General features: G+C 50.5%; 1 protein-coding gene across 1 annotated transcript; it reads right to left on the bottom strand.

The window, feature by feature from the left end:
* Positions 1 to 68523: 68523 nt before the first annotated feature.
* Positions 68524 to 114484, bottom strand: SMAD6 (SMAD family member 6). The gene is given in 5 exon segments (XM_054214884.1): positions 68524 to 69428; positions 109057 to 109134; positions 110909 to 110965; positions 113368 to 113782; positions 113784 to 114484. Coding segments are annotated over 5 exon segments (1488 nt in total). The 5' UTR covers positions 114180 to 114484; the 3' UTR covers positions 68524 to 68886.
* Between the last annotated feature and the right edge of the window lie 29695 nt (positions 114485 to 144179).

Genomic DNA, 144179 nt, shown 5'->3' on the forward strand with positions numbered 1-144179 from the left:
TTAACTCCAGAGATATGTATGTGTAACCTGTACGCTTCATAAGCACAGAGGTGTGCGCAGAGCAGCAGCGGACACAGAGCACAGCCCAAGGGCCGGGGTCCCGGCCACTGCAGAGCTCCCCAAAGGAGCCACAGCCATGATGAGTCTGAGGACCACCAAGGACTTTGCCGCTGTTTACAGAAATCTCCTTTCTTACCCAAAAAAATGCAAGACAAAGAGCACACCCGTGCTGCTGAACCCACTGCTCGCACACAGCCTCCCCTCTGTGCCCCCGCGTGGTTTATAGCCCCACATCAAAAACCGCTCGTGAAATCCCTGCGTGCTCCGTGTAGCCCAGCGGCGTGGAGCTCTACCGAGGAGAAACCTCAGGCAGCACCGAGACTTCAGGTGGTACCGAGGCACCTCCTGAAGGCAAATCGACAGCTTCAGCGCTGCTTTTCATTAAATACATGTAATTCAAAAGGTACGTGTTTGGCAACTGCTGCTGCTCCCTAAGCCCCGGGAGCATCCAGGACGGATACAGGCTCAGCAGACGCCCCAACCCAAGTGGGCTTTTTTCATGCCTTTTTTTTCTGTTTGAGCTTAGAAGGGTCCGTTAAGCAAACAAGCCTTTGGCTAGATCTTGGCTTGTGAGGCTCCATGAAGATTTGAACCCTCCAGACTTGGCTCTGGCAGTGCCCAGAAGTGCTTCGGACGCGTCCCTGGCTCACACCTTTCAGCTGCACTGCCTCAATATTTCCCATTATAACCCGTATCTGGAGGCTCCCTGGCAGCACTGAGGCTGAAATAAACTTCGTGTTCCTTTTTCCCCTTGGCTGCAAACTGGGAGCGATCACAGCCGCTGACATCGCCCATGACCAAGACCCCTGACAGCCCGGCTGATGGACCCACGCGCCCAAGGACTGGCTCCTCCAGCTCGCACGGAGCCACGCACCCCGTGCCGAGAGAGCCGCCGGGGACGGAGCGGTTTTCACAGCTCACCTGCCAGGCAGAGAGGCTGTCAAGGTAGCGAAAAATGAGAATTTGCATCTTGGCTGAGGCTTTCCCGCTGCTACGCGGTTTGGCTTTCGAGTCTGACAGCTTCTTGTATTTCCACGAGGTTGGCGCAGCTCGTGCTGCGACCTGATCTACGGCTCCGCAGGAACACATGCAGGATTCGCTCCCCATCGCCCGTTAAAAACCAGCAGTGCTTTTTCCCAGTGTGTTGTACTCTCTGTTTCATAAGAGGTCATGAAATGATGTCAGCTTGTCCACAACTGAAAATTCAAATAGAAGACATCGAAAAATCCAAATTCACCTAGGTGAAGGTTTTTTAAAGGCCTTTGGCTTGCAGAAGGGATGTGTCACGGCTGAAGTCTGGAGGTTGCTGAGCGTAGTGGGATGGAAACGCGGGATCCCCGCGCTGTAGCATGAGACACGGGCTGCTGCACAAGGCTGGCTCGGAGGGGCAGCAGAAAGGCTTCTTGCACGAAGGAAGGGGCTTCGCTCCCCCACAGCTTCATCCCCAGCTGCGCGAGAACAGGGAGAGCCGGGTGAGAAAACACAAGAAAGTATTTTAAATAATATTATTCGCAGGCGAGCTTTGACACAGCGTGTAGAACCCAGGCTGTGCATGAGGGGGATGCGGTTTTCCCGTGCTGAGGCGGTACCCAGAAGAGCGGGTGGGGAGAAGGCAGCTCCCAGCAGCAGGCTGCATCCCATCTCCTTCCCGCCCACGTGCTGGTGATTTAACGCGCTTGTGGCACAACTGCTCCGTTTCCTTCAATAAATATTGTTCAGGTCAAAGTCAGTATGTCGGTCACTTTATTGCGCTATCTCTTTGCAGCTCCTGCAGCCATAATAATTACAGCATAGAAATCTAGGGACAACTTAGGACACATTTTTCCGTGATCGGCAGCACTGATGGAGTGTGGCTTCCTACGCCTTCCCCCAGGGGACTCCTCGCTGTGGGGTGGGATTTCCTTCTGCGGGGCTCGGAGGTGGCCCCAACATCTACTTTCACTCTGCATCCAGAAATCCCACAAGCCTCCAGATCCAGCCTCTCTGGCAAATTTGTTTTAAATCAGCCGTAGGTTCCAAAGCCACCGGGGAAGGCTCTACAGACACGTGTGGTCGCAAATTACCCGTTTCCTTGGGATAAAGGGCTTAAAGGAAAACCCCAATATTTTTTTTCCACCTGCTCGTGAGCTGCGTTGGGATGTGGGACAGCAGGGCTCGGAGTGGATGTACTGATGCCCAGGGGGCTGTTGGGAGCTACCGCTGGCTGACCTGCTTTCGCTCCATTCCTCAGCGTCCTTTGGAAGAAAGGACCAGCAAGGAGTGAATACGGACCTCAGCCGAGCAGCCAGGTGGTTGGTGCCGGATTGGGATGTTGGATGCCAAAATCAAAGGGACAGCTGCTCCTAAACCGTGTATATACTCTGCAAAAAGCAATTGCTAGAGTTTGTGTGTGTTGCCGAACTTCCATCCTTTAAAGCAAAACATCGTTACTGCCTGTAATCAGAAGTTAAGAGCAGCGAGGTTGTGCTGGAAGTTTTCCTGTCGCCCACCGCGGCATCTGGGGCGAGCACGCCATCGTGTCCACCACAGGAGAGCCCACCGGTGCACAGAGGACAGGACTGTTTCCTGACAGATAAAGAAATAACAACCTGAATCCACTCACGTTATCGCTAATTAGCGCTTGCAGGGCCAAGCGTGGGGCTCATTGTCAGCTTAATCAGTTGGGACTATGATTAGAGCATGACTCTTTGGCTGGAAATCTTTCTTTCCAATAACTTTAATTAACCTTAATACCACGTTCCTCGCTCTTCCTTTTTAAAAAACAGTAAAAAGGCGGTGGGGGAGCTTTCAGGCATGCTGGAGGCGATGCTGGTTGACAAAGCATCAGGAGAAAATGCATTTCTTCAGCCAAGCACCCAAAGGTGCTCCCGGCAGCACATCCCGAGCATCCTCCTGCCCCACGTTGCTGCTGCATCCCCTTGTGACCTCGGTCGTTCCATCAACGCGCTGCAAACAAGGCAGACAGCATCTTCCACTTTACGAGATGAACCAGCAAAAAGAGACACTGTAGGTCTGGTGCAGGGCCCGGACGATGAGAATAACATGAATATTTAAGTAAAAGCTGGAATATTTAGGCAGTGAACCCCTTTCCGCGTTCAAAGGCTATTTCAGTGGTCTTGGAACAGCAAAATGTTGAGTCTTTGCCAGCTCCTGCTCAGGTGCAAAAACTCCCGGCGTTTTGCCCCAGATTTCCACAGTAGCTATGGAGGACTCCGGTGACAGAAAATGCCAGAGACATCCCTGTGGGCACCAGGTCTGGAACCCCACTGAACTCGGTTTGTGTAAGTAAGCCGAGTAAGCCATGGAAAAGAGCGACTGAATGATACGCTAAGCTTTAAAATCAAAACCACAACAAATTTAACTCGTGGTAGCTTGATAATGATTCAATGTTTGTCAATTCTCCATCCTTGTCTTACCAGAGAAGTCCCACGGAATGCAGGAGAAAACGATAGCAAGCAGAGAAACCGTTCATGGAGGATTTAATGAAGAATTGTAACTTTTGGACAACAAAAGGCCCTATTGATGAGATCCTGGACTCAACATCACCAGCCCAGGTTCTCCAATAGCACCAGCAGCACCAGGAGCGCAGCACCAGGAGCTCAGCACCCCCCATGCTCGCTTGGGAACGATGTCCTTTTTGGCCAGAAAACAGGTATATCACTCACCTCCCATGGAGCTTGGCCATGCGCTGGTGCCACCACCAGCAGCTCCGGTAGGAGATTGCTGGCATCAGGCACCAACTCACGTTTCATTACACCTAAGGTCCTATTTTGGAGCAGTTCCGCCTTAGGAGCATTCGTTTAAAGTGCAAACCTTGCTTTTGCTTTGAAACCGCACAGGGCCGGGATGCCTGGGAACTGGCACGGGCTGTTCCCGTCAGGCAGTCGAGGGGTTAAAAGCAGGAGAAAGTCTTTGAAGCAAAACTGCTGATGGACTTGAAGGAATCCTTTGAGGGTGGAGGACAGAAACCAGTTCCCATAAGAATGTTTTTCAATACGTTTTACAGACTGGGCCCGTTTATCTGAGCACCAAAACTGCCGTGCGGGATGAAAGCCACTGTCTAGCTGGTCCAGCATCCTGTCTCCGAGAGCAGCCAGCGCCGGATGCTTCGGAGGAAGGTATAAAAACAATGGAGTAGTCAGACACGGCATAATCCAGCCTCTTTCATCCAGACCTCTAAGAAAGATTAGTTTATATCCAGCAACCCGAGATTAAATGTACTTTAATAGTTTGCCTGGTTTTCTTTACCGACAGATCTCTGTATTCCTGCCACGGCATTTTCCATTTCTATTTCAGAGTAGTGAATCGGGGTCACAAAGTAACGATTCACTGTTTGATTTTTGGGGAAACCTGGCAGTTTTTTTTGCAAAGAGTGGAAGAAATGTTTGCTTGCAGGAGTCTGATGGGTGACGCTGTGGGCTTTAACCAGGACAAAAATAGGAACTGGTTACTTTCCAAAGGGAAAAATAAACTGTTAAGTTTCCACTGACTTGGAGTTGCAAAAATGCATCTTGGATTCTGGAGCACTTGGTAAAATATTGTGGTTTAGGCTCGGTAAATAGCAGAGAGCATTAGTTTAGAAATAGCAGCGTAAATACACAGCTTAATGGGATGGTTTGTTTCAGGTTCTTTTTTGGGTTATAGACTCATCAACCTGTTTTAGTTTACGTGCAACTTGTGTTTCAGTTTTAAGGGCAGCCCATGGCTGGCCGTGCACCTCAGCTGCTCATCTGCCACCCAAAAATGAGCTCAACTGCTCCATATAAAAAAAGACGTAATATATCGGGTCATATCAGATACCAGGAAAAGGGTTAAAATGGGAATCTTTGGACATCATCACGGCTGCAGATTGATGGCAACCCCAGGGTACTGCCCGCACCTCCCCACGTGGCACCTGGGTTTGCAGGAGGCTGGTCCCTCTTGGGAGCCCCGCTCCCACCCCCGTGGTCAGAGGGGCTGGGGGAGCTCCCTCGAGAAAAGCACGGGGGAAAGGCAGGCAAGGAGCGCGCGGGGTCATCTCTTCTGCCAGCTCTACCATGCAGCACCAGGTTCTCTGTTGCCAGAAAGGACGCACCTAAGCTTTTATTTTAAAGATTAAATTTGATCTCAAAACTGAACGATCTTCCAACAGATGCTGGATGATGCGCAGTAATTCCAAGCAATATTGAGTTGAAAAGTCATTGTCCCTCTTAGGCCTCTCACCGACGGTGATGCCCACCTCAAGCGTGCCCACCTGCAGCCTACAGCTTCAGAGACCGGCCTGGTGCCAGCGACTCTCCTTTGCCATCAGCTGCGAACCCCACATCGACGCAACCTTCCTCCGTGCTGGGCTGCAGCCCAGGAGAGCCAGCTGGAGAAATCCTCGTGGTGGTGCAGGGCAGATATATAGAGATTCTGGGTTTGCAATACAGAGCGATTATTTAAAAACCTTTTCAAGCGATGCCTCTCCTATCTCAGCACGTGTCCAAAGCAGATCTGAGAGGTGCTGGGATGCTGCAGGGGTGAGCACGGGGTGTCACAGAACCGCAGAATCATGGAATGGTTCGGGTTGGAAGGGACCTTAAAGATCATCTAGTTCCAACCCCCTGCCATGGGCAGGGTGTCCCGCAGGGTGTCCCCAGGGGACACATGCATTTAGTCCAGGGCAGCTCTTTGCCGCTGTTGGAAGCAGGATTGTGGCCCATGTCACCAGCGAGACATGGAACAGGCAGCCACCACCACGTCTTGGCACATACCCCCCCCCCAACTTTTCTTCGAGCCACCCGAGGCACAGCACCGAGAATGAACAGAGACAGAAAATGAGATACTCGGGGCGCACGCTCACAGCGCAAAGCCCAAAGAGCTGCATCCGACACCGGGCACAAGGCTTTTGGCAGAGGGGACCCACCAACGGCACCGCCCGCAGCAGAGGGCCTCCGCCAGTGTGGTGGGCACCCATCTCACCACGGCGCTCTCGGCGCACAAACCCTGCTGCTCCTCCAGCTCCAGCTCTGCTTTGCCACTAGATGGCACAGGTCATTGAGAAATGCTTTATTTTATCAATATTCAGTCTTACCCCAGAGCCAGATGCGAGCAGCAGCCCTAGCCCCTGTTTCAGTGGTGGCCACAGATACCTACAAGCTTGCAGAAGGGAAAGGGGGAAGAAGGTCCTTGTTCAGGCGGATGATGGATGGCTCAGAAACGTGTCTGGTGCCTGCACACCTCTGGTTCAATACCTTCCCTGTCCTGCTATCTTACTTCCAGTAACGGCACTTCTTTATTTTTTGCCAGCTATGGTAACGAAATGTCTCTGTAAAGCTGCCAGCCAATAAACTCTGGCTCATACATTACACAGGCCTTCTAAAATTATTTTTCATGGTGTAAAAAACCAAATTAACAGGTTGAGTACCAAGCCAGTCCATTTTCTTCCTATTAATTCGACATATTCCGTATTTCACATGCGTGAATTTGACCCAGGACTCAGCGTTAGACTCCTGCATGTCCAGATCACACCTGAGTCAAGACCTGTCGATAGCAAAGGGGAGCAAAACTGAAGCGCTTTGGCTCTGAACAGAACGTGGATATGCAGCCGGTACCTATATAATGTGGTTAGAGGCGAGCCTAGGCAATAGTATTTCTTTGCTATCAGTCTGGATTTTAAAGCGAATTCCCCCTCGCTCTGCTCACAGCCCCCAGCTCTCGGCTCCCAGAGACCTCCTCGGGATCAGGTCTTACCAGCAGGAACGTTTATGGAGAGTGAATTTCAAAGCCACGTGGATTTGTGGAAAATTAATTTCAAAGCACATGCCTGAGCACTCAGAAGCATCCAAGTGTTCGTCTGATCGGGGGCTGGGGCTGCTGCCACGCAGCCCGACTGGTCAGTCCCGCTCCGCCGAACACCGACTGCTCCCCAAAATACTTCTGGAAGCTGCGGGCAGTTTAAAAATGCAACACACGCTCAGGTCACCCTGAACAACCGTAACACCTGGGGGACAGCAATCATCAGAGGGGGGTCAAAAAATACGAAATTAACTCGGTAAGTCAATCACCTGCTCGTTTCCAAGCAGTGTGTGCGCTTCATGATTGCGGCCCCTGAGCTTCCAGCAAACTCGGGGTTTGTAGGGAAATGCAGACCCCGGGATGATGCTACTTCCAAATACACAAAAGCACTTGAACGACACGCCTGAGCGTTGCCAATTGTATAGGTTTGAACCTTGTAAAAACCGCAGCGGGAAAAACGTTTTTCTGCTCAATGTGGAAAAAAATAAAAAAAAAGAAAAGAAAAAAAAAGAAAAGAAAAGAAAAAAGGACTTGCTGTTACAGCCCTGGGCTTGGCAAATGGAAAAGAAGAAAATTAAACCTGGGAATGCTTCTGGGAAACTAAGTCTGTCACTTTGATAAATATAAATACATGCAAAAGCCAAGCACCAGCAGCTTCCCCCGAGCAGGAAGATTTATAAATCCCGGACAAGCAGAGAGCCTGCCTGAGCGTGGGGAGTCAGCAAACACCCCCAGACACCTCTGAGGAGCTGCGTGGCTCCATCCTTGCCCTGGGGTTGCCATTTCGGAAGAGGAGGTGGGCCCAGGGCCAAGCAAAGGGCTGATTTCTGACCAGCAAAGCATTGTCCCAGGGCACGGTGCCTCTCCCACTCGCCGCATCCGCCCTGCACAACCTGCGTTTGCCTTCCTCAGGTCAGGGCTGTTACACCCTGACACAGTTCATCTGTCCCTTCCAGCTCAACCCTTTCACAGAACCACAGACTGGTTCGGGTTGGAAGGGACCTTAAAGATCATCAAGTTCCAACTCCCTGCCCTGGGCAGGGACACCTCCCACCAGCCCAGGCTGCTCCAAGCCCCGTCCAGTCTGGCCTTGAACCCCTCCAGGGATGGAAGTGCTCCTAAAGTTTAGCCTTTGACCAAAGTCCTCTGGACAGAAGGAGCTCTCTGGACCTTGCAGAAATCTTTCTACATGGTCTTCTCGGACCCAGCAGCCCAGCCTGCAACAGTCTTAGCAGAGCATCTTCCCCACCTGAAATAAGAGCATCCTCTGAACCCTGCTGTGGTGCAGGTACCCAGGCTCAGCCTCAGAGCCGGCTCAGACAACCTGGTCTCAGGAGACCACGCTTTGGATGATGGCCGGTGGCCAGGAAGCACCTTCCTGCAAGAGGGGACACGCTGCCCTGTTATCCCTTCCCAGAGGTTCAGCATTGACCTGGGCAACCAAAGCAGCCCCCTGAAACACTATTTCTCACCTGCACAACCCAAGCAGCGCTGGGCTGGCTCTTTCTGTGAATTATTGGCACAGCACCACCTTGCACCACCTAGGCGGCTCCTATGCATATGTATCCAGCAATCATTTATGCATATGCATTTATGCATAACGTCTCAATAAGCACAAAAATTGGCTCATTTAAGCTCAGTAAACAAACATTGAGTAATGTAAATTCCTAATAAGTCTCCCATTCAGCTCCATTTAAATCAATAAAACGAGTTGAAATGACGCAGCTAACAAAATACACTGTCCATCAGTGCCGGAGCCCAGTCACTCGCTGCACACTGGACTTTGCAGAGGTGCTCTCCGAAGACAATTCATACGATAATCCTGATACGCGTGGCAAATCATTGTACATCACAAATTTATTTCTGCACTTCTTGGTGTTTGATCACAGAGCAAAGGAGACCTGAGCAAACGAGGCTGGAGGGTTCATCATGATGCTCCGGTTTGTACTTTGAGGTGATGAAGCATGACCCACGGGACCGATGGGAACTGTGAGCCACCTCCATCGCCTGGCCTGGGGCACCCATGCAGCCGAGCGGAGTTTGAGGACTCTGCAAGCCTTAGAAAGCAACAAAAAGGTTGATTTCAGGCACCTGAAAAACAATGTTTTCAGCTGTTCTGGACCCATAACTAGTAATTCTTCCATGTTCAAAGCCCAAATCCTCCTTAATATAAAATAGCTTGGATCAAATATGTTTCAGGTTACAGTTGGGTTTGGAGTTTGTTTTGCTTTTTAATAACCCTCCTACCAATAACGTCTAGTGCTCCATGAGAAATGTTTGTGGCATTAATTGCAATTTTAAAAAAAAAAAAAAAAAAAAAAAAAGTGAGCCAGCAGTCCAAACCAAAGTCTGCCTGGAAAGGCTTTAAAGGAGAAAATAAATCAAGTGGTTCACAGGCTGCACTGGTTCCTTTCTGTGCCTGCATGTGGAAAATGTTAAACGTGTCCACCAAGCAGGCAAGGGTCCCCATGGCATCTCCTGCCAGGCATGCCAGGGGCCAGCAAAGCACCCTGCGGGTGGGTGCACATTCGTATACCTTTTTGCAGAATCCAGAATAAATCTTCCCTTTTTGCCCAGATATCGCATATGAGCTGCGTCTTCCAAGCAGATCAAGAAAAGGGATATTATACCAAAAGCCACCCTTGCAGATTTCCAGTTGTGCAGGCACCTTGCTAACCCAAGATGGTTAGCGTTAGTGGTCCGAGGATGGCTGGGAACATCCCCACATCCCTGGGGCAGGACCGCGGGCAGGGGACGGGCAGGTGGGACAGGGACCCGTGGTCTGCTGCCAGGGTGCTCCAGAGGCCCAGTCCAAAGACTCAATCTTTGCTTTTCCACTTGTAATAATATTTGTAAGGGGTAAGAGCTCAATAAACATAAAATACACATGAAAAGGGCATTCGCAGTGTAGGAGGAGCGTGATAGCGTAAAGCGATGTTCAGATGGCAACAACTGTTTTTTCTCATGGTCAAAACAGGCCTGGATTGCAAGTACCTCTAGTAAATATAATCCCACCATCTCTTGCCATAAAGCCCGTCCAGAGACTTTTATTTTCATTTCAGCTTGAATGCTCTCAGACACTCAAGTTCGTTAGATCCCAGTTAACAAATGACTGGCGCTGGGAAGAAATGCATAGTGAACTACAGCTACAGACTCTGCACCTTCTGAAAGCTTAACTGCCAGCACGGGCCATGGCAAAACCCGTGAAGGTTTTTTGCACGTGGTGCTGTACCTTGGGGAGTTGGACTAGGTGACCTTTGAAGGTCCCTTCCAACCCAACGCATTCTATGATCTTCCATTGATCTAATAGCACCATTCGTTAAGATAAACTGCAGTAAGCGCAAGGGGTGCAAAGCATGACAGTGGGGGCACCACGGAAGAGGAGAACCCACCTCCAGCTGCGGTGGTAACTGGAGTTACGGGGATTTTTCAGACAGGCCAGGTGGGGACAGCTTCAGGGCTAGACCAAGCGTAACCAGCCACTTCACAGCCTTTTTTGTGCCGAGCATCGTTATCCCCACGCACCACAGTCCATTCGCTTTGCCACACTCAAGTTCTGACCATCTTAGGAGCAATTTTCCCTTTTCCTACACACTTTTGTGGCACCTTTGGTGGGATGCCCCAAGCTGGGTGTTGGCAGGAAGGTCAGCAAAGAGTCCTGATGCAGGAAACGATTAATTACACTCATCTTTCCACCCAAAAGGCTCCTTCGGGTGTGTGCTGGGGCCGAGGGTCAGCCCCAGGCTGGGAAATAGCACCTGAAGGCAAAAGGCTGAATAAACACCCAGCAAAGGGGGGCACATTGCCCATGGGGTAGCTCCTATTTCCCCTGCCTCCTCAGCAACATTTTCACAGCAATGTAATTTCACAGATGGCAAAGGCACGGAATGAAAAAAATCAAAGAACGGAGGATTAGAAATGACGTACCATCAGATGCCTGGAATTACTATTAGCAAGAAGGGCAAAGCCTTCATTAGAAATACACTTTTTTCGAGTCACAACTGAATTTCTCATGTCTGAAATGAATTTATTGGTAAATTATAGACACAATCATCACACAGGGTGCGTCAGTTAGCAGTGTCCTCAATGCTGCGCCACAGCAGCACTTCGCCTTTGCAGATTTAAAGGCCGGGGCTGAATTACAGCACAAGGAAGAGAAGAGCAATTTATGCAGCTTTGCGTTTAGAACCAATTTCAACGCTTACCCAGAAATTTCCTCATTGCAGACACCAATTGGACTGCACAAGCGGCCGGAGCAGGGTTGCAAACCACCGCGCTGCCTCCACACCCGGATCTTCTATGTGTGAAAGGAGGGTTGGGGTGGCTTGAGAGCAGCCCTGAGGAGAAGGACTTGCGGGTGCTGGTGGACGAGAAGCTCAACATGAGCCGTCAGTGCGCACTTGCGGCCCAGAAAGCCAACCGCATCCTGGGCTGCATCAGTAGAAGCGTGGCCAGCAGGTGGAGGGAGGGGATTCTGCCCCTCTGCTCTGCTCTGGTGGGACCCCACCTGGAGCACTGCCTCCAGCTCTGGGGCCTCAGCACAAGAAGGACATGGACCTGTTGGAACAGGTCCAGCGGAGGGCCATGAAGATGATCAGAGGGCTATGAAGATGGTCAGAGGGCTGGAGCCCCTCTGCTGTGAGGACAGGCTGAGAGAGCTGGGGGGGTTCAGCCTGGAGAAGAGAAGGCTCCGGGGAGACCTTAGAGCCCCTTCCAGTACCTGAAGGGGGCCTACAGGAAGGATGGGGAGGGTCGAGGATGATAGGACGAGAGGTAAGGGTCTCAAACTGAAAGAGGGGAGATGTAGATTGGCTATTAGGAAGAAATCCTTCACTCTGAGGGTGGTGAGCCCCTGAACCAGGTTGCCCAGAGAAGCTGTGGCTGCCCCATCCCTGGAGGGGTTCAAGGCCAGGTTGGACAGGGCTTGGAGCAACCTGGGCTGGTGGGAGGTGTCCCTGCCCAGGGCAGGGGGGTGGAACTTGATGATCTTTAAGGTCCCTTCCAACCCAAACCATTCTGTGATTCTATGATTTGGTCCAACACTGGTTGTGCACTGCAGCCACCCTGGGAAGCAGAACGGAATCCATGGTGGAAACACTGCGGTAACCAGAGGCAGATCACGCGTGAAGGGTTTCGCTGTTGCCCATGACTGTGGGTTCCTTGCCCACCCTCCGTCCCATCCTGCCCACCCCTGCCCACCGCAGGGACCAGGCACCTTTCAGTCCACCCCGGGTCTGTGCGGCTCCGAAGCAGCACTTCTTTAGCCACAGGGATTAAGCATCATCCAAAGGAAGGACTGAGCTGGGGAAAGGCTCAACAAAAAAAAGGCTTTTTCAGCAGACCCATGTTGCACCCAGAGCAGGATGATGCTGCGAAAGGCGATGTCCTCGGGCCCTGTTTTATTTTTATGACCCTTCAGTAAAACCAAAAGCAAAATAAAAGGCACAATAAAAGGAGATCCAAACCTCTCCTGATCGGATTATTTTCAGCCAGTTTCTCTTAGATTTTCCCCTGCTAAAGCTTCGGAGGGGGAAGGGGGCCGGCTCTTTCTGTGGGGATGAAGGGGATTGCTGCGGAGACATGGCGGTTTAGGGGAGGTCACACAAACAGCGTCCGGATTATTTTTTCTTTAATTAATGCTGCCAAACAGTTGCACATTTTTTAACCAAAATAAGGAGCAGAAAGCACAGAGTGGATGCAAGCAGGGACCCTCGAGGGAAGGGAGAACTCTCGTTTGCACAAACAACAAGCACGGGAGATGTTGGTATATCAATTATCCATACAAGAGCCTGACCCAAGACCTCGGTGACCATAAACGCCCGCGGCTCAACCAGCACGAGGGGAAACTGAGGCACATGAAAGCAAAATGATTCCCTCTGGCCCAAAAGCAAGGCAAACCCCAGCCCAGGGCCCAGCCCCAGTGCCCTCCCCGCAGCCAAGCTCTAATTGTTTAGAGGCTTAATAAGTTGTAACTTAAAACTAGTTTATGGCTGTACACAGAAAGAAAAAAAAAAAAAAGTCCTGTCGTAAAGTATTTATTACACTTCCTTTGGAAATGATGACAGTCCTCCAGTGAATGTTTTTATTGTTATTCATCATCTTTCGAGAGGGTTAGACAGCTCTGAAATACAGCTTTAATATGAGAGCCAAATGAGAAAGTGCAGATTTAAGGGAAACCTCGGCAGATCAGGTTTCACTCAATGCCTGCAGCACTTACAACATGTGTTTCTGATCTGCAGCTCGACTTTGTTGTACCCAAACTGAAACTGCATTAAATTCGTTTCGCAGGAATTGCAAAAGGACAAGAAACGCACACAAAAAATGGCTCGTTTTACGCCCGCAACTCCTGTATAATCCATCACCTGGAGACGGAAACGGGATTTATTCTGCCTCAGGCCGTGACACCGCTTCAGAAATAAGATAAGCAGAATTGGTTTCCCAATTTACTGAGTTTGTGGTTTGAGCAAACAAAACCAAGGATGGGATTGGAAGTGGTAAAAACCCTGCCAGTCCCCTGCAGGGCGGTGTTGCAGGTGAAGTCTTTAAGCAGATAATCTGCTGGAAGAACATGCCAAATTTTCCTCAATTAAAAAATCCTCGTGCGTGCACAGCCAATGTCACCCTGCCCACAAATGGCATCTTGCAGCCCAAAGCCCAATAAAATGGGCTCACCTCACAAATCCCCTCTGTCCCACCAAGACAGGGCTAGAGCAGAGGAAAACCCAGGACAACTCAAGGAAAATCTTTGGGTTTAAGATGCGATGACACGCTACAGCCTTTTATTAATTATACGTGTTAATGCAAGAGTGCACCCGCCTGAGAAGCCAGCTGCTTTGCCAAACTCTAGAAACAAGCTTGCCCTGGCTGAAAACCTGGAGAGAGACAGTTTTGCTGCTCCAATGAGAAACACCCATTGAATCCTATTGGTTTTTATCACCCCCCTCCGCTAAGGCATCCCCATCAAAGGCAGGAGTGAGGATGCACCATGTGCTCTCCCACAGACCCAGGCTCTGCCTCCCACTCCAGCAGGGCAGGGATGGCAGGAGAGAGCGAATTCCTCCTCACCTCATTTAAATCACGGAACACGATGAATTCCTGAGCTTTATGGCTCCTATAAATACTCAGCAACATAACCCTGTTACCCTTCCCCACAACCCTGCAATGAATCCTCCAAAAGAGCTGCACTCAGAGCAGTCCAATTGCACCGGTTTTCTTGTTATGGTCTGGATGGACAAATACAGACCCATATCTCCACCTGCGCTTGGGGAGAGGATTCCCTGGCTGAGGAGAAGGGAGAAAAGAAGAAAACTATATAAACCCACTAGAGGTTTGCTCATGGTAGTGCAGGGAAGTGGTAGGGCAGCATCCCAACCGCATCATCCTGGGAACCACCGCATCCCAACCGCATCACCCTGGGAACCACCGCATCCCAACCGCATCACCCTGGGTACCACTGCATCCCAACCGCATCACCCTGGGAACCACCGCATCCCAACCGCATCACCCTGGGTACCACCGCATCACCCTGGTACCGCCGCATCACCCTGGGTACCGCTGCATCCCAACGCACACCCTGTCAGCAAGCCCTGGCCCATGCCGCCCTCCCAAAAGCCCTGAGCTCCTTTGTCTGGCTTAACGAAGGACCATCCCTGCAGATGCTGGGGGAGGAGGGAGGATTCCCCGAGCACTGGGCAGCAGATGCTGAGGAGCCATGCAGCCCGTTGTCTGTTTTCACTTTGTTCAACAGCTGCCCTTTAGATCGTGCTACTTCGCGGGCTGCGGACAACAAGGCCATCGCAGGAAACGCAGCCAAATGTTTACCTACCCTGCTTTGATTTAAAACAGCTTGAGGAGGGCTGCAAGTCCATACGTCAACATTTAGCTAATCCAACCTTTCCTCCTGCCAGAGAGAGCAAGCACTGAAGAGTTAATGAAAAAAACTCCCCTGGCCTAAAGAAATCGTAGTTTGAATGTAGAGTCATGCAAACTCCGATCACCCTTGCTTAACACTTGCACAGAATTATTTTAACACTTGATTTTAACTTAAATAAACATGCTCAGTGCTACAGACAGGGAGGCGGGAGCTCCCTGCTGCTGGGCCACCAAAAACCAAGGCAAGAGGAACAGAATCACGGAATGGTTTGGGTTGAAAGAGACCTTTAAATGTCACCTAGTCCAACCCCCCCTGCACTGAGCAGAGACATCTTCAAGTAGATCAGGTTGCTCAGAGCCCCGTCCAACCTGACCTTGAATGTTTCCAGAGGTGGGACATCAACCACCTCTCTGGGCAACCTGGGCCAGTGTCTCATCACCCTCAGCATAAAAAATTTCTTCCTTGCATCTAGTCTAACTCTCCCCTCTTTTAGTTTAAAACCACTACCCTTTGTCCTATTGCAACAGGCCCTGCTAAAAAGTCTGTCCCCATCTTTCTTATAAGCCCCCTTTAAGTACTTTAAAGGTCGCAATAAGGTCTCCCCGGACAGGAGAGGTCAGAGGCATCTGCATTCACGGCGGCGAGACACCACCCTGAACCCAATAACGTTGCCGTGGCTCCGCTCTGTGACAACTCAAGCTTTTCTTATTTTTTTTTTTTTTTTTTTTAAGTTAACAATGAAAAGAAAAAGGCTGTCTAGCCCAGAGTCCTGCTGCACCACTGAAAGGATGCAGCTAATTCAGAGCCACGCTGGAGACATCTGCCAGACGAGACGTTCCCCGGTGGCTTCTGTGTCCAGGATGGTCCCAGCCCTGGTGACCTGCTGAGAAGTGCTGCCCTGCCGCCCCGGCCAGCAGTTTGGAGGGGGTCTTTTTGGGGAGAGGGGAGAAGGAAGGACTCATCTCACTGACCCAGGGCTGGGATGCTGGGAGGGCAGGTCTCGCCTCCCATCTGGGCTGGAGGCTCAGAGCGGAGCCAGTCGGTCTGACGACCACTCGCCCTTCCTTGCTTATAAACGCGGAGAACATCAGATAAACCGGGGAGGTCGGGGTCAGCCGCTGCCACCGCTTTATCCCAGCCACGGAGCAGCTCCGCTTGTGTCCGGGTACTGTGGATGCCGCAGCCTCTGCCTTTTTACACTCAATATTATTTTAAAAATACCTCCTTTATTAGCTCTTCTCACAACAGACCGAGGGAAAACGCTACAGATTAGCAAGCACCAACCCAGGAGATTTCCACATTTTTCCTGACTCTGCACAACGGCAGAAATCCTGCCTCCCGTCTCCCAGCCCTGCTCTTTGCAAACAATAAGTTGCTCATAAAATTTAAGGTCAGGGCCCTTGGCTCATCTCATCTTCCCTGCTTCATATTGCAGAATTACATTGCTTTATAACATCCTCCCTGCTCTATCGTGCAGAAGACCACTGAGCTCTGCTGAGCTCAATACCTGTTTGATTTAAGCATCTTTTCCAGATAGCACATATATTTTTGCTGCTGTTGCTTTGCTGGCAATTCCTCCACAAGCCGTGGCCTAAAGCCAGGGGCTGCAGAGGGACTTTTCCAGGGTGCAGATTAAATTGTGAAGCTGTTTGCCGCCGATGCTGCAGATTTCACACGTCCTTGCTGCGTGCAAGGAAGAATATTTGTTGTTTATTTTTTTTTTTTTTAAATCTGGTGCTAGTTTTCAAACCCTTCAATGCCCGGGATGGGCTTTTTGGGGAGCACCCTGGGCTGGCCTGCATGGCTAGTGAGTGGCAATGTGCTTGCCCTGGGCTATGCCCAGCATATGGGAGCCACAGCTTTAAACTTTCCATGGGGCTGGGCGGCTGTTTGACCCAGCCTGTTGCTTTTGCAAAGTTAAAAAAAAACAACAACAAAACAACCAAAAAAAACCCAACGAAAAACCCCTCAGCAGAATGGAAGCGAATGTCCAAACCTCGAAATTTTTGACAAAACCCCAAAATTTGTATTCTGCAGCCGGTTGTGCTGCAGCATTGCTCCCCCTCCAACCAGCTCCAATGCCAAGTTGCTGCTAGCCCAAAGCTGCAGTGAGGGAGCCAGAAACAGCCCCCCCCAGGTACCACCCCACTCCTCCTCCCAGCCTTTAGAAAAGGGGTTTAGACCCATTTCCCTCAACAGCTTTTTATTCTGAGTTCAGTTTTCCTGCGGCGCACACTGAAGCGGCATCGGTGCGGGGTTCGCTGCCGTGAACCGGTCCATCACCCCGCTGCGGGGACCGGCCATCCCTGGCTGGGCGGCTGCGATGCTCCTGGTCCTCCGTCCTTCTCCTGCAGAGGGACCGGGACCGAAACGCCAACAACAGCTGGGGTTGCGCATGCTATCGGGTGTTGCAGTTGGAAACGGACAGTCAGACCCTCCCACAGTTTCCACAAGGCAAACTATTGACAAGAGAGCAAGAGCTTTAGGGAACAGCCATTCAGCCTCTGGGTTCAGAGTCAGTCCAGCACCCATAGGTAGCACTTTAATGTTTTTCCCCTGAAAACAGGTAGAATGACAAGTTTTTCACTTTCTAAGTGGCAGCTGCATTCTCCTGTGACCTTTTCCAAGAGTCGCTTGGTGAAAAATGACCCTCACATGATCTGCAAAGCTCCCAAAAGAGCAGGTGACAGGCAACAAGCAGAGGACGAACCCAGGGCAACAAGCTGCAGGGCTGTGGCTCGTGCCCACCCCAGCACCCAGCTGGTCAATCCATCTGCCACCGTTCACCCAGGGCTGCCCCGGGGAGGTGGATCAGAGCCAAGCTCTTGGGAGCCAGGCAGTCCCCCACAGGCCTCAGGCACCCTCGCAAGCATCGCTTCCCTCCCAACGAGCCCAGATAAGACCCAACTCTGAAATACTTATGGTACGTAAAAGCAAAAGGGCATGTTTGCAAGCAGAAAAGTCAGGACTGCTGTAATAAAGAGCGATAGAAAGAGATGGGTTAGAGATAATTTTAGCGTGGCTGGGGAAACAGGCAGGCCCTGCAGCACCGAAGCACAGCGATACCCCGTCCGGCAGGAGCAGAAAACCTCCATGTCACCCCGAATCCCACAGGCAGCCCACGTCCGGGGACCCCGGCCTCAGGAGCCAGCCTTTCTCCTCTAAGCAACGCAGCATGGACTCATTGCTCATCAGCTGTCTGTCTGATGCTCTTCATGCATTTAAACGCCTTTGTTTGCACCATTTTCCCCGAGATAAGTAAGAGCAGAGCTGCACGGGCTCCTCATGGGCTCCGCAGCCGGCAGGAGGCCAACTCACTTTTGTTTCCAGGACCTCATGTGCACCAGCTGCCTGCACGCATATTTACTTCTTTAAAAAGCACTTTGCCCCTGTAACTTGGCACAAAATCTGATTTCCACAGTATTTCTCCTCCTTTAAATAAACAGAGCGTAATGTGCGATAATTACGTTCTGTGGCTGGAAACTTAAAACGACCGAATACAGACTTTGGGGTATTTGTCTGTCACGTCAGCTGCAGAACGGCTTAAAATCTCACAAGCATCAGCCGACATGCTGTACCCCAGGAGAGGGGTGGCCCTTTTTTTTTTTCCTAAAAGGGATGATTCCTAAAGGAGCCGTAGCTTGGTTGCTTTGTATGGTTGCAACGTGTCCCCCACGGCTGCCATTTCCATGCCATGGCAAGACAAGGCCGAACACCCTCTTCAGGCATTTTTGGTGTGAACCATCTCTGGAGCAAGGTGCGATTTGCATTTATGATGAAATCTCATTTTAAAAAAAAAAAAAAATAAATCCACTTTGTACTGAAACTATCCCCCTGCCCATCACTTTGGGCGCAGCGGACGAAGACGGGGCTCCTCCCTGGTGCAGCACCAGCCGGGGAGCGGGCATCGCTTTTGGCCTGGGATGGAGGATGCCGAGGCCGTATCCTTCGCTCCAGCCGCTTGCTGGAAGCAGATGGCAGCGTATTTCGCATTTCCCTTCAAGCCAAGCGTGAAGGAGAGCGCGTACTTCACTAACAAGAGATCAGCTACTATTTATTTTACACGGGTGACTTCATTGTAGAAATAGTACCAAAGAGAGGTTTAAAAGCTATTCCTCAACAAACTCCTTTCTAAACAGCATTTGGGAAAAGAGCAGAGCTCAGAAAATAAAAGAGAAAAAAAATTTAGGTGTGTGTTGTCATTTACAAATTTTAAGACTTTTTTTTTTTTGTATATTAGAATAGGAAGTGTAAAAGTTTTTATCACTTTTTTAAACATTATATCTCAATTGTGGACCCTTGAGCAGCAGTTTGGTTTCTGTTTCTTTTGTTTATCACCAAATGCTGAGACGTTTTTTCAAGCAGTTGCCCCAAGGTAAGGGCATTTTAAGAAACCAGCCCCCAGCTCTGTAGGCGCAGAGACGCTCTCACCCACGGGTCACCCCATAGCGCACGTTATTAATTTTAGTGCTTCCTCAGAGCGCAAGAGGATGGGCCTGGTGGAGGATGCTGATGGATGAAGCTGTGGGCAGGAGGGAAATACCTGCTGACGACGCCTGGATGTGGGCCAGCCTGCGGAACCGCCAATGGAGTGAGGACTAACAATGTCAGGAAGTTGTTGATAACTGACTCGACGCTCACTAACGACATTCGCTTCCTTTATTTCCCACCTTTCGCTACCCCCGGGGCCCCGCGCCTCTGCCGTGCGACGCTCATTCCTGTGCACTAACAGCACAACGGCGAAACCTTGGCATCTGCCTGGCTCTCGCCGCTAGAAAACAGCCCATGAGAGCGGGAGGTGAGAGCTGTTGTGCTAACAGCATGAGAAAGTTTCCATCGGAGAGAACGGGCTCTTTGAAAAAAGGAATATATTCTTTAAAATAGACAAAGGTGCTTATAGGCTTGATTCTATTTTCGCAGTGAAGGGATACCCCCTTCTGTCTCCAAGGGATAGACCTTATCAGCTCCTGCCATGGTGTAAATAGCTGTTATTTCACTGGTTGGTAGATTAAAGCCTCCCTCCTAAAGGCCACCACTAGAGTCCCCATAACACGGGTAACGTTACTGCAGGACAGGGAACGCCAGGGAGACACAGAGATCGCTGCCACAGAGTCAGTGACTTGCAAAGGTGCTTGCAAAGGTTTTAAACCCTTTCCACCATTCAAACCATGGCACTGTCTGGGTCTGACCCACGGATAAATCCTATTTGTCATTCCAGGGGACTTGGAGGAGTACAGGCGACCTCGCAAACGGGCTGAACGTTCACTGAGAGCAGAAGTCTGTCAAAGACAGTGGTAGAAGCCATAAGAGAACCCAAAGTAGTACTACCTTAGGTATCATTTTCCTCCGATTTGGCTCATACTTACACGCTACAGGATATACTGTTATGATATCAGGCCAGTGCAAAAAGCAACTCAAAACCTGCTTTTAACACTAAAAAACAACGATTGAATTTTAAATTAAGTTGGAGCAAGCAAAGAGCACTGGTTCGTCCTGCCCAAGGCTTATGACGACTACCGATTCATCGGGTGCTAGCATCAGTTCAGAAACAAGAAAACCCACTTGTTAGCATTTAAATGAAAATTTCTGAGAAAAAAAAGAATTAAAAAAAAAACAAACAAAAACAAACCACAAACCAAGGATCTCCCTAGATTTCAGGACCTTTAGCAAAATCAAACTGGAAGGAGGGTGAAAGTAGATATGTGTGAACAAGGGCAGACAAGAGAGTTATCAACAGCTCCATAGCGCATTTACTCACCCCTTATTTCTAGAGGTGCCTTGCATGCTTGGAGCAAACGTGATAAATCTCTGCCAGTAACTGCTGGAAAGTTTCTTCAAGGAAACCCTCCTATATGATCCTCAGTCATCCAGCAAAATTTGGCAGCTTCACTTCACGAGGTGAAAGGCAAAAGTGGGGTTTAAATGAAGACATCCTTGGCTGGACTCTTCTCTATTTTAATTGAGAGACTGCAGCCCCCCATCCACAGCTCCCCACCACAGGGAGGTATAAAATCCTGTTTTTGTAATGATGCAGACTACAGCTGCCATCACCACCGAAAAGGCCTGAAGAGGAAACAGGTGAAATAAAACTCGCAATGGTGTTCTGCTTCCTCATCTGCCACATTGCTGCCCCTGGACCACTGTGGAGGACTCTGCTCCTGGAGGACCCAGAGCTTCAAAAACAGCATTGGAAGTAATACGATTATTGCAGGCTTTATACATCCAAAGACTTCCGAGATCTTTCTGACTGTTGGAAGACTTGGAACTGGCTTTTGCGTATTTTGGATGACCTATTTATCCCAGAATTGGCAAGGCTGGGGAGCCGTTTTCCTCACCAGGCAGGTCTTGGTCATGGGCCGTTGGTCGGAAGGAAGGAAGGAGGTGGAAACTTTGCGTAAATAACAGCCCTCGCCCCTTCCAACTCCCTGCCTCATTGATCGTGCCCGTTCCTTGGCAGGGAGGAGGTGGGGCACGGGGGTTTGGTTTTGTTTTGAAAAAAAGTAAATCCCTTTTTCAAATGAATTATATCGCCAGAGCCTCAGATCTCTCGCCAGAGGCATGTTCTCACTGTCAGTAACAGACTTTAAAAATAAATATGCCCCGTGTCTGCCAGTAACGGGTCTTCTCTAATTAACCAAGCATCCTGGACTGCCTTTGCTGAACAATTTTGGGTTTCTGGTGCTGGGCAGTGGCTGCCTTTAGGGACTGCTCTCCATTACACAGGGCCTGGATGAACTCTGATGGGTCCCTCCCGGATTCAGCTCCTCCGAGCTGCCCCCGTTTCCACAGAAGAGGGGCAGTGGCGGGGCAAGGAGCTGCATTAATGTGTTAATGGGGTGGCAATGAGGCAAAAAGGACACGCCATCGAGGTCTGCACTCAATCACAGCCAGCACCATGAGTCCCAGTAGGTATATGGCACGATATGGTGAGCACACGCAACATCTCAAGGTGTTTTCTGTACACAGATATGCTGTAGGGTATCACGTGTACTGTATTATTCTTGTAGTGGACCCTAAAGATTAATTAGTAGGAGCAATTTGGCTTCCAAGAACTCTCCGCACCAGGCATTTACTAGCCCAGATGGATTTGCTAAGGAGCACACGTGCACTGAGGAAAGGTGGCCACGCTGGATCACACCCAACCCATACACCTCGCACCCCACCTCCTGCAGCAGTCCTGACAGGAAAACACCAGGAATAACCCCCAAAAGAAACCAGGCAGGCTCCTCGACTTCCCGGTGAGCAGGCTAGGGACTACACTGCGCCAAACCAGCCCCATCCCTTCCTTGCATCCCCCATCGCTTCTCCCGCCTAGGAACAGCAGGAGAGGCCCGTGACATTGCCCCACCGCATCAGCTTCTGATGCTGCTCTGTAACATCCCACCCAGCCCTTGTCACCTGCTTTTGCCCAATTGCCTGAGTTTTGACACGATCAGTGAAACTCTGGGGCGAAATCTCCCATACCAACTTTTTACTTTGACTCTTTTCTTCAGCTTTGCTCCAAGTCCTTTCTCCATCTCTGCACAGCAGAATCCTGGCATCCTGGAAGCACTTTTCCTCCAAGAGGGGCACCACTTGAAGGAACAAGAGTGCCTAAACGGGTCCAGCCTCTACTTTATTGCCTGGGACAAGCACAACACCAGCATTCGGATGAGATCTGGTCTTTACCCTCTCTGTTCCCAGACCCACTCTTGTTCCAGCAGCCAGAACCCCACTGCATCCACACAAGGCTCCAAGAATATTGCTAAACTGCAACTGGATTTTTTTTAAGTTTTGGTCCTTTAGTTGTACCTGCCTTTTTCTTCTCTAAGCTACACAATGTACATTGAGAAGAAAACTCAGGTTAGTGCTACCTGTGACCTGACCCAGAGGTGAGGGTGGTCCTTTATGAAAAGTCTGTGCTGGTTGTGTGCTGTGCACTGAGCACTGCTCTGCATCTTTCTCTTGACATGGGACGCAAATACTATTAAACACATCCACTTAACTCACATTACTAAATTCTCCATGCTTAAACTACTTGAAAATAGTCAAAGGCATGCCACATGACTCTGTCTTCAAGTGTTATCACATTTGTTTTTACCTCCACCCTGGCCATTGCCCAGTTCTTTACTCTCTCCAGGCAATCCTGGGAACTTCAGCTCCAGAATAAGCTATTGGTTTGTGGTTTTGCACCCTTCAGACATCAAAACCAGTTTAAAGGGTTTAAGGAATTGGTGGAGGACAGACCCCCCTGCAGCCACACGATGCTGTGACCACAACCTGCCATAGTTGCCATCCCCAGCTGCATCCCCCAGTTTGATCCAACCCCACTCTTGCTATTTTTATATCCTTACTTAACATGTTGTCTTTTTCTCACTAGTTACACTTGAGGCCTTCGAGGCCACGATTTATAAAAAGATGCTGCATTTTCCTCGGTGAAGAGAAGTGCAGCTTCCTCAGCTGATGAGTTTTCCCCTGCAGACGGAGCACTGGAGGGGGACGGACCCCACCAGCACGGTGTCTGGAGCGCACGCGAGAAGCCAGCAAGAGCAAGCAGAGACGACCAAGCTCCCGTTGCTCCAGCACCCAGAATAGAGTGAAATTATAATCCCAGAGATAATAAAGAGGCTTTATTCTAGCCGTCAGTCAATCTGCCTCCACTCCTCGCCTGCCCTCCAGAGAATACTTTTAAAGCCCACAGACTTGTAGGTGATGATGTTTTATTACGTCTCAAAAAGAAAGAGGGGAAAAGAAAAAACCACGCAGAGGAATGCAGTTTCATTTGCAGTTTCCTGAAACCTGAGCAGAAAGTTTATAAAAACTTTGGGTCATGTTTGGAGTTAGGAAACAGAATGAGAAATCACTCTTCTTTTCCTCTTTCTGTTTGCTGAGCAGCACCACCAATCCCACAACCTTCCCACCACTGCTTCCCCCCACCCCCCGGCTTTTTTTTTTTTTTTTCCCCCAGCAGCATCGCAGTTCCAAGCCTTGCTCTGTTGGCTTGGACATAAATCAGAAAGCAAGGGTCTGAACAAGATCCTTCTTGTAGTTCACACACCCTCATATTAAAAAAAAAAAAAAAAAACCCAAACAAAAACCCAAAGGATTAAGAAAGATATTTGATCCCCACTTCCTAAGTCTGAATTCTCTGAAAACTGCTGTTACTTCAGGTCAAAAGAAAAGCAGGAAAACCCCAACCTCTGCCAAAACAACAACAAAGATGTTTTCCCCAAAAAAGTAGGAGTTGACATTGGAAACAAGGAGAGGAGCCAGTCTGAGCCATCCTGCAATCCTCACCCGTGACCCTCAAAGGGACTGTTGCAAAACTGCTTTGGGCAAAACCATGTCCAGGAGAGCCTGTCCTGGAGCCCCTTCACCCGGGCTGGTTTGCACCAGGCCACACCAGGGAGAAGAACAAGGGGGAAGGGACACGGCTGATGACATTCAGGCACCTGCACATGGAACACGACCAACCCTGGGCACAGAGGGCCCAGCTGCAAAGTGGGGCTTGGGAGGCTTCCCAGAAGCAGGGATTAGCAAAGGCTGCTCATCATGAACAGCCGAGGGGAGGACCAGGTCCTGAGCACCCCGTCCCTTTGTGGAGGTATCTGAGCTCACACTGGGCATCACCCAGCCCAGCCATCCCACTCCGTTTTTACTCCCAAATAGTTCTCCCAGACGTGCTCTGCAGCCTCGAGCCTCCAGCTACCTCAGGGCAGACGCACAACAGCCGTGAGACACCATCTGCGTCTCTGAGCGTTTCCCCTACATCCATCCAACAACCCATCAGCACATAATGCACCATTCCCATGGCTACATATACCATAAAGCAAAGATGCAGAGTCCAACAGGACTGTCCCCTCATCACATCTCCCAGCTGCTGGTAGCACTACGCTGCCAAGCATGAAAAAGAGCATAGAAGGCCATATGGCCTCTTCTTCCATCGCTTCTTCCACCCGTGCCTGGCAGCAGCAGAGAGAAGAAAGCAGGCTGGAAATCAGGGCAGGATATTGCACAAGGAAGCTGAAATAAGTTTACAAAAGCCGCTTTATTCTAGTATTTCCCAATTTTAAGACCTGAACTTTGCATCCTTCACATTCTTTTTAACATGGGTTTTTTTTGAGCGTGGTTTGAAAGCAGAGGCTGTGGTGGTGAGATGGGAACCGGACCAGAGAGGCTGTGTCCCAGCGCTGGGGTGGCCGCGCAATGGACGTGTGATATTTTGTTTTGGGGAGGAATGTGACACTTCTCCTTCAGGCCAGGAGCACTTCATTCTGGAGAGTGATCTGGCCAAGGAGGAGACAGAGCTACTCAGGACAATTATTTTACTATTTCTTGTTGTTAGTAAGCCTTAAAGGCCAGATCGCCAGCAGCTGGGAACCCGCGGAGATGCACCAACTCCAGCACTGGCTCTACCTGCCACAGCTCAAGTCCAACAGTCCGTCATTTAGATAACAAATCAAGCTCAAAGATTTCAGTTAAGTGCCAAGAGTAGGAAACGTTAGCTTTTAAACCCTTGGATTTCCATACCAGCAAGCTGCTGCCAGCATCAGGACAAGCTGCTACCCCCCTGGACACAGCCAATTCACCTGCGCTCATGGTGGATCCATCCAGCCCAGAGCCAATGCCAACATGGTCTGAGAAGTTAGGGGGGAGGGTGGATTTTAGGGTCCCTGGTCCCCTGGCACTCCTGAAACCCTGATCTCTGGTGCTGCACGACTCCAGCCAGGGCCACATGAAATCCCAGCCAGCCTATTCCAGCAGGCGGATGGAGGGTCCAGGTGCCTTTGGGTTTTGCCCCATTTTGCCACGTATTCGTGACCACTTTACACAGAGAGAGCTAACAGAGACTTTAAGAACTCCTGCAGCCACTTGCTCCAGAGCTCATCCTTGTGGTTCCAAAAAAAAAAAAAAAAAGCTGAAAATAATCAAGAAGCTGAAAATAATCAAGAAACACCCTGGGAAGGCTGTGCTTGGAGAACTCTGTGCCGCAACTGTTCAATCCAAGGAACTTAATGATCCTTACAAGAAAAAGGTATTTTCACCTCCTTTCCCTGCAGGAAGGCGCATCAGCCTGGCCACAGAGCCCGCTCCTTGGCATGAGTCCCACCAGCCTGGGCTCATTGTTGCTTTCCAGCTTTCTCAGGTTACATCCAATTTCTTCCCACTTTACCACCCGGCCAGAAGAAGTGCCCAGCATTGCACTCAGGTTTCTGAAGGCATCAGTGGTTTTCTTCCTAATAAGCCATGCCAAGCTCAGCCGGAGAGCTTTCGGACACTGGAGAAGCAGAGATGCGAAGGCAGAACTAAGCCAAGCTGGCTAATTACAAGACAACCTCCCTCAAAGCGAAGCTAGATCAAGTCACGCCACACCTCCAGCAGCCACCCGTGCCAGGCCATGCCCATACAAACAGCCACAGCAGCTACCTCAGAAGAGTCAGGAAGCACCAAGACGATCTCGTGCCCAATCACCCAAGAGCCAGAGACCTCAACAACATCCGCAGTTTTTTTGCGCCGTGTGACCTGAAACACCATGAAGGCAGCTTGGAGCTGCTCACAGACAACCCCTCTTCCACAGGGAGTGAAAGTCTCCATCTGGTTTCAGAATAGGACTAGCCAAAAGCAGACATTCATGCAAGAAAAGCGACAGCCATTGAAGTCCACTTTTTTTTTTTTTTTACTATCACCCCAAATCTCCAACCCACCAATGTAATGAACGGCAGAGAAAGAAAACATTTCCATCTACTCTCCCCAAAGGATGTATTACCCATTGGCCCCTGTGTTAACTCCTAGGGATTTTCCAAGTATTTTACCATGTAGGGGTGGAAATGAACTCAACCAGGCACACCGCGTGCCTTGGATTGCTGCTCTTAGATGGACCACAGCTGTCTCTAGGAAACTAAGCAAAAAACAGCGTCTTAAGCGAGAAGTGTTTCTGACACTGCAATATATTTTGCTTTTAATTCGTTTTTCGTCTCAGATTATCAGTTGCCAAAAGTTTTGCCGTCTGAACAGGTCCAACCAGCTTTCACTGCATACCTTTACTGAAACCAGCTCTAAATGCTAATGGTAATTATGCGTTGAGGGCAGAGGAGACCATTAAAATAAATTACCTGGATTCTGAAGCCTATAAACTGTCCTCCTCTGCAATTAAAGTAATTTCATATTTCAGTTCACTTTGTCACCTTGTCTATCTTTCCCCAAATTGTAAATTAAACCCAGGAACATATATTAAAAGCCTGTGAAGTTCTCCCTAATAAATGGGATCGTAGCATTGGCAAGAGGAGCAGACGCAATGCGTGAGTTGTGCTCTCCAACCTGCAAACCTCCTCCGTCCCTGCAGCCTGCACAAGTGCAACGGGCCACCGAGCTGCTGGTATTGGCCCCTGGTCTCCCCTGATGCTGTCTCACGTGCCCTAATAGCTTCACAAAACTCCTCTTTCTTACCGAGTTGCCCTGCTGAAGGGCTGTGTTGTCCCTGCGTCCCACCACTGCAGTGCTGGTGGAGGGTGAACACCACGCTGCCCGTATTTCACGGTCCACAGGGGACTGGCACTCTCGTTTCCTACAGCTGACAGACCATGTTCACTCTCTCATCCCAAGCCAGTGAAAGGCAGCATCCATGGCCCTGGATGCATCCCTCTACAGACAGCACACACAGTCAAGCAGCTCCAGACAAACATCGTGGGCACGTTAACAGTGTCAGGGGACAGCTGATCCCGATTTCCCACGGGTGGCACTGGAGTGCTGGTGAAGTCCTTCATCTTCTCACTCCTGCAGCTCAGGGGCTACGGAAATTATTCTTTATTCTTACTGTACACTGAAGTAAACCAGTTTATTCTTTTTTCATTTGGTCCAGAGCCTGAAAAAGTTAAACGGAAAAAAGTCTCTTTGACTCCACTGTGCATTGGATCTTATATTTACAGCAAGTTAATGATGTCTCTGTACCACTCGGAGACCCACCTCAAAACAGCCCCTGGGGTGCTGCAGTGATTTCATCACATACCCTGGCTACAGGGTTACAAGAGCAGCACATACCCAGATAGCATGGACACCTCTCCAACCACCACTGCCAAGCCCTTCATCCTAGCTGGGACTGAGGGACCTTCGACACGTTGAAAGGCATTAGAACACACAGCGGCATTAATGACAGATGCTGGCACTGGTTAAATGAAGCCCAAGAAGGAGTTTGAATGGAACAACAGGATCCCTGGAGCACCGACTAAAAGACTTCCCGTCCTTCCTGCTGGTGCTATTGGCTTTGTGTGAGACCTGGTTTTGGCCACGAAGGTGGCAAAAGCAAAGAGACACAGGTTCAGAGCAGCCCATCCCGCCAAGTCAGTCCTGATGCTCCTTACAGTGGTCTTCACTGCTCGGAGGAGGAACGGAGGCATCAGTCCTCGTCTGACCGCTCTGTGGAAACCCAGAGTAAACATTTGACATCCACTAGATCAGCTCATTCATCCTGCGACAACACATCCCTTATTGTCCACCAGACAAGCTCTGCTGTGTTTCGTTTGCCTGACCTTTCCAGCGAGACCCCGATTGCCTTTGGTGACACTGTGCCCCGGGGCCGCATTCCTCCTGCGCTTTGCCATACTGGCAACATTGTGCGGTGGGACGTGCCGGCCTGGACATCATCGCGCAGCCAAAGCATTGGACCCTGCGGTACCCACAGCCCTCGCTCGTGCCAGCAGACCTGCCGTCGCCGGGATGGGCCGGCCGCCGCCAGCCCGTGTGGGCAGCGGCCAAAGAGGTGCCGAGACCCCACCAGCCCTGGGAAAGAAATGCCCACGGGTTTGAATATGATTAGCAACCCCAGGCTGGCAGCGCATCCATGGCATTTATTGTTCCAGGGCACAAGAGCTCTTTAGGGAGAAAAGTTTCATGAAGTGCCTTCGTGGAGAGATTAGACCATTTCCCTTCATTGCTATTATGCTCCGAGATAAAACTGGCGACGGCGGCTGATGGAGTGTCTGACTCTGCCTTTGTGTGCTCCGCTGTTTAAAGCTGTTCCCAGCAGGGAAAGTGACCCCACGATTTACAAAAAGGGACATTCTCCAGATCGGCGACGGCTGGACTGCGGCTCTGGGGCTGTCTCTGAGCAGCCAGCCTTGGGCCACAGCTCAGCCGGGGATGAGGGCGGCAGTGGTGACGCAAAGGTCTGAACCCTAGGGGCAATCGCAGCCATTTCGGGAATCCCTCTCTGGGACAGGGAACACATGCTCCAGGGAGAAGGCTGCATCCTGTTCTGAAGGCACAAGGGGACATCGATAGCTTTGAGCATCCCCAAAGCCTAGAGATGAACTTCCCTTACTGAGCACCCCCAACGCTATCACTTCCGAAGCTCTGTGCACTAGATGTTTACCATGATCACCCACCTCAGGGACCAAGGGGAAACCCTGTTGGATGGGATTGTGTAGGAAAGTAGTGATTTAGCTATTAAAGAACAGTCCATGGGGGTAATTGAGCTGGGTAGCTCCAACTCAACGCATCAAAGCATTTTCCTTCACTTTGTCACTACCTGGCTGGTGACCCAGGACAAGTTGCTTCACCCATTTCTCTTCTCTAGAACAACCACATACTGACCTCCTTCACTGAGATCTATAATGAGTCCCCATTTGAGAGGTGTTTTTTGGCTCTACACACCAAATGATGCTCTATTTTGCACATGCTTATGGAAAAAAAAACCCACACGTCATCTCAGAGACACCTGCCCCACAACATCGGTTCAATTCCAAGCCTCTATGGTGACTGCAGAGGGAAGAGAGACGAGACCAAGGGCAGCACTCCCAGAGAGCCGAGACCCGCCAGGAGCCACCGTACAGACAGACCTCTCGGCCGCCAGCGCTGTACAAGATCTGTCTTGCTGCCACCCACCCCATTTCTCATTTTCTCTTTTCATGGTTTTGCGATTAAAAGCAATTACAGTCTAGTCATATTCACGGGCTCACAAGGCGCCCTGAATGAATGCATCAAAGACAGGGCTACACAGAAAAGGATCGCCAACTCAAAGCCACAACACTTCCAGTTGCGTTCCTGGGTTGCGACGGGGCGAACCGATGGGGAGTTTGGATGTCTGGAGAACAAAAGCGCTACACAAAGTATTCCTGCCCGACTTGAATCCCAGCCCTGACTGCTGATACAGTCTCAAATGCAGTAATTATTGCTGGCTTTGAAGACTAACGTGTGCAGAGTGCACTTTCCACACCTATCTCACCTAAACGACAACACTTACCTCATCCTCCCCAGTACCTGCTCCTCCAAAGCCCTTTGTAGTCCTGCCAGCGCGGCTCATTATTGCTCTCAAATGCAGCTTCATCTGGAACAAGACAGTAACTTTATGCAGCAGGGAATGTTAAATGAAAAAGGTTGCCCTGAATTACAGCTCACATCACCATGAGAAAGCCTTTTTTTTTTTATTGTTATTATTATTTCAACCTGCATGATGAGGGGAAATTAAAGGATTAAGTTTCCAAATGGATGTCTATTGTGCACACCTCGCACATGCCCAGCCCCGGCTGGTCCTTGACCTGCCACCCTGAAGGACCCTCCTCTCCCTGGTCTTTTCTCATCTCCTTTTCATCCAGACTGTCTGCGTGCTTCGTCAGTGCAACCCAAAGCCAAATCCAATGAAGTCCCTTGTTGGAGATGAAGACTTCTTGCTATTTTACTGTGGAAGTGGCAGATCCAGTGAAGTGCTATAAAAGCAAGGTGGGCTTTCCCAACATCAGCCTTGCAGGACAGCAACCAGACTTAGAAATCTGCTCTCCTACCCACAGTGACATCCCTGAGGCAATAACAAAGGTAAACTAACTCAGATGAGATAACATCAGAAAGCCCAAATAGCTCTGACCTGGCGATGCGGAAAAGAAAGCATGTTTGCCCAAGAAAACGCTCTGAGGATATCTTAAGGATGGTCTTGACCAAGTGGAGCTGAGCCTGAGCACTGTGTCAACAGTGAATGTAAGCTCTGCAGAGCAGCTGTGGGCCACCGGTGAGCCGGAGCAGAGCTCAGCACATCCTAATCCTCCTTCCCAGAGATGGGTTTGGGCCAGTTGATCCCCACCACACTCTGCTCATACCCACCCAGTGCATGTTCAAACACACAGGGCAGCCTTAGCAGGCACAAGATCCATGAGATAAGACTGCTTCATCAGCTAAAACAAATAAATTTGGTTTATTTGGTTCTACAGGAGCTGGAAGAGTCCCTCACAAGAGGCCTAGCACCCATGCACCACGAGTGCCACCAGAAAGGGAAGGGTAGGTATCATGGCTTAGGCCAGATTGGCCAACGATGAGACACCAGGACACCTCAAACCAGGAGATGACACGCAGCCAAATGCCAACCAACTAAGGCATCTCATTTGCTCGGTTCCTGCACACCTTGCCTGGATGCCTGTGCTGGTGAAGATACAAGATAGGGTCCACTGGCTCTATCAGCCAACAAGTTGACTCCTCCAGCTCAGCTACATAAACCCATTTCTGATGGGTTTAGGCAGTTTAGAGGCATTAGCATCCAGGAGCAAGAGCTCCTTTGCCACGTGGGACCATATTCCCAAACCCTAGCAAGGAACCCCACCATCTCAATCAACATAGGGAAGCTCTTGTGAGGGCAGTGGCCAGGCATGCAGCACAGCTGTGCTCTGTAACCTCTGCGTGTTTGCGTTTCTGTGGCATTAAAGCTGAGATTTTACAGAGGCGCTGGTATATCGTAAAAAGGAAAGAGATTTAAAGACCTAAAGCACAGGTGCTCTCCGCTCTGTTCCGCTCTCGGGTGGGGTTGGTGCTGGGATCAGGCTTTGCCTTCTGCGTTTCCCCAGGGCTGTGCTGGTGGAGACCTGGCAAAGGGAAGACTGAAGCCACTTACCACCGGCAGTGACCGCACTCGAAGGAAGGAGAATTTTGGCATTTTGATTAAAAAGAGAAAGCATCGCCACTGCCCACGGTTGAAGCCAGCAGAGGAGTCACGGCGCCCGCCTGGCACCGGGCTGAATGCAAGCTCCAACCACGAACAATGTTGTGTCTGTGAAGCACTGATAATGTGGGGGGTGCCGCAGGAACCAGACAATCACTGCAATTATTTTAGACTTTTTCTGGCCCCGTGGAGCCTTGGTTAGGGAATAAATCCGCAAGCATTTTCCTTGCTCAAGCTGACATTTGGCAGCTCTAAGTGCCCAAATGCTGCTGCGCACAAGCAGAGGCTGCAAACTGTGACAGGTTTGGTACAACGTGGTGTATTCCCTGCCGCCTGGCTGAGCTCCATGAGTGACCCCAGCCCAGCAGCCGCATTTAGGAACATATCAGCTTATTTCCTCAGCTGTTTGGCGTATACATCTGAGAAAGGCACCACAAGTAGCTGTAGATAGCGCTGTTGCTCATTGCAGGGATTGCAAATCAGCGTGATCTTCTCCAGATCCTCCGGGACTGAGGCTCCCAACCTTCCGACTCCTCTAAACATGGGGGGCAGTTTCAACTGGGGTTCAAAGCCACGTAAGAAGTCAGCAGAAAGCCTGCTGCACCCTGCTCGGGAAACCTATAGATGCATGGAGGCAGCTCTGCTTACAGGGAGCTGAGCCCCAGGAACCTGCAGGGCCCAAGAGGCCACAGAGCGCACACCACTATCCTCAAAAACAACAAAAAGGGAATTGGGGAAAGCGCCCACAGCTCACTACTAAAAGGGAAAAGACTCCAAACAGGTTTCTTTATTATACCATTACTTTAGGAGGTGTTCAGAAGGGCAGAACATCAACTCCCCACCAGTTATAAAGTAGTACCGCCAAACAGATGGTCTTTAATATGATCATCTGTCCCCAGCATTAACATCTGTGCTGGCATGTTAACGAGCCAAATTACCAGAAGCGCTGCCAATCCACCACGTCTAGCAGTGCTTGACCCTACATTTTGGAGTTTTCACTGATGTTTGCTTTTTAGAGCATATGTAACAAAAAAATCATCTCCTAGTCTCCCGAACAGCAAGCACACACTATCTCGTTCAGAGCTACATCAAGAAAAGAAGAAAAATAGCTTTGAGGCACAACTATGTATAACATTTTAAAGGCAGCACTTAAGCTATCAGAAATCATCTTTGCTTGCTAAACCCAGCGCCGTCTCAAACCAGCTCCTGTCCCCGCAGCTCTAATCCATGCCGACCAAAAAAGCCTTTGGGTGTCTATCAATACAATTTCAGCCTTAATTACAGAGAGCTATTAAGTAACACTATTGTTCCCTGAAAAAGCCTGTCGAGTTATTTATTAGGAAAGGATTTGGCAGATTGAGCCAAATTGCCAAACCTTTGATGAACTGAAACCTCATTTTCCCTGTGATCTCAATGAAACAGGTTGGTTCTTTTTTTCCCCTTAACGCTTTGAAATCTGAAGTCTGAGTAGTTGTCAGTAAGTGATGATGACAAAGGGCTATTTTCCTGCCACTCAAAAACTGAAGTTTTGCTAGTCTTTGCAGTGAAAAATAATCTGGCCAAAGCAACAAGGTTAGTGACTTATTTCATGTCTGCAGTAGGCAATATACTCGGATATCTTTCAGCTCAGGGCACTGTAGAAACCATAATACATCGTCCCTGCTTTATGAGTTGAGGACCACAGAGAAACAAACCAGAAGCCTTTTTTCCCCAAGGTGGCACCTAACTTTCTCGATTGCAATTTATTCTGACACACAAGAGCAGAGCTGCCCTTCATCAGAGCCTGACCCTTCCCAATAGGGTGCAAACCCCATGGAAAACTTCACCTGCAACTGCCACAAGCCAGGACCATGCATGTCCCAGGGATTCTCTGATGTCCGGCATGGAGTCACACCACAGCCTGGCACAGATGCTAGCCCACGGCTTGCCACAAGCAGCTCAGACCTGGCTAAACTCACATCAGGAATGAGTCTCTCAGACCTGCTGCAACAAGGAGCTGGCCCACAGCAAGGATTTCTAAATGACATTGCAATCCAAATTGCTCCTGCTTTCAGCAGCAGCACAGTGGCCGGAGACCAAGCGCCCCTTTGGTGCTGCTAGAGAGTTTTTTTCCCAGCAGGACAACCAGTTTATTCCATCAGGTCACGTAGCATTAAGAGACAATTCAACTTCCAGGCCATTTCATTCTTCAAACGTTTTTAACTATAAACTTTTTCTCCCCGTCACTGTAAAAATACATTTTCCACTCAGTGCTTGCTGGGACGATTACTGCATTTCTAAATGACACAGAGATGACACTTGTGGTTGATCTAGTCGGCATCCCATGATGAATCTTCAAGTAACTGTCAGGAAGACAAGTGTTAATAGATGGATTTCCCTTCCTACGCCGCACAGGACAGTATCGACCCTGATGGGCTTGCTCTGTTTCCTTACAAGGAGGTGCTTTTCACTGCCAACAGCTAATTCCTAAGCAAATTCTTTTCAAATGTTAATTACAGTAGAACATGGTTGAATTTTACTGACCCCATCAAATTTGACAGGCAACTTCTCATCTTACCCAAAGCCACTTAAAAGGGAAACAAAGTTGAATATATCTTCAGGCTAAAATATTTGTTAGTTTAAAAACCTGCAAGCTTCAACCATAACCTTGCAATTTCCCTTGTATGTATTTACGCTGATAACAGGTTCAGGACAGTAATTACTGGGCTTGTAAATACAAGCAAATATCAGGTCTCAGGGCCAAAGGCCAAAATAAGAGTGTGTCTAGTGTTCAGAAGCCTGGTAACTTATTGTTACTCAGTGACACACAGACAAAAGAGATTTTATTCCTAGATCAAGGCAAAGAAGACAAAGACAAGAAGTTGCGTGAAACTCAGGCAGTAATATTTTTTAAGAGTGGGCTCTTGGAGTCAATCCCTCCTCTTTACTCCTTCGGGAGCAGAAGATCCGCAGGTTCCTTCCCATCAGATAGAAGAAAGGACCTGTGGTATTCATTCTTCCTCACCAGTTTCTTCCAAGCCCGACCCATCCCTGCCTACCTCCAGCTGTTTGGGCACACAGGAAGGTTGCCTTTCTGCCCAGAGGCAGATTTCCCATTTGCAGCTGGTGGGCTGACCACAGTGGATGGTCACCGGAGGGGCCAAACGATTGACCCACAGCAAGGATCAGACAGAGCATCCTTTTTGGGTGTTCTTTTTTGTTTGTTTGTTTTTGTTGTTTTTTTTAACCAAACTTGCCCTCCAGCCACCTGCCCATTTATCATCACCATCCCACTGGGCTGCAAAGCCTCAATAAGGCAAATCCCGCAGGAAACACGAGTGAAATAACTGGGAAGCGAGTGCCCTGGATGAGAGCCAGGTTGTGCAGCTCTTCCTTATGGAAGTCCTCCTGCGATGATTCACGAGATCTCCCTGTGGCTGATGATGACAGAAGAGGAAAAACAGAGAAGTTGGGTACCACTAGGACTGGAGGTGCACAGCATCCCATTTCTAGACCTGAATGAGTTCAGAGTAGGAACAAGGCACTGAGACGTTTGTCCCCATTTGGAAGAGGTGACCTAAGAACATGCCAGCTTCTCCCATCTAGAGCCTGCATCAAGGATTTGCAGTCTGCAGCCAGAAAGGGCAACCACTATGTAACAGTGAGGTCTATAACCTACACCAGGACAGTCTGGACCGAGTGGTTCTTCTGACATTAAAATCTATGAAACAGCACCAGGGAGACTGTGGGTGCACCAGGGACACTTCAGCATGATCTAAGCAGGCCAAGAAATATCTCACAGACCAACAGCAATGGGTGGCCCAGGTCCAGACTGGTCCAAGCAGGTCACCACATGCCCTTCCCAGCCCCCAGACGTGCCCACAGCACTGGTCACACACAGAGCCCTCCCACCACAACCCACAGCATGACCCTACGCAGCCAGAAGTTTCTTCAGGGGCTCACCCACACGAGTCTGTATTTGACACACTTCAGCATGTAGGAGGGTGCCGAATTCCCCCTTCTTTTTCCCATCTTTGGAACAAGCTGCTTTGCGCAACTGCCCTAAATCACCCGATGTCCCTGATGCTCACCCAGAGCACCCACGCTCTCCAGCTGCCCCAGAGCGGGATGCCTCCAAACCCTCTCCCAAGCCTCAGGGGACCAGGTCAAACCCAAAAGTCTCAACTATAGACATGCCCCATGCTTAACCCACATCATCTACCTTTCCCCTGGAGAAAGCTCTCTGTTTCTCCCCCCGAAGCACTACCCCCGTTATTTTGACAGATGTAATACAAGCCCGCTCCAATAAATCTTACTCAAACTGGCCTTGCAGCTGAAGTGCAGTAGCTGCGTGACATACTTTGATGGAAACAATTAATGCTTGACAAACATTTGAAAAAACAAACAGGACATGATATCACTGTAAACAGCTTCTCACATCTGGCCATTGCTGCCCCACAGGAGTTCACGTGAGATCAGTTACGAGCTGCTGCCCTGTTCGAGGGGCTCTCCCTCCCTGCGGGCAGCACGGGGCAGCTGGTTCATACTGCCATCTGTCCTCACTCCTCTTCGCTCCCAGCTTCTGGGAGAAGAGCTGCAGGAATTGAAGTTGCATCACGGTGTCCATCCGCACTGCTTGTCCCCACGATGGGCAGAATTGGCTCAGAGGACACAGCCACTACCGGCTCTACGGAGCCCAAGGAGCTCCTGTCCTTTTCCAATGGGTTATACTTCACCAAAGTGGGAAACTGCCGTGAATCTCGTGACGTTGGTTAACCCTGATGCCACCTTGTCAGCCCATCCCCAGCACAGCCACCCCACCAGCACGGGGATGGGGTTCACTGTGTCCCCACCAGTATGACCAGCCCAAAGCCAGTCCCCTCAGGGACACCCTGGGGAAACGGGACAGATTTTGGACACATCTAATGGCTTTGTCTGACATGACGCCAGTGGGAAGTGGTGAAATATTTTCCGGGAAGACCCAGAGAACAAGCAGATTTTAAGCAGGACCCTAATAGCCAGACCCATCTCCCCTCCACCTCTCAAAGATGCCAAACGTTGCTGCTCCATCCCGTGTGCTGGGGACACACCAGCCCTCAGCCCTGTTCCTTTATGGTTGTCTCCTAATGTTTCCCAGCCAAACCAGGGCAAATTTCTTGTGCTTTGAGCACTGAAGGAAAGCCCTCGCCCCCGGCCCCATGCTCGCGTTCACAGCTCCAGAGTAAGCACAGTGACACTATTTCCTCAACACATTTTTTCAGCTTCGCATGTGGAACAAATTAGTGGCCGCATCCACCCCACACACACACTCCTTGCTCCTCTGGGTGTTTTCCACAAGCTCCTGATGGTTAGCAGCGGCTGGATGCGACTTTTTGTTCCCTCTGCTGTTACACCCCAAAACCTGAGCTACCCTCCCAAATAAAGGCAAGCGGGGATGATCCATTTCTACGCCCTTTTGTTGTTTCTCGTGGGTGTTTTCTCCCTAGGCTCCCTTTGATGGGAGTTGGGATCCAGCCCCTCTCACCACAGCACACTGATCCTGCAGTTTTGGTGTTTTTTTTTTTTTTTAGACAGTGACAAAGATTCAAATCCTGTGTAAGCGCAGCAAAGTCCCCCGAGCAAAGGGACGAGTTCTGCTGCGAGTCACGTCGATGTAGCCACCAAGGGAAGGGGGAGGCTGGCAGGGTGAGGAGGCAGAGCTCCAAACCCACGGTCCTGCCTCTGCCTACGGCCGGTTTAATCCCTGGGTGTCACTCGGCATCTTGTACTAGCACAGAGAAGTAATTATCAGCAGAGAAAGGCAGGTCCCTGGGAGAGCAATTAATCCAGCTTCCTGCATAAGTTAATCGAAGTCCTAACTCCTCTTGGGTTTTGCATCCACAACTTTTCTTTCTTCTCCCTTTTTGGTTGGAATTTAAGGTTTTCTCTTTACTACACTTTGATTTCTTCTTATTTACCAGACCTTTGTATTAGCCTTTCCTCAGCTTTGGCTTCTCCCTTTGCTTTCCTGAGTCTGCGTTTTCATTTTTTTTTGCCCCTTTTTGTGCTTTGGGATTTGCCATCTTTCCTCCTTGCCATGAGCCCTTTGAAGCGCTTTGCTCTTCCCTGAAGCAGGAGAAATCTCACCCAGATCCCACACATTTCCACCTCCAGACAGAGTGGTCACGGCTAACACGCTCCCGCATTTAAACCCCAGGGCTGGAGCAGTGCTGGTGGCCATGCACAGCCCCAGGGGCCCCCAGCTGCTTCCAGCCTTCTCCACGACAACCCTCCTTCTCCCTCCCAAAAAAATTACAGAAGACATGCATTTGAAGGCCTCAGCTTCCCACAGAGAAACAAAGTCGCTCTGGGTGGTATTAAGGAGGTGCATGGAGCATCAAGGCACATCTATACCAAGGACCAATGCTCTCCAGGTGCGGCCACACCTTGGAAGGGAAGGTCCAGCTCTCCTGCCCCAGGGGACACAGCTTGGGCTCCTGGGGCTCCAACTCTCCATTCAATGCCTGGCCTCAGGCTACTGGAAACAAACCCACAGCAAGTGGTTTTTGCAAAAGCAGCCAAAAGCATCTGACAGGCGTTATCTTTCAGCCCAGATCTTAAGCCTCGATTATCTTCCTCAATCAGGTTCTCCTGATGGTTGGGGCAGACCCGGAGTAAAGCGTCTGATCCCGCAGGTAAAACCAAAGCCCAGGAACATTCCTCTCCCAAAGGAAAAAAGCACCAGATTTTGCTAAATGAAGGTTTTGCCCCATTTTGAAACGCCAGCCTGAGCGGCTCTCCCTGTCAAAGGCTGCTGCACTGACAGCTGTCACAGCCAGTGGAATCCCAGCGGCTCCCAGGTCTGCGGCACAGCTACAATCGGGGTTTCTCTCGCCCTGTTTTACAAAGAATTTAAACCGTCTGCAAAGTTAACAACTGTGCACCAATGGCGAGTTGCAAAGCAGGTTCCTGTTTTTATCTTGAAGGCTTCTGATCTCAGTGACAGCCACTGAAAGCATCACCAGAGCTTCGCACGAGAGTGTGTGCAGACAGTTTTAAACATATACTCAAAACAGTGCTATTATGAACGCTGATTATTTTTTTTTCTAGACCTACTTCTTGCTTGCTTCCTGTGCTGGCTATCACAGCACAGACAAGGAGAGAAGTTCGCTTTTTCCACTGAAAAAACGTCCCGCGGACTCCTGTGCGCATCCTCCAGCCGCACAGCTTTGCCATTAGCCCTCCACGGGAAATTCAAGCCAACATTTGCAGGCATTGGGCAGTCAGGTTTTTTTGCCTTCTGATCCCCAATTCTAGTTTTTGGGTGGTCCCAGCCCACCTCACCTAACATCGAAGCTCCTCCCAGGGCCCACAAGACAAGCCATGAAACTGGTGGCCATTCCCATTGTCCTTCCTTTCCCTCCAGGCAGAGGTCTCAGCAGAGCCTTGACCAATGGTTTCAATGAAACCGTGCGCACCAGGGAACAGCACCTGCTTACATCACTTCCAAAAATGTTTTAAATAAGTTATTACAACTTGCACACAGAGAGGTGGCCTGGAAAAAAAAAATTAAAAAAAAAAAAAAATCAGACTTTTGGCTTTATGACAGGAAGAGGGAAGACCAAACTGCGAGATGCACGTTTTTAATGCTTGATAGGAACAAATTTGGGAGTGGTTTATCAGGCATATGCACAGCACGTGGCCGCTTGGGTACGTATGTTTCCTCATGGCTGAATCCTTTATTGAGGTTTTCGTTTTGGACTGCGCGGCCTTTGAAGCTGCCAGCTGAGGCTGCTCAGCAGGAGGATGCGTTCAGGACCCAGAACCTGGGGGAGCTTCACCCGCTTGGTGAGAGAAACCCACATCACAGGCATCCCAAATGCCGCTTCCAGCATCTCAGAATCCTCCAGCGCAGGATGCTGGGGCCATTAATGCGGGGATAGTCCTGCTCATGCGGGAGGTTTATCTCTGGCCACTTTGGGTCTTTATCCAAGCTTCCCCACAGAGAGAACGTTCTCCTCAAGCTCATCTCTAGAGCTGTAGTCAATGCTGACCACGCCTGAAACAGGGCAATAATTCCCCAGACTTATTCCAGCTGTTTCAAGTGTCCAGTCTGCTGCTGGACATAAAACTCATTATGGCTTCAAGCTGAAAATGGAAAAGCTCCCAGAAATCTGTATTTCTCATAAATAATTTCACTGTGGAGCTCTTCTCACAGCCCCTGGTTAGCCTCTATACCAAATGTGCTGCACATGTTCTTGCACTCTTGCAACAGAAAATGAAGACAGCAATAAGAAAAGGTGTTGCTGATAATAGAATAATAAAAAAAAAATAACTACAGGGTAAAAAAATAAAATCTGTCAAGACTGGAAATTACCTATATGAAGTAAAAGTAACGAGATGAAGTCTTAAATGTCCACAGGAATTGTGATTAAACACAGCACATACAGCATACTAAAATTCAAGACGACAGGGTGATCGGGTGTTTGAATTGTTTAGAAGACACTAATTTACAGTTGCTAAAATGCCTGGGATACCAGTTGTCCCTTCAATGACACACTTCCCTCCCTACCCTAAGCTGATAGAGGCAACTTAAGCTGGCAGTTTTCAGCTGACACTACAGTGAGAAACCAGAATAATGAAGTCGTCTAATGACTGAATTAGAAAGCATCTTGCAGACAAATTCGGTATCAGCGTCCAGGGTTACTGACACCACTGTGGAAAACATCTCAAAAGTAAGGGAGTAGTACTGTGCTATTTCCTTTATGCCTACTGCTTAGAACAAAACGAAAAAAAGAAAACAAAATCCTGGGCGGAGATATCTTTTAGATCAAGCTGCAGCTTTGCTCTTCACGTTCATATGGCCACAAACGCCAGCCTTCACCCTGGCGTCTTTATTTTCCATAAGGAATCGTGAGCCCTCCCAGAAAGAAAGGTTCCCGGCAGGGTGCTGCCGCAGGCACGGGGGGAGGATGCTGCCGGGCTCTCGGTCCCAGCCCTCTTGCGAGCAGAGGCCGCTGCCTTCTTCCAGCCTTCCCGTCAAAAGGTAACATTGCTTTGCTTTTTTGACGTTGCAGCCTTTCTGTACCAATCAATCTTGGTTTAAACACTGCTGAGATGTTATGTAAACAGCTTCCAAGAGAAACAGCATGTTTTCGCTGTTGATTGTATCGGAGCTGCTTGTACATATGAGCAAGTTCTCAAGAACTGCAGAGATTTGCAGCCTTAAATAGCCTGTGAAACCCACTGGCCTCAGTGAAGTTTCTCCAGGGATGACTTTGGCCCAAGAAAAAACATTTTAGAAGGCACGTTTCACGGTGAGGCAAAGCTCAAAGCCACTGGTAAGGCTTTCGGGACACCACTAACATTAGGATTACCAAAGGAGAAGTCACAGTACCATTTTAGCAGAGGTTGGTTGGGGCTGTCCCCAGGCACACACCAGTGCCGATCTGCTGGTTGCTTGGCCTCGTCCAAGCTCAGGGGGTTTCCTCCCAGTGCTGGGGACATGCCCCAGTCCTAACACTGCTGCCCATCACTCCAGCCACGAGTGGGACATCGTTACCTTTTCCTTGCAAAACCCACCAGCCATTGCCTGGTTTGTGGTTTAGCTCTGGCTGAGCCTCCAGCCTGGCTCTCAGACACCACCACCTTCGTCCCAGGCTGGCCCATGTACCCGGGACGGTGGCTGTCCCCTCAACCGCAGCTTGCACAGCCGCAATTTTCCTCAAGGTTCAACAAATCCAGCAACACCTGGATGTGCCCATTACACGATATGATGTACTGATGCACTCCACATCTTCACACCCTTCATCAGGGCACGTGGAAAAAGCCACACAAGAAAAGCCAGACTGACTTCTCCAAAGTCATCTCTGCACAGAGCTTCTCAACCCAAACTGAAAACAAAGAACGTTTACCCCAGCACTGTGACAGGCTCCAGCTACGTTTGCACACAGATATTTTAAACCCCACCCCATAGTGGAAACCATACCATGTAGCTCCACTACGGCAGGGATACGCTGGCTGTGGTTTGGTGGCCAGAGAGTCCCCTCACCACAAAGCCCAGCTACAGCCGGACCCAGCTGCCAATGTCACGGGCTGCACCAACATCTGCAAGTCGTGCCCGTTCACCAGGGGGACACCTACACATCAACTTCCCAAACTCTTTTGGATGAGAAACCATCTCACACCGCACGAGGCACTGGCATCCCCAGCTGTACCCCACGGCAGCGAGCTCTGCTCCGGCTGCCTGGCCATGCCGCCTTTCCGGGCCTTTGTAAAACCCCATTACTGGTGAAATTCTCCATGCCAGATGCACCACAAGCCTAAATCTGCCAGCAGGCTCGCAGGAAAACATAAACATGGGGAAAATGTGCGCAGTTACTCAAAGTTTGTGGTCAGCAAAATGGTTTCGGCAGGGAAACTTCACCATCCTGCCAATGTGCTGGCTGCAGAATATTTGTGCATCTGCTAAACAAAGTCCCTGCCGTGTATCTAAAAGGATGGTTTGTGCTCAAACTTCTGATTAATTTTAACTTAGGCCACTTCTCTAAGCGCCTCTACTTTCTCATGGCAAAAGACAAGAGGGAAGGAACTCAAACCCGATGCTTTGTTTGCTTTTGGGGTGCAGATCCATGCTGATCTACAGCGGTGGGGAAATCCTGACAGGCTTCACCAGCTGGAGCAAGGAGCATCCTACCAGGGTGCACATCCGGCACGAGGAAAGATGAGCAAAATCAGCTCTTTTTCACCCTGATACTCCCATGGCAGCTCTCCTGAGTGGTCCCCAACTCTAACATATATAGGCAAAAACGGCGCCAAGGAAGTCTCTATTGCAGCCAACAGCAGAGATTAATTCACATTTCCCATGGGAAATCCAGTCCCCTAAGGCATCGCTGCTGCTCAGCCCCACGGCGGGTTTCCACATCGTCCAAGGGCAAAGGCTGCCCAGGGAAGCGGGGTTTGCTTTTTCACTTTACCACCTCCCGACCGTCTCTGCCTTGCTGCGCAACCCAGCGGCGTATCTGCATTTACGAAGCAGAGTGTTATGTTTACCAGATGCTCTCAGATAACACTGAGGATCATTACAAGTTATACTTTTATCTTGCATGAGTTCACCAAAAAGCTCGTGCGAGGGAGCCTGTAAAACATGTTGGCTGCCTAATTTATAAAGACGTGTTAGGCTTTAAAAATACCTTTGGGGAGAAGCAACGTTGCGAACAATCGCTGTCAGCATATTGGGATTTCAACCTGAGCCACGAAAGCCAAGACCCTGCAGTTTTAGCCTAATTCGCATTTGTTGAGCAGTCATTCTGTTCGGCTCATAGCTCAGATGGGCCCAGTTTATATCCATTTTGTAAACCACGGCATTCTCTGGGGAAATTTATTTTTGTCACCCAGATCCCAACGTGAATCTTGAGCTGCAGGAACAAGCCTGTCCCCTCCATAGCAAAGGCAAGTCTGTGACAAACCTGGCACTGAAAAAATATAACCAAAGAAAAGTCCCGTAAGGTTCGTCCCACATATTTGCTAACCAGGTAGCATCCTTCAAGCAAGGAGCTCTAAAGCAAAGGTGACACACAGCATCCTCTAAAAACCAGGCAGGTACCCTCCCCGGGGAAGCCTAGCGTCCTTGCCACACACGGGACACCGGCATCGCCCTAACCAGGGGAAGAGCAACTTTGCAGGGATCCTTTTCCAAAACTTAGGTGGAGAGGAGTTGTTTCAAGCATAAATGATTGCTGCTAAGTCCATCACAGCCTCCCGTTCCCTTGGGATGGCAGCTCCGCAGCAGATTACAATATCTCAAGCATCCCCCCTTGTGTCTCGCGATGGGTGAGCTCTGCCCCATCCTCTGCCTTTCCAGCTAACCAGCCAAAGCCTACATTAGGATTAAGGATATTTTTCCCCATAACAAGGAGGAATTTTCAGTAGAAACAGTGCAACTCTCCCCTCCGCACGTCAGCTGTTGTGAGGAAATTGCTATAACAAGCACAGAAGGCCAAACCCACAGCTGAGCGTTCTCTCAGCTTTGAAAGCCCCTGTGAAACGGGAAGGCTTTTCCAGTTCCCAGCCTGTCCGTATTTACCCACCGAGCTAAACCACTGCATCCTATTTGTAACGAAAAAGAGCAACAGGATTTCAAGCCCAGCACTGCCACAACCGTGATTCCACCTCCCCTTTGCAGACCCAAGTGCCCCCGCACTCCATCACACAGCAGAGCTCATTTGGGTTAGAAACGGTGCTTTTCACCAATGTTACACTAACCTGCCCCCCCATTATCCTGTTATCTTCTGTCCCATTTATTCTATACCTCTCTCTTCAATCAAACATCCCACTTGTGTTATTCAGGGGTTAAAATATTTGCTGCTCACACACCTGAGGAGGTAAAGACAGAGGCTTTGGTGCTGATTAATCATTAGCAGTGGTTTCCTCAGCATTTCCTGCAGAATAGTACCGAAAAAAAGGTCACACCAAGACTGGCTGCTCTAGGGGCATTGCGTGATGTGTAAATACTTAAAATAGTACATCATCGCAAGTGCAAAAGCAGCTCTTTGGGGATAATTTAAAATGGATTAACCTCCACACAGGGCCATATTAAGTGAAGCAAAGTTTGGGTAAGATAACGCACCTTGCAGAAAGTCACGTACAAAAAAAAAAAAAAGTCATCTGAGTAGTGCTGCAGAAAATAGACTGAGTTGCAAAACCTCCTCATTAAATGCAACAGAGAATGGAGGAGTCAGCCTTTGGTTTACAGAGCAGATGGGTGCACAGCACAGGGAATTCTGTCCCCTTCCAGGCCACCCCTCGGCTCTGTCCTGGCAGGGGTGGTGGCACCGGGAGCCCAGCGCTGATGGCACTCACTGAAGGAAGCAGCTCTGCTCTCCCCAGGCCATTTCAAAGGTAATCTTTGGGAAAACAGGCACAACCCGTCCTGTCACATTTTTCTGTTGGGCAGTAAATCCCGGTCTCCAGTAAATGCCCACACAAGTCCCCGGCTGGGACAGGGGAGAGTGCCCAGGGTGCCCACAGAACCCGTGCCCCAGCGAGGCGGCTCCTGGCGCAGCGGCTCAGACCCACCCGCTTTCCCTCCCCTGCCTTGCCCAGGCTCTTAACACCTGAGGATCAGCCCTCCTGCAGGAGGGAATCGTGCTCCGGGTGTTTCCAGTCACTTCTCGTGCTCCTCAGGGGCTTCAGGATGTGCAAACAAGAATAATAATAATAAAAAATAAAAATAAAAAAAATGAACTTAACACCATCAGCAAACGCTATCTGGAGGAAAGAGCATCTCTTGTCCTCCCTGGTGAGCTTTGGCAGGTGAGGAGCAGCTGCAGCAGCTGCTCTGTGGTGGAAATGTTCATTGCTGCGGCATCCGTTATGGGACACGCTTGGGCAGGACAGGAGGACCATGCTGTTCCTGCCACCCAGCTCCGTCCTGGGGGCAGGCAGGGACACCGACCCGGTGTTTGGCAGAGCAAGGATGTGGGTGCCAGTGCCTTGGCCACCTCTCCAGCTACCACCATGCAGGAGAGCCCGGGTGCTGCAGGTGGGGACATGGGAGCGGGGCGCAGATGCTCCAGGCTGCTGCGTGGGCTGCATTCAAAGGCCTCCAGCAATGAGGCTGCAGGGGTTTCCTGTGCCACGTGCTCAGATGTGACAGACAGACATCTGGCAGAATTACTGCTGAACGGGCCATTAAAGGCACATGGGGACTGATGGACCATCCCCTTCAAGAGCCACGCAAAACAAACCACCCTCCCAAGACTTGGCCCAAAGGCTTGGGACTCCTGCAGCAAGCCCTGCCAGCCAGATCTTCTCCTCACCTTCCCTCCCCACAACCTCCCCATGCATGGGACAGGGGTTTGGGGACTATCGCACCCACCCAGCCCCTACGGTTTCCCCCAGCTGGGATGGCTGCACCCTTTGTGGCAGCAGCATCAGCAAAGTCACTGCAACTTATCTCCAAATGGCACCAAAAATGACGACACCGGTATCCTTTGTTGGGAAGCTGTTGGAAACTCAGCCCGCCAGCTTTGGGCCAGAAGACAAGACTCACTGGCATCTTCTCACCCCTATTTGCATCTCCAGCTGGATGCTCTCCACTGCAGAAGGCTAGCCAGCCCTGGCACCTGCCCTCCCCCAGCGCAGGGAAGTTCATTGCTGGATTTGGCTGCCTCATGCTTTGTGGTACTCCTTTCTTGGCTGGCTTTTTAGTGTTGTTTTTGTTTCTTTTTTAGGGGGTGGCACAGCAAGCTGGCGTCATTTGACTTTTCCCTGCAACGAAGCATGTCACGTGCAGCCAACAAATAAAGCTAAATTCCACCTATCGATACAACAGCAAAAAGACTATTTCAGCAGTGGCGACACCCCCTTCCTGCATGACCCCACTTGGGACTGACCCTGGAGTCAGGCCTGAGATCCCCAGGCTCTCCCGGGAAAAGGCAACTGTTTGCTTGACGGGGGATTTTGCACATGGATTCTCACAGTGAATTCTGTATAAAACACTGAAAAAGTCTTTTCATTGCTGTATCGATATTGCTATAAAGGACATTCATGGGCTCTAACTACAAACCTTTGCTCCAAAGGTGACCTCTCAGCATGCCTGAAGGAGCAAGAGTATCCTCAATGGATTCCCAAGATAAAACTAAGTAAAAGGAGACCTTTGGGGGAAAGAAAAGCAAGGAGCAGAGGCTGGACCCAGGGCTGATAACCAACCACAACGCGGGGGCAGTTATACGGAGGCACTACATCAATATTGCCAGCGCCTAATGCTCATTTACTGCAGAGCTGCCCAAATACGCACACCTCCAGGCTGCCCCAAGACAGGCCCTTCTTATACCCAGCATAGTTATACCTGGGAGACAAACCTGGCAAACTCGTATGTAACTCAATGCTTATGGAGTTTAAAGTCAGTGTGAGCAAGGGCAGAGGGAAAAAACGCCGGCTGACACTAACACCGTCAACAAGGCACTTGCCCTCCTGATGCTGCAGACGGTGCACTGGGGCAGAGCTCTGATATTTACTTGTCCCTACGGGCACAGAGAAAACGAGTTAACTGGTGTTATGAAATCCGCATGTTAATGTTTGTAAAGATTCAGAGATGAGAGCCGCCATATAATTATTTTACAGCACGCCCAATTCCTTATCAAGGGACCTGGTCGTAACCTCAAAGCTCTAGAATGACGCTTTGCTTTAATCCAGCCCTTTTCCAGCCTGATCCAGCGGTAGCCAGGCTGGTGCAGCAAAGAACTCAACTCACCCAAGCCCTTGAAGGGCAAGTCAGGTTTCAGAGCCCAGATTAGGCTGGGAAGAGAAAATGAACGTTAAAATGCAAGAGACATTCTGCACGGATAGCGCTGGGAGCACGTAGCATCACCGATACCGCCTAAAACCACCAAAGCCTTGCAGAGTCCTTTTATTCCCAGACAAGATAAGCCTGGCACAAATTAGGAACGATTCCACCACGGTGTCCGCAATGGCACCCCTGCAAGACCCGTACAATGTCAATCCTGGCCGTGCTGGCTTGACTGCAGCAGAGACCGGAGGAACCCAGCACCAAAGCGTTAGGGCAGGGAGGAAAGTGCATCTTGGCATCCACTGAGCCAGGGAGGGCAGCGAACAGGAGCCTCCCCCCCTGCCCAGGTAAAATCAAAGAACCTCACAAAATGGTTTGGGTTGGAAGGGACCTTAAAGATCACCAAGTTCCAACCCCCTGCCCTGGGCAGGGACATCTCCCACCAGCCCAGGCTGCTCCAAGCTCCCTCCAACCTGGCCTTGAACCCCTCCAGGGATGGGGCATTGACAAATTCCCTGGGCAACCTGTTCCAGAACCTCACCACCCCCACAGTAAAGAATTTCTTCCTAATAGCCAATCTAAGTCTCCCCTCCTTCAGTTTGAAACCCTTACCCCGTATCCTATCATTACACTCCCCGATAAAGACTCCCTCCCCATCCTTCCTGTAGGCCCCCTTTAGGGACTGGAAGGCATGTGCCACCAGTCCGCTCCGCATTGAGGGGCCACAAGAGCTGGACACCCTGGAAAACATAAGCCCACAAGCAGGACATGGCCACCAGGATCGCACGTGGCATGCCCCACAGCAGCAACAAGGTTATTCTTAGGAGAAGGTGGTTTCTCAGGTTAAGCTCTTAGTACCCAATTAATTTTTTTGCCCATCGCTCTGAACGCCCCTCCCTCTGCTTTTGGAAAGACAGCAGCATCACTTTTTCCAGAAGGACAAGTCTTCTGTGTAACAAATGTTTTATTTCAGCAACATGGTAAAGAAGTGCAAAGGGTCAGGGGAGCTTTGAGATGACATCAGCCTCTTTACTATTAATCCCGTGTTGAATATTATCCAGGAGAGAGTAATTTTTAATGGGGCCCCGGTTCGTCTTGTTTAAACTTGCACATACCTGAGCTACTTTTAGGCCTAAACCCACAGAAAAGAAAATAATGCAGCTTGGCTTTAGTGCAAGCGAGAGAAGTGCTAATTTCACCTTCTTTTATCTCCGCGTTTACTCAGTAGTACGCAGAGTAAACACACAAAAAAATGGAGATCGTTACATTAAGGCACACCTAATAATACTACACCATTCTTAGTGCCAATTAACTCTGGGGCCTTTCAACAGTGCAATCACTCAGAGTGCACTTCAGATAATACAGCTGATAGAGTAAGTTTTTTTTAAAAAAAAAAAAAAAAAGGAAGAAAAGTGGTGTGATGAGCAGCTATAGGTAATGCTGAGCTTCAGTGAGCGAAACGAAAGCGTTCATCCCAGCAGCACACAGCATCTTTGTTCTGCAGGTCTCCGGGGCTTTATCGATAACTAACCGAGCTCACACGCCGTTATTAAATATTGTGCTTTTGTACGTACAAGAGGCAAGCCCCAAGCAGAAAGAAAGAAATCAAGGAACCCCATTTCAGCACTAAACTTTCAGATTTACAAATAAAAGCAGGTGTAAAGGAACGGAGAAGCTGGGTAGGCTTGCCCTGCGAGAGGCAAGGATCCTCCAGCGTGGCCTGGAGCTGGCTTGAGCCTCGCTCCACGTGAGCGGAAACTGCCGAAGGAGGTGCAACCGTTCGTGTGAGCAAAGAGTCAAAATCCAGCCCGTGTAAAGGACACCGTTGCTGCCTGCAGAGACGGGTTTTCTCTGCTGGGATGGAGGTTACACAGGTTTCCAGCCCGTTTCTTAGTAGCGTACAGACAGAGCTCTCTGATGGTGCCCCAGAAAAGCCTACAGAAACTGTAAAGTTCTATTATAATCAAAAGAGACTTTAATTTTTTTTTTCATTTTTATTTACAACCACCTGTCTGCTAGTAATGGCAGAGAGTCTCCCATGAGACCAGTGTCCGCATCTGACACCCATCACCGATGCCCAGTTACACAGCCAGACACCAAGAGAAGCTGGTACCAGCAGAGAGGAGACACGGGTCCGTGGTTCACAATCCTGCTCCCAAATAACTCACAAGATGCCCAAAGCCGACCAAGAAACCTACAGCTGAGTGGGGAAACTCCACAGCCGACGAGCAAGCGAGAGGCTGTAGGAGCCCGAACTGCTCAGCAGTTCAAAAGGGAGCTTTTAATTTTCATGCTCTAAATTAAGTCATCAGGTTTGGTTATTTTTGAGATGGAAGGTATGATCTCCCTTTCTAAATATACGTGCGGGAAGGCTGCCAGAGGGAACGCGGGCCTCCAAAACCAACATGCAATTCAGCTTTCAGGAGAAGAGAAGCCCTCGGAGACCTCGGGAGCTGCTTGAAAGGTCTTTTTCACAGCGGGGAGAGGAGACCTCAGTAGGCTTTGCAGATGGGGAGAGCCTACGTTTCTGATGTAAACTGAAAAGCGACAGAGCCTTCAAAGCAAAGAAGACATGTGTAAGCAGGGCAGCCCTGCAGTTCAAACAAGCCACAGCGCTCTTGATTCAACAGCCTCCCCTTAATGAGTGGGACGGTGCCCCGAGGAGCAAGCGAGGAGCTGGCGATGCTCACTGTGCCTGTGGATCGCTCTCACACCTTGGACTGAATTAGCTCAGCTCATTTTAAGCCTGTTTATGGCCAGACCGCAACGTTGCGCCTTGTCATTAGCTACCCAAGGGTACGGGACCTGTCTGACAGGCGCTACCGACTGCGGCATAACCCACCGGGGCTTTGCTGGAGGCAGGGTCGGGCTCCTTGCAAGGGTGGGATCCTTCAGGAGCCGGTGCAAACACCCACAGCAGCATTGCCCATGTCCTGGCACCCACAATACAAGGGGCAAGGAAGGCAGCGCTGTGGGCATCGTAGGAAATCCCACAAAGCAAACCCCCAAACATTTCCTTCTATCAACCCCAAGGAGCGAGTAGATCAATTAGGGGGAAGGTTCACTAATGCCACTTGGGCGCCAGTATCACCCAGGACACCAGAACGCTCCAGACTTCAACGCACCAGCGGCGGACACAAAACCAAAACCCTCGAGGAGGAACGGGTCACACACGTGTAAGTCCAGCATTGTCCTGCAGGGTGGGAGCTCCCTCCAAAGCAGCAGCACTGAACAAGGGGTTTCGACCTTTATAACTTGCTTTTCTCTACCTTTTGCCCTGAAAAATCCAAGATTTCTAAATGCTGGGTAGTTATACATTTTCCACTGGGGATCAGAAAACGTTTAAGGAAAAAAAAAAAAAACACCGAACAGGCAGGATTATTCAGAAAAAATGTTTCCGTGGGGTGGAGGAAGTAACCTGCACCACTGCTGTTTGAGGGGGAGGGGAAGAAGACTTTCTCAAATGCAAATGGAACTAGACTGATCTGTGCCAAAGAAATTTTTATATATATTTTTTTTTTTTTTTTAGCCTGCACTGTTTGTTCTGTGGCACAGACCAGGGAAACCTGGTTTCAGCTCCCAGCTCGCGTTTACAGTACAGTCACCACACCTCAGAAGGGAAGGTCTAGAGCCATGGGATGCCACCCCACCGAGCGCGGCGCAAACTGGGGCCATGTCACGAGAGCAGCCCGACGGCATCGAAACAGCAAAACCATGCTTGCTTGGATTAGCGCTTCAGACCAGTTTTGCAAGTGCAATGACTTCTGAATAAGTGTCTAGAAGTTTTCACTGGAGCCATAACAAAGTCAACCCAACTCATTTCAACAGGCTTTTCCCAGTTGCAGAGACAGGCTCACCCCTGTTTTATAGAGGAAGGAGCCTAGTGAGGGAGATGCGAGTTAAAAGAGCAACACCCGTGAATTTTAAAGTCATCTGCGCTGCCTTTTATCTACGTGTTGCTGAAAACATGAGCGGGATCATGGCGAATCAGGTCATTTCACACCACAGAGCTATAGAGGAGCTCGCTGGGTCTTGCTGCTCCAGTTAAAGATGGCTCGGGCAGAGCAGTGCTTGCTGGCAGACGACCCACCAGCCCTCCCCCTGCTAATCAGAAACAGCCCATTCCGACTTGGAGACTAAAACCAGTCCTTGTTGCTGCTTTGCTGAATGAGCAAAACCCATCAGCAGGTTTCAAGGGAATTTTTCTTCTTTTCTATCGGGCTGGATCTAATTAGGAAAGGAACAGCACCACCAGAAAGGCTAAAATTAAACTGTCCCTTCAATTAGTCAAACATTGCCGGCAGGAAAGCAGGACCTCTGGGCCACTGGTTTGCTGTTTGTGTCTTTGGCTTGGCTCTCGTGGAACACCAGGCACTACCCTGTCGTCAGGCCCTGCTTGGTAGTTGGATGCTAATTTAGTTAAATCAGGGTTTCAGCAACAAAATAGGTGACTTTCTGGAAAATGCATGAGCAGGGACAGGCTGACTAGTACCAGTCACTGCCCTAAAGCCAGAGCTGCTCCTTATCCAAGACATGGAGAAGGGAAAGAGAGAGCGCGCGCTAAAAAAGGATTGCTGGCCATGTCAATGCTCCCCAGTGTCCTGAAGCTCCACCAAGCATGAAGGAGTGACAAGGGCCAGCCTGGACCCAAACTAACCTCTTCTGCCTTACCCCATAGAGGAACCTACCAACCAGCCTATGTTAAGCCAAAAGGAGGGACGCTCTCATGCTAAAATTCATCAAGATTTCACCCAAACCCGCTACAATCGCAACAGGGAGATTAACAGGTTTAATTACTAGCTCCTGGATTTGGCTGTTGCTGCCAACTCCTCAGTGCAATACCACATACAGAAGTCCATCTCTGAGCATGCATGTGCTCGTGAACATCAAAAGGCTTGGAGATGCCGCACAGGATCAGGAAACCAGGTATTCTGATGCAAATACATCCAACCCCATTACCCAGAGCTCAAAAGCAATGCTCAACCAGAAATACAGCTTCTTCAGACTGGGATTCCTTGCGACATCCAGTCTTTCCTGCTTCTAATAAGATCTGGAATTGCCCTGAAAGAGCCTTTCTAAAGATAGTTCAGAAGACCTGTTTTTAGGCTTCTCCACCTCTCTGCACACACGTCTCCACTGAAGGTCACAGGACAGGAGGTGGTGACACTCCCATCATTGACCTCCCCCTCCCCGAGCAAGAGTCACCTCCAGATATCTCCTGCCTTGTGACACAGAGGTCACAGGAACCACATAGGGATCATAAAATTCAAAGTATCATCTTCATTTTACAGTCCCTTGAAAAGAAGTGGCTTGACCGAAACCAGAAATAGGATTATGGACCGTAACCCATTGGTTCCAAGTTTACCAAACCGGGACACGGGTGACTCCAGGTTTCCTATCACAAATCAGCAGCTCTCCCCATCCATGCTGCAAAAAAGCTTCTGCTCAGTGTTTCAAAATGAGTGTCTTCAGTGAGGCACATGTCCATTTTTCCACTAAAAAAAGCTCTCCCAAAAGACTGCAAGGTTTATAAAAAGTGGGCCCAAGCAACGGTAAGAGAAGAGGCCATTCCTACGCTCTGTTAATGGGGTGTTAAATTATCCCAATTACATGTGTTGCAATGTCACATATTTAGCTCTGTAACAAGCAGTAAAATCTTGGCATTGCATTTGGCCAAAGGCAATTGCTTATCAAATGCAGGGCCAAAGAAAAATGATAACTATTTCCTAATGCATTAGAAGAATTTTGCTCTAGATGCAGAGCTTCATTAGCCAGAGACAAACCCATTGTGATCGCATGGTTTTAATCTACGCGGGGTCTGAGCCGGCACTGCGAGAGCACGTTGTGGCAGGGAGGTCTGCGGAAAAAGGCTCCTGTGGAAAATTAGATGAGCAGAGTGCAGCCAGAGACACATGCACTGATGCGTGTTAATTTACTCGCGCTGCTTTTTATTTTTTATTTATTTAGAAAGCTCGCTTTCTACATTCAGTGAGCTGCAAAGAGGGAACGTCAACAGTGCAGAAAGGATTTGTAAGCATTCATTAGGCCACAGAAGGATTTATAGAATCATTTAGGTTGAAAAAGACTCTCAAGATGGAGTCCAACCATTAATCTAACACTACAAAGTCCACCAACGCTACCAAGTCCACCACTTTGGCAAGAGCAGTGGTAAAGCTGGAACAGGTGTCCCAGGTGCGGCTGCCTCCAGCCTATGGCAGCATCGGCCGGACACTGCGCCCTGGGTGAGCACGGCAATCCCACAGGGCCAACCAAGCACAACCCTACCCCTACCCAACCCCTACCCCTCCAAACACCATACCCACCTGTAAAAGGGGGAATTAAAAGACGATCTGCAAGCCTGAACACCATCCAGCTCTTTGCTCGATACACGACACATCAGTTTATTCTGTTGGGAGAGCCAGGAGCACTGCAACATCAGGATTGCTCCAAGTCACACAGGCACTCTCAGATTTAGGTTACTGGCTTGTTTCAGCCTGGTTTGGAAATCCTGCAGCGACAGCTACAGCCTCCCCCAGTGCTTCAGCAGCTCCACATCCCAACCCTGCTGGAACCTGGATGAGAAGAGCCTGCACTGAAGGGAAAAATAACGGAGGGGGGTGTGGGGAGGAAGAAAGTCAACTGAACTTTCTTTAACCCCAGAAAGAGTGCAAAGGGATTTCTTATTTTCTTCCCTCTGGTTTGTCCATCCCTAATTAGTATCTCAGAGAAAGCCATGTCGGTATTTCGTAACCCTGCTAGAACGGGGAGGCTCAGCCAGGATTCCTCGGTGTTGCAGAAACTTATAGTTTATGCTTTGTCCTCCCAGCACTTCTCCTAGGCCAGACCACGGGGTGTGCCAGGGGCCAAACTGCCAGACATCAAAGCATGCTTTGGCCCAAAGAGTCCTAAAAAAAAATTACTGAAACAGGATCTTGTGTGAGCTGGAGCGCCCTGGCCTGAAGCCAGCTCTGGGAGCATGCTGGAGTGTACCAGTCCCACAGAGGTATAATGATTTTGCCACCCAAAGGCTGGCCCACAAATGAGACAGAGCACAACTATTGCTAGCAGCTCCCGGTGGGGACAACTCCCCAAAATTTTGTCCATTTGAGCTCACGGGTGAGACAATCAGCTTGGGAGGATGCATCTACCCAAGGCACAGCTCCTAGAGATGCAAGAGGCTGAGGTGGCGCAGGAAGGACGCAACCTGCTCCCTCCCAAAACTGTGGGGCTAGCGGTTGGTTGGGGCAGGGGGGAATGCAAGTACTTCTGCCATCAACTACTAGAAAACAAGATTTCTACTCAGAGTAGATATTTATAGGTGCTTTCCAGGAGTGCTGTGGCCGGGAACCACAGACACAGCCTGTAAAGTTTTGGGAAGACTGAAGCAAATTTAGTTGCATTCAGACTTTGAGGACTATTGACTGGAAAATAGGGATGTCAGGATTAGTTATTCATAACAGCAAGTTTAAACCAAAAAGGTTAAGAAATTCTAGACTTGCCATTAAATACTCACAACAGAAGTCAGATCTAAGTGCTACACTCAACCAGGCCAGCGAACAAAATCAGTGCTAAATGTTTGTTACCCAATCAAGAGAGATAAGTAAGAATGCCATGGACTTACTAACAAGCCAAAATACGAGACTGCTTATGCGGAAACCTTGCTGTTCTCTCGGATCAAAGTGCCCAAAAGAAATCTTGTAAATTCACCAATTCCTCCCACTCATGGGCTACCAAGACCCAGCCAGTACCTGCCTTTCTAGATCATGGAAGGTTTTAGACCAGATGCCATCAACCAACCAGTGTAGCTTCACCAGGTTCATCTTCAGAGCAAACAATACATCTTTACAACCCATCGCATCTGGCTCTCCAGGAGTTCCTACTGATGAGAAGGTTGTAAGAGGTGTCCTTAATATATATATATTTTATATATCCTTAATATATATATATATATATATATATATATCACACCCCCCAGAGTGCACCCACCACAACAGAGCTCACAGATGACTTCTCCTGGAGAAGCGCAGTCATTAACAGCTAGAGGCGGGGTCTCCATGAGAGGGCTTTACTCTCAAGAAGACACATCCTTCCCGATAATGTGTTCCAGTTTCCTTTTTCCTATTAACATCTGGGGTATATTTATAGGTAGCCAATTTAGCTCAGTGATTCCACACACAGTGCTGCAGCATCGCCTTTTTCAAGCCCCAGCACTCGCTGTGCGCACCCGAAGAGTGAGGAGAAACCCTTCTTCTGGAAAGCGGTGAGAAACGATCCCCATCACTTTATAAAAGTTGAACAAGGAGTCGCTAACATGTAAAGAAACAACAGGAAAAAGGAATATAACTTTGAAATAAAGTGGTGCAACAGCTCTGGAAAAAAACAAGTAAAAATTATCCAGTTTGTATAAGATATTCCGAAACCCGGTGTCAGTCCATCATGTTTTGTATTAAACCCAGATGTATATCATCTTCTCATCAAAGAGAAGTGGCTGTAGTTGTTACAGTCGGCCAGCTGGTTTTAAGCTCCCCTTTTCCCCGTAGTGTAATATATCCCGTGCTCGTTGGAGCTTACGTCCCATGGAATATCTTTGCAATTTGTAACCAGCGCACAATACGGCTCAGCTGTAATTTCATAAATCACCCCGGAGCCTCTGTTTAATAATAAATCTTCTGATAGCTCTGGATTGCAAGGGACCAAGCAAAGGTCTGAAAAGGGATTTTTTTTTATTTTTTTTTTTTGCCTTTCGAAGGGAAAGAGAGATGCAAAGACATTTGCAAAATCCACAAGGGGTCAGTGTCTTGGCAGAAATCCTCCTTCCACGCTGAGGAGCATAAGCATGGTTTCAGCTCCAGGATGTTTTTAATACTCAGAGACAAGGGTAGGATTTGTGGGGGCAGGGGGGTGATTTTGATGTTTCTCCCTCCCTCCCTCCCTCCCTCTCTTTTTAATGAAAAAAGCAACTCAAGCAGCAATTCTGCTTTGCTGCACTATTTTTCTGCTTGCAGCACAAGTGACCTCTTCAGAGTGGGAGCATCCAGCCAGAGCCCTGAAGGGGGACGCCGACCTTGGATCCATGTTGCTCAATGGGGATGGATGTTGGAGCCAGGCAGGGAGGGGGGTCAGCACCATCAGCCTTCCCAGAGGAACTTCCCAGTGCTCAGAAACCTCCTCCATGGTGGTAGAGCAACGCCACAAAGGGACAGCGGGATCACAGCCCCTTGGGTTCACCCAGCGCCTCAACACCGGTGCAACTCCATGGTGAGCTCGGGGTCCACCTCTGGTGCTTCCCGGTTTGGTGGTGTCACCCCCACTGTGCCTGAGGACACCAGCCCAGCCTGGGCACGAGTCGGGATGGCGCAGCATGAGGCTGCACAGCAAAGCAGCAGCGGATCAGTAACAAGCCAAGTCTACCCAAACTGCAGCCCAAGCCCACATCTGGCCACAGGGCCGGTGGTGCAGTGAACTTGTGTACCCACGATGTCTTGCAGCGTCATACAGAGCTTTAGATATCAGCCTCTAATCCCCCCCTCCTTGATCCACCCGACAGGTACGTTACCAACAGCAGGCCTAGAAAAGGAAGGAGCAGAACATTTCCCAACTCGTCTCAAACCAACAGTGCCAGAGGTGTTTTTAAAACACGGGAACATCTTGTTCAACATCGCTCCAGCAGTTTTCATTCACAACCATGTAAGAAGTAGGCTGAGCTTTGAAAGTTCATCTGCTACATTTCCCGATACCATTTTCCTGCCCACATGGAGGATTGCAGGATTGTTTTGCAGATGTTTTCTGTTGACTCAAGGACCGCTGCTCCAAGAGGTGATGTTCAGAGGCTTTATAAGCCTTAAATTTGTTTCCCTTTCTCTGGCGCATTGTACTGAATCAGCTCAAACACACAGACAGGGTTTTTTTTAATGGGGGGAGCATAGGTTGGTGAGAGAGGGAGGATTGCCCAAGCCTTACTCAAGGAGCAGCTCCAACCTCCCACCTCCCCCTGCACACACCATCGCTTGTCTTGAAGGAAAGGTGTTTCACAACATCGCATTAAAGAACTACCTCACGGCTTTTTTTTTTCTTTTTTACCTTTAATAAACCAAAGTTTATGAATGTTAAGCTGATGTCAAAAAACCTTCTCCACATTTCATTTCAGCTTGCCTAGTTTCAGAGTAAAAAGGTACAACCATCTTGGCCAACTCCAAATTCATTGCACAGCCCCCTTTTATCTGGCTTGACACCAGCTCACACGTGCATTTTCATGAGATATTGACTAATGCAAGAACTCAAGGGCATGGCTATCAAGTTGTTTTGTTTTGGTTTTTTTTTTCTTTTTTTAAAAAAAGAAAAGCAATATTGAGGTCAGTTCCCAGCAGAACACCACACACTTGAAGTCACCGCAGTTGTTGAGAAGCTTCCTGCCCAAGTTACACACATACTGCAGTTTAATAGGTTATTTATACCAACAGCAGCATAAGTCCTGCTTATTTAAGGAGTGCGTACTGAACCAGCGCAGGTCTGACCCAGCTGGGTGATGTTTCAGGGATTGATGAAACTGGGAAGCAGAAAGGAAGAATAAGGTCTCCCATCATTTTCCTATGGATGGAGAGCTGCACTCCTGCAGAGTTCTCCCTGCAGGAGCTGCTGGAGGTTTGTGTGCAGAACACCAGCAGCACCTTGGTACTTTGTGCCCGTAGAAGTGCTGTGGGTGAGTGCAGGGAGAGGGAACCCATGTGAGGACGCGACACCTCAGTCCCCAAACCCCAGGTGCAGACGAAGATGCTCTCCGGCCCCAAAAGAGCAGAGCAGAGCTCCGGCAGTGGCTTGCACCAAGCAAAGGACCGGGGCGCAAGCAGCAGGCCACAGCATAAAGTTATAAACTGTTATTTCCAAAGCAAAGTTAGCAAGCACTGGCTGCCCATAACAGAAGTAAATACAGTCATTTCATTAAACACGGAGCCCACTGGAAGTGGAACCTCCATTTTGCTATCTCGGTTACATGCAAGACAGGAGAAACTAGAAGCAGCAACTATGCCCAGAACCCACAGATCTTTCCCCAGAGACAAAAGGGGAAGAAACAGCAAAAAGCAGAGAACACAAACAACGATCAGCTGAACTACAAGAAAGAGCCCAGGACTTCTTAAAAAAAAAAAATGTGCTTCACAGCTGGGCAAAAAAAAAATTTTGATCAGAAAATACTGATCTGATGGAACTGAAACAATTTGCAAGACTGCAGCCTTCTAGACCAAGCTGGAAGTGAAAACCACAAAACAGTGCATTCTTTGAACTATTCAGGTTCTGACCTAGTTTCTTCATGATTTTTAAAGCAGGAAGAACAGACAAGAAATCCAGTGCTACAAGACAAAGGAGTTCTTGGTTCACGAGAGCATTCTGGGTATCCTTTCTCTGCAGAAGTAGTGTGGACGCTTCTTTGGGCGTTCATCCTCCACTTCATACACAAAGCCTTCCAGACGATCTGAGTGCGGTGGTGCCAACAGCTTGCTGACCTGGCTCATTAGCTCACCACCATGCACACAGCAGAGCCTAGTCACAGGTGACACAGCAAGCTCCACCCCAGCCAGACATTCTGCTCCCAACACCACCGGATCCCAGAAGATGCAAGTGGATTTGTCTGCTGCTGTAACCCACGCCTTCGTCTTACATCAGTTCATAGACTTTGTCTCTAACTTAAAGAGAAGGAAAGCCTTACCAATGAACTAAGACAACATCTCAGGCAGCTGAACCCCTTTCTACTTCCCCTTGCCAAGTATCATAACCCACGGAGGCAGACTCCAGATGTCAAAGTTGTGTTTTTCCAAGGAAACTGCTCCTTGGCTCGTCCAAGAGGCTCCAAGCGGGCACCCAAGCAGTCTGTCACTGGGACTACACGGACCCACGAGGAAGCAGCAGAGTTTTCGGAAGTACTTTAGATCAGCAACGTCAAAGGTTCCTTCCAGCCACTTTCCGGAGCAGACCGTAGGTCCTGCAGGGGATTACTCTGCAGACACACAACTAACTGGAGGAGAAGGAGGATTAGCCCTTATGAAATACCAGAAGCAGTGACCAGAGGGGAATCTCGTGCAGTTCTGCAAGCAGCAGGAAGACAACTCAGCGGGGACTTTCCTGGTGAGAGATATTGGGAGCAAAGCAGAACAGCTTTACTGACCATCTATATCCAACTGTTCCTTGAAAAGCTGCAAGTGAAGCAGCTAAAAACCAGATGAGCCCAGGGAAAGAAGTATCAGGGACATTTTAGAAAGAAAGGCATTGAACCCCCAAGATCACATCACTGAAGGCATTCCCACACGCTTAGCTTGTTTCAGTAGAACTGAGGAAAAACATCTGTAGGAGGAAAAAAGCTTTTTAAAGGTCTCCCATGCCAAGGGTTCAACTCCCAGAGAGTGTCACTGTGCAGGAAGCCTCCTCTGCTTCACAGCACAGTCAGGACTGGGGGAGCCCCATGAGCAACTGGGGGTCCCTGGGATACATAGGTCAGCTTGAAGAGAAGCATCAGCACATGGGTCACCAAATGATTTCTAAACCGTCATATGCTTCAGTTTCCAGCTTTATCTATTTATGATACATCAAAGATTTAAATTGGGAGAAAGTGAACTGAGCTCAAGACTAAAAGATCACAGCAGTCCAAAACAGGGACTGTTCAAATGAAACTCTTCAAAACACATCACCTTTAGAGACTACTTTCCATTGATATGACTGTTCACCCTCTGCCACCTTGCCATAAGATTTTGGACCAAAACCCTGCTTGAAAGAGGCTGAACCCCAACCATTCATGCACAGACCATGGTGTCCAGAGGGATGGAGAAAGTAGAAGCTCTCAAGGCACCAGGACTTCTGTTTTCCCAGGCAGACAAACAGATTAAGATCCAGAAGATACCAAACATGGCCCACACATGGTCTGAAGATGAGAGAAAGAAAGATTCTGCAGAATTCAGATTCTCAGCAGAAAAACTAAGGAGATTCGGCCAAAACCTTTAATGTGTTAACTTTTTTCTTGGTCCTTCAAGGCCAAAGAAGAGCTCTCCGTAGGAAAGAATACCCACTCCCTGTGAAAACTGTACATATGTGAGCCCAAACATTACAGAAAGACCTCTGCAGGTGAGCAGAGAGAAGGGCCACCGCAATGTCCCAGCTGCAGCAGTGCCAAACACATCGCAGAGAGAACTTCTACAGATCCAGCACCAAACCATTGTATCCAGAAATTCACACGCTTGGGATTTTTAAGAAGTAACAATGGGTTAATTATTGACTTGCCAAAGCTATTTTTAAACAGCTGCTGTGACAGAGAACTGCAGAAGCTGCTACAGCATCAGCTCCCCTGGACTGATGGTCCCACTCAATCCCCACCGTGCAATCTGGGCCATCGGCTGACTTACAAAGTCCTCAGAAGAAAGAGAAAAACATGTTGAATTCCCCAGCATTTGAATCACGTAAGCGTTTGCCAAGAATGGGCCTCCCTCGTTACAGTTTCATAATTCTTCAATGCTTTCAGACTAACTCAGACACCATTTGGGCAATAATTAACCATTCCCAGTGCTCAGCGCTTGCTCAGTTGAGCTCTGCGTGCTCAAGCTTGGCATACGAGACCTTCAAAATTAACAGCATTATGAAGCTTATTTCTGTTAATTATGCTGTTTTGGAAGGAGAAGAGGAAGGAAAGCAGTTTCCAGAGACTAGTGAGGGTTTTCTTCTCACCCTTCCCCCCCCAGCATCCTTCGGGAGAAGGCACTTCACACTCATTGTGTATCTTCCCCAGAAATGGGTTGTGGTTTCAATTTTGCGTCCCAAAAGCGAACACAGCAGCGTGTCAGATATCCCTGCTGCCACAGGAGGAGGCACAGCGCATGCTCCACACAAAGCCCTTCAGATGGTGGTGTTTAACTGCAGCCAGGGTTTCAGCTAGCTCCCCAGAGCCATTCCTCCCGCCTGCCACGTCCCAGATGCCATCCCACTGCACGGCACCACGACCTGACTCACACCAGTGCTGAGATAGAGAGCATCGTCCAGCTTAAAACATACAACCCAAGTTGGAAGGTGACAGAAGGCACGGGTGTTGGATGAAAGAGACAACCAGGGACAAGGCACAGAATCTTCTCCTTCCGAAACACACAGCCAGGACACAATGGATGCTTTGGGGACTCCTCCCTTTCTCTCCCATCCATGTTTTCCCTCATTGCACATGCTCTTCCCTGTGATGCCAGGCTGGAGGAACAGAGCCAGGCTGTGACCTCCTGCCGCCACAACTGAGTGACACAGCCCCTGCTGTCCTCCAACACTGCGGTCACACAGGCAGGACATTGAAAGTGTTTTGCGGCCATTTCGTTTAGTTCCCAGCCCACAGCAGGTCCCTGGTGCAGAGGCATCGGGGACTGAGCAAGTGCCAACAACTCCTGCACCCCAATCACATATTACATAGCAGTGGCAACGGGCAACCCCATTCTGGCCATACAGACAGGCAGGCAACGGGTCAGAGATGGTCTCAATTTATTCTTTGAAAAAAACCCCAACCAAATCAATAAAGACATTTCTGGGGGTATTTTATATGGTCAGAATAATCCCATTTCCTCTTTCCCCTGTGTCACAGGTTGATGTCCACCCTCTACAGGAACTGTGGAGGACCCAGACAGTCCCATCGCATTTGCCACAGGGCCAGCGGCTTGTCGCCCAGCTCAGACTGGCAGGTGGAGGGTGCCAAGGTTGCCTGCACCCACGGGGCCATCACAACCAGGGAGCTGTGGAGGGAAGGAGCTGGGAAGCACCAACATGCCGACAAGGAACCTCTGAGCAAACACTTGGCAGCGCTTGTAAAGCAACAGGGAAACCATTAGCTCCAAGGAGCCTTTGTTGGGACTGCGGGCCGGGAGCGGGAGACGCCACCGGTCCATGGGCCCTGGCAGCAGACAGTTTGGCAGCCCCAAGACCAGTGGCCACTGCCAGTGCTAACCCCCTCCCGGAGATGCAATCATGCTCAACACAATCCCGTAAACAGCATCCAGATGTGATTTGGGAGGCTAAAAAAAAAAAAAAAAGAAAAAATAGTTCTTGATCTTCTGACAATAGCGCACAGAAGGATTTGGAAAACTGACAAAAAGCTTTGAAGTTTTACGTAATGTGCTAGGACTTCTACAGCGACAGTTCCATCCTCTCTCTCCCGCCCAGCGAAGGGGCTGAGCACCCTTCCCACCCCCAGAGGTGCTGCTGGGTAAAGAAATACAAGCCTAAAATTCGCATTTCCTTGCGTTCAGGAATGGGGGAGCTTGGTGCTGCTCTGCTGTTTATCTCCGTCTCGCTGGTCTAGAAGCCACGCTGATGTTAGCCGAGGAAGGCTGCACTTAAGACATTTCCTCCGTTTCCTGGTCCAGGCTGAAAATACTGTGGGAAAAGCTATTCCCAGCAAATACTGGTAGCTTGAAGCCTGTCCCAACAGCAAACAGAAAGCAAGAGGCAGGAAAAACAGCGGAGCAGCACTTCTCAAAACTAGAGCGCAGTTGACGGTGTTCATTTTTTTTAATGGAGCTTCCTAAGGAAATGTGGGAGTGAGCCACCCTGTCTGCCCCTCCTCACAGTTTTCGGACCATTTATTTGATTTTAGCAGAACTTGGGTGAGGATGAGCAATCCCCAGAGCCCTTTCGCAGGGCCTGGCGTGCCATCTCACACGCCCCTCGCTGTCCTTGTGCAGGAAAAGGCTGTAGCAGAAACAAAGCACTTTATTGAGCAAGGAGCCTCCACAAACGGGATGGATTTTACACCCCCCTCATGCACACACCGGGTTTCATCTCGCTTCTCAGAGGTTTGTTTTATCTTTATCCCCCAAATGTCGCATCCCCCCGAGCCGGGGCTGGAGGGCAGCTGCGAGAGTCACATTTCCCCAAGAAATTCCGGGAAAGGCACTCCTGCTTTTAACAAGGAGAAGATTTTTTTTTTTTTTCTGCCGACTTCCATAGCCAAGCTAATAAAAATGGAAAGCAATAAGAAATTCCAGCAGAAGGGAGGCGTGGGGGAGGAGGAAAGGGAAGACACTGCTCATTTGAGCCTATCCTAACTAGGAGAAGATAATTAGCCGCATATATCCCAGAAAGAACAGTATATGCAATTATTGGGAATGCACACTTTAAGAGCATTTGCCAAAAATGCCTGCTTTTATTAAAAAGGAATGGTTTCACAAAGGCCCAACTGTAAGAAAGGTTGTAATTTGCCCAAATAAAACTTAATTTGATCCATGAAATAGCTGTGGTTTATTGTGTAATATATGTGCTATGTATTTTAATTTAATAGAATCCAATATAATTGTAAGCCAGTCGAGTTTCAGAGCAATTTTGGGTTGTTCCCACAGTGCGTATAGTACAGATGCTACTTTGTGCATCACACCAGGACATACATAAATCAGGAATATAGAGAGGATTATCCACAAAGCAGCAAGCAATGCTTCATCACGCTCCGAACGGAAAATAAGACCTTTGAGGAAAGCAAAAGAAATTATTTACAGGAAATAACTCTGGATGCTCCGCAGTTAACCACTGCGCCTTCGACTCCCGGACCCTGCCTCGGGGTGCCGGCGCTGGGGCAGCGGCTGCAGGGACCAGTCCTGGGGTGCCACCCAGCACCAGGTGACCCTGCAGGCCCCGTTGCAATGCCACGTCACCCCCAGCACGCCTCCCTTCCCGGGGGCTCGCCAGATTCAGCAAGCCAGTCCACCTCAAGCGAGGGGAAATGGAGGCGAATCTTGATTTTTGCTTTCTAGGAAAGCTGCTGGCCACCTGTCAGAGCAGACCCATGCTCACCCACAAGGCAGCTCCTGCTCCCGAACAGCTCGGGCAAGGGACACAATGGAGTGAAGGCACCAGGATCTCTTTCGCCCCCCGGCGCAGCTCCGCAGCCACCCCGCACCCAGTTTCTCAGAAAACTGAGTTTATAAACCAGCCAGGGCAACCACCAAGTTCACAGCACCGGCTTTGCTGAGTCCGCAGCCCCATCCCCGCAGCTGGCTCCCTCCGCAGGGCCATTGACCTGAATGAGACAGTTGGTTGTTGGTCCTCCATTTCTCAGAAAGAAAAACCCCACTCTGGCTCCTGTGGCTCATTTCACACCCTTTGGAAGCACCGGGAGAGCGGCGGCTCCCTGCACGCGGCTGCTTCATCCTCTGACCCAGGACCACACGGTGTCTTGGGCAGCTGCTAAAGCTCTTCCTCCACTTGAATCCCACCCACTGGCTTGAAGACAGACGCAGCCACAACACTGGGGCAGGCAGAAACTCCAAGCCTACAGGACCCGTTGAAGTTTTGGGTAGCACAGGTACATGTACGAGCACTTCAGCAACTCTGCTGCCCTGTTAAAAGTGATAATTCGCATCCCAAACAGAAGAGCTGGAGATGTTCCATTATTTACAAAGACCATGAAGTCAAGCAGCATCACGCCCCGAGGCACACCTCCAGCTCCTTCCTCTGCACAAACAGTGATTTATTTTTTCCCCCCCCTTTTCCTTGCCAGCATGCACGTGGGGGGGTCAATATTCAGCTTTTAATTGTGCATTGAACAAGTCCCACGCACTTTTATTGCTGAGATAAAATCCTGAGAAGGATTATGGTCTAGAGACCAACAGACTCTGCAGAACTGTGTCAAAACCTGCGCCACCGGGGGATCTCAGCCACTGTTAGACAAGAGAGGAACGTGGCTCCCTTTTAGCATTAATTTATTTTCCATTCTGGGTAGTAAAAGGTATTTCTCAGTCATAATAGCAACGAGTGTCAAGGACAGGGACGATGAACGTGTTCTCATAGGAAGAGCGGCTGCCTCCGGGACCTACCAGCAGCAACTGGTTGCTTCATAGCCTATTGCACAGACAGTTTTAAAGCACAGCATTTCTCAAATTAAGAGGATCTTGCCAAATAAACACACTCCACACATCAAAGCCCGTAAGGACTCAGGTCCGGTAGTAGGAGAGTTACAAATTCAGGACTTCCACTTGAGTAGACTTTGGGTGTATTTAGCACAGGGAAGCCAGAAACAGACACCGCAGCCTTCAACCTCCTGGTTGTACCCATAACACCATGAGGAACCAGCTCATGGTGTCGATGCTCATCTGTCAATGCTTTAGCACTAACAGATAAGGGTGTCCAGCAAGTCTCGCTGCCTAAGTAACACCTTAGAACATCACTGTGTCCCACCACCTCCGCAGATGATGCATAAAGCGCCCAGAATGAGTCAGACCATTCATCTCAGGCTCTTCTGCAGGATCAAGATCTTACTCCTCGTTGACAGGGAAATTTGAGGGCTGTGGTCTGCAGAAGCTCCACCTGAGGAGTCACTGCCTTGGAGGGGTGAGACTCACCCACTTAAGGGCACCAAACCCATGCAACGCCCCCGTCCCACAACGAAATCACGACCTCTCTGCACAAATAACTGATGAGCTGGAGCAAACTCCAAGGTCAGTGCGTTACTGAAGCCCTTTTGCACCAGTAGAAAGGCCTTTTTGCTCAGGTATTTGCTGTCCTCACGCCTCCGCTGACCGCCCAGGGCTAGGGGGCTGCTACAGGGATCCTGCCACACTACTGAGCGGTGGCACACCCGGCTCCTGCAGCTCAGGGTTTGGCCCCCTGTAGCAGCACAGGGAGTGTCCCAGCACTACTACAGGTAAAAATAAAAAAACCCCACACTTCCCTGCTGTACGGCCCAACACGTGCCCCCAAAACAGCACTCAGTTATAACATGCGAACATGGATGATCCAATAACCTTCCCAGGACAAAGCTAAACCAGCTCCAGCTCAAAAGCAGTCACACAAAGCCCTGCTGTACCCCAGTAACAGGGCGCCCAGAGCAGCATCAGCTCAGTCCAAGCACAACCCAGGTAGAATCACCCCAGCACCCTCCTGCCAAGGGACTGCTTTCATTTCTGCCCTTAAAATGATGTAACCCCATACGCACCTTAAAGGAACACAAATAAAGAAAGCACCACTTACCTCAAAATGCCAGAAGACCACAACCATTCCAGCAAGGAGGAGCCACATTTGGAGAATCCCAGAGGGTTGTGGCCATCCTGTTTTTATAGGGGCTGAGGCAGATGAGCAAACACCGGCAGCTGTGGGCACATGAGAGACCCATTGGGTCGTTATCAGAACGATGCCCAGCTGCTCCTGCAAACCCCGGCAGGGAAAGAACCCCTCTTTCCCCGATGTAAAGCACCCTCCACCCACAGCCACCCCCAAGGCTGCTCCAAGCGCCAACTTAGCGTCACCGAACAGCCCCCAGGTTCACACCTCGTGCGGGGGGTTGAACAGGGAAGGCTTCAGCTGAGCTTTACCAGGGTCCAGCGTGGAGTTCCATAGCTTGGAAGTCCTAAAGCTTCTCGAAATGGTCCGAGGTTTGAATGATTGAAGTATTAAAGGGGAGAAATGGGTCAGAGAAGAATACTTGATGACTTATTTCATTGCCTCACCATAAAACCCTTTTTTATTTCCTTTAAAGCCCTGCTGTCAACTGAAATAAAACTCCAGATTTATTCCAGGGGAAGCTCGTGAGTAATGAAAAAAAAAAAAAAAAAAGGAAAAATAGGGAAAATTAAGCACAATCAGTGGATTGCACAAGGGAAATCCCAAAGTTAACGTTCAGTTTTCAGCCCACAAAAATCCTTTCGCTGATGCAAACCCGGAACGGAGCCGAAAGGCGCCCGACCAGCCCGGACGCGCTGCAAATGCAAAGAGTTAAATTGGGGAAAATCAACGGCACGTGAACAATGGCTTCTGTGGGCAACGGGACGGGGTCTCTTGTGGATGGTGTAAAAGCAAACAACAATCTCCACCCTTGGAGCTATTTTGTCCAAAATACGGAAGAAGCTGCTAGAAAGTGGAAAAACGACGGCACTGCAGCATCTCTGCATGCAGGCGAGGAGGAGGAGGACGGGGAGGAAGGCAGCAGCCAGCTCAGGATGTGAATGCAAAACCTTGTGGGTGATGGTGGGAAACGCCAAGAAAGAGAAGAGAAAAGGGAAGAAAAGGAAGCAGGGAGAAGCAACTCGTCTTTTGGCTGCTTCGTCTCAGTGAAAATGAGAACAGTATTAACAAAAATGTCTTTAAAAAAAAACCCCAAAACATAAATATGGCCTCTTGACCGACTGCGTGAAAGTGATGCAGTGAGTGAGGTAGGTGGTATGGCAGGACACACCAGACCTAAGCCGAAGGGGATAAAAAACCCTGCAAAGCTCTTGAAAGCTGGCTTTAAACGACAGCGACATGTTTTGACACTGTTCTCTGATAACAACGGCTGTAACAAAAACAAAAATTAATTATGTCAAGTATTAATAGTGATGCTGCATGAACTCAGCCAATGTGGTCCCAATTAAGCATCAAGTATGGTTATAATTTGAAAAATGACTGCGGAAATGTCAATCCGACGCTCCCTGCTCGTGCCTCTCCCCGACGTCCACCCCAGGTCTGTGCGCTTCCCTGGAGGGACGTGGGCCTCACCTTCCCCATCCTCGCTCCTGGCTGCTGTAGAAACATCAAGTCCAGTTGTCAAAACGGACAGGACCCTGGCGGGCTTTTTAATGGGAACTTCATGTCTTGTTTTACCCTCTCTCCCCAGTTTTGAGCCATTGAGGAGGTCTCACTGCATGTTTTTCTCTGCAAATACGAAGGCTACAAAAGCATCCTCTGTAACATTGAAAGCTGACGTGCTTCTGCAGTCACCAGACTCCAGAGACTGGGGATTTTTGAAAACCAAATGTACAGGGATTTGTAACACAACCCTAAGACCTGGCAAGGCTAGTCACTGGCCATAAATCACTTCACTGACCAAGCGAAGCCAGCCGACGTCCAACCTGCCCGTGCAAGCGCGTGGGTGCTACAGCGCTGACAGCAACGAAGCTCGTGTGGAAGTCAGCAAAGTGCCTGACTTCATCCAGGATTTCCAGAGAGTAAATCAGCTGAGACAAGTTCATTGACCAGGACTTCTGGCTGCAACTGCTCCTCAGAGCAAATACATTTTTCCCAAACAATTCTGTGTCAGTTTATTGCCTGGAGGACAGACTGGGAGAGCTACAGGGCAAATGGCACATGACTCACCCAGCTCGCCTCCGCCTTGAAGTTACCGGAGAGGTTCCCGCAATTCAGGCCACGGTGTCTCCAACTGAGGATCCACCCAACCGTGAGTCGTCCAAAACCCCCATTTGTTTCACAACTACCAAACCCATCTGGGAGGTACCGGACTCAGAGGTACAATCCCCGCGCAAGGCTGATAATGCAAACTGGTCCTACTGGGCAGCTTTTAGGGCTGTGGTGGCACTTCCCACCAGCACTAATACGCCTCACTTTGCACTGGTACCCACCAGTCTGCAGAAATGTGAACGTGCACGCTCATCTTCATGATGCCCGCATCATGTTTTGCGTTATCAGAGAGATCACAGAGCCCCGAGCAAGAACAGCTACAGGATTTTCCTCACTCCTTCTCCACGCGCTCCCCAGCTCTCAAATTGTCCTCATTTACCCCCCTCTTGGAGACAACTGCAGCCTTCCCGCAACTCATATACTGTTTTTCTAAGGGCCCTGCCTGAGATGGGAGACAGTGGTTGCCCCTCTGGAAACCCCCCCTGACTGCACACTGCCTGAGCAGACACTGCTGCAGACTTCACTCGGGGTCGGGGGGGGTGGGGGGGGGAATAAAAGACAATTAAACCCCCCCCCTACAATGCGAATACTTTATTATCAATGAGTGACTAGTATTAGCTTTTTGTCTGGGTATTAATAATATTTCAAAAAACCATACATCAAAATTAGGGCTTTCTCCTATTTTTGCTGTATAATTTTTCTTTTTTAAAAAAATCTGTATTGAAAGAATTATATAAGCCAAAGTGCATTTTCTGGTTTTTGTCCATATACACATTGCACCATACATAAATAATTACATTGTAAAAATGACTCCATAATTACAAGTATAATATATATTTTCATATAATATATAAAACTTTATATTAAATCTAGGTAGATGATATTTGGGAATAGTCTGTGTCTTTTTTTTTTCTTTTTCCTTTTGTCAGAGGCTGACCGTTATCGATTGTTACTGAGTAAAATCTCCAGCCAACAAGGACACGACGTGATAAACTGTCTCGAGTAACATGGCCCCCAGCCTTTGGCAAAGCTAATCCGCACGCTGTTCGGGTCGTAGGGCCCGTCCGCATAATCCAGATCAGCCATGTGCTGCAAGAGGCAGGACTTCTCGTAGTCAAACACCTTGATGGAATAGCCCGGCATCACCTTGCGCACGATCAAAGTCCTACAGTTGGGGATGTCCAGTGTCGGGGAGTTTACGAAGATGGGATGCTCGCTGCGGTTGTAAGCCCACACACCGTCCGGTTCTTTGCTAAGTAAAATCCCATAGCCGATTTTACTTCGAGTCCTTCTCACAGTCTCGCTCCTGTTTTCCAGGTTTAGCTGACCGAGGCAGAAGCCGTTTCCTTGAGGTAGGTCATAAAATATACTGACAGACTGTTCGTACACTGTGTAGAGGCGGCCGACGCGCGTCCGGTGCTCCCAATAGGCCACGTTGCACCAATGGCTCCTCTTCACGGCATCAGGCGACGTACTGGCATCTGCAGGGGAAAGCAGAGGAAAAGTCAGGATTTGCTGTGACCTCCTGGGAAAAGACAGGTACGGAGGGCAAGCAAATGGCTCTCTCCACCCATCAGCTCTGCTCATGTGGGAAACTCAACTTGTGCTCAACCCAAAACTTGTGCTCAACCCAAAGCCTGCCTTCAACCCAAAGCTTCTGCTCAATACAAAGCCCACATTGTTACGTCAAATGCCACCACGACAGAAGGCTCGAGCAAAGGCTAGTGACCCAACAGGCCACCCACCAGCTCCCATGGAGCTCAACGCCTCTGTCTCCCTCTAATTTAATGTTCAATCCTGTGTCCAGCAGCCAGGACCCTGTATACTCAAAATATGAGCATTTCCACCACCAAGAGCCGGCATGGATAATATGACACTGCAAGTCAGCCACCCCTGCGCTTGGCGGGTCCCCCCATTTTCAAAGGCCAACTTGTGTTGAGCTGAAGCACAGGAGACATCCATGAAGTGCTTGGATGACTGACCTGACAGTTATCTCTGCTACGTAATATTCTTTGACAGCGATGCCGATGTTCCCACGGGGAAACATGAAATCTGAGGAGGCATTTCATGCCAAGCGGGAGTAGTTGCTATGAACTATACATGTCCTCCTAACAAAGCCACTGGAACTCTCTCCAGAACAATGAGAAACATCTCTTCTTTCTAGGAGTTACATTCAAGGAAGACAGGATGGACGCAGACTACCAGAAATCTGTTTAATTTATCATGCCTCCAAAAGGAAGATGGGGACTCTCAGCCCTACAAGAGCCCCGAAGAGGGCGAATTAACCTCCTGCTGAACATCATTCCTGCTCCTACCACACCAGAAAACCACACTGGGATTTCAAGCAAGGAGCTCTGCTTCGAGCCAGCCCTGTTCCATACCTGGCATTAAGCTCCCTGACAATATATCACACGCCCGCGGCCTGCTGACCCCTCTGCCTTCATGCCATCATGTCCGATTAACTCGCACGCGGGGTGATGCCATTATTTTGCCTCAGAGACCCTATTGACGCACCGGATTTCAAGCGCAGCCCTACAGCCCCGTTTCTTTTCAGGCTCAAATTACCCCGGAGGGGAATGGTCTCTCCTCCCCATTAACGATCTTTGAATTAAGCAGCTTTGTTAGAGTTTAACTTGAGTTGCAACTATAAAAATTTAAGGGGAAGGAGAGGAGGGAAGGGGGGCAACTGGGCAAGCCGGGAGGCAGCGGGATGCCCTTTGCCGTGGGCAATGCTCATCATCTCGCACTGACCCCTTCACCCGTCACAGGTCTAAACTGCCCTGAAAATGCCAGATTGGCCCCTTTCTCCCCCATCATCTCCTTAAATAATTTTTAAGACCCAGCACAACTGACAACAGCCCCTTTTCAGCTTGATGCAGATTTCGTACAGAAATGGGAAGAAATCCCCGCAGAAATCAGACACTTCAACCTCACTTTGAAAAGAAACACCGTTTCCCTGCGAGCCGACAGCTTTGTGCCCCCTACTACTGGCCGTGATGTCCCAGGCCTCCTGAAGGCATGGGAAAAGCCCTGCTGAACACAACTGGGCGAGACGTGCCCCTCAAGTTCAGAGTTAGTGGCTCTGCATGCAGGGAAACGGGTGAAGACCCTTGGTCAGAGCAACGGCAGCATCCTGGAGCTGGATGAGACAACCTGGGTTTTTTCCCCCCAAGGACCAGGTCCTGACCCCCGGCCACAGCTCCTGAGTCCCAGTGTCATCAATGGGTCTTTGTGTATCCATGCTTCTGAACCATCCTCCACGGAAACCACTCAGTCACTCTGTAATAAGCTCATCCTGATGCTGCACTCTGCTAACGACAAGAATCAGCAAAACCAAAGGGTTTTCCCCATTCTTACTCTTTGGCTAATAGCTGTATTTCCTTTGCCAGCTCAAATGACCACCTCCTGCGTCCAGATCACCAGGAGTCAAACGAACAACCCAACTTGCTCCAAAAGGGTAATGACTTCATCAGCAAGTGCATGATGTATATGTTGTGCCCGAGCACATCATGACAACTGAAGTATCTCGTGATGCCTTGCAAAGCACCAGCCACGCGAACGTGAAGTTTTAGGGGAGGAAGAAAAGATTCAAATGTAATTCCGGGTTAGAAACCCTGCCAGCTGCCTAGTGCCAAAATGATGCACTGAGATCCCCACCAAGAACAGAAACTTTGATGAAATGGGTGATAAAAAGTTTCAGAACCTCTTTGCAGTATTTCAGCAGTTGCAAAAATGATGTTAACCAACTTTATGACATTAACACAAATCTGACCCAATAGTCAGAATAATTGAACGTTAGAGCAAGACCACCCTTAGCTACATCTCTACAAACTCCTGAAATCAAGAGCTTGCGCATGGAGGAAAATCTTTTGACCTTCTCTGATAACAATCCCTTGGTCTACCGCCACGCAGAAGGTCAGTGCATTTGGCTCTTTAAAATGCACTTTGGCAAACAGTTTCAGATTTTAAGAGGTGAAACAAGATGTAGTTCATAAATGACACAACAGCAGAAAGACGACGTACTGAGCAACTGAGCTTCATCCGCAGGTGCATCTGCCACAGCGTCCAGTTTCCACAGTCATCCTTCCCCTAGGACATCGTACAGTTGAGATGCCCCCAGTACAGTTGAGATGCCCCCAGTGCCTTCCCAAAACTCTTCTCAAATGTTCAAATTTTGCTGCGGTCCCACCCGAGCGATGCCGTGGGGGGCTACAGACAAGCCCGGAGCTTTCCATCTGCAGGGCACGGAGGCTGGTAGCAATTACTGAGCTCTGCATCTGTTTAACCTCCCAACCTCTACAAAGCCCTGCCTGCCCATTAGGTAAGTTGCTTTTGTTATTATGTTTTTTAGAAACTGCCACTCAGCCCCTGAATTTCCCTTCCAGACTAAGAATGGGATAACTTCAAAACTCTGAAGCTTCCCCATCAGTTGAATTAATGAGGGGAACAGTCAGCAATAAACGTTTAAATAGGTGGTTCCCGTGGTTTATTGCAAATTAACATACCTAGTGGGGGAAAGCAAAGCAGGAGGAAACCAGTGTCTATTCTACAAGAATGTCCCGCTGTAGGCGTCACCATCCCTGGTGCCATCTCTGCTTTCCAGGAACCAGCAAGTATTTTGGTAAAGACACCGATCTATGCACATACTGAAAACAGGGGAAGGTTTTTTCCACACCGGCTGCTTTGAAGCATCTAAAACAGCCTTATTAAAATAATTTCCATGCAATTTATGGCATGAGCTTCAGTCCATCCATCCAAACAGGCTTCTGGGGGGGGGGCAAAACCCCCCTGGCAATGTGCTTCCCATCTCTTGACACCCTGTCACAGCTCCTGCCCAGCAGTGACAGCTCTGTCACCTCGGAGCACTCCCGGAGATGTCCTGTGCTCCTTCAAACGGGTGAGGACGTGACTTCTAGGTAACTGCACATCAAGCACCTAAAAGTTTCCTTTCCGTCCCACTCTTCCATCACCCGCTTTCGCCAGGGGGGTGAAGAAAGGCTTTAAAAGCCACACACCAGCTGCCAAACCAACCTGCCCGTGGCCCGCAGGCAAATAGACCACCCCGAAAGGAGAGGGTTAAAAGGCTCATCTGAAAAGCCTCCGCCTCGGGAAAGCTTTTGGCAGGGTCTCCCTTCCCCCCCAGCCCTGGCCATCGCCCCCCTGGCCGGCTGCCCCCCTCCCCGTGCCGCCGTGGGTTCCTTTGCCTTCTTTTATCTCCCAGCGCGCTCAACCAAATCCTGAGAAGATGAACTCATCTCGCAGCCCTGACATAAAGCAAGCACTTTAGCAAGCCCCGAAATACAAGGGGGCCTGGGCTGTGTCTCATCCCCTGCCAAGTATTAGTTTCGCCTCCAGCTATTAGCCACTACCACTCAGCAGACAGCAGGGGCGGCCGGCAGAAAAGCATGTCCTCTGCCTTTTAAATAAATATTCCATTTTTTCCTCCTCTTTTTCCACGCTGCCCTTTATGCACAGACAAGAAAATCCACTTTTTTTTTTTCTTTTTTTTTTTTTTTTCCAATTTTTCCCCCCCTTTCCGCTGGAACAGAGGCAGGCTTGTTAGCTTTCTTTTTGAAGAAAGAAAAATATTTTAGTCCTGCAGTGCCTCCCTCGATGGTATACGCCGCGTTTTTAACAACTATCATTGTAGGCAGCTACAACTTCTAAGAGCTACATTTAGGCTGGCGTCAGGGCTATCTCTTCCATCAAAGCCACCTTTATCGATCAGATGGACGGGGCTGAAACTCTGGCTCTTGTTTACTCCTTCCTCCCAGTCGCCACTTCCTCCGCCATCCATCCTCTGCAGCGATGCCTCGCAGCAGACACATCCAAAAGGAAATTTCAAACGACTTAAGATAAAAAAGCAAGATAGGAAGCAAGACGGGAGAATCAAAACCAGAACTTAACGGGAAGAGAGTCTTGCGTGGCTCAGGCAGAAGGAATCTGAGTACGGGAATAAATAAATGCAGAGAGCAAATACTGTAAATCCTCGCGGCGTTCGCAGCGCTGCTGCTTTCGCTCCCTGCAGAGCGTGGAGGTAAAGAAAATAACTTGAGGTTTTAGATTATTTGTGATTTGACAGTGCTTTATGCCAGTAAAGTTCAAAGCAGCGCATTAAAAGAGAAAAGAAAGATGTTTTCTTTTTTTCCAAAACAAAATGCTGCACAGTCCCACTGCTTGATGTTGCACTTAAAAGCAGGATGGAAAACATGGGCAGATCACAAAACACCCAATTAAAATATCTCTGATTCATGCTTCGGCTCTTCCAAAGCCACCAAACCTCTTCTCAGCAGGTCAAACAGCCCCCCCAATGTACGGCTGCAAGTAAGATCTTGTCGTGTAAGGAAAGGGGGGTGAGAAGGGAAGTTTGCTGCAGCGCTTTGAGGAATAATCCCATTTTTGCACGGACTCCTGATGAAAACAGTCACAAGTCACGCCGCCTTGTTTTCCCAAGCTGCGCTCCCCGTGAGGAAGGGGTGATGGCAGCCCCCCCCCGCCCCACCTCACCCCACCCCACGCTCATGGGCGTGCGGAACACATTTAAGAAGCGCCCGCGGGGAAGGCCACGCATGTAAAGAAAAAATAAATAAATCACTGCATGCTCCAAACGTGACAGGGACTCGAACACACGCCTGGGCACCTGAAGCCATGGAGTGGGATATTCAGAAATGCCTCCACAACTCAGCCCACCCACCATTTTCATGTCCCCCCACCTTCTGTACCCCTGCATCTCGGGCAGCCTAATGCTCCTCTGGCCACGGAGCTCAGTCACATCTTTTCTCAATGGCCAAGGCCTTTCTTCAGTTTTCTTTGGCTATTACAGAGGTACTCAAGTTTTCTTCTCCCCTCTGCCGTAGCACAGACACACGCGTACACTATCCACCACGCAGCAGCACGGACGCAGGATGGTCACAGCCACACACGGGTCGCTGTGAACAAGGTCCAGATAAAAAGCCTGGCGCAAAGAACAAGCACATTTCCCAAAGAGCTTTTAACAGTTCACTGGAGAGCCATCATTTACAATAATCCCCCATTAATACCCTTCGAGACAAGCTCCAGGGTAAGGAAGGGGTTAAAACTTTCCACAGCAGAAATGGAATTTTTATGGCCCTACAAAAAAAGAAAAAAATTAATTGTCAATCTGCCCCAGCAAAGCTCTCAACCATTTTCGTTAAGCCAATATACTTAAAATACCTCTGCCTTACAAGTTTCAGCTGGAATGCATCACTGCGGCCTCCCAGGAGCCCCCGCAATGAAACAACCCCCGGCAGGAGACTCTGCCTGTTGGGGTGGGGAGAAGCTGAGTGTTGCCACCAGCACAGGGCTCCCCCATGCAGATGCCCTGGGGACACAGTGCCACAAATCGGCCGCCATCTGTCCATCCACCCTCATTGGGAGCGGTGGGGTGGGACTTTGAAGGCACCTTCCCACCCTTGGGGGACATGCAGACGTTGGTGAGCCACATCTTGGCCAGCAGCCACTTTGTCAGCCCATGGCAGCACTCCAATGTTGGCTCCCCCATGTGTATGTAGGGCAACATCCCAAGCCCACCAGCAAATGAACACAGGAGGCTGGGCAGGACCTGGGCTGCTGTCCCTTGGTGGCCCTGGGGACAACAGAGGAACAGAGGCAGCAGGAGGTTCTCCATGCTGTTCCCCAGCAAAGGTTTGTGAAAATCCCGATAAGGACAAGGACAGTTTAGTCCGTTTTTCTAATCACTTCTTGGTTTCTCCAATGAAGTGAGAAGCTGTGTGTTACAGCAGGACAAGGGGCTTGCGCAAGGAGATGGCAGCTGGGTGCAAGCAGGAGGCTGGGGAGCCCTAGGCCCTTCCGGGACCTTTTCCTTAAGGCCCAGAATCAACTGAGAATCCTTTAATTTACCAGCTTTGACCAAGACAAACTTGCTCCCCGATTCACAGAGGCCCCGAAAAGCTGCCACCAGCTCCCCAGCTGATGACGGAGGTCAGCCACAGGGACAGCAGCGTAGACCTTCCCCACGCTGCAGAGCATCAAACTCTCTCCAGGCTGCTGGTTTGCTCTGCTGAGAGAGACAGGAAGATTCAGCCCAGCTCACGCTTCAATAATAAAGTAACTGTGATTTCATATTACGATTAATCCAGTGTCCCCGTCGTTGTGGCGCAAAAGGGTCCCAATTCCTCCAACCCCAACGCAGTTCCTGGCACGTTCCTCATGTTGGACGTGGCTGCTGTGCGGCCACAGAGACCAGTTTAGCTCCCTCAGCCAGCAAAAGCCAACACCAAAGAAAGCACCGCAGACAGCCGAAAAGAGCCCTCGCTGGCACCATACCCACCATGGAGGAGACACCTTCCTCCTCCTCCTCCTCCTCCAGCCTTTACCTTGGAGCAGAGCGCTGGTGCTCCCCAGCCTCCTTCCATGAGCTGATTTAATTCGTTAACCCAGTAGATTATTAACTCAGAAGAACACTTGCACTGGGTTAATTAATTAAATTAGTTAAAAAAAGGTTCTGACGGGCAACAGAGCTGGTGAAGAGGCGCATGGAGAGGCCTGGGGGGAAAGGGGGACATTTCCATGGCAGCCCAGGAAACAAAAACAACACAGGACAGGAGCCAATGCCAAGATTAGGATGAAAACAATTTTCTCCGCATAAAAGAAACCACTCTGCAAAATCATCAGCTCATGCTATTTTTTTTTATATCCTTCAAAGAAAAACACATGCCATGTTTAGTTCTGCCCGGAAATTTGTAAGCCATCATCAGTTAGCTTATTTTCCAGCTAAATTTGAGGAGTTTGTTTTTAATGTACCTTCTCTGGCCATTAAATACGCAGTCCGGAACATAAGTTTAAGGTATTTCAGCAGGGTTTTTTTCCAGCTCCCCTGCATGGTTTACAAAGGTCTTTTCAGCCAAGGGTGAAAAGTCCTAGAAAGTAAAAAAAAAACTGGAAAAGCCCAACTCAGGTATTTTTCACTGACATTTTTATGCGTTACTTCTAAAGGCCAATGTTTTCAGAGACTTAAGTGAATTTTTTTCTTTTTTTTTTTGGAGTCGAACAGTCCCCATGTAATCTCAGCTTCCCTCATTCACAGCTTTCGCAGGCACATTCATCGCTTTCAAGCTCCTGGGCTGTGCACGTAACCGCTTTATACCTGGCACATAAAAGTTAACACAACAATGTAAATACATCTTCAAAAGGAGCCCAAAACGTAATCACCTACATTGGCTGCCAATTATGAAAGCACCATGTCATCAACCAGAATTTGGCTGAGACTTCTCCACTGTTGGAAATCAGCCCTGGGTTAAGTCAAAGCCCGGCAAAATCCCGTGGTCATGCTCAGCACCTCCGTGAGCATCCGTAGCACCCCGGCCGTGGGTGCCCCCACCCTGCGTCCCAACCAGCCGAAAAAATGGGGAGAGAAACGAGCTGGTGAAAGACACGAGGGATAAGGTGGGGGGAAGGTCTCCACTGACTGATTTTCTCTAGAATCGGGAGGTTTGCTGAAAATCTTCCAAGCATCGTCTAGCTGGGGTTGTTTTCTTTCCTTTGCAAGGCAGGACTGCGAGGGTGGGGGATGCTGGGACCAAAAATGGGGGGGAAAAAAACCACCTTTTTTCACCTTTAGGTTCAGAACTCACACGTTTTCAGCTCCTCCAACCAACCATGTATGCAATCCTTTTTTATCATTTTTTTTTCCCCAGAGCCTGAAAAACACCGAGAATCCGGGAGAAATCACCCCATAAATCACTCGATGGCAGATTTCCCTTATAGCCGTAGCTGCCACAACGTCCAACGCTCCCTTCCCTGCGCCGCTCCCGCCTGGCGCCGCGCCAGCCCTCCCTATTAATTAATCCGGGGGCCGCCTGCTGCAATCCCGGCTACACCGACCGCATCCGACTTGGGCTGGGCCGGTGAGGGGAAGTTGGGCCGGCCAAATCCCACAGGACCTCCTGAGCTCTCCTTCTCCCTTTCGAAGCTATTTCGGCTTTGCGGAGCAATTTTGGGTGCTCTCCGAAACCCGGACTGATGCTCTCGGGGAGGGAAATAACCTGCTTGAGGACCAGAGCTGTGGCAAATGGGAGCATCCCACGGTGGAGGAAAGACTACGGAAAATGGCATAAATAAATAATAATAGTTTTCACTCATAGAGGAGTTTCGGCTGAGCACTTCAAAGCAGTTTAAAAGCAGAAACTAATTAGTAGGTCCCTCTGAAGAGAAACAGGAATAACACCACTTTCCGCCTCCACCATGCCTCTCGGGCAGAGCATGTCGGGTGCCGGACTTGGCTCCCAACGGAGCCTGGGAATCACCTCACCGGAGGGAGATGGTCCAGAGCCTTGGGCTGTAACCGAACCAAAGCCCCGCCTGCTCCACACCGGCATTAAATGATGGGGTTGCCTCCAGGGTGGAGAGGACGCTGAGGTGATAGAGCTGTTTTGGGAAGCCAACTTGGTGAGAAAGTCACCGAGGCGGCTGCAGAGATGCCCCTGACGATGCTCAAGCCACCCCACTCCCTGCTGCCGCGCTTGCTGAGAGCATCACAGCATCCCTGGCGGCAGCAGGACCACTAACCCAGCACAGGACATGACACTGACACCTGCTCTGGAGAAAAAAAAAGGAAAAAAAAAAAAAAAAAAAGCCTTTTTTCCCCTGTGGTGGTATAGAGAACATGAGGGCATTGAGCATTGAGCTCCTCCAAAGAAAGAGGGCTGTCCCGCAAAGGCCCCTCAGCCAGGCAGCATACCATCACCTGCTCACACTGCTCTTGGCCACTGCCCCAACCCCAAATTACACCTCAGCTCCCTCCGGTAACAAACCAAATTTGCCATTCCCACAAGGCGAATGCTCAGCGGGTCCCCTACACGAGGCCTCCTTCAGATGTCCCAGGCCGGCCATGCAAAGCCTCCTCCCCAAAAGCCGCCAGCAAAGCTGGAAACTTCGGGTGTAAAAGCTTGCACAGGACATGGGGAACGAAGCAGACTGGGACTGCAGCAGCTCTGCCACACTCTTCTATTTTTACTAACCAGAAAATGAGCGGAGATGCTTCTCTGGGAGGAAAATCAAAGCACAACCGAGTTAAACGTCACCATCGGATATACTTTGAGAGCCTGCAATCGCGCTCCAGCCTGATCCGCTCCCTCCGGAGCGAGGACGAAGCTGGCCTCTATCGGATTTACGCCTGAGAACCGGCCGCGGGGTTTCAGAGCGGAGGTAGGTGACGTGAGAAGCGGCGAGCGGGCTGAAAAAACCCAAGGCCACCCTGATTCCTCTGAAGCAAGGACGCCGCGCAGCCCCAGGCAGCACCCTCGAGAGAAGAGCGAGGCACTGGGCAGGTGTCTGTCGGCTCGATGCCAACACCACTGCAAGTATCAAGGACTGCAAAAATTTTAGGAAACTATCACCGACCTGGAAAACAAGCTGTGACAGAGGAGTGCTGGGCTGGGGAGGCTCCCCGGGGGCCACGAGCAGGAGTCCATCAAGTGTTTTTCTCCATACGGGCTGGGAATGAGCCGCTCTGCTCCTCCCTGGCTGGCTGGGTGCAGAGTTCATCCCCGGGCAGCCACGAGATCCCAGCCTGGGACCTCTGGGAGAACAAAAATATTGGGTTTTCATCCCAAACCCCAACTGGTACCTGGACCGGCTGTGGGTCCCCCGTCCCAACCCATCCTCTGCTCCGCAAAAAGGCTCTGGCTGATCCCTCCCCTCGCCTGACAGAATCATAAAATGTTTTGGGTCGGAAGGGACCTTTAAAGGCCATCTAGTCCAACCCCCCACAGTAAGCAGGGACATCTTTAACTAGGTCAGATTGCTCAGACCCTCATCAAGCCTGGCCTTGAACATCTCCAGAGATGGGGCCTCCATCCCTGCATCTCCTCTAATCCTTAAATTCTCCCCAGCGTCCTTAAAAAAGGTGCTTTTTTTCCCAGCATGGTATCAGTGCCCTCGCATATATGGGAAGCAGAGAGTGAAATGGAAATTGAGGCTTTGTTCTGGCCAGCCAGAGCCCAAGATCCTTCTCCTGATGGAGCTCTCCCCGAGACTCGCTGTCTGAGCAAGCGCCGCAAGATGGGGAGCCGTGGCTCTGGGGCTGCCACCGTGTGCCACGCCGCCTGCCACGTGCTTCGAGTCCTCACTCGTGGCGGATTTCCCGAAGTTTTACAGGGAATTAAAGGATTCTGGGCCGCCAGCGTGGCCTTTGCAAGGAAACAATCCCTCCGGTGCGCACGCCAATTCGGTCACACTGAAAGGATAAACCTGTAAGGGCTACCAAGATGCTGAGGGGACTGAACATCTCTCTTATGAAGAAAGTCTGAGGGATTTGGCTCTTTTTAATCTGGAAAAAAGACGACTGAGGGGGGATCTTATCAACGCTTATCAATACTTGAAGGGTGGGTGTCAGGAGGATGGGGCCAGGCTCTTCTCAGTGGTGCCCAGCGACAGGACAAGGGGTAACGGGCACAAACTTGACCATGGGAAGTTCCATCTCAACACGAGGAGGAACTTCTTTGCTGTGAGGGTGGCAGAGCCCTGGCACAGGCTGCCCAGAGAGGTGGTGGAGTCTCTGCCTCTGGAGACATCCCAAACCCGCCTGGATGCGTTCCTGTGCCACCTGCTGTGGGTGACCCTGCTCTGGCAGGGGGTGGGACTGGGTGATCTCCAGAGGGCCCTATCAACCCCAACCACTCTGGGATTCTGTGAGAGGTCGTGGGGCTCGTACCTGTTGGAGAAGAATTAAAAGCAATGGGGATGGAGTCCATGGTGGAAAGAGCCCAGCGAGGCAGAGGCAGGTCTTGGGTCCTGCGGCACGGGAAGGGAGCATGGAGACGGCTCCTGCCCTCCTGCTCGCACACACACGCACGTCGGCACGGCCACAGCCAGGCTGGGAGGAACGTGCAGAGGGATGCGTGCCTGCGTGTGCACCCACACACGCCAGATTTTCCGATAGCTAGTTCATGTATTTATGTGTAAACATTTTCTGGGTCTATTCCAGCCCTTACTCCAAGCAAGCAGCTCGCTCCACTGACAACTGCTCGTGGCCAGCATCCATGGGCTCTTACTCCCACTTAGAGCAAAGACTAAACAATGACTTAAGCACCTCAGGATGTAAGCCCCATAGTCGGTCCCTCACATTCACGGTCGAAGCAGTGAGGATGCCACGCTGGATGTTTCTGCTTTGCAGGAGGACCTGCACCACCACGAACATGATGGATAACAACCCTCATGCCATTTGTGTGCCACGGCAGATGCACCGCGAGGGGTCTCCTGGCCCTTTTTCTGTAAAATCCACAAATCAGCAACCCAGAGGAGCAGGTGCGGCACAGGGCATGCATTTCTGCTAGCCTGGAATAAGATCAGCCCCAAAGACCAAACATACCTTTGTCTTGGTTTTATACTCCCTGCAAGGGCACTGGTAAATCTATTAAAGTGCAGATGAACAGCAAGAAAATTTCTGCAAGGGATAAGCAGGGGATGGGGGATGAAAACCGAGGTATATGCATGAAATCCACAACATTCGCAAGCATCACTGCAGCCAGCAAGGCAGCGACGGGTGGCCGCCAAAAGTCCCTGAAAGCATCTTCACAGTCCTCTCCCAGATGACAGAATTCCTAACCCTGTATTTGCCCACGGAGAGTGGAGGTGACTCATGCTAATTACCCTCCCTGGCCAAGAAGGGACTTGTTTTCATTTCTGAAAACCACAGTTTCTTTTAAAAAGTAGGGAGGGGAATAATGCACGCAGAACTCCATGGGATACATCCTGTCCTGCTGCACTAGTATGAATCCCAGACACCCCGATACTCCAGCTTCACTTGGGATGTTCAGAGAAACGGATTAATGAGTTATAGCACGGACGCGGCCAGAGACGCACGGCAGAGACGCTGCCAGGATTAGCTCCGGGTCTCCTGATTTCCAGTAACGCTCATTCAATACAACCCAGCTAAAATAACTGGTGGGTGTTACGAGCGGAGGAGCTCAAGAAGGGTCTTCGTTTGGCTTAAAAACCCTCCCACCTCTCTTGGACAAGCTCTCATCTTTCTTGGAGGGCAGCTGAAATATAAAGCTAAAAATAACCTTTTCAGGACCGGTCTATGCAGGGTTCGTGGCTGCAACTCCTCCACAAGACGTTCCGGGGAATGCACAGGCTGCAGTTATAAACTCTGCAAATGAAGTACCAAAGTAAACGATGTTCCCATCGAGAGGAAAAGGGGAAGGAGAGCAGGTCGGGCTCTTTGTACATCAAGGACAGGGAGATTAACGGAGCATGTGAACGCTTCGTTACAGCTAACGAGTTCAAGATTGCACACCCTCAACACAGCCGAGTCCTAGAAGAGAAGTATCAAATTCTTCCCCTCTCCTCAAGGGAAATCAGTTTTAAAAAATAAAGTATGGCATATTGGGGGGGGGAAATACGCCTGGTATTATTCATTAAAAAGGCAGCCTGTCAGCAGCCTGAGAGAGACTCATTTCTCTTCCCTATCCTCCTACAGGATATATGAAATATCCACATGGATGCAAAGAACCCCCCTGTACAAAACCTGAAGAATAACTGAGTGTAAAACCACGGTCAGAGATTTTGCAGAAATACATTCACAAAGCTCCAACGAGCAACAAGGGTTCCCACTTTGGGCAACTTTTGCTCATTACTGCAACATTTCTGACTATTTCTGATGGGGCCGCAGATGATGTGGAAGCCTCATCGTTCAACCCCAGTATTTGGACGGTACGAACCAACCAATGCTATCAACGTGATAAACTCTGTCAAGTTCCTGCACTAGAATCCTTAAATTGTTAAAAATAGGAAAGAAACTGCACAGTTCACATATTTTATAAAGCTGGGTTAAATCAACATCTGCAAAAAATATCCCCGTTAAACGAAATAGCAGGATTTCATTAAGTAAATTGCAAGTTGGCAAAAATTCTGAAAGAAAGGGAAAAAGCCACAGCCAGCCCTGTAATTTAAACCTTATTTTAACTGTGACAGCATGACTGCAAGAGGCTGCATTTCCAAACGAAAAAATAAAAACGAAGTCTAAAAAAAAAAAAGTACCTGTTCCCCCCATTTCCCACCTCAGCACACCACTGTGTCTGCAGTCATTAACGCTAACGAGCCCTTCCCTGGGGAGATGAAGAGAGAGTGGGACCCGCTCCCGGCCCCGCATCCTCTGTATCGAACCCACCAAACCTGCAAAATCCAGTTTTTCACCGTGGGAGCAACCAGACACCGGCGTGGCGGTGGGGGGGTGATGGGTGACAATGTCTGTGGGAGCCTCGGAACCCCGCGTACACCCCCGTGGGTCTGTAGCCTGAGCCAGCATCCAGCGAGCCATCTTCCTGGAGGCTGAGCAGCCGAAAGCTGGGATGGCCGCGGGGCTGGGAAACAGCTCAGTCCGGGCGACACTTCATCATCACTTTCTACATTTTAAAGGCATCCCACTCCCCCCCTGCACGAGACGAGGGGTCGGCGACTGGGGAAGGGCTGGTGGCACCGGCCCCATCCGCGTGGGCAGCGCGGTCCTGGTGGGGTTGGGGTGCCGTGGGGAGGGTGGGGTGGCAGCAATTGGGCTCCTCGCTTGGGTATCCCAACCAAGTCCCTGAAGGGACAGGACGTGTGTCCCGCTACCCAGCGGGATGGCGGTGCTCATCCGCAGGGACCTGCTTTTGGGGATTCCTTTGGGAATGGTGTTTTAGGGCGGTCGCAGCACCATGTCCATAAACTCGGGGTGTGACACCACCCCCAGCCCCCACAGCGTCAGCCCGGCCGTGTGGCCCCCACGGCATCGCCTAGGGTGGGCAGGGAGCGGGCAGGGAGCAGGCAGGGAGCAGGCAGGGCATCGCCTGACCTTCCAGCCAGTTTTCCAAACCTGCCGAGCGCCTTTCCTGCCCAGGGGTGACTCAGGCGGCCGCACCGGGCTGTGCAGGACGGCTCTGCTCTTCCCACCGCGCCGGCCAAAAGCCTCAGCAGGGGCCATTCCCGCAGGGAGCGGGGACAGGCGTTGCCCGGCTGGGGGGGCTCCTGCTGCGGGGACACCCCGGAGGGCACCATCCTCCAGGGTCACCACCCTCCAGGGTAACACCCAGCACTAGGATACAAATATTAGCTCCTGAATTACAGTAATTACAGTTTCTGACCCAAAAGCTCAGCTGTCCCAGGGAAATCACCTGGAAGCAGCACTCTGGGATCAGTAAAATCTCTCGTCCAGCACACACTGAATCTGCTTGCTTTGAAAATAATTGCAAAACCTCAAAGCAAAACCTAAAACCAACCAGTCCGATATGCAAACTCAGAGCTGAAGACGAGACCTTTAACAGGAAGACCGATTATTTGCTTACAACGTTTTGGCTTCGCTATTTTTCCTGGCACTTACGACACCCGAGTTATTTTGAAGGGCTGTTTGCTGCACGCGGAGCCGAGAAAACAGCGATCCAATTTCCTTTCTGATCTAAACATCCGTTTGCCGTGCGAGCGGGAGGAAGAAAATAAACCAAAACCAAAAAACAAACCCCCCCAAACTCCGTGCATCTCAGGAAGACCGCAGAAAGGGGCAGCGGGTGCTGGCGGGGCGGAGAGCAGGCGGGCGCCCACCCCCCCGGCGAGCCAGCTCAGCCAGGTCTTCACCTGCTGCCATCCAAGGGGACATCCATCCCATGCCGGCTCGAAATGAGAGGCAACAGCCACCACTCTCCTCGATGCCGACCAAGAGAAGAACCCCTGGCCAGACCCTTGCATCTTCCTTAACGTGTCCGTGAAGGCAAAGGCTGCCCGACTCATCGCCACCAGCGGCTGCACTCCCTTACGGTGGGACTGAGCAGCTGCCCAGGCTGAAAATCATAGAATCATAGGCTGGTTTGGGTTGGAAGGGACCTTAAAGATCATCTAGTTCCAACCCCCTGCCCTGGGCAGGAGCACCTCCCACCAGCCCAGGTTGCTCCAAGCCCCATCCAACCTGGCCTTGAACCCCTCCAGGGATGGGGCAGCCACAGCTTCTCTGGGCAACCTGGGCCAGGGGCTCACCGCCCTCACAGTAAAGAATTTCTTCCTAATATCCAATCTACATCTCCCCTCCTTCAGTTTGAAACCCTTATCCCTTGTCCTATCATTACGCTCCCTCATCCAGAGTCCCTCCCCAGCTTTCCTGGAGTCCCTTTAGGGACTGGAAGGGGCTGGAAGGTCTCCGCGGAGCCTTCTCTTCTCCAGGCTCAACATCCCCAACTCCCTCAGCCTGTCCCCACAGCAGAGGGGCTCCAGCCCTCCCAGCATCTTCGTGGCCTCCGCTGGACCAAATCAGGCAGTCTCACATCCTCGTGCCATATGAAGCAAGCAATAAAAGCTGCACGGGGCACCTCGGAGGCATGCCAGAGATACAGCATCGCTGCAGCATTGCAAACTGAATTCGGGAGTGAAAGAAAGACGACTGTCCTGGGGCAAGTGCAAGGCACAGCAGGCGAACCCCTGCCTGCCACCAAAGCTCACCCCAAGTCACATTCAGCCACATGGTGCAGGTCATCTCAGCACCCAGCAGACGCCGCAGGGGTGCAGGAATGGGTAACGAGAGTAATCGGAAGGGCAGGGTAGAAGTGCTGGAGGTGCTCATGCCTCCCCAAAAAAACACTGTGCGGCATCTGCCCATGTCCTGGGCATGAGGAAGAGCAGCAGCGTCAACACGGCCACCAACAAACCATGATGTCGGCACCACCCAAACCTCACGACAGGAGCTCCCAAGGCTGAAAATCATAAATCAAACCCTGCACAAGAGATGAGACCTGGCACGTGCAGTTGCTGCACCTCCATCAAGGTGCCTCCTGCCGGGGCCGGGTGGCTGTGCCCATCACCCCTCCCTGCCTGGGGACACACAGGCGTCACCCCCAGGACTCACGCTGTCCTTGCCACCACCTCCTCCCAGCTACACTTTCCACCCTTCGGTGAGCTAGGGGCCAGCTCACCGTCACGTTCCTAAATTTCCTGGCTTTTGAGGATACAAGCCAGGTCATTAACATTATTTATAGGTTCCTGTGTACGAGTTTCCATTTGTTTGTCTGCTTAAAAACAGCTAGGTGAAAAAAAGAAATTCCTGGAGGTCAGACAGTTAAAAAAACCCCCATGTCCATGTTCTGATGGACCCGAAGGATCAGCAGCTCCTTCAGAGACGTAACTGTTTCCTTCAATGCTTATTGTGTAAATATTTAAGCTACTTTATAAAATTTTTACAATGTACTTAGGAAGCATAAATCTCCCCACCAGAGCACGGCAGGCCATCGCAGCGGCGCACGCTTAGACGGTTTTAAGAACACAAACAGGGACATTTCCAACGCTAATGCTGGACCCAAGGGGCCCGAAGGTCACAATCCTACGGAAATAATTACTAAGCTGATCCCCTTCATCCACCCCAAAACAGAGCCCGGTTACGTGCAGCAACAAGTTACTGCAGCTGAGTGTAACTTCAGTGACGCTGGTTTTAAAAAAAAAATCTATTTACAGTTGCTGTGTAGTGGACACCATTATGGATAGAAGTCCTGGGATTTTTCTCTTTGAAATGCAGCACCAGATTTAATGTCATACGGGCAAAAATTACCTGAGTCCAAAATCATCCACTGATACTCATCCACTTCAAGTACTAAACGACTTTTTTTTTGTTGTTGTTCCTAATGCCACGTGGCAGGTTTGAAACAAAGCCTAACACGTTACAGCCGACTTCTGCATCCCTCACCGGCAGAGATCACCGCAACCGAGCCAGCGCCAACCATCCACCGCAGCCGCTCTCGTGGGCGCCGTTCGCAGAGACGCACTTCTCGGAGGTGAATATTCCCTCGCATTATTAAAAAAAAGATGTTGCGCTGACTGAGACATCTGTATTCAGGGTGGTTCCCATATGGAAAGCCATGCAGCTTTATGAGATTTGCTTGGACACGGTGTTTCCCGGCTCGAATTCTTCGATAAATGCAGATCTTCCTATCTAATGCAGGAAATAACAGGTTTAGCGTCTTTCTTTTTTTTCACGGACAGCTTCTTCACTGTAATTTAAGTGCGTTTGAGGCAACGACAACAAATGGAAACAAGGAACTGGAAGTTTATTCACTTTGCAAAGCACAGCTTTCTGTTGTATATGATGAAGTGCAAAGAAAGTCCGGAAAAAACTTGGACGGGAGTTCAAACACCGACGCTTTAAAGATGAAAGCATGCTCTTCGATCAACTGTTTAAATAAAGTTTTCTCGTACTAAATCATTTAAACATTTTCACATTCCTCGCATTTCTAGAAGCGCTGTTCACTTCTATTTATTGTCATAACCCAGTGCCCTCAGCAAGCGACCGCGGCTATTTGAGGCAATATTTCCCTGTTTTCTACAGGGAAAGTTCTCGCAGGACAGTAAAAATTCACCACGAGCCGGGTAGCCCCACTCTTACGCTGTGGCCCACGCTTATTCTCCAACCACCACCATATTTTCCTCTTTTTCTTACAAATAAATTCTTCCACACTGCACGTGGGGACAGCCAGGTTCTGCTCCAAATACTGACCAGAAATTCAAAGTAACTCAAGGGACTTCACCGTGGTTGTATTTAGACAGCTGTAACTCAGAGCAGAAACTGGCCTGGGCGTTCAAATTGTCTTTTTTAGAAACACTTGGGCCGTTCCAGTCTGCCATCAGTGATGACGTCAGCCTTACTCATCCCAACACGGAGTATGGCTCTGCCGTCAGCGCCATGAAACAGCTCCAATAAGCTTAAAATTTGACTGCGACGCTTTCTTCTACCGATGCAATCGTATCCAATGGAAGGGTCCAGCCACAGATATTTTGGCCATCCCCTGCTTCCCAGCAACAGCATCTCACCAAGGTCATTTTAATACTCGCGGACGACGGTAATGGCAAAGAAACTAATGCTTTGCTGCCACTGTGATGCGAGACGCCAGGAAAGCTTTAAAACGCTGACGTGACTATGGAGCCGTGCTCTGCGCACGCAGACCTGGGATGGATGTCTCATTCACCAAGGTGCCCGTCTGAAGCCCTTGAGTTTGTTGAGAAGATACAACTCGTGCAACCACAAAGCACCACCCTCAAGCTCCGCGATGCAGCAAAGTTCTAACCTGCCCTCGCCCAGCCTATGCCTCAATGCTTCAAGGAATGAGTAACGATGGAGAGATCCAGAATAAATAGGGATAAACTTGCCATGAGTCAAATTCAGAGTAGAAACACCAAAAAGTTTCTTCTTGCAGGACAACGCAGCAGTAGCAGAGGAGTAACTTCTATTAAGGCAGAGTTTGATAAATATAATGCGCTTTCTAAAGACAGAAGGCAACCGGACTAAGTCACCCAGCATGCTGTTACCAGCTCTTACATTCTTACTTCCCTGTAAATCCATCATTAAAGAAAAAAAACAACAGCCCAGACCCAAGGGGACATTAGTCTTCATGAATCCCGAGTCCCGCTCAACGCTCAGGGTACCCTGATGGTTTCATCCCTGCTGTACTCCACTGAACGTCTCCCCACGACCTCGCAGGGCTGTTTAGTTAGCGCGTCCCAGTGTAAAACTCCGTATTTATTTTGGCACCATTCATTTAGAAGGCCCTAAAACCCAAATAAAGTCCATTCCCTTTTCTGTGTGTCTCCAGCTATTGACACTGCTCATGACCAATTTGCAAAACCAAACAAACGCGCGTTGTGTAATGGAGCTGGAAAAACAATCAGGAAGGGGCTGGAGATCTGCTTGCAGGTTCCCGCGGGGAAGGCTGGAAGGGGCGGCAGCCCAGGAAAAGATTACAAGAAATTAAACTTTTACTCTGATAACAACAGGCGCTATTTTCTGCCCATGACATCATGCTCCCAACCGCTATTGAACAATGGAGATAGTCCAGCGCTGGTTGAAGTCGCGGAGAACTTCGCTGTTCATTTCAGTGGTCAACACGGTATATTTCCCTCTTTTAAAAATAGGTATTCTTTTAAATTTTCACATGCCTCGCAACCAGACAAATCCTCTCCGCTGGCTCGGCTGACACAAGATAAATCACAGCATCCCGGGTCCACGCGAGCAAACCCAGACCTTCCCGGCTGCATTCCCCAGCAGTGAACGATGCAAACTTTTGGGGCACAACTCACCTGACCTATTTGAGGCCTCTTCCTTAGAGAGAAGATGAACTGTGCCCTCTAAGTGGCTCTTTCTCCCTGATGACTGCAGTTAAATCTGTGGAAGAACAGCTCAGACGTGGACATCTGTATTAATCTAAGATTAAGTGTGAAGACTGCTACCCAGCCAGCACCAAAATGGCCCAAAATGTTACCAGCTCTTTAATTACGCACAAAAGCAACAGCTCACTAAGAGAATTCAAATCTTACGGGTAATGTGTCATCCTCCTAGATCACTCTGGATATGAAATTGAGCTGGAAATGGGCTGTGAATATCAACACATTAGTGGATCCTTCTACCTGCTAACACAGAATTGATGTGTAACTGGTGGCATTTGGCTATATCTACGCAACGGAAGGATGTTCTCAGTATTTTTCAGTGTTGCTAAAGGCAAAGCACATTCCTATGCCTTGAAGAAGGTAAATGAGATCTCATGATGGGTCTTTTACAGCTACAGTCTGCATGTTCCAGCTTTGCAAAAATCAGAGATCAAATGATGTAAGATAAAATGGACTATTTGCAGGAACCAGAGGCTGAGAAAGCACACCGCTGTGGTATGCAGGAGATGGCAAAGTTACAACTCACACAATTCATGCATCCCCCATCTCAGAATCAATTTTTAAAACTAAGAGCAGCTTGAAGGACCCTGTGACGGCCAAACCCAGGCTGCAGCTGAAGAGAACCATCCCAGCCACGGAACGGTCCCTGCCTCAGCAGAAAACGGGTTTCCTCTCATGTGCAACACAAAAGGCAAGAGCATACATTCTTTTTTAGTCCTGTTGCTAAGAAAGGCATCTACAAAAATAAGTCCTGCTTGCACCCTCCCTTATGCACATCCTCGTTCCGCTCCTCTTCACAGCACGGAGACGTGGCAGAGGACGGGGGGAGCGATGCACAGCCCCCCTCGCCTTTCCTCGGCCAAACTCACCTGGTTTCAGGTTTCCTTACAAACCCCGAAACACAAATTCGTTCCCAAGTCTGTCAGTGAAGCTGAGCCAAGTTTCTGGCAGGGCTGCGTTTGGGATCGAAACAAGGGGGAGAAAAAACACAGCGGTTTTGACCCAAAACCGAGATCTCCCCCCTTGAACTTGGCAGTTCCCACTGCCTTTTACTTTGCCCCAAAACTCAGGGCTCAAACACCCTTCTTCAGGAAGAGGTGGCATTTTCAGGGCCCTACAAAGACACCCAGCTCCCCACCCGACGCTGGGCACCTCGATGGACGTGTGCTCCGACAGCCAGCGCTTCACCAGCGCAAAGACGCGGCAATCGCAGCTTTTCGCGCAGCAGAAACCGCAACAGGATGGGAGCCCCTTCCCTAAACCCTCGCTGCGAATCCCGTCCGTGCCCAGATACGAGCACTCCCGACGGCAGCCGTCGCAGGCTGAACACAAACGTAGCTGCAGGCATCTTTCCGGCTGCCGCGCAGTCAAGTTGAAAAGCAAGATGTTTGGCTGAGCTGCTCTTCCCTCAAATAAACACCCAGAACCTTACTCAAAACAGAGAGGCACCGCTCTGGGAGTACTCGAATCACCTTATTTCCAAAAACCCAGCCCTTACTTTTCCCCCCTTGCTGCAGGAATGCTGCCGGGCTGGACGGTACCTCGGGAAGGGAGCGACGGCCAGAGCACTCCAAGGGGGACGCGGGCATCCCAGCACACATAGGCAAGCATTTTTCTCATCACCCCCTTTGCAGAGAGTTACCAGGTCGGGCTAGCCAGAAAAGTCAGTCGTGTTTCTGACGCTATCAAATGTTGAAATGTTGGGAATTTCTCCGTGCATCGCACACAGTCTGCTTCATTGCACCAGAGGAAAATAATTCAAGGTGTGAGGGTGACCTGATACGTCAAGTCTGGCCGTGCGTGTAATCCTCGCTGCTGCCTTCGCAGCACCGATTCAAGCCAGTCTGGAGACCAGAGAAGTCTCCGGTTGCATACAGCTCTGCAGCCCTCCCAGCCGCGGTAACGGAGCATCATGCTGAGGAGATGCAGTCCCATCCCCGTACCCTCAGTTAAGATGGGATAAAGATACAGCACTTTGGAAAACCATTTCTGCTGCCTGCATGTTATATGCCTTACACAATATTTCAGCTTATCCACATGACACAAGCATTAAATGCAACTTTATAGAAGTAAGTCATAAGAGCACCAAGATAAGCCTGTGCTTTTTCCTTCAGGTCAACACACTCACCCAGGAGCTGAAAAAAGTCTCTTTTCCTCTGGTAAGGCAATAAACCACCACAGGTAACGGCACTCACCCTCCTCTACTGCATTTTGTTTTTTTCATCAGACCCAACCGCAGCCATTTGTTTTCTCACCAAGCGCTGCCTGACCCCTCCTCCAGCCGGGGCCGATCCTGTTCACCCCGGCGGCTCGGGGCGGGGGGGGTGGTTGGTACCCAAGCACCCCGTTTGGCAACACACGGCGCTGTGCCAGCATCTGGATGCTCGATTCTGCAGGGAAAAGCCGGCTTCTGTTTGCCGCTCCTTTTGCCATCCAAAGGGCTTGACCGGAGCTGGCAGAGCCCTGCCTAGGTGAGGAGCCCAAGCCAAGCCATTAATCCTGATGGATGTTTTAGCTACAACCCCCAGTTCTCCACTTTGTGCTGCCCACACCGTTCTGGGGCACTGAAGGATGGACATGGTACTTAGCCTTTTGGTACTTAACGAAGCAGATAGATGTGAGTTGTTTATGCTTTAATCAATTTCATTTGTGGTTAAATCCTTGCCTGCCTGCCTTGGAAGCATCCCCTGAATGCCCAAGACCTTCTTGGGTGTTTGAACAGGGTGGAAAACACGGCTCAAAATCCCAGCGGAGGCTTCCCATGCTCAACACGCCACAAGCACTCAAACCCAGGGATCTGCACCAAGCCAGCCTGACCCGCAGAAGAGTTTGAGAAACAAATAAGCACCACGCCTTAACGAACCTCTAATCAAAGCAAGCTTGCGCTGCGATGGCCGGAGGCGGCCGAGCCGTGGCAGTGAGCTGGAAAACCGTGCGGCACATCCCGCATCCCGGTCCTTCCTCCACACCACCCGCACGGGCACCCACGCGATGCTCCGACATGGGACACCTCCGAAGCCAGCCCGAAACCCCAGGCATAAAAACACTGTGTGTTTCTCCAAGAGGACAGAGCCAGGAGAAACAGCGTTTTGGAGGCTGCGGGAGAGCCGGGGGCCAAGCGCGCCCCCTCGGGTGCTTCGCCCTCACCCGGCCCCTGCGCGCAGCTTTCTCCTGCCTCCGAGGGGAAACTGGCTTTGCCAGCCAGCTGCTCCTCCTTGCACACCTCCGGCAGCCCGCGTCGGGGAAGAGAGCCTGCAGGGAAGGGGAGAGGGAAAAGGAGGGGCGAGAGTATCGGGATTAAAATAATATTGTGTACAAACCTCAATGAGAGGGAGAAAAGGTGGGGGGGGGAAGCGGAGAGAAACAAACATTTTCCGCAAGGCAGGGGTGGAGCGGCAGCGATTCGAGCCACGGCTGATCGGGGATTATCTTCCGTCTCTCAGGAATGTTCTGGTGTTGGTTAGTCTGTCCTCGTATAAACCCCAAGTGATCGTATCGCGCACAGCCAGCCAGGGCAGCCCTTTCCCACTGGCGAGATAAGGCAGCCCAAAAGCATCACCCGGAACAAAGCCTCTGCATTTAACGTGGACAACGCGCTTTGCGCTCACTTAAACCTTCACTGGTTTTGTGTTGGGCTCTGAAAGCAACTCTCTCCAGCAGCCCAAGACTTTGGGAGGTGACAGCCCTTCCATTAGCACCATTTTTCTTTTTTCCTGATACTTACTTATTTGAATGAACAATTGAAATTTGCAGCACACTGGGATGCGCACGTGTCCGTCAGGCTGGTCAGGAAAGGGCTTCCTGCCCAGCGTAAGCAAAACCTGTTTGGTGACAGATCTGATCCAAACACGTAAAGCGTCGCAACATTAGATAGGTTCTTCACATTTTTTTGCTTTTGAGATTAAATTACTTTTGCAAAAAATAGATTTTGAGCCAAGAATCGGGAAACTCTGCGCCATTATTTTTCCTGTTTACCTTTTTTTCAATAGCTGTGGTCCGACCGCATCTCTTGCGGCTGGCTTCTGACTGCAAAGATCTCAGTTGAATTTTCTGGGACCAACTACCCCTCCATCTCCAAACGCCACGCAGGTCACCCGCGGGCTCCTTTTGTCCGCAGCCAGTGCAAGCAGAAGGGGCAGGGGGGGAACCATGTTCAGGACCGTATCAGTCACAGAGTCCAAATCCAAGGTGACTGCAACCACCCGGAGCCCTGGGAGCAGGTGAGCCCGGCGGCGATGGCAAACACCACAGCAAAGCAAGCTACCAGTGACCCCTCCAAACTGCCCGGCACCAAAATCATAGAATGGTTCGGGTTGGAAGGGACCTTAAAGACCATCCAGTTCGCCCCCCTGCCCTGGGCAGGGACACCTCCCACCAGCCCAGGCTGCTCCAAGCCCCGTCCAACCTGGCCTTGAACCCCTCCAGGGATGGGGCAGCCACAGCTTCTCTGGGCAATCTGGGCCAGGCGCTCACCACCCTCACAGTGAATTTTTTTTTCCTTAATATCTAATCTAAATCTACCCTCTTCCAGTTTGAAGCCGCTTCCCCTCGTCCTATCACTACAGTCCCTTGTAAAAAGTCTCTCTCCAGCTTTCTTGTAGACCCCCTTCAGATACTGGGGAGCTGCTGTAGGGTCTCCCTGGAGCCTACTCTTCTCCGGGCTGAACACCCCAACTCTGCCAACCTGTCCTCATAGGCGAGGGGCTCATCTTCCCAGCCCCAAACACCTCGCTGGCCCAGTGGCCAACCTGCCCCAGTTCTGCATGCAAGCCTTATTTAGGATAATTAAAAAGCCAGCTATATCCCCCCGCCGCATCTACATCTATACACCCACCTGCCCGCCTCCACGCGGGCAGCGTGTGGGAAGGCTGAAGTACATCCTCACATGTGCGTTACAGGACATCGTACACCCGCACACCCAAGTCCCTGACGGAGCTCCGGCGCTAGTTTCCTATCAGGAACGAGCCCCGGGCATCCAGTTTCCTTGATGGCTTTGAAAAGCTACACTCAGCTTGTCCTTCGTGCAGGTTTTAACCAAGTCATGAGCTGACTCTTCCCCACGAAGCAGAGGAGCTTCACAGAGAGCAGGGCTCAGTATATAAAACACCAAGTGCAAGGAGCCTTTGAAGCAAAGCCGTTCAAAGACAGGCACATACCAAATCCACTGAGGTTTTCTACACAAACAAATTCAGCATGGCAAGAGAAAAACTAATTTGCAAAGATCTTTAATGCTAGAAGTCTCAAGTGATGGACCCTTTCAAGCACAGCTGAATTCAATCCAGCACTAAAGGTCCATATTGACAATTCAACATGGAAAAGACCAGTGGTATTTCAAAATATGTGGCCATAATTACCTGGAAATAAAAAACTACTCTAATTTTCTTGTTTCAGCAGCAAAGAAGCTGTCCAGAGCGTTCCTATTCTAAAACTAGTGATGTACAATGACTTTTTTTTTTTTTTAAACTACTTGTGCTGACATTTCCCTTTCATTAAAATAGCTCAACAATGGGGGGAAGAGCAACTCACCACGTACATAGGATCTTTACCTTACTTTGTACTCGCAAAGGAATTTCCTTGCCCTCCTCTGGGGTGGAAGTTTCCACAGTCACATGCGAGAGGCTCTAGCAGAGCATCCCGTGGCATCCCAGAAACTGGTTCGCTCTCTTTTTCCAGGAGATGGCCGTCAATCTTTCCAGGCTGGGTATAAACCAGCTGGGCTAAGAGAAGACAGATGCAACGTACCAACGGCTGTCCCCCTCCGCGCTCACCCCGATGGGACGGGATGGCCATCGCAGGACACGGCTGCCTGCAGACCAACGGGCATCCCCAACACGCGGCACTGCTTCGGACGGACGCCTGCGTGCCTCCCAGGGTGGACACAGGCTTTGCCGACATCTGAGCTTCCAGCTCAGACCTCCCCTCTGCGCAAGCATCAAAATAAACCCACTGCAAATGGAAAAAGCCAACCTCCTGCTCTATTTAATATTTAAAGACATGCCAAATCAGAAAAGGGCTTGTTCTGGGGGGGCTGGTCCTCCAAACAAGCCATCACCTGGCTCACTGGGAAATATCTTTGGGTTTTGATGGGGTGGGGATGTCCCCATCGTAGACAAAGGCTCAGAAGCGAAGCACACGGCATATCGCCAGCTCATCGAAGGACACAAAATAGCCCGAGAGTCTCCTCTTACCCGCCCCTTGTCGTCCCATCCCACAAGAACAAGAGCTCACACCACAGAACACTGACGGCTTTGGCTGAACCAGGAGCATGGGGACCAAGTGATGGAGTAAAAGCCACACTGGTCCCCTCCTGCAATGGGGACCCAGAACCAGGGCAGCCCTGTGGCTTAGTGTCCCCAGGGGCTGCTTGAACCCCTTCATGTTGACTTGGAGGAAATGCCACCTCCCCAGAGGCCACAGCTCCACGCTGGCAGACACTGATGCACAATGGCCGTCCCACCACAGGGATCTGATGGGCTCATTCATACCATGTTAATCAATTGCCATGGACCGTTACAGGCTGCAGCAGGTCAACGAGTTAGTTATAGCTATAACTTGGACAGACCGACCCATTCACTGCCTTGCACGTGGCGTTTCCCTAGACTCCCCGGAGGAAAAACGAACAAAAAGGTCAAAAAACATGACACGAGCAGACACATCTGCAGTACCAATATCGAAGCCCCAGGTAAGGCTTTTGCCAGGTGCCGCTGAGCTACTCAACACGTGGCACCCAACGGCACCCAACGCTCCCTGCAACACCCCTACACCAGCATGGCCACCCCAACCCAGCTCTCTTCCCCTTGCACTGGGATCTGGGGAGCAGATTGAATGTGCCGCGAATGCAACACTCATCCACCAGCGTCCTCACCTGCACCACGGAAACCCAACAGAAGCCCACACCAGGTAGAGCGGAAAGCCCCCGACCAGGTTTTGCAAACTCTGGAGCTAGCTAGAGCCGTCACCCTTGCCCAACTCAGGCCCCAACCATAAAATAAGCTCCACAATAGTGTTATTTATTTTTTTTAAGTAACAAATTATTTCCAGCAGCAGGAGGGTGGAAGGATGCAGCGTGCTGGACCCTGCTCGCCGGCACCGAGCCAGTCTCATAAATGGTTGGCAGCCGGCAGAGCAGCGAACCCATTTCTATTGAAATGAGCTTGTTACTACTAATTTTTACTGGCTTCCCGGTTGATTCATAAAGTTTTGTTGGGTTTTTTTGTTCGGTTGGGGTTTTTCTGCACATCTCAGAAAGCAATTCCTGAGACACTGGGGTAAAAACAAGTCCTGGCCTTCCCACCACGCTTCTGCACCCCGGCACAGGCAAACACGTTCCCCTCAAAACTACGGCGTCTTGTTTTCAGAGTTTCATAAAGCCTCGTTAGAAAGAGTCCTCTGGTTTTGAACAGGCCAAAATCAAAACCTCATGGATTCATTCGGTTTTAGCACTGTCAGCCCCGTGGCAGAAATAGCTTGAGACTTCAATGGCAGCTGGAGACACACATTTTACAGGGACAGTTTGGGTCCGAGACGTTAAACTCCCCGCTTCCACATCTGCTCTCTCTCTCCACAGCTGGATGCACCAAGCTGTTGCACTAGACAAACCCAACCAGATCTAATCTTGGAGCCTGAGCTTTTTATAATTACCAGCAACTATTAGCAGCGGGACTCGGCACAGCTTCGCCCGCTGATCTTTGCTCGTCGCCTGCATAGACGAGAGCTCCTCTTTTTGGATGGGCAAAGACAGCCAAAGCGACACTCCCTGCGAACACCGTAAGGGCCACAACAGTTTTACTCCATCAAAAAACCCAGAACAGACAGTAGAACGCAACACAAACCCGCTCAGCACCGAGACGGGCTCCTGCAGAGGAGCCGGGAGCACCATCAGCCAAGTCAAGCCGAGGAGGAGGATGCTACAGGAACCAGTCCCCACAGCATCGCCTCCCCCGGCATCACTTACATCTCCGTGATATTTCAAGATGTCTTTAACGCTTTAGCACGGCACTTCCCACATGCTTTGCTTATTGCTTGGACTTAATTAGTATAAAGACCTTTCCCTACATATTTGTTTTCCATTTTTCAAGTGCTGGACCCTAAAGAAACCGGCAGCACTGAGCACAAGGGTGAGGGGCTACTCAGGGTAATTTCATGCTTCCCTTTTTGCAAAAAGTCAGGTTATGCCGTGGCTTCTCTTAATCTAAAGAAGAAGATTGGGAAAAAAACCCCACCATATATCTCATTTTCGTGTACAGCTCACTGTAGGGCTCTAAGAGCAACAAATATAAAAGCCACTGGGACTTTTATAAGTTCAGGACTTAAAGTTCAGGACGCAGTGACTGCGTGTGTCCCTGCCGCCGGTGCGGGACAGGGCAGGCAGGGATGCTCTGACATCCCACAGCCTTTCCAGGGGGGAAGACGAACCAACTGCCTCATTCTTCCAAGTGGACAAACTTGCATTTTGCCGGCGCAGGATCTCACAAACGGAGCGTTGTCCGAGTGCCGCGCCAGGCGCCTGCCCCTAGAATAGGCCATGCTTTATAACAGCCAGAAGAAGGAAAAAAAGAAAAAAAAAGGAAATAAAGGAAAGAAAAGCGATGTGCTCTGAACAGCTCTGGGATCCCCCGGAAACAGGTGGAATAAATCTAAAGACAACGCAGCACTACCATCGCCCACCAACCAGACACCCAAGTGCTACACTTCTGTGTAGGTATCTATGGGGCTTTTTTTTCCAAACCCTTCAGTCGATGCATTTATTTTCTTTATTAAATAGACAACGGCGGTTTGCATCACTACGTGTGAAAGCGTAAAGCAGCTGGCATTTTTTTTTAAAAGTCTTTTAACATTCTTTGGTTCCTCGAATGGAAAAATCTTAGCAAATGAGACCTTAATAAATGGCAAGAGCTGAAAAATAGCCTTTCTGCTGGCACGTTTCACTCCTGCTAATGGAATACATAGATAAAACCGACACAGTTGTGTCTCAAACGCTTCCGCAGTGCCGCTGTGAGAAATCCTGCTCAGGTATCCCTGACCTGGTCCTCCTTGCACCAAGAGATGCTCCTGCAGCAGGATGAAGCCTCCAACTCCTCCTCCAGCCTCTAAAACCCAGCCAACACGAGGAAAGGACAGCCTGATCCTCCTCAGCCGCTAAAGAGCGCTGAGGAGGAGGAACATCTCCAAACCCATAAAATCCGAGTGCAGGCAGAGGAAGGGGAGGGCAGCAACCAGCACAGCTCTTCAAAGCCCAGGCAGGGACATGGCCAAACTGCAATGGGTCCAGCTGAGCATCGGTGTCCAGCTGGGAGAGCAAATGTGACACGAGGCCACTTGCATGAATTGCCATTCCGGGAGGGAAGGAGGGCTTTGGTCCAAGGTTTGCTCTGGGAACCAGGCTTGGAGCAATATGGGGAGGGCTGTGGGATGCTGCAGGGCAGGACCACGCAGGCTCCACTGCAAGGAGCCCCGGCACCACCAGGAAAGGCCCCCTGCTCCCCCAGGAACAGACAGCTGCTGCGAAGGAAAATACAAATCCTCTGTTGACCCCTCTCTCTTGCACTGTTGTGAATTTGACTTTTTGGCAGGTTTCGTACCGGGGCCGTCATAACCTGCAATGCCCAGTGCACAGAGAAGCATCTCAGCCCCTCCGTTCTCAGCCAAAGTTTGCATCCCCATGGAGAGGGTGGGAACCGGTTTTGTTGTGTGAGGGAACGCAGGTCTGCATCCCCGTGGGGCCGACAAGAAAGCTGGGGAGGGGCTGTTTGCAAGGGCATGTAGCGATCGGACGAGGGGCAATGGTTTAAACTAGAGCAGGGCAGGTTCAGATTAGCCATTAGGAGGAAGTTCTTTACACTGAGGGTGGTGAGACACTGGCCCAGGTTGCCCAGGCAGGTGGTGGAGGCCCCATCCCTGGAGACATTCAAGGCCAGGCTGGATGAGGCTCTGAACAACCTGATCTAGTTGAAGATGTCCCTGCTCCCTGCTGGGGGGGTTGGAGTAGATGACCTTTAAAGGTCCCTTCCAACCCAACACGTTCTATGATCCCGACGCGGGGGCACTAGAGCATGGCACCTTCACCCCTGCGAGGCAGCGTTGGAAGGCGGCACCACATGCCATGGGCACCATGCTGGATGATGCCGCCGGACGGATGCAGCTCAGCATCCCGGTGCTGCCACCCAAAACAAGACACAACCCTGAACCCCAACACGGGCTGAACCCCCGTGCCCTGGCAATGGGGGCACCGAAACAACCACAGGGTGCCGCCGGGGAAGCAAACAGCCACCACCGGTATGAGCTGCTTGCCTTGAAACGGCTGAAAATAGGCCGATTAAGGAGATGCTTGGGCAGGAACCAGACTTTGTTTTTAATTGCATTTATATCCTCTGATGCTGCCGGTATTTTCCCATAACCAAAGCCAGAGGTGATGAACCGAAGGGGATGCTCTGCTTCTCACCAAAGGAAAAGCACCTCCGGGAAGGGGGCAGGAGGGCAGCAACATGCTCCAACGCTTCAACGCTGGAGACCATTTAATCCCTGCTCCAGCCCCAGGAGCTGCAAAGGCCATTAGAAGTCAGCGTTTAGCAGCTCTGGAAGAGGTCAGCCAAGACAGGCATTTCCATGCGAAATGTTTTTGTTCTTACGAAAACAAAACAAAACAAAACAAAAAAAAAACCACAAAAAAAAACCCCAACCCACAAAACAAATAGGAATTCAACAGTTCTCAGCATCCAAAGCCCAGACCCCAGTGCTGGCGGGGCATTGCACAACTTCTCATCAACATCCCCTCTCCGAGCGCTCAGACCCCGTAGCAATGCTTTTTTCCAGGCAAACCACCCAGTTTCAGGGGGAACAAACCAAGGGAAAGGCCTAAAACAGGAGGGAGAGCAAGTACAGCCCGCTGCCGGGACAAGCGCCATCCAAATCCGATACCCTGTGAGCAAGGTGGGACCTCGACGAGCTGACGTCCCTCCTCATCCTCGCTGCCCGCTGCGCTGGCTTTGCTTTCCGCCCCTGAACTCCTCGATTCCCGTGCAGGATGGGGAGGCAGCACAATCCTCTCCTCCCTCCCGGAGCCCACGGCACAGCAGGACACGCGGCAGCGCTCGGCGGGGCTGGGAATCACAGCAGCAGCGTGCCTAATCCCCCCGATCCCAAGCACTTTGGAAGGACAAAGAGCCGAGTCTCCTTTGCCAGTAAATTGAACCTGCGGTTCCAGGGGCTCGAGGCACTTCAAAGCCTGCAGCAGCCCGGCCAGCAGCAGTAAAGGGATGTACTTTTCGGCTGTCGAGCAACGAAGTAAAATCCACACAAATAAGCAGTGTTCCAGAAAACCAGGTTTAACCATCAGCAGCTCCAAACGACGGGGGATGTTTTTCCTGAAGGTTTTTCCTCCTCCCCCCTCCTCCTTTCCAGTTTGTCTTGGGGTATTTTTTCTTTTTTTCTTTCTCAGTAAAACACATCTCCAGCTCCCACACTGCCCACCCCTTTCAGGTCTGAGCATCCTCCAGAGGTAAAATGCTGAGTTAGGTACTGGAGTCCAGGAAAGGAGGTGCCTTTGATGAATAGCAAATCTACAGACTTCAATCGTTTCGCTGAGCGCCACAGATTTAATAAGTTATTTCCGTGGAAAACCTTAGTAAGTCAGTTATGAATCAAGTCTATAAACACCTCTCACTCATCAAAGTGCCACAAAAAAAAATAAAAATCTATTACTGTAACTGTGAATACAAGCCTCTCTCTACAGGTCCCTGTAAGAAGCCAAAATTCCTCCTTCAAAACATTCACCATTTTCAAAGGTCATAAATACACTATGTCCAGTATTCAGCAAATCCATTTAAAAAGCAAAACATAGGCAGAGAGAAAAAGCAAAGTTCAAACAAAGATGTACCATCAGATACGCAGCGTTCAAAAGACACAACCAGAGTTACATCAAAAGAACTTTTACTACCTAGAAAGCCATATCCAACTCCTAATAGGGTGCAAGAATGTAATGTTTTGGCTACAAAGATTAAACTAATTTACTTTTAAGTAACTTGCTTACTTCCTGATGTTTCTTTTTTTAAGTGTGATGCTTAGGTGCTTGGAGAAGTGAGGGATGTGATTATTCTGTGATTCAAGGCCAAACATCATAACTACTCAATGAACCACAGACAAAAAACATATTTTATCTGGGTGTTGTACTTACTCCAAGAACTTCTAGGCTGAAAACATCCCGGCTAACTGCGAAAAGCCATCCCAGTTCCAGGTAAAGGGAGGGAGAGAAAGAGCAACTCTCTCTCCTTCTCTGCAGAAACGTACCGAGAAATTCAGCGTACTGCCTACAACGAAATGGTGCTCCCCAAATATCGCCGGTGGCACGGTCATGGCAGGGCATCATCCTGCCCGGCTCCACCACAGAAAATCCTCCTCCAGAGCCGGGGAGCTGCACGCACACACACCGAGGTATCATCTGCAAAGCAGCTTTAATCCCTGCATTAGGCACGGGGCCAGGTATTGATAAGACCAACCTTCTTCCACCCCTTGTGCACCAGGCAGCGCGTGTGACTCCACACAAACGATCCTAAGGCTCTGGCAGCTAGTTTTGCTTTTCTCCCCCCTCCTTCTTCTTCTGGACTAGCTCTGATTGATTGTCCACATTTTTCCAAGTGTTGTCTGTGTTGGAGGGTTAGAGCAGCCATTACAATAATCAAAGAGGAAAGATGGTCTTGCACGTGAAGCGATGCAAGCAATGGATGGCGGTGGGGGAGATTTTGGCTCGATTCACAGCTCTGCAACAGCTGCCCCATCTACGCTGGGAAAAATCACCGACTCCCTGGCTCCTTGCAGGGAAGAACACAGGGGAAGAAGGGAAGTCCACCACTGTTCCATCAGTTCAGGTGAAGACCATCACCGGGGCTGTCTCAACTGAAGATGCTCCTCGGGGCAGGCAGGTCCCTGGGATGCAGTAGCCCCAGCTGAATGTAGGATGCCGTGTCCTCGCCCCTTGGCAATGCGCTGGAGAACGGCCTTGCTCTTGCAAAGCATTTGTATGGCTAATAACGAAGAGACATTTCTCCATCTCCCAGCCCAGAAGAATACCTTCCCTCCTGGAAGACAGTGCTTTTGTAGGTTGTTGGTGATGCTCTCTTGCTGCGCGAGATGCAAAGCCCCAGAACAATCTTTATTTCCCTCCTTGGGAGACCTTCAACACAAACCATCTCTTTTCCCATCTCCAGCAAACGTCCCCAGTGGTCCCTCACCCTTCACAAAATTAATTTCCCCTCCACACGTTACTAACCTGGCTCAGCTCCGAATTAATTTCAAGACCAAAAGGCTTGTATTGCAAGCTCATAACCTGTAGGATATTTTTATGAACAGGTGTCACTTGCTTTAGAAACCCTTCTACAGCTGCACGGCCATCACCGAAATTTCATCCTCCTTCCGGAGGCCTGTACTCTGCACGGATGGGGTCACTGACACCTCTCCTGCTTCTCCAGATGGGACGCTGGGTACAGGTGGCAACACGAAGCGTCATCATCCACAAGCTCTACAAGAGCAAGCTTCTGTGGACCTCAACACTAGTGTTTGGTTTGGTAGCCTAACGTGAGTTGCCCCACTGGGTTTTCATGGAGAAACAACCACGTGCAGGAACGTCTTCCCCAGCCTTGATCTAAGGCACCTTCTCTTCAATTGGTAAATAAGGGTGCGTTTGCTCAGTCTCAGTGCTCTGGGCAACACCTTCAGCTGCACGTTAACGACCCAAGAGGAGTACTCTCCGCTGGGTTACGTCGCTCATGGATGATGCACTGCCATCAACGGGCTTTGGACACCGCGAGGAGCCCGACAGCTGCAGGGTCAACGATCGCTTCCCTTCCCCTTCTGCCCCGAAGGAAAAAAAAAAAAAAAAAAAAGTGTCTGAACTCCAGGAGCTGCCACCTGAGCCACCAACTGTGAGAGGCACAGATGTAATGCAAAAAAAACCCCAAAAACCAAAACAACCCACAAACTGCAGGTCTTCTGTAAACCTACAGGCTCCGGTGGATTTATCATCAACCCAAAAAAGACATTTGTTGTAGAATAAAACAGCACACCTGCCTCTCTCTGAAAGGGACATGCGCTGAAAGCCCAGGGATGCCGTCTCCGAGCGTTTCTCCACCTTCCCTTTCAGGGCTTAATTCTGTGACTCACCCTGCAGTTTGCAAAGCTGCCTTTGATGTCAACCCCAGGCAGGGCCAGAAGCTGCACACGAGCAAACCCAAAGCAGAGGCAGGTTATTGTTCTGAAGTTCTCCCAGCCATCCGGAAGGATGCCGGAGCACGGTCCCGCTCTCCACTGGGGATTCCAACATCCACGGCCATCCACGGTCACACGGGGAAAACCTTCACACCGAGCAAAGAATTCCTCTCCGAAGCGCATCGGAAAATAGATGCACTTTATTTCCCGTTGGCAAACTCAAACTATGGAGGAAAAATGTTTAATATAAAAACATCTGACAAAGCACCTCCAGGATGTATTTTTTTGCATCAAAGAAGTAGCTCTTGGCAACAGGCTCACTCCTCCGACAAGAAAAGTTTTTAGCCAAACCCTGATTGTTATAGACTGCGCAGGGTAAGACACGCCAGCGAACTTGAAGTTAAATATGAAAGAAAAAGGAAACCAAAACCATTACTGGCCCAAATAAACATCTGTCTGTGATTAAACTGGATGCACAGATATGCTCTGCTTTGCTTTATTTTTTTTTTTAAGTGCATTTATGTTTCTGCAATAGGACAAGGGGAAGAAAGGATGAAAAGGCTCCGGGGTGCAGCTGGGTCCGACCAGTCCTGCAGCCCCTGAGCTGTCACCTGTGCCCAGGGCTGCCATGGGCGCCTGCCACCGAGACACACCGAAGCCGGAGGCAACCATCAAAAAGCTGCAAAACCAACATTTCACCCCCAGAAGGAATTGCTGCCCTATTAATGAGAAAAGTGTCTTTTTTTATTTTTTTTCTCCTATTAACAGGTAATTTCACAATCTCTCCTCCAATCTGGAAAGGGCAATGTTTGCCCAGTTTCCACACATATCCGCCTTACATATTTATAGGCTCTTTTTTTTTTTTTCCTACTCCTAACACACAGGATCTTCATAAATTTCCTTGTTAGCATAAATCCTTGCAGTCTGTTATTTCTGGGGGGAGAGGAAGAGAGACGTTCACTTTCTCCATTCAGTGGGTTTTAAAATATGCTTCCTTAAGTTCATCCTAAATATTGCTGGAAGCAGAAAAAAAACCCTCCGGCTCTTGCTTTGGAGCTGTGGGCTGAATCATCAGCCGCGATGGACGGACACACTCCAGCCTTCTTCCTCCCTTTCAGGGGTATGGGGACCCTGCTCCCCACATCCAACACCCCCAGCCCCACAGGCAACTTCCCCACCTTCCCAGGCCTTGGAAAAAAAAACAAAAACAAAAAACCTTAAAGAATTTAAACGAGCTCCAGTACATTCAGTCTCTCTTTGTTTCTCCTCTCTCTGTTAATTCACAATTATCCTCCACCAGCTTCGGAGGGGATAACGCAGAACAGGTCGCTGAGCAGAGCTCATCTCTACACGGAGCCCGTCACCTCCCAGGCTTCGGCAGAGCCGCTCGGAGCAGACCCACCCACGTCCTTCCACTTTCGGGTACGGCTCCCCACTGCCCTGGGGCGCAGAGAGGGATAAACCACTCCTCCAACAAACCACCCACTCACACCTTCTTCTTTCGGATGCACAAATGGGTTCAACAGAGCTGAAACTCTCGAAGAGTTTTAGCACGCGGGAAGCGATTTGATTTAAAAGTCTAAACAAATAAATAGTATTTTTTGGGAAGTCCAAAGCTGCATCTTCCCTGGCATCCTGCAAAGCCCCTTGCTCCTGGCGCAGCCTCCCCTCACCAGCCTCTGCTGCCCCCAACTCGCGACTTCTCAGCTCTTGCCTCTCCCCTGTTAGCACTTCCCTTCTCCTCTCTGCTCCACCAAAGCCACACGCATTTCTTCCATCTGAGTTTCTCAGCACGGCGCCGAGCATCCCCCAAACCCGGGCACCAGCCGCTCGGTGGCAGGAGGACCGGGTGCAGGATGCGGTCCTCCATCCGCGGGACTACAGGAAGGCAGCTTGGACACGGGCACCCACACTCGGCAGGGAGCCCTTTCCCTCCGGAAAACCCTGCCGCACACAGGGCCGAGCCTCGCGGGCAACATCGGTTCACAAAGGCATTTCCATACGAACAATAAAACTTTCCGCACAAACGCTGGTATGGCTCCTGATTAAGCGAGGAGTAACGAGCAGGCGTGTAGGGACACATGAGACAGGCTCTAGTGATGAGTGGCTCATTTTGAGGAAAAATAGCTATCATAAGGGCTTGGCGCTGACTGTTGCAGGCAGAGTCTTTGTTAACCATCTTCAATGGAGACACCCAGCCGGCGCGGGACCGCTACGTGGTGACTGGGGACTTTGCTGCAGGGCAGCAGTGAGCTGCACCCATCACCACCTGCCTGCTTCTACAGCTAACGACTCATCCTTCGTTATCATTGCTCCAAAGAAAACCCATGGCCCAACATTTCTGCACTCTCTGGAGGATGGACAAGCTGCTCCAGACCCGCAGAGCCCACGAGCAATAGTCAAGTCGGCGTGGAGACCTATGGGAGGCTGCCAAGCGGCTACACCACCTTTTGTCCTCCTACCTGTGCTCGACCCTTCTCCTCCTGCGTGGTCCTTAGGACCTCTAGAATTTAATGCCGCCACTAACAAGAACTCTGGTCACTACTCGCGGGAGCTTCTTTAGCCAGAAAGACAGCCTGGCGCAGCGTGCTGTGCCAGGGCAGTGCTGAGGAGCGGGGCTATTTCGCGGCCTTTAAGAGAGGATCCTCCCCAGGGAAGGTGAGGGATAGCCCTGTGGGATTCAGAGGAAGGCAGGGAATCCCAAATCCCGTGACCCACACCATCTGCTCCAGCATGTCCCCACCGTACCGAACCAGTTCCCGCGGCGGCGGCGCAGCCCTCTACACGCCTGGCAAGTCTAACGGGTACAGCAGCTTCTTGGCATGTGGTAGAGGAGCCAAGTCCGAGGGGGGGAAAAAAAAAAAAAAAAACCTTACTACAAATGTTCCACCAATTATGAGTCACGGGGCTGAGCTTTTGTTTCTGCCTTGCTGGATTTTGCCCTTTCCCTGGTATTTCCCCAGCTCCGGCCGCGGGAGCCACACGGACGCAGACGCTGGCCAAGGCTCTGCCAGCTCCCGGGGGATGGACACGATCTGGCCAGAGAAACAACCTTGGCTCCAAATACAGCTCCCAAAACAGCAGGTTTTCGTCGCCTCCGCTCCCCAGGCGTGCATGGCTGCAGAAATAAACCTAATGAGGAAAAGACGGAGCCCCTCTTCGTACTGCCGTAAGCCTGAATGTGACACTGCTTGAGCTCAGGAGGTGGGAACTTTTGAGATCAAACACCTCCAAGTGCCTTTTTCCCCCAGCTCAGACCTTCCCAAGTCATTGCTCCTCACTGAGATCAGGAGCATCCCCAACCTGAGGGAAATGCTGTGGCTGGACACCGACCCTGGGGACCGACAGCTTCATTTCGTGACCCAGAGGCTACGAACCTCAGATGAAGAGGGCTCTGGGGCATCACCCATTGATCCAGCTTGTGACACAGAAGATCCCATCCACTCAACTAGTCACAACTTGTGCTTCCAGCCAAGGGACTGTTACTCCTAATTTTCTGGCGAGCCTACTATTTCACTGAAGACTTTTTTCCTATTTTTTAAGAGCAGTTTTACAGCCATGAAAAGGTCTACTTCAAAAAGAGGGGTTAAGTTTTGTAGCTTGGGGTTTTTTTGTTAAATTTATACATATGACAGAGATAATCTTTCGACTTCATGCTAAAACTTCCTGTTTAGAAGTTCATCAAATAAAGGAGTAACAGCAAAAGAATGGTTCTCTTTGTTATCCTAAATTGAATTTTGTGGTTTTCATAGGAAAAGCCTTTTTGATGATCAAAGCTGAAGCAATAAATAGTAGTGGCTTGATGCTAGATCCAAAACGTACTTATTTTTGGAACGGGAGTTAAATGCACATTGAGCTCCTTCGGTACACACAAGAAAAGGCAGGGAGGACCGCGTGCTTTGTGTATCATTTACACAGGCCTTCATTTCAAGCAGACCTATTAACTAAGTTGAAATGGAGAATAAACAAACTGAAATATGGCAAATAGACTAGGGTCTAAGTGGGTTTTCTTCCTTTTACTTCCCCGTGATGACAAGTATGGGTTAACTTCAGTGAAGCTCTTATCCTCTTTCAGCAATCATGAGCACTGGGGAAAAATAAATCACGCAGCCCCAGACTCTTATTAAAAGTTACACCATTGGAAACTACACAGGGGGAGAGGAGGTATCTGATTTCAGTACAGTCTCGGTCACATGTTATCATTATATTGGTCAAGTAAAAGTTAAAAATCTCTCTTCCATTCCAGAAAATCCACCAGATGTCCCATAAAGGGCTCAGCTGCAAGAGAAGCTAAACCATTACATCCTTAGGAATCCTGGTTTTCAAACTTGGCTGCTATAATTAATGGCAATTATCAAGTTACAATAAAAGCCATGGGCATGGGGAGCTTTACGGACATGTATCCAGCCCGAGGAATGTTTGTTAGGAATTGCAAACACATATTTATTATAGCATAACCCTGAACGATCCAACTCCTGGCTATCAATTGTTCCCCTGCTATGGACACTTGGCAGCACAACAAAAGCCGCGCGGGGCCGGCACGCTGGATTCGGCACGCGGCAGCACCGCGGCACAGCGAGAACCTTAAAGGAGAAGGAGAAGGGAAAAAAACCCCCGAGGAAAACGCGCTGCCGTGCCGTGACACCGCGACGCCGTGCTGTTCAAACGCTCTTGGAAGTGCTGCGGAGTCAGGATCGGCTTAAACACCCCAAGGAAGCCCCAGGTCTCACCAAACCGGCCACAGACCGAGAAGAAGAGAAAAATCACGGCTAACGGACCAGTACCCCACGGGTGCCCTTCACCACCGTGGACTTACAGCACCCCCAGAGAGAGCGGTAAACCCCCTCCACGTGCTCAGCAATCCGGCCACTTGGCACCAAGGTGGCCAAGTCCTCCCCCGCCACAAAGCCCCACCTCTGAAGGAGGCACACGGGGCTTCACCGGGATGAAGCCTTGTCTGTCTTCATCTCAGCTCTCAGACCATTAGCCAGGTCATTTCTTACACAGAAATTAAACCAGGTCCTGTAGACGGGTCCCTCCTCCCCTCCACGCAGTCAGCCCCCGGCATAAGACACCAGAGGGGGAAGACGTGACACCATCACTGCAGCCGCAGCCCAACGCCATCAAATGAAAGCCCCAACGCTCTGCCTGCCGGCAGGCAAAACCACCCCGGGGCCTGACAGAGCACCATGAAATGAATGAAAGGTTGCAAGGGTGGGGCAGGGCGAAAATCAGGACCTAATTAAGCAGAGCTTTGTTCGGGAGCTTTAATGGCAGCGTAGCTCAGAGCTCTGCTCATGAAAGCAGGGTTTGCGCTGCCGGGCCAGGAGCCAGCAGGTAACGCCGGCTGGACGGACTCGGCAAGAACCACCACAAAGCAGCATCGTTTGGAACGGCCTCGCCGCTCCTGCCATGAAAGCGGGGAGGGCGCACAGCCCGGCCCCACGCCAGCCTACGACCCCAGCGCTCCAGCGAGGTCTAGACAGCTTCTGTGGTGGACACGTGTGGGCCTGTGGCCACCTCCCGAACATCCCCGCTTGTCCCAGCACGCTCATCCCACGAACGGCATCTCATCACCACCAGACGCCTCTGAACAATCAGCTCGGACAGCCGCTCTGGGTTTGTTTTTTTTTTTTTTCCCCTTCTTTTCACACCAGGAACACAAGGCAGGAGCAGCACCACAAGCTCCCGTCTCCTCCTGCCGCCCTGCCCCAGCCACAGACCCCGCGTCGGGGGACGGCGCAAACATCTGCCAACCTGAGAAGTCTCCGGGCGTGACGTTGGGCGAGTTCGTAGCCTCTGTTTCAGTGTAAGACAACGTGGAATCTGATAGATCTATAAAAAAAAAAACAGGAAAAAAAAAAAAAAAGAAAAAACAAAGCATTTTTAGTCCTCCTGCGTTTGCAAGCCCTACGTGAGCACCCGAGGCTCTTCTGCTTCCCGTCACCAGCCCACCTCTCCCCGAGAGAAACTCTCCACCGGGCCAGAAAGCAGCGATTAACTTTGTACCTCTACCATGCAAATGCAAAGTCTGAATCGCTTCGACCACAAAAATAACTGCAGTTAAGCTGATCAAACAAGTAGGAACTTGGTGCTTACTGGATAAAGTTACATTAAGCCTCTAAACAATTCATAGTTACTATACTTAATTATCACCATTAAAATTCTTGAAGCTGTTTATTCTTGCTTCCTTCCTTCCTTCCTCTTTGCTGAAGCAAAGGAAACTTTGTTTTAACAAGTTAAGAGTCTTTGTTATTCTCCCTTGCTTACACCCCTCTAATTAAGTGCTCAACTGTTTGCTCACAGATTAACTATTATTTTTCCAATCAAACAAGCCAGTGAAGCAAATTTCAATCCCCGGCTGTTGTTCTAATAAAGTCACGTGTCACTCACTATCATCTCTCCCTGCAGCACAAGCAGTTTCTAAAGGGAATTAACTCGGAAGGGGCAGCGTGGGGAGGGACAACTCCTATTTTTTTCGTATATAACTAACAAAAAAAAAACCCAAACAAAACAACAAAACCAAAAGCCATGCCCAGCACATTTTGCTTTGCCAGACGCTCTGGTCACGGCCTGTGTTGAAGGCGCCAGTCCCTGCGGGCAGCGGCTCCGTGTCAGGCAGCTCCCGGGAATCCCAGGCAGGGCAGGGACTCACCTTTGGCACGGACGGCTCGCGCCTGACTGGGGACAGGCTGTCCCGCTCCTATGGCCCGGGCAAACCCCGCCTGTCTCCTCCCGATGGGGAGCAGAAGCAGCTCGCCTGGGTCATTACCCCCTCTGTGAATCAGAGCCACCGACTAGGGGACAACGGGAGAAATCCCACGCTCCACATCCCGGCGAGAACAGCCCCACCTGCACCGATCCCGGCAAGAAACTCAAGAGGGACGTGGGATTCCTCCCCCCCTCCTGCATCTTTGCTTCCCGTTTACTTGAGCAAGAAGCGGGCATGGAGAAAGGACGGTCAGGAGGCAGCGATGCCAATGTAAAACATCTCCAAGCCAACACGCCCCACGCAGGACCAGGCTCCGAGGCTGCATCGTGCCAGGTCCTCCCGCAGCCTTCGCCTCATGCCCAGCCTGCCTACCCGAGCCGCTTTCGCTAGCTTTTCCAACAAAGCTTTTACAATTCACCAGGAGAAGTGAAAAGCCGTTCAGAAATTATACAGTGCTGAGTTTCAAAGAGTTTACATCTCATTTCAATCAGCAGAGGAAGGGCAACAGCCGGTTCCTCCGCGGCGCTGCGCAGCCAGGGCTTTATGGAAATGGCACCCAGGAGCTCCCACTCCCCCTCCGCTCCGTCATCCCGCAGATTACACACGCAGACAAAACATGACGTCTGGTAACCTTTCATTACGCCTTCATTAAAAATAGCGCTTCGTATTATTTTGGAAAATATGCATGCATCTCCACGGTAATTTGGTATGATAAACTGACATCCATTTCCTTCTTAAAACCTGTCAGCTGATGCTTGCTCAGAAATAATGAGCAGCCATAAAATCCTGACTTGTTGCCTTCTGCCTGACGCGCCATGTAGGGATGTCTTAGAACTACGACCAGGGCCGCACCACGAAAGAGAGCTGCCGGGAGATAAAAAGAGAGAAAACACGTACCCAGTGGCTTTTGCTCATCATTAGGAGACAGCCGAGAGTAGGGAGGCGGTGGAGACTCTGGAAAAACAAAACTTTAGGTTAGTGCCATGTTGGGTTTATCAACGAAACCCTCGCGCTTTCTGTCAGGGAAGGAACTCTTTCAAAGATTACAAACACCCAATAGAAGAAAACCCACTTGGAAGCAACTCGAGACCAGAATTTTGAAGAATGGGGGTTCCACTTTGACCTGTCAAAGTGGGCTTTACTCCCGAAAATGCTGCAGTTCTCCCCTACACCCCTGCCCCCCGCATCCCTGCCTGGGCACCCACAACCTGAGGCACACGAAATGGCACGCTGCTCCCAAAGAACGATGGTTTCGTCATCTGCCTTGGGAGACAACCCTCCAACCACCCCTCAAACACACACAGGGACTTAACAAGGGCTCTGCAACCACATGACAAGGACTGAAAAAGGGTGTCGGGCGACGAAGAGACACTCCTCTCTTGGCACGTGAAGCCTGACACCAGGGGCCGGGCTGGCCTCAGACAACAAGCCACCAAAGTAACTGTGGTCCATCCCAACAAAGCCCTCGGCGCACGAGCGGAGCAGCAGCAGAGGCCTCCATGATCCCATGCCGACCTCGATTCAGCAAAGCTCCCGAGCACACGCTCGGCTTTACGTGGCAACACATCAGCAGTCATGTGCCTGAAGTTAAGCAAGTCCTCAGAAGCGTTTGCTGAATCAGGTCCTCTAACTAGCTCCGGCTCTGCTTGTAAGAGTCAAGACCATGAAAAGGCTGAAGAAGGTCCTCCATCACCTTCTTGCATTGGTTAAAGGTTTTTCTTCTGAATTATGGTAGTGATTTTCCTCTAGAATTACAACTTGCTAAATTTGAGATACATGAGGCCAGACACGCTCCATCACGGCACTGGCATTGAGCAGACGGCGACTTCAGTGAGAAGCTGCCCTGAGAAGTCGATGCCATCACGTTGACCCCAGACTACTGAAAACAATGGTGCGCTCCTCAGATCCCACACGGACGCGAAAGCAAGGTGCTCACCCCAACACCTGCAGCCCAGCTTGGGCTAGTTCATCACGAACAACCTCAGCACCTGCCCTGTGATGGCTGCGGGACGGCCTGTGGTCACGCACTGCTTCCGCGAAAAGGTCCCTCACCTCCCCTAACCCAGCAAGGTGCCCAGCGGCAGGATGCTCTTCTCACAGAAGCAGCCTCAAAGTCAAAAAAATAACGGTGCCAACGTCCCGGTATGGATGTAAAGGCCCGACACGCACCCAGTGGGCTGGTCCCATGGTAACACCAGACCTGCTGCCAGATGCTGCCCCCACACCGCTCAGGTGTTTGTCACCCCGCAGTGACGTGGGGGACAAAGAGGAGCCCGGGCGGTCTCTGCAGGAAGACACTTGTGGAAAAGGGCATCAGGGCCTTTGCCGGGCTCCCGTCACCGTCCCCAGCGCCCGGGCGCAGCAGGTGGAGCCCTGGCACAGACACCCGCTATCGAAATGATAAGGAGCCACCCGATAACAGCTCCGCTCTCCAGTACTGCCCACAGCAGCCACGCACCGCTGGCAAACAGCCACGGCTGCAGGAAGGCCACCTGGAAACTTTGCCCAGTTCCTCCAAGCGCACATCTACTGCGGGCTGAGGGAAAAAGCCGCTTCTCCAAACCGAAGCAAAAAGCCTCTGGCGACCCGCGGGGGAGGCGGGGAGGGGGGGTGGGGGAAGGACGCCCAGCACCGAAGTTTCTTTCAAACAGGCGACGCAAAGCCAGGCAGGATCCCGGATTGCAAAATAAATTTAAAAAAAAAAATAAAAAAATAAAAATCAAAAGCCTTGCCAAGAAAGGGACCGGCAGCAGGAGGCTGGCGTCCTCCAGGATCCCTTTGCCCACGGTAAAAAAAAAAAAAAAAAAAAAAAAAAAAAAAAAAGCCCCGAGAAATGCATGAGCTCCAGCCCACCCACCCTCCCCCCGGTCCCACGCGTGCCCGGCGTTCCCCCGCGGTTCCGGGCATCCCTCCCTCCGCCCCCCCGGGCCGCCGGCGGGGCCCTGCGGCTTTAAGCCGGCGGCGGTAATTGCCCGGCTCCCCGGCCGCTCCGATAAACAGCGAGCCAGGCTGGCGCCAGCAGTACGCAAACTGCATATTATCGCCCCTTCTGCACCTAAATAGCAGGGGGACCTCCGCGGGAAGGGGGGGGGGGGGGGGGGGCGGCGGAATAAAAGGGCTTTTTAAACACTAACGGGGAACCGGTCTGGGCTGGGGGGCGGCGAGGGGAGGGATGTGGGAACCCGGGGGACCCCGGGCCAGGCGCATCCCGGCCGGGCATCCCCGCGGCCCGCGAGGGTTCAAATAAGCCGAGGAAAGGGCCCGAAGCCCCACAGCCGTCCCCCCCTCCCCAAATCGGTGGGGGACGGACCCCGACACACACCCCCACAGCCCCCCCCCCCCCCCCCGCTCCTCACCTGGCCCACAGAGGCGGCTGAAGTGGTAGGGGTTGCAGCAGACGGTGGGTCCGTCGGCGACGCCGAAGCTCTGGCACTCGCAGAGGGGCTTCAGCTCGGCGGGGTGCTGCAGGTCGGGCCAGCGGAAGAGTTTGCCCAGCAGCAGGTGGGGGGGCGCCGCCTGGCCCCCCAGCCGCACCTCGGTGCGGGCAACCAGCACGCAGCCGCTGGGCATGCCCCCGCGGGACTCCACCGCCTCCAGCAGGCTGTCCAGCGAGCGCTCCTTCAGCCGCTTCAGCAGCGAGTAGGTGACGGCCTTCAGCTCCTGCTCCAGCAGCAGCAGCCGCGACCGCGCCTCCCGGCCCCGCCGCTCCGGGGAGCCGCCGTCGGTCGCGCCGTCGGGGCTGGGGGGGGTCGGCGGCGGCGGCTGCGGGGGGGGCCGGCTGGGGGCCGCCCGGCTCCCGCTCCTTGAAGAGGCAGCAAGTCACCGTCCGGCCGTCGCTCTCCTGCGCCCGCCGCGGGCTCGCCCCCTCGGCGCCCTCCCGCCGCGGCGGGGCGCGGAGCCGGGCCCCGCGCCGCTCCGCCATGGGGTCCCGGCGGGGCGCCGCCGCCTCGCCCGCCGCCCCGCCGCGCCGCTCCTCCGCCTCCCGCAGCAGGCTGCGCGCTACCGCGCGGATCTCCGCCGAGGAGGGGTTTTTCTCCGCGATCTTGAAGCTACCGCCGGCTGCCGGGTCGTGGCCGCTCCTGGCGCTCCCATCTCCGCCGTCCCTGTCCGGAATGACGCGGCTCCTCCAAAGTCGCCGCACCAGCCCTGAGCGTTTGGACCTGAACATACGACACGCCGGCGGCCGGGGGTCGCGCGTCGCTCTCCGCCGCCGCCACCCCCCGCCCCCCCGGCGCCCCCTCCTCCTCCGCCGGGCTCCTCGCTCCGCCGCCGGCTTTATCTCATCTCAGACCCGCCGCCCTCGCAGCCTGCCCGCAGCACCCGGGCGCGGCGGTGCCGTTTCCCCGCGGCCCTGCCCAGCGAATCGCCGACGGCCCGCGGCGGGGGCCGCACCATGGGGGAGGCGGCGGCGGGGAGGGGAGCGCGGCGCGGGCATAGACGGCGCCGCGGGGGCTGCGCCGACGCCCGCGGCGGTGCGGGGCCGCTCCCGTGGCGGCGCTGGGGCTCGGGCGCGCCGCGCCGTGCCCTACATCGGCTGCCAACGCGGGGCCAGGCGGGGAGCGGCGGGGGCGGCCGGCGGGGGCGCGGGACGGGGCCGGGGGGCAGCCCGGAGGGATCCACCGTACAGCGGGGCGGCGGTGGTGAGGGGCTGGGGTGGGCGCCCCGGCGGCGGGGAAGTGGCGCCGGGTCCGCGCGCCGGAGGTGTCGATTCCCTTCGGCCAAAAATTAAAAAAAAAAAAAAAAAAATAAAAATAAAAATCAAAAAATTATAAAAACAAAATATCGAAAAAAAAGCCCAAAACCAGCAGCAGAACCCAGGGCGAAGGCCGGTGTCAGCACGTGAGTTGTACGTATCCCAGAGGCGCGGCCGCCACCGGTCCGGGCGCAGCCGCTCGCGCTGCCGCTGCCGCCGCTCGCGCTGCCGGCGGGTCCCCGCGCGCGCGGCTGCCGGGGCCGCCGCCGCCTGCGCGCCCGCTCGCGCCCGCCCGCCCTCCGCTGGCTTTTGTGTGGCCGGGGCGCGCGCGCAGGGCCCCTCGCGAGCGGCGGCGCGATTGGCTGCCGCCCATCATGTGCCAGTCTAGACACTTTGGCGGCTCCGCGCGGCACCGGGGCGTTGCGCAAACACCGGCTCAAGTTTCCGAACTCTTAAAGGGACACGCGCACCCCCCCCCCCCCCGCCCCGACCCCCCGCCACAACGCGGGGAGAACCCCCCCCGCCACCACCCCCGCCACTCCCCGCGCCTCCAGCGGCGGGCTGCCCCACGGGCAGCGGGAAGGGGCTGCGGGGGGTGGGGGCTACCCCGCCGCGGCCACCCGGGGGAAAAGTAGGTCACGGCGCGGCGGCGGCGGCGCAGGGGTTAAGGCCGCTCCCCCCCCGCCGGAGCCGCCGCGGCGGGACACACCCCCGCGATGTATCAACTTGTCCGCCGTGGCAAAAGTTCAGGCCCGGCGTGCTCCCATTGGCCCGCCGCCGCGTGACGCGAGGTCCCCGCCGACTCCCATTGGTCCGCACGCCGCGCCCGCACCGCCCCCCCGCCCCCCCGCCCCGCGCGGCGCGGCGTGCCCGTGAATGAAAGACATTCCGCGGCCCGCGCCGCCCCGGGTCCCTGCGCCCGCCACCGCCGCCGCCGCCGCCGCCGCGGGGGCCCGGTGCGGCGGGGAGCGGCCGCCGGCGGGGGGCGGCGTGCCCCGGCCGCGGCCCCGCGGGGGAGGCGGGCGGGCGCCGCCGGCGGCGGGGGTGGGCCGGGTGGGAACGGCGGCGGGCACTGGGGAACCGCGCGTGGGGATGGGACACCCCCCCCTCCCCCCCAAAAAAATAATTAAAAAAAAAAAAATAAACCCCGCTAAATTGGCGATTCTTCTCGCTGAGCCCGCAGCTGGAATTCAGGCGGCCCCGCTTCCCCGCGTGGAGATTCCACGGGCACCTCGGCCGTGGCCGGGACACGCTCCGGAGGGGGCGGCCCCGGGCGGGGGGGCTCCGCTCAGCCCCGTGTGAGCAGGGCCTTTGCCCCCACGCGTGGGCAGCGGTTTGGTGGGAATCACGGGAACCTGCCGTGGAGAGCAGAACGTAAAGGAGCTTCGCCGGAGGGAGATCAGCCTGTGAACCCACTGGGGAGCTTCGCTAAGGAGCAAAAATAATTCTTGGCAATTTATTTGCCAGCAGTTGACCAGCTAGGGGAAAAAAAAACAACAAAAAAACCAAAAAAAACCCAAAATAAAACAATAAAAGTATTTTAACCAACAAATTGTTGGCAACTGGAATGTTCATAGTTTTTCTCTTGGCATCTTTGAGTGGCTCCTGCCATAACTGACTTGTGTCCGCATTTCCCCAAACCTGCGCTAATACGCCCAAGAATACGATTTAAATACACTCGGTTAAGTCAGTTCAATTTTTTTATGGCAAAGTCAATTTGCGTGTCTCAGCTGAACCTAAGGGATTCCGAAATGCTCCATTTAAAATGGATACGTGTTTGCCACTGAGGTTGGCACCAACATAATCATAATACGTGATTAGGTCTTTTGACTCTGGGGTTACTTCTGCCCCTACAGACCTGTAGGACCAGGGGCAAAGCTCCTTTTTCGCTGCCCTTTTTGGGTGGGTTTTAGGGAATGTGTGGTTTGCCTTGTCAAAAATGCAATGTAAAAGAAAATCGTATCAATCCTGTAAGGGGCCCGCTGCGTCTGCCGTTGGGTTTTCTGACCAGCACGGACTGGGGATTGATGGTGCAGCCCTGTCCCCCCCCCGATCGGCTGCCTCCCTACGTAGAAACCAAACTGGGAGTAAAACCAGATGATGTTATTTAGGTACTGACTCGCTTTGGGTGGAAATAACGTCCCGTGATGGCCACACTAAAACCCAGCGCTCTCACCGGCCTGCAGAGCAGTGACGTTTTACACCTGTATCACGGTTTACAGCTATTTACAGCAGTCGGACAACATCCCTCTGCGGTAGGAAAATGCTATCAGCCTTTCTTCACTTTAGGGAATAAAGACAAGTTAAAAGGCAGGGAAGGGCTGCAAAAAAAGATTCAGCTTCAGACATGGAAGCAGGAATTGGAATTTCCTGACTCTCGGACCCAGGCAGGATCCCTGCCCATCCCCAGGCTGCTCCCGAGAGGTTCCAACACTTGTTTGAAATCCACATTGATTGACCCGTCCTGTACGACCCCAAGATTTACCTCCCCAAATGCAGCTGATGTTTTTCTTTCCAATATCATATTTACAAACTGTCATCCAAATTATAATATGTCACAAATGTGCAATTACCAACATTTAAATATATATAAATCTTAAACATAGCGCTGTTTAAACTAAGGATAGGTTATTATTTCAGCAAGCAACACATTACTGCGTATCCAAGGCTATATAATCATGGTGGGCGCAGTATGGCACAACGAACAATGAAGCTTTCATGGGGCCCAGGGCGGCCGACCCTCTCTGCGGGCACAGGTATGTGATGGAGAAGCCCTGATTGCGCCCCGAGTGCCATCCCCTTCAGCTCCTGCAACAAGAGGACATTGTTCCCTGCTCTAACGTGGGCAAGAAAAACAGAGCACTCAATTGTACTTGTCATAATGCACATGTAATTTATAGTAATGTTGGTTATTAAAGGATTTCTAGTAATTAACAGCAATGTGCTCTTTCACTGCCTCTTTTCCCCCCTCTCCTTTTTTTTTTTTTTTTTTTGTCTGTCATAATAACAAACATTCCTGGGACATGCTCTGGAACGCATCCTATAGGTCTTGGCACAAAAGCTGGAGAGAAGCTTTTGAAAGCCTGCCAGGCTTATCTGACATGGATCTCCCAGGTACTATAGAAAGCCAAATCCTCGTGGGCCCAGGAGGACGGTGGGTGGCTGTGGGTGGCCGGGAGGGCACCGGCACCAACCTCTTCCCAAAGCCAAACTGCAGCCGGGGTGGGGGCAGAGAAGGGAGAGGGGCCAGCGCTGCCATTGCGTCCCCTCTGCTGATGCCAGCGCGGTCCACGGCGTCAGCAGAGCCCAAGCCTGCAGGCACGCACTGCCGCGCTCCGGGTTTCCAGTAAGGAAGAATAATCTCGTAATTTTCTGCTTTTTTTTTATCTCTAGGATTTTGTATGTTTCCGGTCAAAGAGAAGGATGCAGAGGTTAAAACACTAAAGTAATAATTGCCGTTTAAATAATGTTTTAACAGCTCAGTTTGTAGATTATTTTAACGCTTTGAATGTAGGGTTGAGACAGGGACCGCGCTGACTCGATGCCGAGGGGCAGCGAAGGGTGGGGGACACACTGCACCCCCCATTTCACCACCCGGGAACGGGGGGCACAGAGCCTGTGAGCCCGGCCAGAGAAACCACGGCAAAACTGCTGCGCCAGAGCGAGGGGCTCTGCCAAAAATTCAAATGCCTCATAAAATCAGCCTGGTTTTGCTGGAAGCTGATTTTGAAAGGAACCAGAGAAAAAAAAAGTTTTGATAACATCAGAATGTCCCGTTTCATTTGTTTTAATGACATGGACGTGATTTTCCAGCTCAAACCAACTTTTCATTTCATTCTTGCAACTGTTATATTCTGTGCGGTAACACACTGTGATAGGACTTTGGACCGTCTTCAAGAATGGAAAAAGCTAAAATCAGAACAAGGCATTTTGATAAATCCAAAGTTAAAAAAAAAGAAAGAAAAAAAAAAAGTTTGAAGAATTTTCCTTTATGGAGAATTTCACAACCACTGGACTCCATGCTCCCAGACCTCGGCATCTTGAAACCCTTCATGTGGAGAATGTGATCTCACCCCACCACCCCGGCCCGTGTCCCCATCCCGGGCGGGCTGTAGCCACCGTGAAGCCCATTCCGGCTCCTCCGGGCTCGAATTGTTGCCGTCCTTTGCCACCACTCCTGGGACATGCATCAGGGGAACTCATGGGTTGTTTCCCACCACCAAACACCAAGTTGGGACCTGGGATTTGTTACCTTGGTGCGTTTTCCAGTCGGTGATAAATGCGGTTTGCAGATGGCTCCGAGATAGCCTGAGGCCTGTGGTTTGCGCAGACTGCTCTGAATTGTGTGCGGTGGGTTGGCCTGCGGGCAGCACGGCTCCCGGCCTGCCGACATCCCACCCGGAACGCGGGTTCACACGTCCCGCTTGCAGGCAGCCTGGACGCACGCCGCAGCATCGCACCATCAGCCCCTGACCCCGCTGGAGGCAACCCCCCTGTGTGTGTGACAACGCACCGCGGCCGCGGGACGGGCTGCCTGGTGGCTGGCCGGGATGGCAGGCACCCAGGAGGCTTTCGCCCACATCCCCACCGGGAACAGAGCGGCCTCACGTCTTCTCCCGGTGAAGCCGGGACGTGGCCGCACCACCCTCCTCCCTGCCAGGAGATGCCCAAGTCAACGCATTCATGTCCCAGCGCAGCCACACAACCAGGAGGGTTTCCACTGGCAAAATTTGCACTGGCACCTCTTTTCCAAGTGGGATGAAAGTTTTGCCATCCAGTGGCATCCCACATCCCATCCAAATCCCCGCCAGACCCGGGGGCATTGCAGCGGGTGCTGCATTTGCTGCCCAGGTCCAGCCTGTCCCACGGGCCTCGGGGGGGTGAACCGGGGCCACGGCAGCCAAATTGCTTAGGGATGAGTTAAAATTAAATATCCTCCAAAATTTATCAGAGTCAGGACGGGGACGGGGAGTGGGGGGGGGGAAGGAACAAAATCCAATAGAAAGTCACCAAATACTGCATTTCACCGGACCTGAAATTAATGTTAATGGGTTAATGGAAACTGCACAAGGCAAGGGCTGCTGAGTTTCCAGGCTTTTCAAGGCCCTTCCCACGAGTATCTGCTGTGGGTGGGGACAAGCTGACTCACAGTTTCCAGGGCTGTAGTAACATTTCAACACCCCAGCGCTCCAGCCTTGGGGACTGATGGCAAAGAGCACATTCCCAGCAGAGTAGTTGGGAAGTTTTTTTTTGACAACGTGTTTTCTTCTGTCAGAAAATGTCAGTTTGGCAAAACCAAAACTTACTTTTTGGGGTTTTTTTTGGTAGCAAACTACCAGTTTCCACAGAGCGCTGCTTGGAAAGTTTGCCTGGGCTCGAGCCTGGATTTCTAGTCAAATCCATGGAGGTAAAATCACCTCCCAGCAGGTCTTCACCGATGGGTGATGGCACCCATCCATGGTGGTCCCCACCCCGGCAGAGGCCCCCTGCAGGGACACGGACTCTCACATCCCAGGAGAAGACCTGATTCCACAGGTGATTGCAGTCCCATTTCTTTAAATCTCTTTTGGGTGCAGCTGGACCAATTTGTATAAATAATTAATCAGTTACTCAGGGAGAAAGAGTCTGCCTTTAAGCCCAGAGATGCCAGCAGCTGTCTGAGATACAGGGTATTACGTTCAGTTCCCTGGTCTGGGTCGGGATGCGCAGATATTGAACCACATGTCAGGCCAGTGCCATGGGTACGGCATTATCCCCTCTGCTGCTCCTTTCATTCTGTAGGAAAACAAACTCAAGCCATCCCAGTAAAGTTCTGCTGCAATCCAAGGAAAGCACTGGTGTCTCAGGTTTTGTAGGACAGAAAGTCTGCCTTCATCCAAGCCTCATGCCAGCCTCCACGACAGAGAATGGTGTTTTTTCCCCCTTAATAAAAGCTGGATTTCCATATCTCTCGGGCTGCCTGTCTCCCCAAACACAGCCAGAGGGACCTTGTGGGACCACGCACAATTTCCCCATCACCTTTTCACAATTCAGCCAGAGGTTAATATTCACACACTTCCTCCGTTTGAAAGATACAGACCAGCTAGAAACGTGTCCTTGCTATGAAGTTCTGTTGTTACATATCCCAGGCAGTGCGAAGTGAAAAGAGAAGTTTTGGGGGGAGCATCGCAGAAGGTGCGTCTTGCCTCCCGGGAGAAGCTGGCTGGGCTGGGCTGGACCCGCGGTGGCTTCCCAGCCTGAAGTCATTTGCCGCCAGCCCCAGTGAGGGCAAAGGATGCTGAAGAGAAAGAGCTGCAGAGCGCAGCCTCCCATGGGGTCCAGCAAATATCACAGCGATGAACACAGACCTCTTACAGTTTCCAAACCGTTTGCATCCGCTCTTTCCTCTAGGCTAAACTGCAATTTTTCCAGTGGGAGACCAAGCCAAAGGGACACCTTGGCTCTTGTGTCAGTCGCAGGGCACGCGGTGAAACACGAAGCAGGAGGAGCATTTTCTCCCATGTTTTCCAATGGTGCTGAAAATCCCGGCTGAGAGGACCGCTCCTCTCCGACCAGCCTCAAACAGACACCTTCAAAAAATCCGGCGTAACCTCAGCAAAGCAGAGCTATCCGTACAAGGGAAAGGATGAAGAGCATCATGACGCGTGCCGAAGCTTCCTTTTGCCGGCGTTATGGGGAAGGCGACCAGCGAGTGCACGCCAGCAGCCGGGGATCCCGGGCTCATTAGCCCATCACCTGGCTCTCTGCCGACTGCCTGCGCATGGCTGTGTCTCGGGCAGGTCTGTCCGGGCAGGTGCAAACCAGCCAGGGAAAAAGGAGAAGCCGTCGGTCTTGAACTGAACCCAAGCCAAACTTCTTCGGAGGTTCAGCAAATTTCATGTCAACAGCTTTTATTCCTCCTCCAGCAGCCAATACATTTCCTGAGTGCAGGCAGCACCAGAAATCCACGCCGCCATCTCCCGCGTGAGCCCGTCCTCCGGCCAGTCGGGCAGATTCTCACGTTGGACGAGATCTGATTTATCAGCCGGTTCCCGCTGCCTAATCCAACCCAGCTCTCATAGCTCCAGAGTTTCCCTGTACCACCTCCTTAGCGCTCTCCCTCTTGATCCCATGCTAGCATCGTCAATTTACCTGTGCAGCATTTTTTCTCACAACACGCTGTGGAGAAGACAAGGGATTGCTGTTAACGTCCCTTTGTGTTCATCTGGAGGGCTTGCGGTGGGAAGGACCCTCAGAGGCAGGTTGGTGCCCAGCTCCCATGGAGTCCGCTGGGATGCAGAGATCTAATTAACTTTGCTGGTCCAGGGAAAGTGATTTGCCCAAGGTAATGGGAATGTCTGTGCTAGAGAAGGGAACACAGCTCATGTGAAAGTCCAGGACTGGAAACCTCCTCCATCTGAAGAGGATTGTGCTGGGACATGGGAGCTGCCCTGGGTCTCCACTGCTTGCAGAGCACCCGTGAGCAGCCATGGGCACCCACCAGCCGGGGAGCCTCTGCCTGAAACCACTCCTTTCTTTTCCATTTTTCCCCAGCTGAGCACACTGGATTCAGACCAACAACTGCCGAGAACTGCTGCTGGCTCAGGAGGTTGGTGTCAGCCAAGGCACCACCACACTCAGGTTTCAATAGGCTTATCAGTCCTGTGCCCAGTAGCTGCAAGTTGGTTTTACTGGTCAGATGCCCAGTGAAACTGAGCTGATAGGTCCAATTTGGCCCCTAGTGTCAGCATCCAGGAGATGTCAAATGGCCTGTGGGGACAGGACTGTCCTCTGAGGAGGTTCCCTAGCTGTTATGCCCCAAAACTGCTCTGACCCTGCACTTCTATCTGGGATGACTGAGGGCAGAAGTTCCTAAATTGCTGTATGTACCCAATTAGCGCTGTAGAGAAGACGGAGGGGATTAGGCCACTGCTCCTCCGAACACGGGTTTCTGAGGGCTTCTTGGGGTTGGAAAGCAAAGCTACAATTCCTCAAAGCAACAGGATCTTGTGGCCCTACCTCCACTTTCCAGATTCACTAGACAGCTGCAGGACATGGATCTCCTGACCACCAGCGCGGCCCAGGAGTGAATGACAGGCATCACTACTCCTCTGTGCTCTTGAATGAAGCTGCTGATTCAGGGGAAGATCTACACGCCATCAAACCTTTCAGTGTCTTTCCTGATGCTATTGACAGTGATTTTCTATGTCCTTTGAACTAATGATCTAATAAAATGAGGCATGTGGGTGGAGAGGATGAAGACATTGACTCCTGAGCCTTAATCTAGTGCTTTATCCAGGAGGACATCCTACCTCGAGGTCAATTATGAGCGACCACCCTCCAATGGATCCTGCAGCAGTGTGTGCACGGCCATCGGCTCCCAGCACTCACACAAGGAGGTACGGGCGCAAGATGGAGAAGTGGATGTGGAGAAGTCACATTCAGCCAGTCCGTGGATGGTCCAGCCTCTGAGACTCCAGCAGGAGAGTGCTGGACCAGCCATCCATCTGTATGAGAGCAATTTGGGGGTTTCTAGGTCCCCAGAAACTCGTAGCATCTACCTCAGCCTCATTCTTTGCTTCCCCAGTTGCAGGCAGAACAGCAGGGCTAGCCATTAGACTCCTCCTGTCCTGCTCTGGCTATAGGAGTCAACTAATATCACATAAAACAGATGCTCTATTCAAATAGGAAGGGAATTACAACCGCCCGCGTCCACCAGAGGATACATCTAAAAACCACACCACCCATAACAAACATACAGGAGTTTGTCCTTTTTATCAGCATTTATTCAGCAGCCTGTGGAGACAGTCTGCTTTTCTGGAGCATTTTCCAGGCAGATAACACCCAGTTCTGAAACTGCCCTTTACTTTTTTTTGGCTTGGCTTTGGTGAATTGTCATTTTTGAGCTGGAAAGGGTCTATCTGAGTAAGAAAAACAGTCCAGCACTGCATGCTGCCACCACGCTGATCTAGCAACAAACTGCGTCATACACCAAACCCAGTGTCTTTAAAAAAAAAATAATCTACTCCTTTCCATGTTTACCCACACAATTTGCAAGCACAAAACTGGAAGTTTCCTGGGAGGGCAGGATTTAAAAAAAAAAAGGATTATTCTATTTGGAGCTAGTCCAGAGAGCAGAGGGAGTATACGTATATGTCAAAAATGGATTTTAATTGAGGTTTGTTGTGTCCAGTGGTGCTCTCCTAGAAGCAGGAGCTAAAAACACGGTGGGGCTGGGTGAGAAGGAAGCATAGGTTGACGAAGACATCAAAGCAGATCTGAGAAAGGTCAGATATAAATGGCAACCTGTCCATTTATGCAATAGTTTGCTCTTCTATTTACGATGGTATTTTCTGGGAAGAGCTGGTCAGAGCCAACTAGGGCAGGCTTGTAAAAAGATAATTTTTCTCCCTTGGAAAACACAAAGACAGACAGACTGGGCTGCTGGCTTTTCTCCCTTCCCAAGATCTGCTGCCCTGGGCAATTTGTTCTGTTGCAGCAGCTCTTTGCTGAAGTGACTGGCGTCTGGTCTGCTTCAGAGCAGACGCCAGTCACTCCAGTAAAGAGCTGCTTACCACATCTTTGGTAAATATTTTCTGCAGTGGTGCAGTAGCGTCTTAAAGAGCAGCACTGTTATTTCGTAGTCATCTCCAATAATAACTCCGAGAGAAGCAGCCACAAGACATTAGCAAAAGCTGCTGCCACTGACCAAAACTTTAGAGAAGCAGGAACAGAAGTGGGAAGAGAATAGAAATAGGGACTGAGTCATTGGCCGGAGAGGCTGAATGCAGCAAGGGGGGGGGGAAAGCAGGCTTCAAAAGCTGGTCCCAGGACACGTCTGTGGGACCAGCACGCACTGCTCTGATGCTTCCCCAAATTTCTTGCAACCTCAAAATGGGGATATGAAAATCATTAGGGGAAAAAGAGAATATTGTCTTCTCTGGTTTGAGCCTGGACCAAAGGTAGCCAGAGGCAATCATTGCTAAAGTACCGAAACTACAGCTCTTTTTGTGTTGAAACTGTATTTTGAGTATCTCTGCTGGCAGCTGGCTGCAGGATCTCCAGGGCTTGCTCATGCGAAAATAGAAAGCAGAATTAGGGAGGAAAGGAGCTGACCCTAAAGTCATTGGCACTGCTGGCTGAGAGCAAATCGTCCTTAAATGTGCACCAGGACACAGAAGTATACAGTTTGACCCAGCAGTAGCACAGTTGCTCCTTAGACGCTCAGCACACGGAGCAGGCTTTGCTGAGAAAGGAGACGGTGGCTGGAAGCCAGTCAGGTCTCCAGGGGGTCTTCTCTGTGCCATTGCCACACCATGGAACGAGAAAACCCCTCTCTGAGCAGGCACCCCGGGGGGTCGGCCCTGCTGTACCTTGAGCTCTGCTGAGAAGCTGTCTCTGTCCAGGAAACTGCTGGCTCCAGCATCCCAGGCTGTTGCGAGATGATCAGAAGCAGCGGCTTCTTCCCTAAGGCTCCCTGGCTGCCAGCAGCGCGTCTCCCCGCTGGGCAGCTGTCCCCCGGCCACCAGCGCGGACGCACGTGGGCACAGAGGAGCCTTTTGGAGCCATGACTGGGGCCTTCCATAGCTCTGCGTGTGTTTATGACGCTAAACCCTTTCACTGGTATGTTGATGCCAACCGTCTCCAGCAGCCAAGCCTTCGGAGGCTGTAAACTGGCGTAGGTCCCGTCACCTTCAGCGGACAGGTTCCAGCCGAAATCTGGCCATTTATTTACCTTCTCAGATGGTGATTACCCGGGACCATGCCCGACCACACCGCCTGACCCCGCACGCTGGCTCTTACCCACCCTACCCAAAGTCCAGCCCGCGTTATCGCTGACACGGCAGAGGGATGCAAAACTGTCTCGCTGTCTGGAAGCGGGCTGAAGGCTTCCCATGGCCCACAAGGCTATCCCGGCGTAATTCAGGATGAGAACGAGAGGATGGAGCAGACACCTGGTGACAATATCTGACCGAATACAAACGTTACATAAGGTGAGCGGTTTTTAGCTCTCAGCCTCCTTTTATCTGGCTCGTGAGTGAAGAATGATTAACGCACGGTGATCAGACGTGGTGAACCGAGACCAAAAAAGCAACAAGAGAGAGGAGGAGTGTGGCGAGCGCAGAGGAGCTCAGCAGAGGGCTCAGGCACTGGATCTGAGGGAACCGAGTCCCAGCGATTCTTGTCCCGCTTTTCACGGGACCGGCTCTCTCCTCATTGAGCTTCATCCATCCCCGTGGTAGGGGAGAGCAGCTGGTCAACAACAGCTAAAGGCAAGAGTCATTCGGGAGGAAAGACAATAAATTGTGTTGCATTAAAATAATCCCCAAAGCCAGGTTAGGACATCATTTTTGTCTCAGCTGCAAGACCTGCCAACGCCTCCCAAAGCCACCTCCAGCCGAGGGCCACTGCCCACCCCTGCTCCCGTGTCACTGGGACACTGTGACACTGGTCGGTGTTTGTGACAACGACCCATCAGGTCGCCAGGGCCTGCCACCAAGGAGCAGCACGCCAAAACACAGACTTTTGTCGCAGATGTTAAATGTGCAGGACAAAAGAATGACATCAACCATCCCAACACAAGTTACTACTATCGTCATTAGCCGAACAACAAACGTTTCTCTCAGAGTCGTAAAGCAAGGGTGGCATTTTTATTAGCTGAGGTTTCCTCCTCTTTTTTTTTTTTTTCCTCCTTTTTTTATGGCCTTATCCACAAATGCTGAGAGCCAGAGGGAATTATTTGTTACTTACATTAAAGCAAGAAGCCATCAGACCACAGCACTACAACCACTCCCCGTATCATTATTTTCTTCTTTTGGATTTATATGAACCTCATTATTAAACCTTAGCTAATGCAGACATCCTAACAATGCACCAAGTGCTAATAACTGCTAAGCAGCATTATTAATTATTGTAATTACAGCATTTAAAATATATTTTGATTATATTAAAGAGAATACTTTCCTACTTTTCCAACCAAAAAAATCCACAAATGTAGCTTATTAACACTAATTCTATTCTTATTGGTAAAACTATTGTTAGATTTCAAAGGCAGCTAGTCTGGGCCCTGACAAAAATCTATCACGCTGGGATGGCGTGGCATGTCCTCAAACTCTGGTGTCGCTCAGCTGGGGTGGGGGCTGCAGGGAGCTCGGCAAAATGCATTAGTGGGGGCTCGGATGAGGGATTCAGTCCTTGGAGTCTGACAGCACCCAGCGCCCGGGGCCTTTCGGAGAGGCGTAAATACGTACATCCCCCTAACAGCTTCCATCCCCCCTAAAGCCGATGTCAGCGGGTGCTGGCGGGCTCCATACAGGCTTGGGGGAACCAGGACCACCTGTCTGAGGGTGGAAACAGTGGGAAGCGCCTATAGCCTCACCTATGTGGAGTTATAGAGCTGTTATGGGTACAATATAGGGCCCCAATCCCGCGACAGGCACTCTCATCGTTAACCCTTCCTTGTAACGTTCACTGGAATTATTCATGCTGAACCCAGACACACAAATGGCCATATAAACACACAGCCGCACTTTTAATTAAAGATGTGCGGAGATAAAAAGCTTCAGAAAACAATTTTAAACAATTAAAAATAATATTAGAGGTGTTTGTCTACCCAATCTGCATGTGTCCTGGGCAGCTCGGGGAGGCTCGCTGTATTTTTACCATGGACAGGAGTGTTTGCAGCGATTCCTCTCCGCTCCACTGGCAGGCTGAACGCGCCTCCAGAAGTTTCTTTGCTCCAAAGAGTTAAGATTTCACTTGTCAGGCTGTTTTTGTTTCTATTCACATGTCAGTGCCTGTCATTTATTTAGTCAATGGGACATGTCCAAGGGATGGAGACAGACTGGGTTAGTCATTCTGACCGTGGGTCGCCAGTCACTGCAAACTGCCTGAGGTCATTTCCAAAAGCGCCACTAACAATGAGAGGGAAGCTGGGCCAGGGAGACCTGCAGGAAACGGCGCGGAGATTAAAGACAGAGATAGTCCTTTGCAAAAGTACACTGGAGGAATGTTCCCTATGTTCTGTCAACAGAGTTTCTTCCTCGCTCAAGACTGTCTATTTTAAGTCTGAGCTCGCACCAAAAATGGAAATCCTTGCTCAATGGCTATCAGTGGATCTTGGGTTTCTGGGGCTGCAGCAGCGCTATGGCCGAGGAAACGAACCCTCCAGCTCGGCCTTTGCTGCCGGAGCCGCTTTAAACAATTCCTGCTTGCGGCAGCTCTCCGCTGGCTTTGCTCCTTTGCTTGACTAAAGCATGGGGTGTAAAACCCAGCTGGAGCCCACAGTACTGCCCTGCGAGCATTGTCCCCACCGGCGTCCCCCCGGTGTCCCACCGGTGTCCCCCTCACGTCCCGCCGGCACTGCCCTCGGCACGGCTGCGCCCGGCTCCGGGGGTGGCATCTCACCCATGCTGGGCAGCAGAAAGCGGAGCGGAGCTGCAAGGGCCACAGTTCAGGCTCCATCCGCACTTCCAGGACGCTCTCCTGCTTTAAGGAGGGGAATGGAAAAGAAGCGTTGAAACGCAATCATAAATATTTGCTGCAGCATCTTGGGCTGAACTCAAGCCCCGTGACTGCAGATTTGGGGGAACGGGAAATTCCTCTGGCAGCCATCTGGGCGTCAATACAGGGCTGAAGTACAAGAGCAGTTTTAGGTGCAGAGATGCACATTTTGCTTTTTAAGCAAAATAGTACAGACCGCTCTTACTTAACACATAAGGTACCTCTGGGTGTTTTGGAAAACATTAATAACAACCACATGATTGGTGTAAAACACTGATTTTTCCATCCAGACACACTATTGTTTTCAGATAAATACATTCCATCGATTTTTTTTTGTTTCTGAACTTTCTACATGTGGCTTCTGCATCTCAGGCAGATGGGAATGGGGGTTTGACAACAACAGCGGTGGCTCAGGAGGAGCCACCGGAGCCCGCTGGCTCCAGAACTAGTGACAGGGGCTGAACCCTGCCCGCTGGTGCGGGTGCAGTCGCCGGTGACATGGGACAGGGGTTGAAGGTAAGGAAGGGACGAGAAAAGGAGCTGCACAGTGGATTTGAGCTGCTCTGCAGAGATAGGGGGAAAAACAGAAAATGCATGTCTTAGAATACAAACATCCATCACGGACGCGCACGAGAGTATCCAAATTCCTCAGTGTTATATTTATGAAGCCATTCGGAGACATGATACAGGCCAGTTCCTGTAGATTTTTCCATGTGTTGTTAAAGATTCAAATTACAGAGTAATTTTCGGTCTTTGAAGACATTGGTCTTGGTATTGCAGAGCCCGGAGGCTGCTCCAGGCGGGGTCTGTCTGCGCGGCAGACGGGAGATAACGCAGAGCCACCACCAGCGCTCAGCAAGCTCAGGAGTCAGGAGCAGGCCAGGAATGACGACGGCGTGTAGGCACTGGGGGGAATTCACTCTGCCTGCAGATAAGGAAAGCATCCTGCTTTAAGCATGGGGTAAACAACTTTTAATACACAAGCCAGTGATCTGGAGAGTCCCACGGGAGGAAGCGTGTCTGGTGCAAGGCTCCGCAGGCACATCTGTGCGGCACAGCACGGTGCGGGGACGGGGACCCAGCCCCCTGGTGCTGGCTCCCCAGTTTGGGGACCACGGGTGCTCGCCGGGGCCGGGGCCAAGGCTCCACCTACTTCTCAAAGGGAATGGAGGTGGTTGGGTTTGTCTCCTGGTCTGTTGATGGCCTCGTTGTTGTGTTGTCCCAAAGTTACACGTGTAGAAGTTACACGTGTAGAACTTGGACCACCCAAACTAGAAATCAGAAAACAGCTGGGAAACAGCAGAAAGACTCTAAAAACAGACTAAAAAACTCTTTTCCAGCACAAAACTCCCGAAACCAATCATTTTCCCCACTCATTACACAGAATGCTCTACCAAACTAAATTCAGGTGTGTTTTCATTGATGAAGCCACGAAAACACTCCCAAGCTGGAGAGGGCAAGTCATTTCATCTCAGCACGATAACACTTGGGAGAAGCGGCGAGCCCACGGCCGCTCCCCGGTGCCCCCCGTGTAGCTGCAGGGTTCGCCTCTCGCTGCAGAAACCAGGTCTGAAACCTCGATGGGCACCACTCCCGGGTGGCACTGGGGGAACGCGGGCGTAAGCACAGCCGTCCGCCTTATCGAGAAGCTGCCGCGGAGTCAGGAGAGGTGATGGAGGGAGCAGGAAGAGCTGATCTCAAGTTCAGAGCCTGATTTATGGCTGAGGCCTCGGGCAAATCACTTAACTGGCTTTGTGGTTTCATTTCCTCATCTCTAGAATCTCTTTCATGGGTGATGTCTGAGGGGGAATTAACATTCAAATTCTGTTTTTAATAAATATTTAAAGATTCTTCTTGCGTTTTATGAATATTTCTGAATGATCTCTCTGCCCTTGCATAAGGGTCTTTCCCTGCCAGCTCTTTAATCTGAGCTCCTCTCCCTGGAGTGGGTGCGATGCCTCTGCTGCAGATTTGTGCTTTCACTGAGTAACAATTAAGCTGCTTCGGTTAAATGTAAAGGCATGTGAAGAAAGTTTTCTGTTGCGAGTTCTGCACCGCGCTGCACCGGACACATCAAACAAACGAGTTCCTCTGCATAAACTAAACCAAAGCAGCGTCCAGCACACGCCGACGGGCCGTTAGCAAGCTCTGAGTGACCCCCGGTACTCCAAAATTCTTCGTTTATGTGTGAAGTGTCAGTGAAAACTCTGTTTTCACCAGCCCAGCGTGATTTGGAAGCGGAAGCGTGGGCTTCAAGCTACTCTGTGCTGAGGCCAGTGGAAATTCGGTGCGGGTTTGACGCGAGGACTGTGCACGCTTAGTCTCTGCCTGTTTATTGTTATACTCATTAGAAACATCAGGGTTTTTGCATCTTAAAAGTCTTTTCTAACTTCATAAAATACGTGAATGCTTAAGAAAGAATTTGTGTGCAACTGTATAAATAGTGACTAACAAGTAGGAATTTTGTGGTGTTCAAAGGGAGCTGACGAGCCTGTGGTATAACGAGTTAATTTGCCTTGCAGCCTACCTGGTGCCCAGCGCCAGCTCGCGCTCCCTCAGCGTCGCTGGTGACGGGTCATGCGCTCCTCCACCCAGGTGAGTGATTTGAAGTTAAAGATTCAAAATTAGCTGTCTCAGACATGCTCCAGCCCAAGGCTGGTCACTTCCTCATAATATGGAGGCTGAATTTCTATTACAAGGAATTTCAAAGCATTTCAAAACGAAGCGTTTTGACACTTTGAGTTGGAATCATCTCCGCTTCTAAATGACATTTCATTCTATTTTTGAAACGCTACAAGGTTTTGAGAGCAAATCCAGCCATGCATTCAACCAAACCAACATTTTTGTTCAAATCCTCATTTCCCAGAAAAATTGTAAACCGTTTGTTCTATTCAGAACCAGAACAAACCTTTTCCCCAAAACGTTGCAGCTGCCAATAATCCATTTATATCCCAGATTTAATGTTGTTATAAAACTTCCTACTGGAACCGCTGGAACTTGAAGTTGCCATTAAGTGGATACCTTGCACTGTCACTAAAAGTCATGCCATTTTGTAATACCGTAATTCCCCAAATGCATCTCAGACTTCAGCGCCTCTGTCCGAGGGCTGTTTACAGCTTATTCTTCCTCCGCAGGCAAAATTAACCCAAGAGCTAAAACTGATGAAAGGCACATTGCTGTCTGTCATGAGGGGCATATGTTGAAATACGGCAGTGAAAAAAGCCAGCCATGCTCAAACCGCTGCAGAATCCCAGTGGAACAAGGCATGTGAAGAATATTTTATATTTAGTCAGAGGAGGGGAAAGGCAGGAGCCGGATGATGTTGGGTTTTTCATGATGAAGAACATTTCTAGGGAGAACTCCCTGCCATGGGAAAAGTTCCACGCTTTATTTTTCTAATGAGCAACTGTCTCCAGTGTTTCACAACACCAGGTTGCTTACTATGGAGAGCTGGAGCAAACCTACTTTCTCTGTCCGTGTCCTTTTCAGCCCAGATAGCTTTACTAGCCAGGCTGGGAAGAAGACTTGGAAGTCATAATCAAAAAAACACAACATCAGTTGCAAAAAGAAACAACATCATCCTCCCCGGGCTCTTCTGAGCTGAGGGGCTTCCTTTAATCTCCACAGTCCCTGGAAGAACAGCCATCCATTTGACTGGTCCTTGACTGTTGTCTTCACCTGGGTCTTCTGTACCTCCTCTGCCATCCTGATGCACTTTCTCCCCGTGTCTGCGAGCACCCGGCCGCGAGCTGTGTGTAAGGTGGGCAACCAGCAGTGCTGATTAAGGATGGAAGCCAATGGCAGAGGGCTGAACTGGTTCACAAATAGAGGAGCCACACAAAACCTTAAGAGACACTTAAAAGCTACACTGCACTTTTGTCGGTGGAGGAAGTCTCACCGTCCAGCATACACCTCGTGAATGATGATGGGAATTCATGTATCCTGTGGCCTTCTGAGGATATGAGCACTTGGTCCCATCAAATAACAGAGTGCGCTGCTGCCTGTGAAGATCCCCCCTTTGATTCTCTTGCTGAATGCTTAAGCCAGTGACTTAAGGCCAGGAACAGACTCATTTTCAAAAGGGGCCGTCACGTTTCATTCCTGAATGGTCTCTCTATGTCCCTCCCGCCGCAGAGCGTCCCCGTGCTGGACCACGTCGCACTCCTCCCGCTGTGGCTGCTCTGTCTCAGGTCTCCTCTGCTCCTCTGAAGGTGGAACAATGCTGCTTTCTGAGCACCCTTCCAGAACGGAGGAGTTGGACATTGTTTTCTTTTCCTGTTCTGTTTTGCACGGAATAACTCCCCTCTGTGGAGTCACTTCAGCTCCAGAAACAGACTATTAATAAACTTAACGGCTTTGGACAGTCTAAGCCAAATGCTGGCCTTAGAGGGGAAAAGAAATATCTATAATTGCATAGAGCCTTTTCACCCCGAGAGCCTTCCAAAGCACATGTATCCACCGCTGAAACGCCACTGTCCCTGCGGTGGCTCAGAGGAGCTGCTTAACACAACGGCCCGGGCTGCCCGCCCTGGCACTTGGTTGAATGGAGCTCTGTATGCACAGCAGGTGCTTTCTCCAAGTTGAACGCTGTTTGGTGGCTTTCATCAGCTTCCTTTTGGTCTACAAATAAATGGCCTTATCAAAGGGGACAAGGGGTGGCCCTGTGGTTAAGGCACAGAGCTGGAAGTCAGAAGTCTTGGCAGGAGGTTGAGACAGTCCTTTGGTATCAACATTTTCTCTGCTGGCCCCATCAGGTTCTGCAGAACATAAGCTTTAGGTTTTAAGAGAAAAACAGTTCAGTCATTTGGGAGTCTAAGGTCCAATTCAAGCAGCCAACGGGCATGAAAGCACAGTTGTACCCCGTGCTGCCCATTCACCTTTAAATCTTACTCCAGGCACAGGATCAGACTCTCAGGCTGAAGCCATTTCTGATATGACCAAGGGTGTTCAGCAGCAGGCAACATATGAGGATCACAGGAAGAAGCTCAGAGGTACTGTGGTGGTGGGTGAGACGGCATTTAAACTGTATGAAGGCAAGTACAACATCCAACTCACAGACAGGACCAGATCCCCCAAGGAAACAGAAAAAGAAGATGACTGTGTGCCAGACCTTGCTCCCAGTGATACACGAAGCCAATGGAGTTGCTCTGGGTCTGTGCTAGAGAAACCAAAACCAGAATCTAGCAACAATTTTGGAACGGGATGCATGCAAAAACGACACACAGTTTTAAGACCAACAGAAAAGGTTAAAGATGTGCCATTCTGATATGGATCTCTGAAAGAGCAGAGGGGTTCAGTCCTTTTCCTTTTTAAAACTTATAAAATGAATAGGTGACTTGGTGAAACAAGAAATGGCGCAAGCCAAGTGTTCAACTCCAAGCACTCACAAACCATAAAACAGCACGTGCTGTCCTCCCCACCTCCCAAAATAGACCGGAGCCTAAAAATCAGTAATTTTTAAAACGACATGGCTTTCACTCAAAATCCCCAAATAGCTATGGGTTTCATTTTCTTCTAGTATCTCCACCATCAAGAAAGCGTAGCAGCCTCATTTCGATATAATAACTGCCTCTCCCTAAACAACACTGTGGTAGGTCACCTCTATTTTCTTCCCAATTTTAAATGAAATCATTGTTTGCCCTCAGATCAGGGCTGGTACCTTCACCATGATCATTTGTACTTGCCCTTGGCCTTCAGAACATATTGTTCATGTATTTCACCTGACAGACTGGGAACGCGTTCCCCTTGCTCACTGCAGAGCAAAGCTTTGCCTCTTCCACCAGCTTCATGTGACTGATCTGTAGGAACTTGCTTGGGCACCATCAGATTAGTTGCTGTTAACATCACTTATCCTGTTGAAGTTTCTTCCCAGTGAGCAATGAAACATGCCTAATCCAGGCAGATTAAAAAGAAACACGTTTCTTCATCCATCCCTCAGCTTCATCCACTCCATTAGAAGGCGAAAAGCATTTGCTTTTATGAATTGCTCATAGCTCCATCCGACTGCTGCAACAGTTGGCGTCTGTGATAGAGACACAGACTGACGTATTTCAGATATATGGGGATGTTTAGCCGTGAAAACGATTTTCATGGTGCTTTTCCTCAGACTGCTGCATATGCTTTGTACCCTGTACACCCAGCCCTACAGCGGCTGCTGCTTTCAGAACATGTATTCCATGTCCTGCGCAGCCCCTGGGTCAGCCAGTCCCACCGCTGCCCCTCCAGCCTCCTCCCAAGCCCTTCTCTGGCCTTAATTTGGGAGACAGGGACATAATACTTCACATGGCTTTATCCTGTACACAACACTTCTCGTATTTTAGCCTGGTCTTCTAAGAAAACAAAAGCTTATGGAGTCGTTCTCAGTGGATGTGTGCACACGGGCACATGTTCCTCACAACTACGGCAGGAATTTTTAAAATCATGGGTCCATCCCCATCTGATTTCGGGGCAGCATGGCGGGCTCAGCTGTACCACGGGTAACGGGCTCTGAGAACATCGCAGCCAGAAGATGCGACACCAAAGAATCCACTGGAAGGATGGAAAGACGATGTCAGAAAAAGCTTGAATTGGAGGCTGCACTTCCTTTCCCATCAGAAATCCAATCACAAGGCAAAAGCACAGAGGAAACCAGAGCTCCATTGTTTCTGGTGCTCATGAAGAAAATTACTTTTATTATCATAATAACCAAAAAAGATTCTACCTCCAGAGGTGTGGGGGAGTACCAGTGGCTTTCTAAAACCCCCCTCTGGAAAACACGGTGACCACTGACCCTATGTAAAATATAACAGTCTCCCTTGAGCCTTGATCTCTGCCCGGTGTTTCCCATATTCCTTATTTTGCCTGACCCCTGGCCTGCGTGCTCTCGGAGCAGGGGCTCTCGTGTGCCTGCCTGTGGCACCACCAGCTTCTGAGCTCCAGAAGGACCCTGCCAGGACGACAGTATAAATCACAAATAGTCTCAGTGAAGTCCCCGCTTTTCTGAGACGTTGTTGGCCACCGCGAAGCAAGAACAGAGTCAGCAAAGCCTGAGCACCCCCTCGGATACGCAGCAGAGCCAGTGCTGCTCTGCTCTGCGATGACAGAGTGTGAACCGGACCAATTTAGATTCAAACCAAGCTTTTCACTTGCCACCAAAATAAGCATATTATGGAGTTGCTATCCTCCTCAAACCACAGGGTTGTTTTAATGACCTTCTATTTAAGCATTAAAGAGTGCAATGTCTAATCCTGTCAAGTGTGTAAGAATGTGACTCATTCCTTCAACGCTGTGAACTACCTCCTTTTTGGCAGCTGCTCCATACGGCAACTAGTGCAGTATTCAAAATGGCAGGGTTTGAATCTGCTAAACGAAAATGATAAATAAATTCTAACTGCAGGTAATACCTACTATTACATGTGTGTGTGTGTAATAATATTATTCTAGTTGCCAAGCAATTAACAGGAGGTATGGTGAAAGAAAGAGATAAAACCTCCTGAATACAGGTATGCACTTCAGTTGCTCCACAAGGGACCCTGCTCATCCTGGGTTTATCAGATCTTGCCCAATGGTTAACACCAAGATCTGCTCTGTCTGAATAAAAAGAAAAAGGTGACGAATGATTTAGAGTAAAACAGGGCTGGATTCAAAACCCATAGAAATCCCTGAGAGTCCTGCCGCTGGCAGCTCTGAGCTTTCCACCAGGCTGGAAATGGACAACGTGATGGGAGAAAATGTAACGCCGAGGCTGCGGTCATCTCCCACGCAGACGGGTTCTGCTGCTGCAAACGGTGATGGTCTTAAAGTCAGCTCCTTAAACTCTTTCTGTGATATAAGCAGCACGCAAACAACCAGAAACCACCCATGGCTGTGCACCTATGTGTGTGTTTAACTGCATCTGTTGTTCACATAACCACTTGTTTGTGCACCTCTATGCACGTTCCAAGATGCTACTTGGGCAATTAAGGGGGTGAGCTAGCCCCTAATGGGTTTTCATAAGCAAAACTCAAACCACTGAGCCCTCTCTTGCAATTCTCCAAGCAACCGAGCTGCCGCCTTAGTCCTCCAATTGGAAAGGGATAATTGCATTATCAGTGAGAGCTCTCAAGATCTCCCAGGAGATGTTCTGGAGTTAGCAGGATCAGGTCCTAAGCATGCATGATTCACTGAAATAAACAGTGGTCTGCGTGTTTGAACTTGGCTTTCAAATTTGCTCCCAGAAATGAATGGCCCACACGGGGCGTCCATAACATATAGGTAGTTCTAACGTCCGATGAGACAGCTTTCCCCAGTAAGCACGTGTTGCCCTGCTTCTTTCAGGTGTGAAAATGACAGCTGAAATTCCGAAGTTGCTTCTAAAACCTGGCCTAATGCATGCAGAAATACAGACTCCCAGCTGGCATGCAAAAAGTGCATTTTTATTTCTTTTTCCTTTCTGGACAACCTTTTGGCTCTTCTCCTCTGTCTGGAGGAGGTGATGCAGCAGACCGAGACAGCCATGCATGGGATGTTACAGCTAGTGCTATCCGTCAGTCCCCCCAAATGATGCTCGTTTCTTTTTTATATTAAGCAATGCATTGCACCTGAGTTGTACATTTTAAGAAGCCACAAAGACTTATTTCCAGCTTGTTAAATTGGCAAGCTAAAAGAAATCAGAACCAAACTTAATGTGATATCTCACAGTTATCTTGCTGCAAAATTACTGGCATACAAGTTACTCTATGGGAAAGACAATAGAAACAAGTACAAGACAGTTTTTAAAAGAAAGACAGGAAAAAAAGCACATAGCAAGAGAAGAACAAAACAAGCACCAAATAAATGCAGTGCAATGAGCCAAGGCATGTTATTTACCAAGTGCAATGTTTGCTGCAAATGTCACCCCTATTTTTTTTTCCCTCTTTGCAGATCTGTTCAGTTAAACTGAGTTTCACACCTACTACTGGCAATGTCCGACTACGTGGCCTGTCTGAACTTCCAGCCGAGAGGCTGGGCTGCAGCGGGACCTCCCAGCAGAGCGACGGGGAGCCGCTGGCAGCCCTGCCCCGGCTGCCTGGGGCAAACAGCTGCCAATGAAGGCCTGACTCCTGGATTTAAGGATTTAAGGTTAAGGATTTTCAGTAGGAGGCTCTTCTCTGCCGACAGTTATGAATCTTGAAGGCTCTGTAGACATTTCTATCAGCCCTGGCCATCACTCAAATACTTGCAAACAATGACTAACAGGAGCCCACACATAGCTCTGATCAAACACACCACTGTGCTCACCATCCCTCGCGAGCTGCCCAGCTGGCTGGGTCACACCACGTTGGGCCACGGGGACGGCTGCCTTCTGATCGAGAGACTATTTGTACCAAAGGGAGGCATGCACATGCTTGCTTTAAACCTAAATAACTCATATTCCGGCCCCAGGACCAGCTGCAAGCGTTACCCCACTGCTTGGCATGCACGCGGCCAGGTAGCCAGCATGGAAATCCACTCTGCCATGAAAAAACTGTTTGGGGCACCCAAGCTGTAAAGACCAAAGAAAACTTGGGTCAACGCACAGACACTCTGGTCACGCCTCCGATGGCAGCTCTGAGAGAGCGTATGAGTCACCGGCAAAAGATTAGAGGAAAGTTCCCTTCTGTTTTAATGAATGAATAAGCTCTCAGGTTTTTCTAGGGTGTGGAAAAAGATAAGGCTTAAGGAGGAAATGCAATTGTCTGTGTAGCTCTCAGGTCTACCTAGTGCTTCCCGCACATTCCTAGAAACGGCTGGCATTTGATGAGATAACATATAGGTGCCCTCGAATCATTTTCTGGACTGTCTAGCTGGAAGTAGTGTACCTGAGATCCTAATTGCAATATTTGTCATTGTGGAGGGTTTACAGGTTTTATGAAGGTCTTCGTGTACTGCCTAAGGGCCACATGGAAAAGCTTTTAGAAGTATTATTCACTGGAGCTGTCTGCAGGCAGTGAAGTTAATGGTGGGAGGAACTTTGCTGTGCCTACCTAGATCCCTGGAAATCTGCAGAGACAGCTGTGGCACCAGGAGCATTTACCTCCACTTGCTCCATGCCCCAGGTAAAGGGCAGAGACAGGCTGTGACCATTATTCCAGCTCCCAAGCAGTTGCAGAAACCAGAAGTGCCCACACAGGTGGAGATAACTGATTTTGCCAGGTTATATCTCGAAAGACCTGGATACTATGTGGGTGGGAGGCCCACGGAAGAGCATCTCTTTCGGTCTGCACAATAGGTTTGTGGACCAAACCCTAAGACCGTGACACAAAGTCTCAGGTAAACAAGAAACTGCTCCACTCTGACCGGATACTGATATGCAGAGTTCAGAGAACAAACTGGAGCAACATGCAACCTGGAGGCATCATCGTGTACGTGCTGAAGCCATCTTCACTCTGCCCTAGAGTGGCCTTTCAGGGCTCAGACCATTAGTGACTGGAGGCTGCTTACCTGCAAGGGCAGAGCCGGCACCAGTCTGCCGATGGTCAACGCGTTCTGGGAGCAGCCCCATGGAGCCTAAGTGGATGCTTTACAGCAGATCATTTTTTTCTATTTTTGCCTCTACCGCGAGCGTGAGGTTTGAGGTGAGTTATCGCATGGGGTGTGCTGCAGCCGGGCAGGCTCCCGCCAGCTGAGGAATGCGGGGCAGCTCAGAGCCTGGAGCGCCGGCACCGTCCAAGAGGGAATGTCTTCTTCTGCTGGCATCGTATCTAGTCTTGTCCAAGAGAAGGTTAAAGCCTGGGCAGATAATCGTGAGCAACGTGTGGCTGCGACAGGATCTCTTACACTGAACTTTTGGACTCCTTACAGTATGAAACTATATATTATCCCCTCACTGGCTCCGCAAGATGTCTGTGAAAGATGCAGCCAGGAATACTCAAGTTCACCCACTGGGGAAACATTGTGTTACGTGAAGATTGCAGCCTTCTCCCCTTATCTGCGAGGCAGTTGATGAAGGGCCTGGCGTCAGTCTGGCAACTCTGATGGCTCCCATTTAGCACCAGCGAGAGCTGCCTATCAGCAGAAAGCTGGGGCAGATAGCAGACGGGACTATCTAATCACATACCTTTTGCATTAGTGCTGCCATATATTCCTTCCATTTACAATCAGGAGACTGGACCGCACTGAATTTTCACAGGAATGAACTGTCAACAACCCCATCCTTCCCAAGGCCTAAAAATGGGTGCTTTATCACAGAGGCCAGTAGACTTCTTTTCTTAGACTTCCAGGCAATGGCCGGAGCAGACTTGGAGCCCCCACAAGCGAGACATTAAGGAGACCTTTTTGAGATAACAACAGTTCACTTGGCTCTCTCAAGAATGCCTTATGGCTGTTCCTTTTCAAAGCCGAAGTAAGGAAACTAGCTCAATTAGAGCATATCAAGAAACTTCGTGTCTCCTGGTTTGTTTACCTTTTATCAGTGCTCTTAATATGCTTTCCTGCTTTTCCAAGAGGAGTAGGAGGGCTATGCTTTGTAAGATCACACTAGAAAAGTCAAGTGAGAAAGAGGCAGCTTTTTTAAAGTAACAAATCAGAGTTAATAACAGGACAGCAAACAACTGCTACCAGCGTTCTGCTAGCTTGGTGTTGCACTGCTTCCTGGTGCACTGCTTTGGCTGCCTGATTAAATTTCATTTCGATTCTGCAGAAGTATATAGTTTTGTTTAAAACACATTGTCAACCTATAATCTCTCAGGTCGTGTTTAAACAGCCTGGGTAACTATTAGTTATTTCTTGAGCCAAATGCCCATTAGGACTTGTCCTAAATAAAGAGCCTGGTAAAACATCTTCCGTAAGACTGGCATCTCAAAAGTTTTTTCAAAGCCAAACCCTGACTGTGCAGCAGACTCAAGTTCATCAGCTCTCGGAGCTTACATTATGCCTTTAATTGCAGGCATAATTAACAATGGACAAATCTCAAAAATGTGCCAAATTAGATTTCACTTGAGACAAGTAGATGTATTTTGGATGACTGGATAAGGCCAAATCCTGCCTGCCACTGAAGCCTACAAGTCTGGTCACAGACGGAGAATCAGATTTGCAGCCTTCACATGACTCAGCTCTCCAAGCTGCAATCAGATGCTCAAATCCCCCTGACCAGAGGTCTGGACACAAAATTGCCTTAAGTGCTTCTGAAAATACAAGTTTTCCTTTGGAGGTCGGTTGGTTCAACCTACTTTTATAAAAAGGCTTTTGTGCCTCCCGCACCCCTCTCCTTCTGCAGGAGAGCTAGAAACCCTGCACAGTCCTGCACTGCTACACGGTTTCCCGATTCCTCTTGTGCTGAGAAGGAAAAATAACAAGAGAAAGAGACAAATCCTCCATAAAAATCTGATTTGAATCCAGCAAAAACCCTGGGTGAATGTTCAGAGAATTTTTTTATATTACAGCGACTTAGTTCACACCTGCTGCATCCCAGCACCACGCTGAGCTGGTCAAAGCTTGATCTGTGACCTGTGCTTACCTCAGTTGCATTTGCAACTTTCTTCATTGATTCATCTTTGGGACGGTTTAGCAGAGGGGAAACACAAAGCCTGGCCAGTGAAGTCCAGCTTTCAACTAGCTCTATCCATAACGCAGGGGGCTGGGCTATTAAACATCCAGTCTCACCCTGTCCCTCCACAAAACTAATTTTACTCATTTCCCACTGGGAGATAAAATGCAGGTCTGCTCCCATTCCAGGGCCCTCTGGCTGGGACACAAATAGCTTTGGAAACACGCTTATCTATGCTCAAACGTCCTCTCAGAAAATATATCAGCCTGCAAAGGGCTGTCTTCGTACCATTAAGCTTCTTCATAAGAAAATTGGGAGCTCAGCCCACAACCAGAGCTTTTCAAGGAAATTTGCTTTCCTCTTAACACCAACATCGCGCAAGCACAGAGGGGCAAACGTCCTGGTTGCAGGAAAAGCCTCTTACAACCTGCGTCCACCCTGCAAGGAACCTGCCCACACACTCTGGGGGGTCCCAGCAGGTTGCCTCGGCGGGTTGGGTCCTGCCCGTGGTCACGGTGAGGTGATGCTGCAGCCCAGCAGAGCCCCAGCCATGCTCCGCAAGGTCAGGTTATCTCCCGCCTAGAGCGCTCCTGTTCTCCAAGACAACTTCTCTGGGATCCCCTGTTTTACACACGCTTGACATTTTTTACAGTTGCTCTTAAAACGTAGGCACAGTCTTAGCTGAAAAAAAACGGGCTTGTACCAGTCACTGAAAGCAGAAATGGTTCGGAAACATGGGCAAGTGGAAAACTACCCTTGAGCAACTCGGGACTGGCCGGGACGTCGTCGGGTTGGAGCCAGCGTGCTCTGCAAGTTTCCTGAACCTGACCTCTTCCTCACGTCAGTGACACTTGGCTCACGTGGGTTAAGATTTCACAACCAAAGCTTTGGCACCACTCCTGTCACGGTGCCAGAAAGTAACAAGCGATCACTAACTACTGACACATCTGCTGCCTGAGGACATTCAAATCCGATCTGCGTAAACCATTATATACATTTTTTGAGTGAAGAAAAAAAAAACAAGCAAAAAGAGTTTGGCCTTGCATATCAGTAACAGCAAAATCCCAGCACGCCTCTCCTTTCCCCCGCGCCAGCCAGACCTGCTCCCTCACACCTCTGCAAAGGGGCTGCGGGGTCTGGCAGCGACGCCTGCCAGCGGCCACTGGATTTGGGTGACGCTCTTGCCTGGCAGCGTGCAGAGCCAGGCTTGGTGTGAGCTGCTGAGTTGGGTTTTGGAGCCTGCCTTGGCTGCCCGTCTCCGCAAACGTAAGAATTTCCTCTCCTGCTATGGGAGGAGATGGAGCGCGGGCAGCACGGTGCGAAGGCAGAGGCAGGCATGGGCACTGCAGGCAGCAGCTTGGCGAGTCCCCGTCTTCATGTGCTGCCATAGCAAAGGCTTATCCTAGGCTCATCCCTAGGCTTCTCCCAGGCTTATCCTAATTGGAAAGGAGTAGGCAGGGCAATCAAAGCACAAAGGAGATGCCCACAGGAGGAATGTGTGCTATGAAAGGAGAGGCAGAGTTGGAAGAGACTCCTCCGAACATCTCCCTTGCCCAGTCTTGCTCTGGGGGCTATTCACGGCATGGACGCTGTCACCCCAAGGGAACCAGTTGTTCCCGTTTGTTCCTGAACTGCCTGCCTGATGCTTTCCCCAATGTCTCCCAAACCTCCTGTGCCGGGGAGCACCAAGAGCCTCTTGCAGACCACCACACGCCCCAGCCTGCCCCTGCAGGAGAGCAGTGGGACAGAGGGGTAACTTTTATGGTTGGCAGCAGTTTGCAGATGAACTGCAGGCTCCTTTCCATGGCCTCCGGGGTCACCGGTGGCTGCCGTTTGGGAACCAGGGCTCTGTGTGTTGTGAGGATGTATTTCCACCACCCTGCACCCCGCACACTGGTGTCTTTAAAGGCTGACATGTTGCAAAACAAGAACAAAATGTTTGCAGCACGGTATCAAACCTCAGTGGCTTCATTTATCCCCACAGGACTGGTGTAAATGGTCAAACATGATAGCAGAGAGCCAGGCCCACCGCCTCTTGGCCTGAAGCCCAGAGAGCAACGATCAGTGCATTTTTCCGTCAGCTCTGTTTATGAGTTGTCTCTCCCCAGCACTGGGACTACCTTCGTCCTTTGACAAAAAGCCCGGCTCCAAGTATTTCTGAGGTTAATCACTCGGGTGATGGCATTTTCTGGTGAGACTCGTAGTCGTTGCCGTCACCTCCAAGGAGCTACAGGCTTGCTCCAAGCGCGGGAACGCAGCAGCGGCTGCGGCGTGGTGTCTCTGCCAGCACGGTCCCCGCACAGCCCCGGCGGCTGTGGGATTGCAGCCCTAAATGCCCAATAATCCCTTAAAATCTCTGGGATTTCATCTGCCCTCTAAAGAAACAGCAGATTTTTTTTTTCCCTTCTTTCATTTAAAAACATGGAGGAACTTGCCCGGATCACCCACTTGTGCAGGCACCGGTCTGAGATAGCTAGAGAAGTTTTATTTTACTTTGAGAGGTGCCCCTTGCACACCCCCACTGTACATCCCCATGCTGGAAAAGGTGCCTACTCACATGCTTATGTCCCAGAAAAATAGAAAGGGCTGAATCACCCCCTGCACTGCATGGAAGACCGTCGTTTCATTTACTTAATGGAACACATTTTTACAGGGCCTTCACCCCATCTCTGAAACTGCAGGCTGCTTTTTCTTGGCCATATTGTTCATGCACTTTGTTTCCTTATCACACCATATAATTTTCAGACAAATGAAAATCTGGGCTTTTACTTGCACAAACACTTGGACATAAAAACCTTGCCATTGCCAACTTTTACAAACGTATCCTCATAGTTGATTATTTTTGTAAGGCTTTGGTCCTGGGAGACCTGTGAATATACCAGAATCTCAACTTTCATTTTTTTCAGAAGTCATTCTCTAGACTTCGTGGTTACAGAGAAAAGCATAAAACCCAGGAACCCCAATGATGCAAAAGGGAGAAGGCAGAGAAAAAGAACTCCCTTGTTAGGATTTAAAGGAAGATGCATTTGCTGGCTTTTTAAGGGGATGTCATGAGTTGGGGCTGGCAGAGGCTTGGGGATGCAGCCCAGGACCCCGCTGCAGCACCTCCATTGGAAACAGGGTGCAGTGCGACACCCGCTCCCCGCTGGGGGTTCTTACCCTGGGAAGTACTTCACCGCAGTCTCCAGACATTACCATTTCCAGGCTGTTTTTCAACTCGTTACAAAAAACTAAAGATGCATTGTATGTATTAGCCTGCCTTTGCCAAGACAAATAAACTCATAGATGCCTTTTTTTCCAGGCATTCACAGTCAAACGAACGCAAATATTAACAATCGCTACGTTAGACCCAAAATTCTGTGAAATAATAAAAGAAGGTGACGCTGTAACCCTGTCTCTTAAATCATGTGTGTAATGCACTCCTGTCTATCTGCTGCTTTCTATCCAAAAGCACTGGTAATTAATAGATAAGTGATAAGACAGAAAGTAATAATTCCAGGAAGCAGAACAATTCATTTTTTATGAAAGAC

Source organism: Rissa tridactyla, chromosome 9 (genome assembly GCF_028500815.1).
Source record: "Rissa tridactyla isolate bRisTri1 chromosome 9, bRisTri1.patW.cur.20221130, whole genome shotgun sequence".
Lineage (NCBI taxonomy): Eukaryota > Metazoa > Chordata > Aves > Charadriiformes > Laridae > Rissa > Rissa tridactyla.